Genomic DNA, 143,413 nt, shown 5'->3' on the forward strand with positions numbered 1-143,413 from the left:
AAAAGAGAAGGAAAATGATCAGGCCCTAGTCATGCACATTTAATCTTTGAAGCCATTCCCTTCATTGTCATTATTATCAAGCCAGTCTTTTTCTTACCATAGAGACCACCGTATAGAGTAATATAAATTAGCCACACTGTTTCTTTTTAAAGTTTGGACTTCTGGTATACATTTTCTTATAATGTTTTAAAATAGATTCTAAATAATTCTAAAATATTTTTGAAGGCCTACTTTTTAAAGACTCTGCACTCCTTCATGTGTGAAGAGATGGACCTTTGATAAGCTGAGAGCTCCTGTGGTAGACTTGGGGGCCGCCAGGAAGGGTATTTTTCCAGCTCCTCCACTCACCATTATTTCTCTGCTTTCCTTTGTATATATGGAGAACTTTTTATGACATAACCTAACAGTGTGGAAAATTTTAAAGGAAACAAAAAAGTTACCTTGATGCCCAGGAAGCAACTGAAGAATGAAAAGCAATGGAGGATGTGCTCAAAACCACCTGGGAAATAGCACTACAGCCATTAAATGAACAACATCAGAGTTGGCTGTGATTTGTGTTAGTTCATCAGAGAGCAGCTCAGTGTCAAAGGCAGTTGAGTAACAGGAGGTAACTGGAGGAAGGAAAGCATTATCAGCCTGATTTTCTTCACTGGAAGTTACTGTCTCTTCAACTAATGCCTGTCATTTTATGACCACACCAAGGTACTCACTAATTTTTTCATTATTGGAATATGATGAGATGACTTCCTTTTTACCTTGGGAAATCACTAGAGAGATAGACATGCTGAATGAGGGTGTGAAGGAAGAAAGGTGATCTACTTTCTGAACCTGATAGTAATACAACTATACAAATATATTTGCAGACTTGATTGGTTTAGGTCTTTATGCTGAAGATGCTGTAATGCTCTCTGTTACACTGCAATCAAAACCATGCTCATATATTTTGGTTGTGCTGAGAACTTAACAACTCTGTGACTGTGTCTGGGGAACACAAAGAGCAGGGTGGCTAGAGTATACCCTTCTATGACTAATTTTTGTTCTCTTGCTGCCACCTTGAGAGTGTTCAGGCTCAATTCACTTGAAAAACAGCTGTTCTGTGCTTACATGAAATGTGTAGATTCTTCAAATCTGCTGCAGCACTGCAGAGTAGCTCTGGGGACAGGTTGGACACTGGATGCAGACTTTTTCTATCTGCAGTTACTGAGGAATGAGTCTGAGGGTCCCTCAGGTATTCCATGTTCTGAAGGTCATTCAGATATTTTCAGTTTCTTCTTTATGAAGATATCAACTGGCAACTGGTGTGAGCTGAGGGCAACTGGTGTGAGCTGAGGCAGTCCTTACACAAATAATCCCACAGATTTCATCTGAATCCATTTCAAGAACACAACACTCAATGAAATTTGAGCAGGAGAGCTCACCTACGTATTTTAACAGACACAACACACCACATACACAGTTTCTCAGCACTTCTCAGGGTGCTGGAGACCTTTGTCATTTAGAAGCAAGGAGCTGCTTTTTCCTAAACTTGGGTCCAAAATCCTTGATTAGAGGGGGAATTGTTTTTGGGCAGTGGGTGCACCAGAGCCATCAGTTCCGAGTCCATCCAGCAGGGGTCAAGCGCACTCACAGCTGCTAGTGTGCCTGGTCCTGAAACTCTTGTTTTACTCACGCCTTTCTTTTTCTTCGGGACTGCTGTGAGAAGGGGGAAGGAGGTATTTTACTCACGAGAAAAATATGCTCCATCTACATGAAGAGTGTCAAAAGGGCTTCGCATCACTTCTAAGTAAGTGATGCTTCTTGATCTGCATTGAACAGCACTTTAGTGTGGGTTTGAATAGATACCACATAGGATGCTGCATTGGGATGAATAAACAGGATACGAAGATGAGAGATGATTGAATGAAAATTACTGAGGGGACCAAGCGACTTTTAATCTTTCACAAGTCTCCAATTCACTCTGATCCTCGTGAGCTGAATGTAAGCCCTATTAAAAGCTCATTAAGCCAGAATTTTACTGCATAGTGCATGAAAAGCATGCTCTAGTCCCTTATTTTGTCACCAAAAAGGAAGAGCCGTATATCAAATGCATGACACTGGAAAGACGAAATTTCACACGAATGCTACGAACACCAAATTTTCTTTAAAAATCGTTTCACCATATCTAAGTTTGAGAAGGTCGTGAAACATTAGAATTTATTGTTAGCAGGAAGCCAGAGATGATGGTATAGGATTTGGGGAGCGAATGGACTCAGACTGGGAACGCAGCAGGGACGTAATTTAAAGCAGAGCTGCGGCAAGCGAGAGCCGAGCCAGCGCTCCGGGCGGCGAACGTGGGCAGGTGACAACAGGCTGTCCTCAGGGCACAGCGGCCCCACTCCCGGGCACGCCAGACACTGAAATCCTCCACCCGCCCCAAAGCAGAACGAAATCAGTTAGAGCAAGCACTGTGAGAAGGACGTGCTTAAGGGGGAAATACCAGCGCACCAGCTCTCCCCGTGCGAAACTCGGTGCTTGCACCCTGCTCGCAGAGGCTTCAGAAATCACCGTGGTGCCTGGCTGCTGAGGGGAAGGTCCTGCTGAAACACCCCATGGAATGGCGGCATGTGTATTTTGTGCCACTAATTAAACAGAAAAGCACTTACAGCGGGTTCCTGAACAAATAGATGACTGAAACCTCTGTTATCGCTGCCTGTATCTTTACTCAAACAGGGGCGTATGTTCACACTTCTCGGGTTGCCTCTCGCCAGGTAAAGTGAAATACTGATCGCTGTCCCTCCAGACAGCTCCTCAAGTCGAGCCGACGCTCTCTGCGCGGGCTTGGTGCGAAGCAGCCACAGTCCGCCGTGGAGCTGCCGTGTCGGAGCAGTGCCCGCTGAGGGCCGGCCGAGGCTCCCCGGCAGTGCCACCGCCCCACGCGGCCACGGCCCCGGCGGGCACAGCCGGGGCTGGGCAGGCGAGCCCAGGGCGGGCGGGGGGAGCCGCCCCGCTCGGAGGGACGGGCGCCGGCATTGGCCCGGGGCGGCGGGACGGGCTCGGCCTCGCCCCGCGCCGCCGCCTCCCTGCCCTCAGACGAGCGGGGCGGAGGCGCGGGGCAGCGGCCGCCCGCCGGGAGCGGGGAGCCGGCGCCGTCTCTGGCCGGAGGGAAGGAAGGGGCAGCCGCGGAGGGGACGGAAGGAGAGGTGAGGCTGACTCTGCGTGTGGGAGGTGCGGGGTCGTGTTAATGGAGCGGTGCGGAGTCAGAAAGGGGCGTAGAAGCCCCCGTGCCCGCTGGGCGCTGAGGAGCCCCGGCCGCCAGCCTCCGCCAGCCGGGCCGCTCGGCAGGGCTCGGCCGCTGGGCCGGCAGCGCCGCTCACCTGAGCACGGCGCAGCGCCCACAGGTGTCTCGCCGGCCCGGCCCCGGTTGTTGAGGCCGCGGGGAAGCGGCGCTTGTCAGCGCCTTTCCTCAGGAGCGCCGTCGTGGCCGGGGAGCCGAGCGCCGGGACATCCCTGCTGCTGCCTCTGTCCAGGCTGAGGGCTGGGTAACTGTCAGAACTTCCCTGCACAGAGCTCCTGGAGTCTGCTGGAATGGGAAGGACTCTCTTCATTTAAATAAGGCGCTTAGATCTCAGCTGAGAGATGTTAATGACCTTTGAGTAATAGTAAACACTTTTAATCTCAAAACAGTGAATCAGTCCCATCATCCACGCTGTCTCTGGAATGATTTGCAGGATTGGACCTGGCCCTAAAGTTTAGTGCAGCCAGTTGTGTCTTTCCTGCGTGAGCAGAAGAATCTGCTTAGAAGATTGCTAGGAAGAAGCTCACTTAAATCTGGGAAGAGATTGTTAAGTGGCAAGTAGTTTTGAACTTTCTGAGAAAGTGTAAGGGGAAGAGACTTAGAACATGTTGTGGTGATGCATCCCCCCCCCCCCCCCGCTCATTCACAACATATGCCTAACAGGTTGTTGTGAGAAGCAACTTGGTTGTATTAGCTAAAAGAACTGATCAAAGTGTTGTGCCAAAACATTAGGGTGTTTACAGGCAATTTTAAGCTCTCGGTGATGGATTGCTTAAAGACTAATGAATGAAAGCACTTTATTAAACTTACATACGGCAACAATGCATCTTTCCAGTTACTAGTTCTTAATTACCACTAGTTGTTATTTTCTCTTTCCCAAACAGTTCTTAACAATTACAAATATAAGTGGTAGTAAACCTGGAGTATACAATACCCTGGAGCTGGTGCCCTATATTTAGCACTGATGGCTATGCCTCTTGATGCCTTGTTTCAGTTGCAGGAGTCACAGTAAAGTACTTGAGAGCTCCTTGGCGAGAGAAGCTGGAATCGAAGTGAGGTTTTTTGTGATTTTCATAAATTATCATCCTTCTTTTCTAACTGTGCATGTATTGTTCACCTTGCTTCCTCCCTGGAAGAAAAGGGTGTGATCTCAGATGATATAGTTAATATCATTTGAGGGAATAAGCTTACCATAGTGTTGCTAGGCATCTTTCTTATTTGTTTTGCAGGATTATTCTGGTTCCATCAGACATATCTCCTCTTTGTTCTGCAATCTTATTTTAGTTTCATCTGACATCTTTCCTGACCACTCTACTTTCTTTGTTCTTATCTTGCAGATTTTACTATTTGCATATGCTTTCCTGTGCCCTGTTTGGGCAAGTATATTGCAAGTCCCTGTTCATTTGCAGTTGTGTTTTTTTCATGTATACAAATTTATAAAATACTACAAATACTCCTGCTATGTTACAAAATGTTTATACACTGCTGCCAATTACCATACCTTAGTGTGTTTATGTCTAGGTCTAAGGCAAGGAAATAATAAGCATTTTAGTGTGCTTCTACCTTTATGTGTGCAGCTGTTCTCTGCTTTGGTTGTAAGGCACGTTTTTGAATTTCTTGAAGCTGTCATTGGACCTGTCTCTTGTTAAACAAATTTTGTTCTAGCATTTCTTGCATCCTAAAATAATGTATTATCAGTTTCACTGTCAGACTTTTAAAATTCAATGAAATAGGTCTTCGTGTTCTTGTTTTCCAATTCTGACAAAGGCCAGAGTAAACAACACCCCCTTGCCCCTGAAAATGGATGACAGAAAAATTATTTTTGTCACTTCCCTTAAGAGCCAGTGATTTAGTACACTGGATAGCACTCCAGGCGTGCTTTGTTTCTGCTGGATAAAGACCATGTGCAGGTATTCTCTGGAGCAAACCCCTGTTATTCTGTAGGAGACACTTGCCATATTCCCAAGTGAAAATGCTGCTTCAGTTTAGTACATAGAGAAAAATCTTTGATAGTTGTATCTGGAAAAAAAACTTAACCAGGAAAGTTGTTGGATGAAGTTAAGAAGTTGCTTCTTTTCTACTCTGTATTGTTTCCTGTGCTCACGACGGAAAGAGATGAAACAGACTTAAATCAAAAGTCTAAGAAGAAAATATTATTTACAAGGAAATATACAGGTAACTTGTAGTCTCAGTAGAAAAAAAGTTTAATTTTCTTTTTTATTTAATTAAAAGTGATGCTCCTGTCCTTTGGAAGTCACTCTATTCAAGAGTGACTTGTTTTAAACCATAGTAAAGAATTTTTTTCTCTGCATGGAAAGTGCTTTCACTTGGGATGGCTGACTAAGGGATGACTGCTAAAAGTAGTAGGTACCCTTCTGGTGCTTGAAGTCCATCACCTGTTTCATTTAAAGACAGCTTATTTAGGTTGATCAGAAGTCAATTTAAGGAGGCTCCATAGTTTGATCTTCCAATTCTAAAACACTTGTGCCAAAAAGTGTATGTCAAACCAGTGATGTTGCATTTGCTGTATCAGCAGTCTCCGTTTTTTTAACTTATTTGGACATAATTTGAGAGTGACAGCTGATTTCAGCAGACTCATTCATGATTCATTCTTGTAGGAGTCATTCCAATTCATCAGGGTACAGGAACTGGCTGTGCTAGATTCTTATTTCATGTTATAAGGTTTCCTTGCTGTATATAACTTGACTCTGCCTATTACATCAAGAAGGGCAAAGGGAAGAGATGTAATGCACATGTGAGGAGGAGGAAAAGAATTCTTCTTCCATTTCTTTATTTTATAGCTTCATTGCTGGATGATAATGCCAGACTGTTTTTGACCTGAAACCCACTCAATATCCTGTGCCTAGACATCAAGTTAATGAGCAACGTAAGGATTTGTTGCCCAGAGAGGCTGAGGTCTCCCCATCCCTGAAAGTGTTCAAGGCCAGGCTGGATGTGACTCTGAGTAACCTGGACTAGTGGAAGATGTCCCTGTCCATGGCAGGGGGTTTGGATCTAGATGGTCTTTAAGGTCTCTTCCAACTCAAAGCATGCTATGGTCGCATTTTTTCCCCTTACATCTTGTTATGTTCTTTTTTCTCTGCAGTATAAATCGTCTAAAAATATTTTTTTTCTATTTTTCTATCCCAGTCAGGGAAATTTTGCATTTCATCTCACTCTAAATGTGTTTGAGTATAAATAAAAACAAAGGTAAGAAGAAAGGGGACACTTATCTGTGGAGTAATTAGGAGAACAGTATCCTAAATTCACTACAAAATATTTTTGCTCTACTAAAGCATAAAACAATATTGGTAAATTCTGTATAAAGTTTCCTGCCCAGTGTCTGATTCTGGCTGACTGATAAACTGACAGAGGTTTAGCTCTGTACAGTCTGGATGGACAACAGTCAGAGAATATGATTTCAGCCATGTGGCTTGAGCTCCAGAACCAGATCAGTGTATTTGAGAACCTCTGGGTTAGAAATGGTTTCTACGCCATTAGCTTGTAGATGTTAAGATCTGCCACCATGCTTTTCTTCTCTAATGAATGGGTAAAGTGATTTAAAAATAGCATTTAAAAATAGAACATCTGTTATGAAAAATTAAGGGTGAGGTCCAAACACCCCCTGTAATTGCACTTGAAGCACTGTAAGCAAAAGGTATGTATTTTAAATCCTAGGCAGAAATCTGTCAAGCAAGCAGAATTAGCAAGCTCTTAACCTTCTATTCTGGTCCTGCCCAAATAACTTGTTTTTTAATCCTGGGATAACTTATGTTAGTGTAAATGTCATTAATTTTACCTTGCTTCATAGTGATTACATTACTTCTCTGGAGGTTTAGAGACTTGGATTAAAAATGAATACCCTCAGGTTACTCTCCTTTTCTCTCTGCTCCATTAGAACTGGACTATTCTATAGCCAGGAATGCAGGTCTGTCTGCATGAGGAGGGAAGTTAGGAGAGACTTTGATTTTTCTTTTTTATAATGGACTGACTGATGGAAAGTGTACCTGGCTTCCTGTTTCTGCCTGCAAGGTTGTGACATCACTTCAATAACAATTCTGTGAGGTTCAATCCTTGGTGGTTCAGGCCTGGGAGGGATCAAGAGAGAACCAAACAAACCCTTCAGAGATTATAATGAATTTTGGTGAACAAGGGGGTGTGCATTTGAATCTTCTTGGCTTAATTGGTCATGGAGGCTCTGGATTTGGCTGCTTCCTGGGTATGTAGCTGTAGCTATTGGGCAAGTGAGCTAACACCTTACATAGCTATGTCCTTAAAGAATGAGCCACTCCTGCAAAACTAAATACCTGTCCAGGGACAGGCCTGATACTCCAAAAGCCCAGCCTCACAAACTCTAAACTCCTGATTTAGCTGCCCTTGTATGATGAACAATTCCCGCCACAGCCTTTTGCTTCTCCCTCGCTATTCCTGTGCTATTCAGCAGCGTTTGTAGGGCAAATCCTTTCCACACAGCGCAAACTGACGCCTCACCTCATGCAGTGCAACTGAGGGCAACTCCAGAAACTGTTCCCTGCTTCCTGCTTCTCATGTGTAGCAGTTTGGTTTAGCTCTTGCCATGGCCTTCTATTTTCCTTGCACCATAGCACACCTCGTTTTTCAGTGTCAGAGTTCTCTGCTCACATCTGGCCGTAAGTGTTCAGGGAAACTGGTACCAGTCAGGGAGAAGACAATTTTGCATTATACAGCCCAGCCCAGCAGTGCAAACAATCTCATGAGTGAAATTTTTATGGCTAATAGACTTCCTGTTATTCTTGCCATTTAATATCAGTATTAAGGAGGACTAATGTTGCTGGTGGCTGGTTTCAACTTAGCCAGAATGACCCCAACAGCTGACAAAATCTTCATGTTATGGGGCTATTTGTTAAAACATTATGCTTAGGAGGACAAGTTATTTTCCTCTCAATAGGGAGCTATTGTGAGCTTTTAAAAATATATTTATTTTAAAAAAGATAACAACAACAAAACAAGTAAACAAAAGCACAGTAACCTTGAAATAAAACTGCATTGCAAAGTTTGAGTTAATTCTGGTGACTGAGAAGAGACCTGATTCTGACTGGTCTATGTGCAGACTGCATGCTACCTTTGTTTAACCATTTTGATTTTTAACTCACACAAGAACTTTAAAGTAGTGCTTTTTTCTCCAACTCGTCCTTTGGCGTACTTATTGTTTCTGTGGCTGCAGGACTCCTAAAGGATAGTTCCTTTCCTCTAGCACCTGATTTGTGCTGGCAATTGTGTGAGGTCCTGTTTTCAAGTAGATGTTGCTTTAGTTAAGGTAGCAAGGACCTGATTAATTTACGCAAACTTTCTTAGATCCTTAAGAGTACCTAATTTACTAGGCAGGTCATTTCAACCTTCAAAACTTGGATGAGTGAGTGAGTGGTTAGTCAGTCATCCTATGAGAAAGGGCAGACAAAGGGCCTGCTCTGTTTGCTAGCTCTTTGTCCACAGTAGTAATCGATTAAGTAGAGCTGTAGTTACAAGAACAAGGCTGATGGCTGAAAAGCAGGGAGATTGCAGTGACAAATTAGAGTGGTTCAAGTGAGTTACAGATTCTTTTGATTCCCACAGGTACTTATGCAGTTAATTGTCTGAGGATGGTGGAGTGCCTTTTAGCAGTGTTCCGTGTGATTCCAGATTTCTGTGGGGCTGCAGGCAGAGGTGCTCTGGGGAAGCTGAGATTGGTGGCCTCTGTCATGGAAAACAAAGATGATGTAAAGTGTTGCAGTCTTGACTGGGCAATTTTATGTTTAATATGTACTACAAAGCTGTATGGTGCACCCTCCTGCAGAGGCAGTGTGCTACTAACAGTGACCTGAGCAGTTGGCTGTTGACAGTGCTTTAGAGAGGATCCAGGTGATACCTGGAAGGGGCAACCTGTTAACCCACAGCTTCCCAGTTTTACAGAAGTAGTGGAGGAAAATCAGTCTGTCAGTGATGGTGGCTGTCCTTGCTCAGCTAGCTCATCACCTCAACTCAAATGAGGAGTAAAAGGGGGACTCTCAAAGTCACAGGGATGCAACAGATACTGACTAATGGATTTCCATAATGAGATAAAAATCTGAGAAATCATGTCCATGGACTTTGAAATAAAATTTTGAAAAGACTTCTTCAGAACCAGTTGGTGTTTAGGACTGGAACTACTCTACAGACTGTCTTACTGCCAGCTCAGTTTAGCATTACTCTTAAGTATTTGAATACTTGTCTGCTCTTTTTACCATAGGTTTCTTCTCATCAGTGCTGCTAGCCCCTTAATAAGCCCTTTTGTTTGATGGTCTGCTCTAACAAAGAGTCAGAACTACCCAGTAACTGTAAACTGCAGCTCAGTTCATTTTCACATAGAAAGAATATCTCAACGAAGTGCAGGAAGTGTGTCACTTCCCAGTAGCCACTGATAGGAAATACTTGTTAATTAGTCACACTGTATTGTGCACTTCCATTCTTCAGTAGTATAATTCCTACAATAAAACAGAATCCTAGCTAAAATGTAGCTAATGCTTGCTGGAGAGCAAGGAAGGAGGGTTGAGGTCAGAGAGTTCCCCTAAAGTCTCCAGTATCTAAACTTGTCAAAGCCTCTACTTCAGCCTTTTTGAAAACTTTTTTTTTTTTTTTTTAATTCTTAGTACATAATAGATGTTTTTATTTGACTTTCATCAGTGCAGCATTCACTAGTCTAATCCAGTTAATGCTAAATCCCAAACTAGAATATGTGGGTTGTATTTTTTTTTTTTTAAGAATGAGGCAATAGAAGAAAAGAAAAAGGACTTGGCAGCTCCTGATTATAGATGAATGTCCTCTATGGGACAATACGAGTGGGAGAAATAGCAGGTATGTTTCCCATTCTGCAATAAAAGTTTGTGAGAAGAGAACGGAGGTCCTGTTGCTCCATTCTCATTGTTTTCTTCCATGCTGAATCCGTATGTTTAAGATGGCAAGTCTCCAGAAGAAGAGGGCAAGCACTTCTTTCCTGTAAAATGAAAGGAAGGTCATGGCTTCTTAACAAAACCTTCTTAAGAAATTAATCAGTTAGTTGCATTATGAGTTTCAGGGTTGCTTGTTGCTGGGATCTTTTTTTGAGAGAGAGAAGTGGTGCAATGTTTGGGCTGTTTCTAGTGTGACTTCCTTGCTAGAATTTGAATCTGTCCTGTATTTATGTTGGGAAAACATTCAGAAATAGCTAGCCATTAAATACAGAAATGGATCAGATATGTAGGATCAGGAGATGCTTCCCACCAAGTAATTGGTTTGCTTCTGATCTCTCTAAAGGTTTTAGTATTTTGCTTGAATCTATTTTCAAGCAAGATATGAAAACAGTCCCTCAGGCTGGACCCTGTCTGAGTTTAATGCCAATGTTGACATGAAGAATGAGAAAGCAGCAATGGGAGCTTGAGTCCTGTGAGCCTCACACTTCTGCTGTCTAAATGGAGATGGGAATAATTGTTACACCACTGACAGTGCTCTGCCTTCAGAGATGTACAGGGCTGAGTCACCTTCTTTATTATATTTGAAGTCCATTATGCTGAGAAGATATTCTTTGTTTTGTAATTCTTGATGAAAAGAAGAATTAGCTAGAAGAATGAAGTTCTTTCAAATGAACTGTTACTAATTCAAGCAATGTGCCCGCTGGGATTAAACCACAGCCAAGTACAAATGGTACAGTTTGCAAGGAAATATAGCTAGATTTGAAGATATGCTGATGTTAGTATCAATAACTTGGTGGAATTTTTGTAATTTTAAAGATCCTTCACATTATATATTTTTAGTAGATTTATACTTATTGCAATGTGAAAAGAATGGCATGACATGTACAGTTAGTCTGACAGTGGTCACAGGGAGAAGGAATATTTAGGTGTGTTTTCCTGAGGCTTCCCTTTAGTTTATGAGCCTCTTTCTCCAGAGACCACATCCTCTTATTACCTCTGGCCTAATGGTTTTACACCATAACAGGTAGAGATTGACTTTCTTAGGCAGTGCTGCCAATATCCAGGCCCTGTGAAAGAAATGGCAAGCTGCCATATGTGATTAGAGGGATTATGCCACAACCAAAGCAAATTATTCTTTTCTGTTTCAATATTAAGTTGTTAAGTCTTATCCTCTTTGTTATTAACTCTTCTTCAGAGTAAACTGCCTTTATAGTCTTCAAAGTGGTGAAGGTCTTAATGTCTTACCAAATAAGAATAAAATTAAGCCACAGACAGAGTCATGTGGACCAACAAATCAGATGTTCTGGGAGAAAATGATAATTTTTCTGAAGTGCTTGTGGTACTCCAGCTGAACTTCTTCCTCTTTCAGCTGGTTGAACATCATTACATAAGGCTGTCAGTGAAAGTATCTTGAGATTGCAACTATTTTACAGGTTAAAACCAGCAAGTATTATTTTGATACTGATGAGCAGGGGGAAGGTGTGAGCAAAGCTTCTGTGTAACTTTTAGTATTTTCCCCTTAGTGGCCGTTTGGAGCAGTTATCTGGTCCTATTCTTTCCCTTAACCATGTTGTAAGGAATACTGCACAGGAGAACAAATAGGCTTATTATTGCAATAAAATGAAGCTTTGCTGTATTAATAAAGCAACACTGAAACTGCTCTTAAAATATGTCCCTCACTTCTGCAAAAGTCCTTGTTCTACCAACACTCTTCACAACTAGCTAGATAAGAACTTCCCTACCTCCCCGTGGCTAAACATACATGTAAGCAAACACTCTTCTCTAAATTAATCTCTGGGGCTGTTGGAAATATGGTATGGTGTGTCTACTCTGCTGTTATAATTTTGAAAATATTCTGATAGCACCTCTTGTAAGAGCAGCTGGATTGGCTGCAGATATGCATATCTTACTGGGTGATCTTTTCCTTTCTGCCCCTTCAGGAATAAAAATGACAACAGGCCTTCTTGCGCTTGTTCGAAATTCTTATCTTGATCATTGCAGGCAACAGCTTTTAAAACTCCTGTGAATTGTGACTTAAGTTCTTCTTCAAAGTTAATAGCTTTTCTTTCTCCACTGCTCAAACTGAAATCCATAATCCTCTGATCTTCTGAGCAAATATGTTCATGACCATTTGTGCTTGTGCCAACAGTGGTGTTTAGCTTAATTAGCTGTTCCGACTTCATGGGATTTGCCTCATGTATTAACAGAAAAATTATCTCTAAGCCTAGGCTGGTGCTGAGTTACTTGTGACTGTACTGCTAAACATCACTGGAGAATGAAATTTATTCAGGAGACTGATTTGTTTGTTGTTGCTACGAAGCTGGAGCTTGTGGGGCTCACAGTCAGAGGTGCCATTACTGCCTAATGTCACTTCCCAGAGCCGTGGGGTGCAGTTTTCCAAGGCTTTTATTGTTCTTACAGTTCTTCTTGGCTTCCTTGCTTCAAAATAAAGGTTTATTATTTCTTAAGCATGGGCGTAGGCCAAACTTGGTTACTCTTGAGAATGAATTGCTCTGCACATGCAAATTGTTGAAGTGCACAATTGCATTTATCTGTCTTCCTCAGCTTCCTGTTGCCTTCTGTGTGGACTTCCAACCCATCCTAGCTGCTATTGCTGGTATGTTCTAGCAGTGGAGAAATATAGTTAGAACAATGTGTAGCTTTCAAGCATCTAAATGCAAGCCCTCTTATTTTTAAGAGCCAGTAGGTTACTTGGAAGTGAATGCTTTCTGGGGTGAAGATGTGTGCAGATAGCAGTCGCAGATCAGCCAGGCCTGCAGGGCAGCTGTTCAGCTGAAGGAGTTGGCACAAGGAGCTGTGTGAAGCAGCCAGGAGTGTAGGATGGGCTGTCACCTTCTTCCTCTTGTTACAAGGCATTGGCTCCAAGACAGATTCTCTGGATCAAAGCTTTAGCAGCTTAGGTCTATTCTACAAGGAGCACTTGAAAAGGAGTTTTGCAAGGTAAAATTAGGACGTTATGAGGTTTCTGCATGCAAAAGGAGATCTTGTTTGTTTGAATGGAACAGCTGACTCTAGGGTTTTGCTGTTTGTTTTCTGACTCTGTTGGTAAACTCAGTGTCAGCCATGGCAAAGTACTCCAGCCTTTTCCTTGCCTCCTTCATTGCATCCCATAGGTATCCGTGGAGTAAAAACTCGGAAACTTAAACTATTATTGTAGCACCTCTTAATGTAATATCTCATAGTGTTCAGAATAGAGCATTGAAATTAACATTCCCCTTTTGTAATTGGGGGTAAGCAGAGCCCTCTGTAAGGTTAATGAGTTTGTGAACAAAGTTGTCTTCTTTTGTCGTTCCTGTTTTAGAAAAATGTGAATTCTGTCTTAAAGCAATTGAGGTGTACAGCTGTCTGAGAGGTTCTGAGAAATTTTACAAGATGAAATTTTTGGATGAGTGCCTGGCCTAAACCACTTGGAAACCAAGAGCAGCTTAAGGGAGTGTGTGGGCAAAACTGTATTTTGAGTTGCCTTTCTGTTTCTTCTATTGCCAAAACATAGAAGCTTTCATGAATGAGTTGGAAAAAACATAATTTCAAATTCCTGTTTATTACTGGGAGTCTTTCATTAAAGGGAAGGTTTTTTTGTGGCTTTACCTGAATTTAATGTTTAAGAAAAAAATCATGCCAAATATGCCACGACTCAAAAATGTTAGCACATGAGAACCCTACATTGAAAGTCAGTCAGTGTGGTATCAATTTCCATGATTTAATCAGTTTGCTAAGTTCAATCTTATTTGAAACTTTGATCTGAAAACTTTCCTGATAAAACCCTCCTTGCCACTGAACTGTACCAAACAAACTGTTCAAACCTCTCAGTTCTTCTTGACATGTCTAGGGATTTTTAAAGAGGAAGAATATATCAAAAGAAATCTAAATAATTGAGGCTGGGGTGGTGTTAGAGTCTGAATTGAACAGGGGGAAGATAATGATTTTTTCCCCCCACTTTTTATTTTAAAATTAGCTTTAAGTCTTTTAACAGGTTCTATACTCTAAGCTAGCAGTTTTTACCATCTGTGTTTGGAATCAGTGCTGATAATCTTTTGCAGAAAGCCAGCCTCGCAGTAACTTGTATCAGACAATCTCTGTCTGATATGAGACTGGCCATGCACCACACACACATGTAAAGAAAAGAGGTTTTCTTGTTTATGAAGAGCTGTGGAATTATGGGTGAGGAGCCTGCCAGGGTGGGGGTGGTATGTTGGTATCTCACCTCCGACTGAAAGCAAGGTGGAGGTGCAACCCTAGCTGAAGAAACTGCTCTACAGAATGATGGTATCTGGGAAGTTTAGTAGCAGTGCTGTTTGCTGTGAGCTCTCACAGCCTGTTTGGCTGTGCCCTTGCAAACTCTTGTTCACATGGGGAGGACTGAAGCTGTATTTCCACTGATTTTATTGATTTGGGTGCTGAAAGACGTCAGTGAAGTCTTAAGGTGGTTTTGTAAATGCTGTCCAACTATTTCCTTTAGATTTTTAAGTTCATATAATAAGACAATGGAACACATCTTCCCTCAGTCTTCTTTAAACAAAAAAGGCCAAAGATGTGGTAGGATATTATTCCATGCAACAGCTTTCTTGCAGACTTGACTGAACCTGGGCAAGAAAAAAAGCAAAATCTTTGATTATTCCAGTTCACAGCTGTCCAGGGTTTGTAATTGCGACATGAGCTTCTGTTCCTCTTGGCTGGGCACTTGCCATTCAACCAGCATCCAGGGTTTTGGATTAGCAGCGTGGATGTTGCTTGCTGTGTCAGGTAGTGTAGAAAGTTTCTACATGGCAGTTGAAACCAATATCCATACCTGTTCCTAAGCAGAAAGGAGTACTGCTGTAGATACTCAACAAATTTAGGATTGTTATATTTGTTGGTAGTCCTATAAGTAAGCACTTTTCACTTTTGCCTGATTATAAATCCATAATTTTCTTAATGCAAATGCAGTTACAGATGGCAGGTTGTTTGAGATGCTGTTGTGTCAACCTCATGCAGCAAAATCATAATGAGACTCATGGAGAAAAATATGGCAGCGAAACAAAAACGTGCAGAATGTGGTTGGGCATTGGAGCTGTTATGGGGATATCACATCAGTAACGTGGCTACAGCTCCCTGCCAAACCTAAAAGAAATGCTGTTATTTTCAGAATGAAGTTTCCCTTTGAGTTCTGCCCATGTCAATATCTTGTTTTAATGGCGTGGCTGCACTCCTGTGGCCAGGGGAGCAATGCAGTGACTCATTGCATGATTGTAATGCTGGGTAGATTGATACGAGATCAGCATCCTGTCAGCCACATCACAGTGTCAGCCTGCAGGGGCCAAAGGAAGACATCCCCAACCCTGAAGAGCTGTAATGGAGCTTTCTGGTACAGAGACATGTCTGCTGAAAACACCTCTTCTGTCTCTCACCAGCTTTGGCACTAGGCATGTTTCTGAGCATTAAATTTGAGCTATTTCTTTTCTCTCAGGCTTTGACATCCACGTCTCCGTAATCCTGAGGCACTAAGACACCCTACCACCACTAAGACACCCTACCACCACTAATACACAACTAACTCCTCCCCATGCCACTCTCTCTCTATTCCTTTAAGGGTTTTTTTGAAGAAGATGTATTTGTCTTTAACAGTTGGAATTATCTCTAAGTGAATAGTCCTCTGAAACCATGGCTTATGAAACAGAGACAAAACAGTATTTCAAATTACTACTTGTAAATGCAGTTTGGCTTGTATAAAGCAGTGAGGATCATGTTACCACATGACTTGTAATTGCACATAGTCAATATGATTGTGCATAAATTATTTCACATTTATTCCATATGAGCTGTAGGATGGTGATCTGGCTTTTTTTTTTTAAACTTTAAATCATTGTGATAAGTGCTCTTTACTGATTTTATTTATTTTTTTTTTTTGTGGGGGGGTGGCTATCTCTCCTTTCTCTCAAATTGTTCTGCTAACTGTAAGGGTGATTTAAAATATATTTGTATAATCCAGATGTACCAATTGTATGACACTCGTTTCTGTGTTTTAGGGTGTGAGTTGTCATATTGGGGAGGAATATATTTTCATGGCCACCTTGTTCAAGAGGCCTGTAAAACAGGTTTGACTTGAAGTGACCATTTGAACTTCATAAAGTCATTTAATCACACAGAAAAACTTGTTTCTTTTAATTAAAAATGCATACATAATCTACTTCCCTGATCCCTGATATTGCAACTTGTTCTTCCTTGTCTCTATTCTAGGGAATGTTTTGTTTGCTCTCAAACATTGGATATGCTGGGTTAATGAAGCAGAACTGAGAGGACTAACTGAGAAGACGTTATTGTGATGGCAAGCAGGAATGCAACACTTTCCCAGAAGTCTCTCATCTAGGGAAACATGCAAGAAAGCAACCTTTGTGACTCTTTAAACCACTGACTGTAACCTGGTCCAGGTTTGTCAGTGCCTGCTGAAAAAGGCTTCTAGAACTTTAAAGCAGGCTACAAAACTGCCTTCAGCTGGATCCAGGATCTTCCCAGACACTTTACCAGCCCTACACACAGAACAAGATGATTGACCTAAGCTTCCTAACAGAGGAGGAACAAGAGGCAATAATGAAGGTGCTACAACGGGATGCAGAGCTTAAAAGAACTGAAGAAGAGAGAGTCAGGTAAGGGACTATTTGTCCTGGGAAGACCTACACAGTTTCTGTACTGTGTTTCTCAGGAATAGATTACAACAGTAATTGAACTTGCTGAGGGCCCCATATTCCTCCATATATGTGGTTTGTAGATTTTTTTACTCTGGACTAGATTACCATAGTCTCTGGATGAAATCCCTCTACCACACAAATGATTGGTGACTGGTCAGAATTGTTTTAGGCCCTTTGCAATTCCCTAAGGAGCCAAGGGCACCCTGTACACGTCTGCCTGGATCCACATCTGCCTTGCTTTCCTCAGAAGAGGATTCAGTTTGCAAGTGCCAAAACCACTGCAGACTGGGCTAATGCATTCTAAGTGAGGAACTTGGCTCAAAAGGAGTGCAAGCACCCCCAGCAAACCAAAATATGGTTGCAGTCAGCAAGTATGTCTGAATGCTGAAGTTCTACTTAAAATATGTGGAGCTGCAGCCCAGAAGAAGTACCAACACTATGCCCCACTGCCAAGAAAAGTCCTTGCAATCCACAGATAAAGCAGGAAATTGCTCCTTAACTTTGTGGTGTGACAATATGTTGTTATTCTGGAGTGTTTTGTGTGCTGGGAGGTTTTACTGGAGCTAGTATTAGGGTAACTCCCTTGACTAGAAATGTATGCATGAGAAGCAGTGTTTCCCAGATGGCTCTGAGAAAGCTGTCTGTCTACACAGGTATAAATAGCAGTCAAATAGTTGCTTCAGTTGATATAGAGAGTTGCCTGCTCAAGAGTGAGGGTTTTAGTAGGCATTATTTTTCCAGTGTAAAGGAAATTCTCCATTACAAGGTACACAAAATAATATGTAGACAAATAATGAAAAATGGAGCCTGAGGTGCTGAAAACTTCAAGTGCTATAACAGTGTAGTGGTTCAACAATTTCTGTAGCAAAACCAAATTTTTACAGGCTTCAGTGAAGGCAGGATTTTCTCTCACTGATTTGGTAATCTTTAAGATTCTTTCTCGTTGTGATGTTCCTCATGAAGTAATGCATTTCCAATTTGAATGTATTGAAATTATTCCAGCCATGATGCATCTCTGATGCTTCTTTGCTACTGAGAAACAATTTTTTTTTTTCTAAATGTCTTTGATGTAGGCATGCCCTATATACTGCAAAGGAAAAGGCAGCCTGCCCCTTGCCCCAAGAGCAGCATTCCTTTTGCAGAGTATGCTTGTGCACCCCTGAGGTTCTTTGATCAGCATGTGGACAGCATTTTGTTGAGTTCTTCTACTTTCCTCTTTTAAGGGCAATAAAATGTAGACCAGTAGCTTCTCCTTGTTAAAAAGATTTTTCTTCTCAAAGCATTTGCTTTGCCAAAGATAAAATCATTGCAGGCACTGTTCCAAGTTCCTGTCCCCATCTTAATGCAGCCTAAGTAAATATTTTCACCACACAGTTTTGTCTTCTGCTTCAAAAAGCAGTAAACTGACTTTTCTGTAACAGAATAGGCATCTTATTTACTGAAGGTAGAAAACCACCGGTTTTAGTCTTGGAATGTTAGATTGGTGCCAGGTCTGAAAGCATTCAGGGTAAGTAATTGTAGATGAGAGTTTGAAAACAGCATCTAGGGAAAGGGACCTTTCTTGGAACAGAAATTCAAAAAAGCCACTCTCAGTAGTGGTCTGAAAGGACTGTCAGCAAGTATTTTTGTCCCTGCAGCTTTACTTTTGCCATTTATAATTCTAGTTCAAGAGGGTGTGGTGGAAAATGCAAGACACTGCAGATTATAGCAGCCTGTAATCAGCATGTTTGCTGCTACAGTAAAAAGTCTCTTCTGGTTTCTAAATATTATAATTTCTGAGAAGCTGGAAGCTTACATATGAAATGTATTTTTCTGCTTAATTGTTGCACATGGAGCTTGCTTTTAATATCTTATATGTTAAAGCACTACTTGAATTATGTCTCCAGCCAAGGAGATACAGTATTTTGGTTTGGATTCTATAGCCTTGCACAGCTGGAAGATTCCAAGAGCTGGGGTCAACTACAATCATACAAACATCAGACAAGGTGTTATTTATATGTGTATATAATGGAAGTCTTTCAATGTGATGATGTTTCCTCTCCAGAAGAAATTCTGAGGTTTGAAGGGTGTTCTAATAATCTGTGCCCTGTTCTTGGAGCGTGGACAAATTGGTAACGTGACAAAATCCTCTTTGAGCCACTTCCTAGTGGAATTTTACAGATCACCTGATACAGTCTCTTCCCTGCTAACAGTTCCCAGTATTGCTAATCTAATAAAACTCTGATTCGGCTGGCCCATGCAGCCTCCTTAAGGCAGTCTGCTTTAATTCTTGGTTTGTTGAGGGCTGTAATAGGTGTTTCCCCATCTTGTGGCTCCTTTTGTGTTTGGATCAGCATGATTAGCTTTAGGTACAGCACTGCTTTGGCATGCCTGCTTCCTCCTTTACCTCTGCTGAAGTTTGTCTCAAAGGAAAGAGGATATTGATGTTCTCATTGGTAAAAGGGTGATGAAGAATCTCAGGTGACAAGAGGGGGTGATGCACGGAAAGCAAAAGACATTGTATGCTTTTTATATTCCTAGTGAAGAAGATGCCTCTCTTGCTTCCTTACCCTGGGAGCTGCAGCAGGTCACTCAATGGCACTGTTGGTGAGGACGAGGCAAAGGCATAAAACGAGAGTCAGGTGACAGCTTGTCAAGAGTAGAAGCTGTTTCTCAGCACATTACTAGCGTAATTATTTTGGTTTTGTTGTCATCATTCCTGTTCAGGAATCTCTGATATGTCCTGTTCCAGCACTGGACAAATGTGTGGGCTAAGTACATAACTGAATGTCCTGGCAGTAGCTCAACATAACCCCTAACTCCTTTTACAGATGTATACTTCAGAATTCACTCCACTTTGAGCCCTTTCTGGAGACAGCAACGTGAGCAGAAATATCCCTGTCTGTGAAGTTATGGAGTGTGGTTGGGCGACTCTTCTGTGGTCTGAGTAGCTGGCCCCCGGCACCAGCGTGTCTAAGGCAGAAAGCTGTTGTGGTCTCCTCTGACAGGGCTCCCTGCTGAGGCCATCAGCCCTTCCCAGCAGAGCCTCCCGGCAGTGCTCCTGTGGGCTGTGCTTGCGATCGGCTGCTCCTCGTGTAACTGAGGGAGGTTAATGATAGGGGAAGTTCTGATGTGGAGTTGTTCGTGTGTTGGGTGCGGACTGCTGTGTGTACATTCATTCTGTGGCATTGCAAAAAGAGAGAAAGCTTCAGGGGTCTGATTCTGCTGGGAGTGTATGCCTGTTGAAAGCCTGTTGTAAATGTTGTTTTGACTGGCTAGTGCTAACAGAGATGCTCTCCAGTTACTTCTCAAGGCAGTTTTCCTTATGTTGTTGACTGTCAGAAGGGAAGGCTCTTTTGTGAGCTGGGATATATTTAAGGTATTACAGCGAGGTTAATATTGGCATTGGGGAAACCAGACTTACAATTGTAATATGAAAACAACTGACATCAGAATACATACTTAAAATTGTCAAAAGATATTTTTTTTCTTACATGAAAAATGTATTGAAAGTGTTCTTAACAGAGGCAAGGAGGTTCTTGGTGCACCTGTTATGGCAGAAAAAGATAAGTTCATGTCTTTTGGATGAATTCCCTGTTAGGGACATTGCGTAGCACCACATAGGATTTTGCAAATACACTGACTATTCAGGAAGTAGATCAATTTTATTCTCTAGCAGAATGTTCATGTCATTATTTATCCTTCTTAACAAAGCCAACTGACATAAGAAGGAAGGTGGGAGGATGGTCCCAGCCCACCTTGTAAATGCCAGTGAGAAAACCAGGTTTGTTTCCATCTTGATCATGTGAGATAACTGGGCTTAAGGAAGAGACCTTTCTTATTGGTCTTGGTAAGACATACACCATTGGACTACACTGAGAAATGAGCTGATACCTTTCCTTTCCAATATTGATTGCTACTTTGTCTGCTAGTAGTAGATAAATTGTTTGACAGGATGATGATTGTTTGAAACTGCTAGTAAAGCAGGGAAGATGGGACTTATTCTGTGTGGGAGAATGTACTGAAGGGAAAAAGTGGATACTAATAACAATTTTTAAACTGTATATTGAGTACTCCCTCTGTAGACAAGGTTTTCCCTACAGTTCAAAAACTTTCTTGGTAAGACTTACCACATTTGAACCTGACACTGTGTTGTATTATTAAGTGCCAAACTGAAGCCTTTGTCTTCAGATTAGATAAGTCTTGATTTGTAGTTCACCTGAAATCCTAAATGCAACCTTTTCTTTCACACAGCAGGAAAGATACTTGCTAGTAGTGTGAAGCAAGCTATGATACAGGCTCTTCTGCTCACTTATATTTGCTTGTATGTGTCATTTGGTGGGTGGGGCTGGTTTTATGCTTTATATGCCTACTTTAAAGCATGTGAAGAGCTGGGACATTGTGTGAGCAGCACCTGCCAGTTACCTATTTTCTAGCAACATTTCCACCCCTTGTTCAGATTGTCCTGTGCTGCTGTCCAGTCAGGTTCTGACACAAAGGTGTATTGTCACAGCATCATAGTTTTGCTTCCAGATTCTGATGGAGACCATATCTCAGTGGAGAGCAGAGCCTCATGTTTTCCTCTTTCTCTCCAAAATCAATTGACTTCTCACACCTCTAGGCCTGTAACTCATTCATTCATTCTGATGCTCCAGGCTTGGATGTGTCTGTCTTCCCTCTGACTTGAGAGAGAATGTCAAGTCTTTGTCTTGTCATCAAGACTTGCGCTGACTGCAGCCTGGTCAGTTCTCCAAAGACCCAAAAGCAAGATAATACCTGAGATTTATTTATCAGGGTGTTGGTAGTAGACTTAATACACACAGAGTTCTGAATAAGCATAAAATGGAAGAACATGCATTGCTACAAACAGAATTGGCTTGCTTTTTCATGTATCCAGCTACTTCTAACTATCAGAAATCTTGCTGCCTAGAGAGACCCCAAAGGCAAGAATTAGAGGTGTTGCTTATGAGGAATTGTGATGATAAGGATGGGGAAGGTTACATAACCCCATAGGTCTGCTTTGTTCTTTCTAGTATAGCCCTCAAACAGTTTGAAATTATATTACTCTATTGTTTAAAACAATTAAATTGTATCTGATGAGGTTTTTTTGGTTTTTAGGGGGTTTGTAAAATCATGTGCAGCTGCCATGCTAAAGACAGCTTGCTTGTAATTTGGGACTACTCACTACAAATATTTTGGGTGTAGTTCTCTAACAAATGTCAGAACAGACTTTCTCCCTAGACCTTATATAGATATTTGCAGACTAAAGAGGCATGCACATACAAGGTGGAAGGTTTTAAACAATTACTGCTTTGTCCTGTAAACTTTCTGTAGTTGCTTCCTACCAAAGAAGAAAAAGAACCTAATCAACCAGTCTGGCTCTTATAATGCCTAGTATAATATAATTTTACTCCTGTTCTTGCATGAGTGATACTACAAAAAGTTGTTTTATTTGTGTTCAGAAAGTGACCCAGAACCTAAGTCCTTTGTCTTTTTGTTGGTTTGCTATTTGTTGTTATGTTTGCAGCAAATAGAATTGTGATAAAATTCATCATAATTTTCTTTCCTTTCAACTTCACTTATTTGGTATTCCATTTGCTGAAGGGAGGTTTTGGAAGTTAATTTGTAGAGAAGGTGTGGTAATATCAGGATTTTTAAAGGCTTTATTTTGCTGTTGGACTCTGGGGTGCTTTTTTCAATATGTTCAGATTAGGGTGTGTGGGACAAATAATGAATCTGTCTTTGAGACAACGCAGGCGTTGATCTAAACCCTCCATCATTTGTCATGAGGAGTCCCAGACTATGCTGGCACCACACAGATTCTCTTGTCTGAAAAACTCAGCTTAAGCTCTCAGTTGGGATATAAGGCAATCAAATAAGGTATTAAGTGTCGGTAGTCACATCTTGCAAATTCTATGGTAACTTGTAATGTAGACTGAATAAGCAGGTGCAGGGGAGGGAATTGAGACACTAAGGAGGTGTAAATGAAAATTTTAGATACAGGTATGTATTGCTAGATACTCTTTTTTCAAAAACAGAGATGAGTTGTTAACTCTTTGCTCATGCAATGACCTATTACAGTAGCTTACAAAGCATAGGATAAACCTTCTGGATTTGGTGATAAGAAGGTTGCAGGGACTGATTATATCAGAGCAGATTTCCTGCCTTACAGTGATACTGTATGATCTGGCCCATTATCCTATGCTGCAGAGGTAAAGAGAACAACCCAATTAATCTATGCATTGGTTTCTGTTTGCCTGCAGAGTGGTGGGCAGTTGGTTTATAGTCCTGTTCAGTGCAATCTGCATGTACTTACTGCCCTAGGGGAGATAACAAACTTTCCATCTTGCCATAAAACATGTTTCACCTTAGCATAGTGGAAACATCATATTACATAATGGGAACTCAGTCTTATTCAGTCCAAAATCCTCTTTTAAATTTCCTTTTAACTATGTACCTTTTCTTTCTTGAGTTTGAAGTTCCTACAGGAGAATGGGCACTCGGTTCATTATAACTTGAGGCTGTTTCCCCTTGAAAAACTGCATAAGCTAACTGGCATTTTACCAGAGCACAGAGGGACTCCGGAATACATGCTTGCATCATACATAAGCTCTTGCCGCATTTTCTCCTAACTGCAAACTTGGCAACTGAGCCTGGAATCTGATTCTTAATCTGGATGTCTGCTAGTTCTTTGATCCCCAAGAGAAAATTTAGTGGCAATTTGGTCAGCCTCTTTGTTAACTGAGGAGCTGGTGTGGAATCAGTTGTTGGCTTCTAGTCCTGTTGTGGTTTGCGGGGAGGCTGACGTAGCTATGGAAAAGAAAACCCATGGCTGCAGTCTGATTCTGCACAGATCCTCTCAGGTAAACCACAATCTATGTGTAATTCCTAGCAGTCAATCAGGGCCCCATAGTGCAGGCAGTTACTGCTAAGACCTCCTCCTAGCAATCTTGAGAATTCAAGTAACACTGTAAAATTCCCATTTGTGCAAAAACAGCTGCTGGCATTACAAGTCTATGATGTATTGGAGAATATAGGTGGCTTAAAAACTTTTTTTGTTGTCAAGACCTAGAACTAATTGTCTTTCTGATAATGGAAGTCTGTTTATTTGTGGCTGGAGAATACCTGGAAATAGCTTTTATATTTATGTTGCTCTTAGTTATTAATAAAAATGTAGAACTGACAGGCTAAACACCTCTCTTGAAAAGATGAGTAAGCCGAGCTTACTTCAAGGTGACGTAGTAGAAGTCTGTTGTAAGTCAGCTACTGTGAGCATCTGTCAGTTCTCACTATACAAACCCTATCAGGCAGGCAGGTCATTTGTAAAGGAAGTGCTGTGTAAATTGAAAGCACATTTATGCCTTTGTTAGCAGGCATAATTAATTAATTCCCAAAGTTTAGAAGGCCTGTTGAATTGGTTGAGTAAGGTACACTAACTCTCATAGGCAGCAAGCAAAGGTGGGAGCAGGGTGCTTGACTTTCACTTCCAGACAAAATGAGAGCTGTATTGGCCAGGTGACATTTATTGAGTCTAGAGCTATGACAAATCCATGCCTGTGTCTCTGTTGGTTATGTTAACTGGTCACAGATCTGAGAATCCTGCAGGCAGGTTAAGCAGCTGCAACAGCTGAGAGCCCTGGGCTCCTGTCCCCTTCCACAGCCCTGCAGAGCTTCCTCTGCTCTCAGCTCCCTTTTAAAGGGTTTCCAACCACACCCCAGTTTCAGTGGCTGAATACCAAGGGGAGAGGGGTTGAGCAGTGTGTGGGGGTAAAAGGATTGAATCAAACAGGGTGAGGACATTGAATACTTTTCCTGTGACTCAGCACCCTCCTGCTAGAGCACCTCCCTTGGCATATGTTGTCATACTGTCCCAGAGCACTTGCTGCGGTCAGAGCTCTGCTGCCTGCAGGCTGTACAACAGCTGAAAAGCCAGTCCCTAGCCCTAAGGGCCATCGCTTCTGAGAAGACAAATAACATGTGTGAAAGCAGGGTGAAAGGGAAAAGCAGTCACCTGTGTAAAAAATTTGTGTGTTCTACATTTCCATTCTTCCTGCTGGCTGCACTTATAAACCAAGTAATATTATTTGCTGGAGGACAACAGAAGCTACTGCTGTGCTCCTGTTTCAACTTATAACACCTGCTTAGGAAAGGTACACTTTTTGCCCTTGAGAGGAAGCACAGAGAGAGGGAGACATTTTAAATGACCCAGTAATACTAGGTACTGTGGAATCTGGAGTTTAAAAATTCCAGTGGTGACCTCACATCTGGCAGCTAAAATTGCAGTAGTTTTTAGGCACCCCTAGGAGGGACTGATTTTGCAGTACTTTCAAAATTAAGTTTTCAGTATTCAATACTATATAGCTGGTGCATTCGAATCAGGCTTTTCATACCTGGCCATACAAAAATGAAAAAGAAGTTGATAGATAAGAATGATCTGTCTTAGGTGAGGGCTGGGACTAGCTCGGTGTCCTTTCTCTGCTGTGAATGACTATCTGTATGTGACAGTCAAATCTACAACCTAAAATAAAAGGAGTGTCATCAGAGTTAGTTGATTGTACCCAGAAGAGCTGTCCCCTAAAGCCATGAAGAAATGTCATGCTCTGGGGTGAACTCCTTGGGGTTGGGTTCGATGATCTTTGAAGGCCCCTCCCAACCAAACCCAATCCATATTTGTCCGCCAGGCCCGTGAAAGACCACGCCATTCCACGGCACTGTGGACTGTGCTTAGCCTTCAAGTCTCAGTAAATGGATCTGCTTTGATTTCTCCCTTGGGCTTCTGTTGTTAGCTTGTTTTGCTGAAATAAAGGACATAAATGGAGAAAGGAAGATGAAGCATGACTTGACTTTTTTTAAGTACTCCCTAAATCTGTGTGGTTACTTCCCTGATCTGCAGGTTAGTCTCCAGGCCATGTGTAAGCCTATGCCTAATATGTTACATGCCTAACAAGGAAAGAAAACAGCCTCTCATACTGCCCACAGCACTTACTTATTCTGTTAAAGCATGCCTCATAAAAACAGGAAAGCCCTGAAGCCTGAAAACAATTTATTAAAAATTTGTCTTTCCTGTTTTAAAATGGCTGCAGTTCCACCTGATAGATATATGTAGATTAATAAATGGCACAAACTATTTGTTGTTTCTTCTTCCATGTGGTGATGTTTTCTTTGTCATTCAGATAAGGACTTTTGTGTAATTTATGGAAATAATGGTACCATGCCTCCAGTACACATTTGGAGTGTGTGCGTGTAAAAGCAGTGCCAAAAAAAACCCAACCCCCTGAGAGGTATCTTCTGAGCCCCAAAATAGCTATGTTTTTAATTTTGCTGGAGACTTTTTATGCTGTTCCAGCTTATCTCAATTTAATCTTGGAAAACTGGCCTTTGAAGGCAGGAAGTCAAGATTTGCAGTTACTGGAGACTTCTTTAGTGCTTGGGTGTTTATCATAGCAAAGGTGTTTTTTTTTTTTTTTTTTTTTTTTTTTTTTTTTTTTTTTTTTTTTTGTGTTTTTTGTTTTGTTTTGTTTTGTTTTTTGTTTTGTTTTTTTTTGTTTGTTTGTTTGTTTTGTTTTGTTTTTTTAAGAATTACCCTCAGAGCACAGGTTGAAATATAAGGGCTGAGGCTCTTCCCTTTCCAGCTCATTGTCATCTTTCATAATTAAATAAGGAGTGTAACGGGTGGAGAAGACTGAAATAACATGCGTTAAAAAAAAGTCAACAACAAAACACAACCCTGCTCCCAAAACAAAAAACAAGCAAGCAGAAAAAATCGGACTTCTTTTTCTGTCATATGTATGTTTATATCTCATTTATTTAATTTTTCTCTTCCTCAGGCATTTACCAGAAAAAGTCAAAGACCGTGCTCAGTTAAAGAATATGAGTGGGCAGTGGTTTTATGAGGCCAAGTCGAAGAGGCACAGGGACAGGATCCATGGAGGCAGATACATCAGAGCTTCCATGCGCAGGAGACCACCCACCATTGGTAAGCATTTGCTTTGTACTTTGTTTTGGAAAGGCTGGCTTTGCTAACTTCAGACAATGTTGTCTGGTGAAATACAAGAATACTGGTGTCTCTACAAGTGGAAAGTAATGCAAAAAAGAGACTTCCCCTGTAATTACAGTGTAAGCTTTCCCCTCCCACAGTGCTGTATACTAAAGAGTGGTGACTACTACAGAAGGGACTTGTTTCTGTTTTTATGTAAGATTAAAAGCTCTCTGCACTCCAAACCCATTTCATTTCCATTTCTGAGGCCCTGTGAGTTATTTGGGAACAGGCAAAGAATTCGAGATTGAGGAAATTGCCCTTTTACACAAATTTCCAAGATTTTGGAGCTTGGTTTGAGACCTTTGAGTCTTAATGGCAGGCATCACAAGCTAGAGATAGTGGTTAGAATAATTGATATTCTTGAAATATATGTTGAAAGCTCTGGCAGCTGTAACTGGCATCCTGGGTCCAGGTGGACTTTAAGCTGCGCCCAGAATCCCCATGCCATGGTGGGTGCCCTGGTCCCATTAACTTTATCCCTTGGAGGGAGGGAGTGAGCAGTCAATCTGTATTCACAAAACCTGTTATATAATATCCAGGATTTTATAGACCCCCATTATAAATCTCCCAGCATATGACTTTTAATATAAAATGTCCTGGTCTATTTTATATTCTTGGTATGGAAAATGATTTTTTTTTCTTAGCAAAACTGATATACATCCAATTTAACCTCCTCAAGTTCTACCAAGTCCTTTTGATTCAGTAGGGCAAGACTTACATTATCCTTACCAGATTGTACTGATGTTTGTACTATTTAGTTTTTTTTAGTTCTGTCAAGGGATTTTGCTATGTGCTAGTGAAGCAAGTAGGTACTTCCTTCCATACTGTGACTGGACTACAGTTTGTCACTTTGTATGGGTTTTGTATTTAGCCTTATTTCCTCTGTCTAACCCTGTAATGTTGCACCTACTATGTTTTCAGAAATTTCTATGTTTTCAGAAATGATTTTGAATAATGTCAGTTTAGTCAGTTTGAGAATACTGCTTTGAGTTTTTAAGTTAAAAAGAAAAGGCCTGAAACAGAAGAATGCAGAAAAAATCGTAGGTGGTTAGTGTTGTGTGTTTGCCATTTTGGCTGGGTTTGTGCTTAAAGGTTAGGAAAATCAGCTGTAAAATTCTAGCTTAATTTCACAGTAATTTATACTGTAAAGGAAAGTACTAAAAGCTATACCATCTTAAAGGAAAGTTAATTAATCCCAATCTCGTTACTTAAACAAAGGGACATGTTGGTACATTCAGAACTATGTCCAACTGCTTGGTTTCAATGACTCATGAGATGGCAAGATATTTTTTCTTCCAGTTATAAGTACCAAAAATGTGAACAAAAGTCTTGCTTATTTTTGCACACTAAGAAATTCTTTACTTTTAAACTGTTGGTGAAGTGGAAAAAGCATTACAGGAAATAATGGAATGTTTTTGCTCTGAAAGGGGCTATCGAAATAAGATTTTGTCCCACCCTAGAAAAAAATGTAAATGTGTTTGCATTTGCTGAGTAAGGTGGGGCTTTTTATTTGTTTGGGTTTTTATATTACCTTTTTAACATCTTGTGGTAATCTGTCCATAAAGGATTAGCCACCTGTCTAAGTGAGTTGCAACCAACTTCCATCTTACTCCTTATGAAGGGAATAGTTGACTGGATTTCAACATATTTTCAGTTTTGCACGTTTAATCATTTTTGCTTCCTCAGGACAGTGAGGGTGAACTTAGAATATTTGTCTAACTGCAAGAACTGCAGGATCAGTCTTTACCAGTGTTCTTGCAGAAATCTCCTCCATTTAGGATCACTTTAAGTTTTAAACCAGGTATATCTGGTGTAGTAGAATGAAGAATTCCAAAGAGTGTTTGGCATTTTTAGAAGGCACCAGATCTGCTTCTGAAAACAATTCAACTATAGTGGGCTTTAGAAATAGCTAAATGGCTAAATGCAAATACTTGTACTTCTTTCTTAAGTAATCCTGTATGAACATGTGGGAAACAGAAGTATTCTTGCCTCATGTTTTAGCTGAAATGGGTCAGAAGAAAAACAGCAAAGCAAAGATCAGCTGGGTGAACAATGTTAATAAAGAAGTCTTTGTGCCACCTGATCTACACAGCATTGTGGAACATCAAGAAGAAGAACAACAGAAATCTAGTTCGAGGTAAGCTGTCTGTGTGTCATGCTTAGAATGTGTATATATATGGACTAGTGAAACTTGGGAGCTGTAAGTTCCACCCAAAATATCGTTCTTCTCTCTTATTTCAAAGGTCACCAAGTGTTCCCTCAGAATTGTACAAGGAATCTGTGCTTGTGACAGGCACATGTCTTGTGTTGTTCTGCATTTAAATATAGAACAGTTAACAATCTTCAATCTTGCCTTTCTCAGAAAAAGTTGACAATCAAGCATAAATGGTCCCACATACATTCTCTTCACAATTTATTTTGGTTCCTTGAAGTGAGACCCGGATTTTCTAGTTAGAATGGCTGGCTGTGATCAGTCCCCTGCAGTCAGTAATAGGAGGACCACAACCTCTGCATCTCTTAATTCATCTGTTTACTGAAACCATTCTATCAATTCAGCCTGATTTTTAAACTTGGATTACAGCATTATTGAGATTAGAAAAACAAGTAAAATCATCAAGTCCAACCATTAACCCAGCACTCCCAAGGCCACCACTAAACCATATGCCCAAGTATCACATCCACATGTTTTGAACCCTTCATATCACATGAAGTATTGGACACTAAGAAATTGCTGTTTAGAATTTTCCAAATTATTGGGCACACATTTTAAGACCTCTGAGACTTTTTAAGACCACCAAACATATTTCAGATGTAAAAAACTAGAATCTTTAGATAGCTGCAGAAAATTAGTCAGATCCTACCAAGAAAAGTGAATGTCTTTCTGGAATGGAGAATCTTCCTTTCAGAGTAAGATAAGACTGTCATCCGTGGTATGCCTGAATAACTACAGTTGTCAGGAGGGCTGGATGATGAATAGTTTCTGAACTAAAAAGGATTTCATAATACATCACTTTATCTCAAGTCTGCAAACATCCCAAACAGCTTTATTTTGCTTCGAAATATCCTGAGTTGATTTCTGAAACAGACGTGTTCTTTTAAAAATACCTACCTGTAATTCATTGGCTGTGTTAAAAACTTTGAAAAAGCCTACATTTGAGAAGGAAAGTGATGAAACAGCTGGAGTCAGAGCAGGTAAAAGTGAAATATCTTTAATTGGCCAGATTCCTCAACACACTGAGGAAACAAGCAGGGTGTAACCCAGAAAGCACTGTTTGTGCTTATAGTGAACAGAGTGAGGTAAGAGCTGGAGTTCTTAGGGGAACTGTTTTACTTCTGACTGTGCCATTGATCAGCTCTGTAACCTGTCACTTTCTTGTCTGTCTTCTAAGTCCTTCTCTGTACATACTCTGTTTTTCTTTGCAGTAAGGCTTCTCCTACTATGCCTTTTTACTTTACCTAGTAGCAATTGTACCTTTCACTTTCATGGTCTGCAGTCTGGGCACACATATTCATGGTGAATGGCAGCAAAGGTTGGTGTGAGTCTTAACAACTCTGCCTTGTGTTACTGGTCTTTCTTATATTTTATCACTATCAGTGAACTCAGAGGTGTTTGCTTTGACCACATCTGAAATTATGCTGAAAAGTCAAATTAACTGCTTTGTTAACTTACCAAAAAGGAAGTTGTCCAAGAAGGGTGATAGAGGTTGCTTATCACAAGACAGAGCTCCATTTCCCCTCCCAACTCAAGTTAACTGATGTGCTGACAGAGTTAGTTATTACTAAATGTAGGGTTTTTTGCAGGTGGATTTTACCTTCAGGGGATTTCTGTGAAGTTATTTCTTTAAGAACAGCAGAAGACATGTTGCTGTTTAATATATCTTTTAGAATGTATCTTCTAAAGTCTAGCACATCAGGAAAAGATGATGATACTTTTAAAGAATTATAGCCTTCTAATGCTATTCTTGTAATTACTACTCTTCACAAACTGTGTGATTGATAAGGTATAATAGATTTTAAATATGCCAGGGCAGCCTCTTCAAAAATACATAACATAGCAAGGTTTAAGAATATGAAGACAATTATTTTAAATGAGGCCGACTTGATAATGGTCTTCAGCTTGAAGTGATCTGATGACGTATTTCAGATCACAGCCATGCAAAGCTTGATGATTGTATTCTAGGACATTCTCCTGCCTTTTGCTCCAAGTTGTACCAGAAGTAATCAGCCTCCATGCCTTGTTCATGTGTACGTCTACTTTCCTTACTTACATTGACTTTGCATAAATAACTTGATTAAATGCCTCAGATAATTTGTTTCTAAATTGGCAAAACCTACAGCAAGCAAATGTGGCACGACTGTGAAATTCATTGCTTATGATTTCAGCGGGAGCTTAATTCACTCTAACTGGGGTTAGTCTACACAATATTGCATGTGAGAAATTGCAGGAGGCACCATATGCTTTTAAAATACTCCTTCTTTTCTGTTCTCTTGGTATTGGAATTTCAAAGAGACTGGCCTGGCATAAATGTGGGCCTGTCTCTAATGGCAGAAGGAAACAAAATGGTGAGAAAGCAATAACCCCAGTAGCTGGGGTGGGAATGGAAAGTCTACAAACGTTTAATCTGGCTGCTAAGATAGTGGAGCCACAAGAATTAATGGGCCCTTCCTCTTACAATGCAATAGTCTTGACACAGCTAAGAGGATGAAGCAGAGTATCATTCTAGAATTTGGGATTGCGTTAAAGTCAGTTCATGGCTTACAGTGTCCAAATGCTAACTGCGGTTCACGCACTTGGACTTTTAAAGCATTTTAAAGTGCTGCTTTAAGAATAAGTTTGTGGGTGTTGTGAGGTTTATGGGGGTTTTCTGGTTTGTTGTTTTTTTGTTTTTTTTTTTTTTTCTCTTCCCCTTCTTTCTCTAGGCTGCCTCAGGCCAGCCCTGATTTACAGGCTTTGCATAAACTACACAGCTGCTGACCTGAGGATTGGTTCCAGGAGCTATGTGATAACAAATGGCTTGGAGTACTTTTGTTCTGGATCCTGTTTTTAAAGCAAAAAAATTCTTACTGAATGTAAAGAAAGTTCAGTTCTCGTAGATCTGTTTGTAGACTGATAAGGATAAAATCCAACCCTGGGGCCAGTTCAACTACTATTGAATCAGGGTGCTGCTATATTAGGTGGAGCAACAATATTCTTAAAATTAGTGGTGACCTTTATCCCCACACCCCAAATATCTAAAGTCCATAATGAAGCTATGAATTATTTCTCTCTTGAGTGTTATATCATTGTGATAATTTTCTTGCATACCAGAGCCTTTACAGGCCAGGTGTGTGAAGTGTCTTTGAAGGTGTAACCTTGAACAGAATGTGTTTTCAAAGGTGAGTCACACTGTCAATATTACCTCTGTCCAGTGATGCCATCTGTCTATATGCTGCATCTCAAAAAAGGAGGCTTGTCTTTCAAATTAAGATTTGTAGGTCTTTTCTTCCCTAAGCTAGAAAGAGTTCTTGATCAACATTGAACAGGTGGCAAGTGGAGATCCTGGAGTTCAGCAAGTGGAAAACTTCCAGAAAAGACCTGACTTTTGAAATCCACATATTGACAATGCCTGCGAATATGTAACCCCTTTCTCTAGCTTTGCTCCTGCCTTTGCCTTGTTGCTCAGTCTGTGTGGGACTTGGGCCTTCATTGTGAATTTTGGCACATCATTTTTCCAAGCTGAAGTGCAGATTTTTTAAAAATCTTTTTTAATCTATTGGTTTGGCCTTATACATTTTTTGATTAGCCTTGTGAATGCAGCATACCTGGGAACTGTTTGTCCAGATTTCTTATCTGTATGAGTTGTGGATAAACTCTGACTTTCAGACCCTTTGTTGTAAAACTTAGTTATAGGATTCTGGCTGTTGTTTTTCTCGCTTTGCTTTATTTAGACCAGGGTTTTCATTATGTAATTCCAAGTTCAAAATCTTTAATTATTCTCTGATAAGAAGCATTGCATTAAAGATTGTGTGTGTGTTCAATGAAACATAATCTCACAAGTTACCTCTCCACTTGTAAAAACTGCACTGAAGAATGTTTACCAGTTTCTTGCAGCCCAGGGTGCTTAAAATGAGTGAGAGGTTGAAGTATTTGGGACCTAGACTTTAAAAACAAAAATCATGATTTTCTCATGATCTACTACATGTTCAGTAGTAGATGGTGCAGAGAAGACACAAAATGCAGGAGCATATAGGTGTGGTGCTTTCAAAAAGAAAACCACAAGTGCTTTATAAAAGCAAGAACACAAACTCCATTTATCTGTAGTTTCTTTAATATGTATGTCTATTCTCACGCTTACAAAATATATTAGAAGTAAGGTTAAAAACCATAATGTGAAAGGATATTTTGGAAAAGAAACTAAAAGTTGTAACATTTAGCTCTGACAACCAGAATTTTTTTGTTACTTGCAATCAGCAAATAATAGAACAACAAGAGCCATCTTTTAGTAATCTGGTGCATGTATATAAGAGGCTGCAGAAGTTACTGTCTTACAAAAATGTAAGAACAGGTTATTTTTCACCCCTGAGATAGATTCCATTACAAGGTCAGCTCATATCTTAACCCTCTATCACTGTGCATGGTGGTATATTTCTTAAAGACAGTGTTGAATCAAAAAAAAAAAAAACAAACCAAGGATGGGATGAGATATAGTTTATAGTTCAGGTTGCAACTGGTATTTTTTTTTTTGCTAGCCTTATGTTCACAGTGCTCACTATGGTAATTTTATCTTCTCCATATTTATGTTTTTGCTTCTGCAAAATGTAAGTGATGCCACTGCTCAGACACACTTAGCAAACCAGAGGCAAATAGACTTTTTTTGATAGGGTCGTTATCAGAGTGTTGGTTTTTTTTTTTTTTTCTTCCCTAAACTCTGAGCTTAACTGTGCATCCTGGAGAAGATGGGAAAGTTGTTCTCCCCTCAGGAGGGCGACTGGTACCAATTACCAAACTGGAGAAATATTTGTTAATGCAAGGAGATGAATCTGGAACACATGAAAGGTGGATGCTGTTTCTGTCCTGAGACACCTTGTGGCTCTTCTACTTAAGCCTTTTCACACATAACAAAGATCATTGAGCAAAGAAACATTCAGTTTTGGAATCTCTTTGTACATGTGCATTGGAAAAACATAGGAGTTGCTTTCCTTCCTAGCCTGAGATACTTCCTATCTGGAAATATAAATTTTTTCTGCTTCGTACTGTTCCCCACCCCAAAATCGTGTATATCTTGGTTAATGTCAGTGTTTTCCATATAAAATTCGGATATTGAATATGGTTGTTATGAGAAGACCATGTTGAAATCCATGTGTAACTTCCATCTTCAAAAACCAAATGCTTTTTCGTATCTGAGGTGTTTAGGTAAACTCAAATAGTTAAAATCTGACTGGCAAAAACCCTTGCATTATTCTGCAAGTAGATGAAATATTTCTTGAGATAATATAGAAGGCATCTCTTCCAGATATTTTAATTTCTCCATATCTGGGCTATACTTATTATCACAAGTAATAACTTACTTCACTTATGTTATCAATCAAAGAAATTTATACATCTCAATTGAAAGAATAGCTTATAAACTGTACCTCTGAGGGGATGTGTTATCTTTACTATGGTGGTGATGGGGTTCCTCTTTTTTTTCTGACTTTGATACTTTGCAAAACTCTACTTTTAATCAGATTCTGACTCTTTCGCCACTTTGATTTCAGTCCTAGACGTACAAATGTAGGACAAGGATGTAGATGGCAACACTGATATTGTTTGGAGAGTAGCTATATTTATTACATTTATAGCAAATAAAAAAATATATTTATGTTTTTTTTATAAAGCTTTTCAGACATCTAAAAATGTATCAAAAATATGGTTTCTGCCATGCCAAGTACAAATTGTATTGAATTCTTTAACAAATAAATACATTTTTGCAAGGAAACAAAGAAGCAAGGGTATCCCTTTGCTATAGGAATAAGAAGCTTTTCTTCTAAATCTGATGAGAACAGGCTAAATAGGAAAAATCAGGTGCCAGGTGTTTATGTTTGAGTATGTATAAGAGAATCTTTGTTTTGCTTTTTCAAGAAGGCTTAAAGTAATGTCCTGTTTGCTGAAGTTGTTATATAATTTTCCTTTACAGTCTCAAGAAGTAACTCCTGTGTTAAACAAACCAGAGGAAAGACCTGTGAAGGTAGCAGTCTCATCAGTAAGGGTATGATTGGTACTGAATATGGTGGAAGTTATTTGCTTCAGTGGTAAACATAAGTAAAGCTTTGAGGAGGAAAGATAATAATTTGTTAAAAAACGAGATGTTTTGTTTGGAGGGAAGTAGGGAAAGCCACTAAAGGTTCAGCACTCAAGTGCTGCTACACATATAATAGGTGGCTGTTTTTTCTTGACATTATTTCTATCTGTTCAATACTGAAAGTGATTGACTTGCTCTGTTCTAATCTCACAGAATCAGAGATACAATTATTTAACTAGCAAGAACTTGGAATTTTCAAGTATCTTTAAGTGGTGGCTTATCTCTGTTGATGAGTTCAAAAGAACAAGATGAGGTTATCACTGGCACTTCTGATAGTTTCCTGTTCATATTGTTTAGGTTTTTTGTCATGGGCCCAATTTAAGAGGTATTCCTTCAGATTCTTTGCTGATAGATAAGTGGGGAAGAGGAAATCACTACACTTGTTTCTATTTTGTGATGTAAGAATTTCACTGCAATAGTAATGTTTGTTCCTTTTTTAGCAAAGGAGAAATCCATTTAATTCCATTGCATCAGATGATAACTTGAACAATGGGGAATCAGAAGACAGACCAGCCATTGTTCCGCAGCTATCAAAGAAGGGTAAATGTACTTGTTTAGCAGATGACTGTAAATTTCCTGTAGGTTTATATGGAAATTATTTTTACTTTCATTGCTTCTTTCGGAAAGAGATCAAAACCTTTTTGCCTTAACTATAGGGAGCTGTCAACTAGCTTATTTCAAACTTCATCTAAAGCATGTGAATGTACTCAGGAAATGGCTGTAGACATGTATAAATGGATTTTGCTTCCTTCCTTTTACTCACAGTTCTAGTCAGTGCTAAGCACTCCATCTGAGAGGGCTGCATGTCCTAAATTGCTGACAAGAGGACAGTGGAATTTCCTTGAATTTGGCATAGCTGTCTTTATGACCTTCCAATCATTGGTGCTAATTAGCTAGACAGAAGCAGCCTAGCCCTCTTTGGTCCATACTTTTCTCTTTTGTTTTCTTAGTCCTGTTTATTATCCTCCCTTTCCAACAGTATTTTCTGCAGGCAAGCTGATGAGTGATTATATATCACAATACAGGCATTTGGAGTTGTAATTTAGAGTCTCATGTGGCTTTTACTCTCCTGTCTCTGTTGTGAAGCATGGTAACAGGAAAAGGAAAGATTTGCATAGTAGGAATAGAAAACCCTTCATCTCCCTGCCAGGAGATTATTTCTGCATTTGCCTTGTTCCATATAAGTGTGGAAACAGCAAGCTTCCATTTTTGTAGGTTGCTGTTTGCATTCTGACACTAAAGAGGTATATGTGTATTCAAAAGCTGCCCTTCCCTGCAAACTTTGTTCCTTGCAGGAATAATGCTAATAAAAAGCTTGATGTGCTCTCTTTGGTATCATCAAAATTTAATGTTTCTAAAATAAGAAATAACTGCAAGCTTTTAATTTGCTAAAAATTTCTATTACATAAAAAAGATACCAACATCTGTGAAAAAATACTGGCTGTGTTTTTGCTGCAGTTGTTTTTAATAAACAAGCATAATCACTGTATTTTAGATCTGCACTGTCATATCTTTGTTTATTTTGGCAAATGTCACGTAAACTCATGAGCTCTTCTATTATTACAGAAATTTGGTCATTCTCAGAAGACAGCCCACCTAAATCAAACTTAGAAAATGAAACAGATAAACCTGAGAAGCCTTCTGTAGAATTTACTGATGAATCACAGAAGGAACTAGTTAAGCGTCCTGTCCCAAAAGCTAGGAAACTAATTCCCAAAGCAGCAGATCCTGTGTCCCAAAGAGAAGACCTTGTTCCCAAACCAACCAAGCAGACCAAAAAGATTAATGGCATTGGAACCCCACCCAGGGGCATTCTGAAGCGCAGCTCAAGCTCAAGTTCCACTGACTCAGAAGTTCGGATCAGTCAGACGTTAGATGTTCAGAAGAAGAATGGTCTTTCTACTGCAACTATTTTTGAAGGTGAAGGTGAGAAGAATTCTCTTATGGAAGAAGCAGAAGAGTCCACCCAAAATTCATTAGAAAAACTGAAACAAGTGAGGTTTTCATCTAGCTCAGGTAAAGGAAACCCTCTGCAAAGCCCACAGCTACATCATGGTAAAGAAAAAGGAGAGCATGGTGTCTTAAAACATGACAGAAAAAAGAATAGTGGAAATTATGCTGTTGAATCAGATTCCCTTGAGGATAAGCAAATTTCTGCTGCAAAGCCTTTGGGAACCTATTCATCAACCTTACAAATGAAAACAGTAGATGGCTTACCAGAAGACACATCTGCATCCAGCCCTCGTGACAGCAACAGATCAGACTTCCCAGTTAGTGAAAGCTTCCAAACAAATGCAGTTACTCCCAAGAAACTCGAAACACCACAGAAGACCTCCAGCAGTATTCTGTCAAACAGCAGTAACGCATGGAGTGTTGATGAAACATATGGAAAAAATCCAACCAGATCTTGGGCCATGAATCAGAGTCAAACAAAAACCTTACTGGTAAGTCTAATAGAAGTGAAGAATAGAATGAGATAGGATATAACAGATATGCATTAAAGTGGATCACTTGTAGCTAACAATTAATGACTAGGAAACAGAAGTAGTAGGAATGGGCTACTGAAGAATTAAATAATCTTTCATATATATATACTTTTATGATCTCCTATTGGTAATCTTATCAGAGCCAGTATAGGCACCTCTCTTGTGGATGGCATTTTAGTGTAGTGCTGTCAGTTGTCTTTGGGAGTAATTCAGATGTGACTTGGGATTTGCTTATGGGACTAAACACAAATATGCTGGATTGTCATCCTCTGTGTGTGTGTCACACCCAGCCTCCCTTCAATGAAGGCATTTTTTTTAAGAATGGATTTAACGCATCTGCTTGGCCTCTGCCTCAAAAGCCATGATTCCAGTAGGATATTTCAGGGCAGGAATTTTCTTCACTCTATCATCCATGGTATGGTTCTTTCAAAATCATGAGGACAAAGAACTCTTTTCTCCACTAACAGCTAAAAAAAAATCTGAGAATTTTCTCAGTAGACCAAACATTTTTAGTTGTGTCTGATTCATAACTCTGATAAGTTTGCTTACATTGTAGATGGACATCAACTTTCTGCTGAAACAGAAGCACGTGAGGTGTCCAATACCAATTCTACAAGTCTTCAGCAAGGTAAGCCTGATCTTGTTGAGAAGAGAGATGCTAAAACCATTTTCAAGCCTGAAAAACATGCTGATGAACTCATGAAAGAGGATGACGAATCTGTATCAAAAGTTTTAGACTGGTTTAAAAGAAGTTCTAGTACTGAAGATGAGGAACTTGTATCAATGAAGTCCCAAGGCAGGGAGCCCAGAGAGGAAGTGGACATGTCAATCAGAACAGCAGTTCTTCCTGCAGAACACAGTGGGCCTGGCACGCATGGAAAAACAGAAGATAAAGAAGGGAGAGCATTTGGAAAGATTAAACAGAGCAGTATTTCATCTACATCCTTTACTTCAGAAAACATACAGCTGATAAAGGACAGGGTGAAGCCTAAGACAGGGGAAACAAATGAGAAACAAAATTATAAATTGCTAACTGAATTTGATCGTACAAGAGTTGAAGAAAAAGAACATGGTCAAGAAATCAAACAACAAAATAAAAATTCAAATCTCTTGGAACATCAAGAGCACAAGCTACCAGTTCAGAAATGTGAATCAGAGAAGGCAATACAAGAAAAAAGAAGAATAAGGGAGATCAGAGCATTCTGGGAAAGGATCCCCAGTTATGGAGAGAAAGAAGTTACTATCAATGCTGATGCATCAGGTGGCCGTGCATTGACAGGTCTTGGAGAAAGTGACAAACTGAAACGATCTGCAGTGTATCTGCCTAAGGCATTGCATGATCAGAGCAAGAATACAGTAAGAAGTCCTGAACTAAGTTGTGCAAGCCAGGCTTCAAGAAACAAAAGTCACCACACTTTCAAATCTGGACCAGGCCATGCATTTGGAAAGCCAGAAGGGACACTTCTATCTGATGGAGTTGGTGAATGTACAGAACTCCCAAAAGCCAGTAATTTGCATCCCAGAACTGGTGTCACTTCAGCTTCCTCAAAAAGCAAAGACAAAGACAAAGAGAAAGAAACTCTTAAAGAAAAAGTCGCTGCTTCTTCCCGACAGAAGCCCAGCTTCCAGGTTCTGTCTTTAAAAGAAAAGATGAATGAAAAGTCCAAGAATCAAATTTCAGATCCTTCACACTTCCAGAGTCTGAGAAACTTCTGGGATACTGGAGCTAAATTCCAGAGTAGCACTGACAGGGAAGATGATTCTTTGCCAAATAATACTACTAATAACCTGTGAAAGAAAATCAAAGGAAGATGAAAAAGGCAGAGATAATGTGAGTAAGCAAGAGTTAATTCAGCAACAAACCCAAACATCTGAGAGAGAAAAAATGCAGAAGATGTGTGCAAAAAGTCTCTAGGATCTCCTATCCTAGAAGGTCTGAATGTAACACACACAAAAAATACAGACTCTCTCCAGCTGGACAGACAACCAGTTACCTCAAAATCCCAGGAAAAGATGGGTCTTCCAGAGCAAGAAGTTAGACAATGCACAGAAAAAAGTATTCTTTCATCAAAATCATCATGTATCCTTGCAGCTCCAGTCATCTGGTGACAAACTGAGGGAGACAGTAGTAGGTGATAAACTATACTTACCTATAGAAAAAGGGGAAAACAAGACTACTCCTTTCGATAAAGAGGAAGTTGCAGAGACTGTGGATAAAGTTGTTCTACCTAAAGGTGAGCTTGGTATATTTAAATCATGTCTAAAGAAGCTAGAAAAGGAAGCCTCTGAGATGTCATGTAGCTTAAATCTAAAACAAAACATTTTAAAAGGGACACATTTTCAGTCAAATCAGTGCAAGATTTTTGAGAGAACAGGGGAAGACAGTCATGATATTTCTCCTGTTGATCAAGGAGAGGAAATAGGCAAAAGTACAGGACAAGTGACTATGTCATCAACAGATAAGCACCAGAACAGAAAAGGTCTCAGAAAACTGTTTAGGGAATTTGAACCTTTGTATCTACAATTTCAGGCAACAGACAAGGATGATACTCTTGAGGGCTCTCAGAGGCCTCAAGCTGGTTTGGAGAACCTTGTCAAAGAAACTGTTGTATCTCAACCTTCTGAATACAGAAGAGTGGGAATGAAAACATATGATGACTCAAATAGTATATTACACACTAACTGCAGTGTAGAATCAGCACACCAAGAAGCTACTGGTCAGCCTGAAGAGGTCCATGAAACCATAGAGAAGTCTGTAGCTGGATCCAAGGTCAATGGCTTGAGTTCTGCTCTAGAGAAGCTGCTGAAGGAGGCCTCTGAAACACCACCTCCTAAACCCAAACATGCTGACAGCACAGCACGGGGCACTGCTGAGGAGCAAGTTAAAAGGACAGTGTATAACCATGGTGGAAAAGTGCTTCAGGAAATCAGTGAGACTGTTGAAAGGTCTGTTGCCCCATCCAAGGCCAGTGGCTTGAGTTCTGCTTTAGAGAGGCTGCTGAAGGAGGCCTCTGAAACACCCCCTCCTAAACCCAAACGTGCTGACAGCACAGCGCAGAGAACTGATGAGGTGCAAGATAAAGGCATGACTTATGAGCATGGTGAAGAGGTGCTGCAGGAAATCAGTGAAACCATAGAAAGATCTGTTGCCCCATCCAAGGTCAATGGCTTGAGTTCTGCTCTAGAGAAGCTGCTGAAGGAGGCCTCTGAAACACCACCTCCTAAACCCAAGCGTGCTGACAACACAGTACAAAGGACTGCTGAGGTGCGAGTTACGAAGCACAACTTATGAGTGTGAAGGGGAGCTGCTGCAGGAAATCCATGAAATAATAGAAAAGTCTGTTGCCCCATCTTCAGACAGTGGCTTGAATTTTGCTTTAGAGAAGCTGCTGAAGGAGGCCTCTGAAACATCCCCTCCTAAACCAGAACCTGACAGCACAGTGCAGAGAACTCTGGAGGTGGAAGCTAAAAGCACGACCTATGAGCAGCGTGGTGGAGAGGTACCTCAGGAAATCAGTGAAAATATAGAAAGGTCTGTTGCCCTATCTAAGGCCAGGGCTTGAGTTCTGCTTTAGAGAGGATCCTGAAGGAGGCCTCTGAAATACCCTTTCCTAAGCCCAAATGTCCTGACAGCACAGTACAGGGGACTGCTGTGGTGAAAGCTATGAGCACAGCCTATGAGCATGATGGAAAGCTGCTGCAGGGAATTGGTGAGACTGCAGAAAGATCTGCACTGTCCAACACTGAATATAGCGGGTCTGATATTAATTTTCAGAATCCACCAAAAGAGGTCTCTGAAACACCAGCTTCTGTGCTGGAAAATATGGATAAAAATGCATGATAAAATACATACTAGTGCAGGTATACATGTTCCACATCAACAAGACAGAGATCACCCTCAAGAAATACAAGAAACAATAGAAAAAACTTCTGTTTCAAATATCAGAAAATTTGGTGAATTCAGTCGTTCTTTAGAAAAACTTCTTCAAGAAGCATCTGCAGTTTCATGCCAGTATCCAAAGATTTTTCAGCAAGAAGAATTTGAGGATCCTGCATTTCCCCCAGAAAAAGAGACTCTATTCATGACAAGGTCACAGCCATACAATGCCCTAAGTAGCTGTGATTCTCAAATGAAGACAGTTCTCAAAGAGGGAGCTCCAGAAAAATATGTCAAAGCCTCAGTTAATGATCTTGCAGTAAGTGAAATTGAAGCTTCTGGTCTTAAAATAGATGGAGCTATTAATAAAATAGGAGAGAGAAACATGGTCCCAATTGATCTTTGTCCCTTGGAAGGCAAGACCAATAGGGTTGTAATCAAACCATTTGAGATAAATGAAAAAGGGATAAATGAAAGGACATTCTTGGAGGCTTCTGAACAGAATTCAGATTTTCAAGCACTGGTGAATTTTAGAAGAACAACTACACCACTTAAAGATGAGAGCAACTCCCTCCAGCCAGAAGCAGCTCAGTTCTGCCTAATGTCTTGGTGTGAGGAAAACAATGAAGAGGAAGGCAGCAACTTAAAATTGGGATCCAAGTTTTCAGATGAAAACTCTGATTCCCACTCTGGAAGTTCAACTCGTGAGCTATCTGATTTCTAAAATTCATGGTGCTGAGTTAAAAATGGCTACAATAATTTTTTTGTACCCAGTCTGAAATATGTTAATGGAAAGTCTTTGTGGTACTTCTTAATTGAAGTATTTGGATATTTGTTTGGGAGTGGTGGAAGAACTAATTAAGTTGTTTGATTAGAAAATGTTTAGCAGACACATACTACATTGGGGTAAACCTTTTTTTTTTTGCTGAGGATAGTTTAGCAGCATGAATCAATTCAGTCTTCATGATTTTCACTTTTCTTATCCCATGTGACATTGCTTTCAAATTAATAAATTGTAACACTCAATCTAGTATTCCCTTCAAACACACTGCATTAAAAGAGGAAAAACTATCAGTGTCTCACTGGGTTCATTCTTTAGTTTGACTGTCTAGTCTCCGAAGATAAATACTTTCAGTGGAATATCTGGATATAAGGATAATACCAATACTCTGCTATTTCATTTAGCATTGCTGCCTGTTGCACTGAAAAATGGCCATATAAATTAAGAGGTCCATTTACTAGGATTCACATTATTTGGCTGAATGGCAGTTCTAGTCAATGGTGTATGCTAGTCATCAAAGAGCTTAAGGTAGAGGACAGAATTTAACCTTTTTAGTCTCATACTGAGAAACTGGGAATATTTTCTTCTCCTGGCAAATCTGAGAATATATAAAGTTCTTAGGGCCTGCCAACTTACATCCAAGCCTATTCTGAAAGTGGGTTTCCAAAGAAAGTCAGTGAAAACTCAAGATAAGTGAGGAAAAATCAAATGTAATTTGGTCTCACTCATAATTACAGGCAGCAATACTGATTGGTTGGTGGAGGGGGTGAAAGTGAGATAGGGAGGAAAGAAAGTCTTAAAGATTTCTGAAGGAGCTAGGTCTGTCTTGATTCTACTTTTGGAGACAACTGAATAACTTCAGGGTTACAAATACATCCACAGCACATTTTTTGTGGATTTTCTGTTTTTGTTTTGTTTGGGGGGTTTTGTGTTATTGTTGTTTTGTTTGTTTGTTTGGGTTTGGGGAGGCATTGGGAGTGTATGGGAAATTGTGTTTTGGTTTTTTTGGTGTTGGTTTTGGTTTTGTTGGGGTTTTTTGGTTACTCAAGCATTGAAGCAAAATGACTTGCACTGTGGAAAGATTATAACAGAAAAATTTGCACAAAGGGAAAAAATCTAAAATTTTCTTCTATGTTGATTCATGAAAAGATGGTTACAAAATGGCTAGAATCTTGAGCCATTTTACAATCTTATCCTATATTAATCTTAACCAATTGAGTGCAATAATTGCCCCAAATGCTGTTATTAGTCAGTAAAAATAGACCTGTACTTACACAGGGCAAATCACTTGTCTGTCAAATCACTTGTCAGACTTGTCTGTCTGCTGATGACTGAGGGTGTTTAGAGAGAACAAATGGACACTTAAAAATAGATATTCATTTTATTTTGGATTTATCTTGTATTTTCATTGAATGTTCACTGTCTTTGCCAACTGTCAAAATAGATTCTCATGAGAAACTTGTGATTGGTTCTTCATTGACTTGCTTAAAGTGGCCTGTTTCTGTGTGCAGTGTTCATGTGTTTTGTCTTGTAACAGGTTCTGAGGAAGAATTAAACCCTGTTTTGATGGCTTTGAAAAGGAGTGCAGATAGGAAAAAACCTTCCAAAAGTCTAGAGGACATTCCATCAGCCACCTCAAGTGAGCACAAAGCTTGTGTGTGTCTCCCATGACCCTCAGTTTAGCTTAAATGTGTTCATGCTGGTCTTCCATACAGCCTTGCCAAGTCATGACTTTGTTTTTGTTTCTCAGTATGAAGGTTGTACTTTGGAACCAGATGCTTTTCTCTTATGGTTTAATTTTCAGTTCTTGTTGTTACTTTTGGAACAAGGCTGGTCTGTGAAGCAGACATCTTCCAGGAGTGCACTGTGTTATCAGTGATTAACTGTTTCCTGGGTAGTTTTTCAGTTGTGAAAGTATTGGCAATTACCCAAAACAGTAATGAGCAACTACTGTCATTGCCTCCTGGTTGCTGGCTTGGGTTGAATAAGTAGACAATGAAAGCATGAAAACTCTTTTAGTAATGGTTCACCTGTGTATTCTAGCAGTAAATATCAAACTCACTTTCAGAGAATATGGTGAGATAATATTATACTTAAAATGAATTCCCAGCTTCCCTCAGTAGCCTCCTTGGATTCCTGTTTTTTTAAAAATTACTATTCCTGTCTCACTTCACCTTGCCCCTGAGCGTTTTCATGCTTATCTCATGTCTAATGGGGAAGACACAGACTGAACTTACATTTGAACTGAAGCATGGAATGTAGATTTTTGAAAGATATTGGCAAGTTGTTCTTCTAATACTACTTATGCTACTGCTTGCTTCTAACCAATTTCTAGGTTTTAGGTGTGCACTAACACTGTTGCAACAACACCCTGAACAAAACTATGTCACCATGGACCCCTGCTTGGATGTAGGCTTTGAAGCAGAATGTCAAGTAACAGCTTCTCTTGAATTTAACCATTCCCATGGCTCTGCTGGTTTCTCTATGGTTTTGGTCCTCATTACTCTTAATTCTATGATTATTACTGCCATCCATTTGATACTGAATGACAAAGTTTCTAACTGTGTTATTTTTTCCTGCACAGATAAAGAAAAAATAAATAAACCAAAGGAAGAATTAGTTCTTAGTGCTGAAGATGGTAAATATAATTTGTGTCTGCATGGAAGTTTGTTGCTTTTTAATGGCCTCTTTTTGCTAGTAAAGGGGTCTTTTTTAACCAAGAATTATATCGTGTTTTTAGATTTGGTTGACCTCAGCATGGCTGGAAAGCTTTTGTAGAATTCTGTTGTGGTGTTTATTCTTAAGGAATCTGTTTATGTCCTCCTGTATCTGTAGAAACTGTGCCACTTATCAGTGTATTCGTTTGGCCTTCAGTCACTCAGCCTGTGGGTTACTGAAATCATAAGGAGCTTTGAACACAAACTCAAGTTGATGGAAATTTGCCTCAGTAAATATCAGATTGTCTGTTTATCTGTTGCATTGTAAGATCCAAGATGGCTTTTGCTAGTGCAAAACACCCTTCAGAACTACCTCAGCTGGAAAGGAACCTCTCTTAATATCCCTGCCTTACTCCTATAAAGTAGCATTATTCTAACCAATAGATGAACTTCTAGATCAGCTGCTGCTATCATCAGTCAGTGGGTGCATTAAAGATGCCTTACAGTTAAACTTTCTATATACCTTTAGAAATTATAAATCTAAGAACAATAAAAAGCAAACCTGCTCCAAGAACATGTCAAAATAAACAGAATTGAAAACTAGCAAATAATATAAAATGTGTTGGAATATAGTGTACAATTCTTTAATTTACTGCACTGGAGTACTACAGTTTTAAAGAACAGTTGTGTGCAGTTGTATGTTTTAAGTTATGGTTTAGATGCTTTAGAGCATTTTGCATGCCCATACTCTATCAACAGGATAATCATAGCACATTGGGATACAACAACATACTACAACACCCAGTAACGTAACAAGACTTAAGCATCATCCTGCACTCTGCGTTCAAGTGGAGACCCCTACTGAAAGCCTGTTTGGCATTCAAGAGACTAACCTGAAAAGAGCAGGGGGAATTTGAGTCTAATTTGTTAAGACTGAAGTTACGAAAAAATGACACACAGCCAAATGGATAGCTGTACAGGCAGAATAAGGCAAGTTGTCTTGAAAGACTTTTGGAAGAGCAAAGACTGATTTTTTTTTTAGCTTGTTCACTTATATTTTGTCATGAAACAGGTCCTCAATGAGAACAGCAATGCAAAACACAGAAAACAGTATCACAGAATTTTTAGGTTGGAGATAACAGATTTGATGATCCTAAAGGTTAACCCAGCATGGGAAGTTCATCACTGAGCCATGTCCCTAGTTGTGAATTTAAGTTTGCATAAACAGAAAGGTTCCATGATGCACCAAAATTGAACAGACTTAATGGTCATACAGGCCTAGTAACCTTAAACCACTACTAACTATTTGAAGGAAAAGAACCGCTCAAAGTTCATGGGGTCTGGGGAAATAAAAAAAACCCCAAAACTAATAAAAAAAAAAAAAAAAAAAAAAACCAAAAAAAAAAACCTAAAAAACCAAACAAAAAAAAAACCCACCAGAAAAATCCCACGTATAAAGGATATTGATGCTATTTATAACCTGGCAAAACTGTGCTGCTGAATGACTGTTAATACTGCTCTGACAGGTCCAAAACTGATCAGCATCAAGAGAGGACTAAAAATGCAGCAGAAAGTGACTAATAGGATTCTTCTCAGCAGATACTGGAGAGACTGTTCCTCTGAGAGCTGAACTAATACATTAACAATACTTTTTCATTTAACAACTAACAAATTACACATCTGGACTAGATATTTGCTCTAAGTACTGCATCTAATTGCATACTGACAATGACTGATCTGTTGAGCCCTAGTTGAGTTTTGACATCAAAAGCTTTGCAAAAGTTTCACTCACCTTGCAAACAATCCTATTGCTTGCAGTGTTTAATTTTATGCAATAAATATGTGCTCCTGTAGCTGGCTGTTTGTTGCCAAATCATTTTCTGTCACATGATATTAATGCATTTTATAATGTGTATCCAGTTCATCTTTGTCTATTATTAAATATAAGTGGGGCTAGAGCATGAAAAATTCTGAGGATCACGAGTTTTACTCCAAACTGGATTTTTGCAAGCCTGGCTTGTGCAATTAGGTTTTGTACAGTGAAAGGGCACAGAAATGAGCTGCAGTAGAGATATGCAAGTATGGAATAGACAGAGTGCAAAACAGTGCATCATTAATAAGAATGCATCTTATAATTAAGTAGGAACACTTGCAAACTTTCTTGGTCAAGTCTAGAATTTGATTGATTTACACAAATTTGCCTATTGCAGTTAAATAGACTGAGTAATAGAACAGAGTTTCGCTTGTATGCTGATTTCTTATAAAAATATTATGATAATTCTAGTATCAGTGCACAAGTGTGCTTATTCTTCTAGGAAGAAAATCTAGAAGTAATCTGCAATGTTTTCTTCATCACTTTTGATCAGAATTTGCTTGTAGCCCCTAGGCTACCTCATATTTAGCAACATTTCTGGTCCTGTCAAAGTTTGTTGGTCACTGTTATAGACAATGCCAAAGTAGATTATTCTACCTAATGATAACTTCTCTGAGTCCTAGGGGGGAAATAAAATGCCCCTTGCATCCAAGCTGGTTGGGCATGTGCTTGTATTTCATCCAAAGTGGTTTGCTTCTAACTGTGTCCTGTTATGGAATCTCACTGTTGTGATGTGCAAACATATTTTTGAAGCCTTTTGAATTACTGCTTTTCCAGTTCCACAGTGACTTCACAGCCTGAGAAACAGTTTTCCAACCCTGAAAAACTCAAAGACTGAGCAAGTCTGTACCATCATTCTTACAGGAAGAGGTAAGCTCCACCTCTGAATGTTACAATTTCAACTACCCGACAATTAACTCTGTGCAAGTAAAATTTTGGAATTCCCAACAACATGCCATGCTTGAGTATTGTTATCATCATCATGGTGTGAACCATGGATAAATTTTGAGGCCATATTCAAATATCTTAAAAATGACATTGAAGTTTGAAAGTGATAAGCATTTTGAACTGTTTGGCCTATGACATCTATGATTCTCTATCAGAAGAATCACAGGGTGGTTTGGTTTGGAAGAGACCTTAAAGATGATCCAGTTCTCACCCTCCTGCCACTAGACCAGGTTGCTCAGGGCCCCATCCAACCTGACCTTGAACACTTCCATGTGTGGGGACAGCCACAACTTTTCTGGGCCCATCTGTGCCAGTGCTTCACCATCCTTACAGTGAAAAATTTCTTCTTACTGTCTTATCTAAACCTATCATCAGTTACTTTAAAGCCAGTTCTCCTTGTCTAACCACCATATATCTTCCCCCATAAGAGGACTTAGGATTTTTCTGTCTTTCAAAGAGTCTATGTAACAGGACTGATTATCCACACTGCTTAACTGTTTCTTGACTCTCTGGATTTATTTTGTGCAGTCCCAAACAGCACTCTCCAAAGCAATTTTCTCTCAAGAAGCTTTGCTCTAGGTAGGCTGGACATTATTCAGTCTTTATGATTGACCTCTGAACAGAGGAACAATCCTGGTCTGCTTTTACTTAACAGAATAGACATAGCCAGATTTTATAAGCAAATTGAAAAAGCCTTTATATGCTAAATGTTCATTTATATAAATAATTATTTCCTTAATGTGTGTGGAAATAGTTGTTTACTAATCTTGTATCTGTTATTAGAAGATCTATGACATCAGACATCAATCATCAAAACTGTTTGAAGGAGCGGGGAGACCTTGTAAATTGTTCCTGGGTGGAATGCAACAGGAAGATGAAGTTGTCCATAACAGCTTGCGTAGGAAGGCACATGTGGGAAGAGGATCAGTTCTTTAGTGCAGAGATAGCATTGAGACAGAATGGGGTTGTGAGTACATAACCTGATAATGACCAAGGAAACAAAAGCTGCAATTCCCTCATGGAAAATCAAAGCCCTGCTTGCTCTCAAAAGACTTTGCAAAAACCATTCACTGTATCCAGGGCTGTTCTCTGAAAGTTACCTTCTGGCCAGCTGCCCTTAAGAGAGAGGCACAGAACTGACAGTGTTTACTATATAACAAAAAGGACTGGCGAAAGGACTGAGCATTATCAATTGCATAGGTTATGCATGAGACAGTGACACAGAGAAGTTGAGTTTAATTGTCACAACAAACTTAACTTTGTAATTTTTCATTGCTACTTGAGATTTAAAACAAACAAACTCTGGAAGCTAATTGCATTGCTGGTTAAAAAAAAATTGTAGGCTCTCCATCAGAAAAACTCCCTTTCAACTTTAAATACATGACCTAATTCAAGAAACATTATTCATGTTGCACTACAAGGGAATTTAAATTCAGACTTCCACTGAGTCTCAATCTGCATCAAAATTCTGTTGTTTGGTGGTTTTTTTTTTTTTTTTTTTTTTTTTTTTTTTTTTTTTTTTTTTTTTTTTTTTTTTTTTTTTTTTTTTTTTTTTTTTTTTTTTTTCCCCTGGGACGATAAAGAATGTACACAAACTTTCTTTCTGTGTGATGTTTTGTAGAGTGATGACAGAGAGACAGATACAGCATCAGAAAGCAGTTATTCCTTTGGCAGAATCAAGAAGAGTCCCAGCTCTCTAAACCAATCTTAGCAGCTCTTCTGGCATGGCATCCTTATCCTCTGTATGTAAACCAAAGCATTATTTTAATGGCACTTTGCTTTTGCTAATTTCTCCAATATTGTTTTGGCTCTTTCTCATTCATCTTATCTTTCTTCCCTTTTCATCTCTGTCTCCTTCTTTCCACTTCTGTTTTATGAACATAACATAATTCCTTGCATGGAATTGCCTGAAGCAAGTAAAGCAAAACCAAATAGATTTCAATTTTTTTTCTTGTATATATTGGAGCCTGTTCAGAGCTCTGAACAAAGATATGGATTTTACCCTTAGAGCTTACATTTGTAAGCTTTCCCTCCTGAAAACGAGGAACAATTCCTATAGAACAAACATTTAGAAAGGGAGAAAGAGGAGAGAGATAAGTAAAAGCAGGAGATATTATTGGTGTATCAGGCGTGTAGTTGAGTCAACTAGCTGACCAAAAGCTGTTGGTTTATGTAGACTCTAAATAAGAAAAACAGAATTTTGGGGAAGGATGTTGAGATAAAAAATATATAGGTATACACACATCGTTCTTCTTCTCTGTATTTAGTATTTAATTTTAAGTGTTTTATTTAGTTACATATTTAGGTACATAATTCAGCCATACAGACTTTATCTATTGATTTTTTTTTTTTTTTTTAGTATTTTAAGAAGGTCTCTTGTCCTAAACTCCTAGGCTCTGCTTTCTGCAAGGAAGATCAGCTGAGGAGATTTAGAAGTAATATTTCAAGGATCTGAGCACAGGCAATCTTCAGATCTATAGCATCCTATCATTTAATTTCTTCTTTCTCAATGCAGTAAATCCAGTCAATTTTTTGTTTTGTTTTGTTTTGTAAGACTCCTGGCCTAACACCTTTGATTTCCAAATATCTTTCTTTCATTGATCTGCCTGCTGAGAAGCTTGTATAATAGTGTCCATTACATTTTATTGTTACATCTGAAGAGGTGCAGTTGATTTTTTTACTGTCTGAATCCTGAGCACAACTTCTACCCTGATCCTGAAGTATCTGGTGAAATGCAATGTCTGGAAAATATTTCTCCTCTTGTACGATGCAGGTGAGCGGCAGCCTGATGAGCATCTACAGTGCAGACTTTGGCAGTGTTGATGTGAAGGGGAACATTCAGTTTGCCATTGACTATGTGGAACAGCTGAGTGAGCTCCACATCTTCATTTGCCAGTGTAAAGACCTGGCAGTAGCAGATGTTAAGCGACAGCGTTCAGACCCGTAAGTACAAAGAAAGCATTTCTTTTCTTTTAACGTGAAAATGAAAACTGCTGGGGTTTTCCAATCTCTAACCTGCTCAAGTAAACCACCCAAAAAGCAGATGAAGAGGCTATAATGTGCTTTGTGGGTTTTGGTGTTTTTTTTTGTTTTTTTTTTGTTTTTTTTTTGTTTGTTTGTTTGTTTTTTTACTCTGATTGAATATAGAACTGCCCTTATAAATCAGTGCGCATGTATATTAACATAGGAAATTAGAACTTTTAAGAATATTGAATTATCATTTAAAATGCCACTATTCAGATGGTAACTCCCACTTTGATATATTTTCAGTAGGATTAGCACCTATAAATATGATATTTGGGCCTGCTACAGGTATTTTCATGTGCTGAGGAGACATTTCAACAGATTTTTCCCCTGGAGAAAGATATTATAAGAAAGTTTTGATGTTATAGATCTCCACTGCTGTTCTAATTCTTAAATATACAAGCTGAATAGCATAATGTCTACTCAAGTGGATTTCTTCTGTTTTGTAAGCAAATACTTGTGTATTTTGGAAAATGAAGTTGGAGAGGATCTGGATGTTTTAGGTTTTTGGTTTTTTTTTTAACTCTTCTAACAACCCTGTCTAAATTTTAGGTATGTAAAGACCTACCTGCTTCCAGAGAAATACAGACTGGGCAAGCGGAAGACCTCTGTCAAAAAGAAAACTTTTAATCCAGTCTATAATGAAATATTGCGGGTATTTATCAAACTTTATTACTAGATATAATACACTGTATGTGTGATATGTGAGGAACCTCAGCTTTTGGGCACAGGTCTAGACTGCACTCAAAAGGGAAATTTGCAGAGAGGGATTCCCTGCAGAGCTGGATGTGTGCTTCATTGATAGGTTAACTCTGGATCCAGCATTGAGAACACTGGTGGTTTTATACTTCTTGTGAACAAACATAAGCCATGTATGAGCTTAAGGTGACAGAAACAAGAAGTAAATAGCTGGGGTTTATTGTGGTTTCTATGCTTTCTGAAATGCAGAAGTGGGCAGTTATGGACGTATAAACACAGACACCTTTTTTCTAACCGTATCACTTTCTGACATGGCATTGGTAAAAATTCAGCTTGTTTTAATTTTTTTTTTCTTACTTCTTCCTGGCAGTATAAAATTGAGAAGGAGTTGCTAAAGAATCAAAGCCTCAATATCTCTGTCTGGCACAATGATACCTTTGGGAGAAATAGCTTCCTTGGTGAAGTGGAGTTGGATTTAGGAGCCTTGCGGACTGGAATGATCCATCCAATAAGCAGATCAACTGGTTTCCTCTCAAGCCAAGGGTAGGTTGGCTGTTCTGCATTTTCTGCTGTGTAAGTGCAAAACCAGATCATTCTTTAGGCTTGGTCTTGTGTATTCTGTGGGTGTTGTGCTGATTATAATCATAAACACTTAGATACTGATAAACAGAAATACAGTTCTGAGATGTCTTTTAGTCTAGCTAAGTATTACAGTACGAAAAACTTTCTCACAGTCTACGGAGTAGGAATTTCAAAGTATTTCTCATTGTCATATTGCTGCAACAGAAATTTGAAGGCACTTGTTAACTAGCATGGAGTACACCTTCTGAGGATATGGAGCAACTGCAGAACCATTTTAATATCAGATGTTTGGTTTAATTTTTTTTTTTTCATTTCAGACTTCAGCAGTAACTCTTAATCCAGAAAACAGAGGGGAGATGAAACTAGCCCTCAAGTATGTCCCACATCCAATTGGAGGTAAGCATGGCTGCTTTGGTGGTGGTTTGTCCTTTTTTTTTTTTTATAAAAAAAACCCCTTTGTTTAATGTTTGTCATTCACTTCACACAGCTTCTTTCAATAAAAAAGTTTTCTGTTTTCTTCCTAGAGGATTGAGTCACTCTGATTGTGAATACAGTTAACCTCAAAGGCTATTTTGAGATCTTTTGTTGTGTTTAATGTTACTGATGAAGAAATTACCTCATTGTCATAATCTAAGATTTGTAATGTAATATGTTCGTGTAACAAAATTCTGTTTTCTCAATAATTTTAGAGATTATAAATCATCAGGCAGATGCTGTGATGTGATAAACAATGACAACACACTGAATTTCAAGCAATACCAGAATGTAGGAAGTAGCAGCAAGTATTTAGAAAGCAGAAATTTATAGCAGTCTGATCAATTTGGTTTAATCTTGTCTGGCAAAAGATAGTGGACCAATCTGAGAGTAAAACCAGGTCAGATCTTTAATCCATACAGTCAGTCAGTAAGAATCAAATATATTAAGAGCATAAAAGAGCTTATTTGAAAGTACAAGCAACAATAAATGCTAACATCACATAGGTTGATGACAAACTGATCTGTTTATGTAAGAACTTGGGGAAGAGAAGACCAGTAGCATGTGTTTGCTTAGTTGTAACAGAAGAAAAGTCATTGTAGGAATGCAGACATGATGTGATCTTGCAGTACTTTGATGGGATGAAGATCTCAACTTCCAGAGTACAGAGAGCAATGTTGAATTAAGATGTCAGATAACAAGTCCAGGCTGAGTATCACCTCTACAAATGGACGAGAATTGCTGCATCAGACAAAATACCTTTCAAAGGCTTCTGCTTAAGCAGATGTTTTGTTTTATTTTAACAGGAAAGAAGACTCTATCTACTGGTGAGGTCCATATCTGGGTGAAGGAATGCCATAACCTCCCTCTTCTGAGAGGCAGTAGGCTCAACTCTTTTATTAAATGGTAAGAATTGTGGTTGAAGTCATCGAACACAGTGGCCTAATAATGTGCTTTCTAATGGTATCTTTTTTTGCCAGATACATATTAAAAGAACACTGAAATGGTTTCTAATTCTTCTTTACTGTAGTGCAAATTGTCCTGCATTGTTTACAACTTCTAGATGCTAAGTATGTACCACCAAGTAAAACTTACTGGCAGAGCTTTCTGTGTAATTATTACACTTCAGATTTGTCTCTCAGTCCCTTGGTGGAAGGACTAGTCTAACTGTTCTAGCTTTTATCACATTTAAGCAAAGCATATTTCTGCAAAATGTGGTTTAGCTTAGCAAATTTTGGGGGGAGACAGAAGCGTGAACTGGTGTAATAGTGTGAATACATAGTTGTATTTCTTCCCCCTTCCTTTCTACATACAGACTAAAAACATGAAAAGACAAGAATAACAAGATCGTTGGGGAAATCTCTGGCAGCAAGAAAATGCTTCAGCATTGTCAGTGATAATGCAGCAAATAAACTCACTTGTGCCTCTTCCCCACCTGACCTGCCCCTTCATTCTTTGAAGCACAAGGGTGGATACCTGCTGCCAGTATTTCCTGTAAGGGGCTGGGAATATGACCCTTCACTCCATCTCTGTAGAGTACCTTATCTTCAGTCCTATTTTAACATGCAAAACACAGTTAATCAGCAGCTTTTGCCTTTTCAGTATGTTTAATGCAGGCTGTGCTGTGCAAGTGCAAACTGACATTGCTTTTTCTCTCTGAAGTACCATTCTTCCAGACACCAGCAGAAAAAGCCGCCAGAAAACAAGGACAGTTGCAAAAACTACAAACCCAGTATTCAACCACACCATGGTCTATGATGGCTTTAGACCAGATGATTTAAAGGAAGCCTGCATAGAACTCACAGTCTGGGATCACAACAAACTAGCAAACCACTTTCTGGGAGGCCTCCGGATAGGCCTTGGAACAGGTACTGGACAATCACCACATTAATACTTAATTTACAAAGTAGTCTTTCCCTTTTTCTTTTCCCTTTTCCATTTCTTCTCTTTCAGTCTTTTATTGCTCTTGAACAGTTTCCTTCAGTAATGTACTTACTCTTCAGAACAGATCCTGAAATGTAAATAATAGTCGTGTTTGGGGGATTAGGATGACTGACAAAGAGAAATATTAGAAACAAACCTTTGTCTGGCCATACATTGTATCTGCTACTGCTTAAAGCACAAGAATATGCTATTCCTGCACCTGAAATCTGATAGTGTTGTGCAAACTTACTCATGCAAAAAAATAATGTGAAGACAGCAGTGGGTGGAAATAATGGGATAGATCAGAAATGCAGGAGAAGATTGGAAGATACTGAATAGGAAAAAATTACAAATGCAAACAAATTTTTAGCATAAGATGTGCAGATATAGCAACAGGAAAAGCATACAACTCCTCTATTTGTCCCTTTCATTTTGCTGTCTGATCTGAGGGGAGGATGTGTTTGGAGTGTTCTCAAGAAATGCAACGTACAAACTACTTTTCACAAATTAGTTTCTTGCATGGTTCACCAGAATAACCTAAATTACAAATTAGAATAGTAAATCCTAATTTGAATTTTAGAGGACCCATGGTTTCAGTAAAAAATCAGTACCCTATTTTATTGTTAAACCTTCTCAGCTATATGGGCAATTGGCATATTTTCTTTGGGATTGTAACAAAAAGACTAAGGATAAAAAGGAAAACATCTGGACAAAATTTGCATGAAACTTTTGTTAATTGTATTTTACATAATCGCTCAAGAGTAAAAAATGAAGAACTGGATCTCCAAAGCACTAGATCAGCTACCTGAGGAGGTGTAACCATTTTAGAGCAGGCAAATTTGATTATCTGCACCTAACTCTGCAGCATATTAAGTAATTTCTCTCTTAAAACTGACATTTTTCTAGGCAAAAGCTATGGAACTACAGTAGATTGGATGGATTCTACTTCAGATGAAACTACCCTTTGGGAGAAGACGATGAACTCTCCAAACACCTGGATAGAAGATACACTACCTCTCAGGATGCTTATGGTTGCAAAATTGACAAAATGAGGTGGACTTTTATTTGTTTGTATCAAAAAGAAACCTTGGCAATGAAATTGAAAGCATGGGAGTGGAACTTGGAAGAGGAACACCATAGCTTTTTTGATTGTTTCTGCTCTGTTACTGTTCTGGTTTTGTGCTGTCAGATGTCACTTTGTATTTCAAATTAAACATCTGCTTGCAGATCATTATGTAAATTGTAGGGGTTTTACAATTTCTTATTCACTGAAAGCAGCTCCAAGAAAGAAGGTGCTTACAGAACTCAGTGTTAGAGGTAGCTGTGGTACCTGGATGACTGTGCTGTCTAACTGAAGCATTGCTGATTCCTTCAGTGATCCAAATAAGCAGCAGAAACACAAGAGCTAGTCAACTCTTTCTGTACATTGCTAGGATTGTTCATGAAGTCTTACAGATAAGGCAGCAACATTAGTGGTAAAGCTCATTGGTATGTGTATCCTCATTATGCCATGTTGGATCTCACCAGCATGGAATATGGGCAAGGAGAATTTAGTTTTTTTGTTAGTTCCTCTAGTTGTAATTGTACATTTCTAGGACAGGAAAGTTATTTCCTCAATGAAAGAAGCATGAAGTGGTACTGTTGATGTCCTGTTCTACAAGGTGCAGGGGACTTAGTTCCAATGTACTGTAAAAAATCAGGGTTATAAAAAGTTTGCCTGATATATGTGTTAATCATCTTGCTAGCATACAATACTTAGTCTTAAGTGCTGTAAGTGCTGAAGATGTAAAGGTGAAACTTTTTTTATGCCAATGCTACTCAAAAGGATCTAAATGTGCTAATTTTAGTGATGAAAAGGATGTTGGGTATTTATTCTCTCCAAAGTGCACTTGTTTGTACCTGTGTCCATTATCTTGGGGATTTTGTGCAAGAAGTGAACTTACCTTTGCTTCAGCCCCACTGTTAGGAGACTGGTAGGACTGTGGTGGGCTTTGCTTAGTTTTTAGGCATAGGAAATAAGACTGGAATTTGGAACTTGTAGAAATGCATGCTACCAGTAGATAAATACATAAATACAAAATATATTCCTTTTGTTTTCTTTTTTTTTTAGTAAATGCAGCCTATTTAAACTAAATAGGATTTCAGTTTTTATTAAAAGCCAGTGGTTTATATTAGCCATTCAGCATGCAATATAACAAAGTGCAGGCAGAAAACATTTTTGAAAATAAATGCATAGTTCTTTACTCCAGCTAAGTCTAAAAGCTAGTGAAATCTTTCACTTCAGTTAGAGGGGAGAAGGGAGCTCTTCACAGCTCCAATGCAATTGCTTGAATTAATCACACAAATTTAAATACTACTTGGTATTTATTATACACTATGAATGGAAAAAAAGTAAAGATGCTATTCAACCTGCCAGAGAATCCACTTTCTCTCTTGTTAACCAGGCAGTCTGTGAAGTTTACAAATGTCAAAAGCAGTTTGCCAGTCTTTGATATCTTCCTGCTTCAGGTGTTTTGTATGAGATTGGTAACTGATACAGCTTACACTCTGCCAGACATACACAAAACACCTTTTGACTATGCACAATGTATTCTTACCAACATGGTACAGCTGCTGTTTTGATTCTACATTCTTGAAGAACCACTCCTGAAAGGATGGTGATTCTGAAAAAAGGATAGCCACCTAAATAATTTGTATTCACTCCCTATGTGAATTAATTTTCACCTGAAAACAGAGCTTGCTGTCAACATGACCTTCAGTTTCACAGGATTAATACCTTTATTGCAGTTGTATCTCCTGTGAAGCTCAAATACACTGCTAAGTCAAACCAGCTTTGGGTACTGTTGTAGGGATGGGGTTTTAAGGCTTCAGATTTACAGGCAAGTGTTCTGTAAGCTGCTGTCTTCTGTACACTACAAAATTTTAATACTTAAACTTCACTGCTATCAAAATAAAATGTTTAGTTTGTGACAGTGGCAATCTCCTTGTCTTCTGATGAAGTTGCAGACATTCCGTGTCTTGCTATTTTTTTAGCCCTCCTAGAGACTTGACACAATTTTTCTGATATCTCAAAAGACTCTGCATAATGCTACACTGATAGACCAAACCCCGAATTTTGGAAAGCTACCTGAACAAGAATGCAAGATTTATTTGCAATTAACCAGTTTGATTAACTAATGACACAGAAGTACTATGTACTCATCTAGGTTAATCAAGAAACTGAGCCAAGTAACAAAAACTGTCCCATAAGTACATAAGTTCCTTCCCAGTTTTTAATACTTTTTTTCCATTGTGTACAGAATTCCTAACTTCAGTGGTATGATAGTGTGCTGATAGAGAAATGTGAGTGCGGCATTTGATTAAGACAAAAAGTTTCAAGAAACTTGTTACTTTGCTCTCAAGTGAAAGCCTTTAGTCATTCATAACCAAAATTTTAAAGATGCATAATTAGCTACTCATTAAAGAGCAGGTTGATAAATTAATAGCTATGCTTTGTCTTAAAGGTGAACTGGAATTAAGAATCAAAGCAGCCACACTCCTAGAATATCTTTATATATATTCATGCTTGTCTGGAGAAATGCAACAGTTCCTTCCTCTCTTCTCCTTCATGTTACAAGTTCATCTTTGTTTTTGCCCATAATTTATTATTTTTTAATATATATGTGTGTATATGCATATATGAATATCTTCTAAATTACACTGTTTTCACTTGCTGTAAATCAGGCTTCAAAGTCTCAGCTCTCCTTTTGCGCTCTGTGTTCATAAGCCTCCTATCTCTGCAAGTAAGGCAGTAAACCTGAGTTGGTGCAGCAACTCCTATGGCTTTGCTTTTACCCATTTTGAAATGCATACTGTGCCCTCCTTCATTTGTTTGCTGCATGTCTGTTACTCACAGCACTCTGTTTCTCATTTGTATCCTTTTCCGGACGATTCAGCAAAACCTGCACTGACTTCTTTCTTCTAGTTGCATTTATTTTTCCCTTCTTTATCCTGTCTGCCAGATTTTTATTAGCTGCTGAATAAAGTTGCAACTTGTTCAGGGCAAGGTCTGTCTTTACTTTCTGTGGCCCTTCAGTGTGTTCTGAGGTCAGAGCCTTTTATTCTGATCTCCTCTGGCATGTGCAGGGCCTAAGCTGAGAATGAGGAGTTGTTCAAGCTTGTGGAAATTCTCTTTCCTTTCCCAAATCTGTGTGCTTTTGAGACTGTCAGCAATGTTTGTTTGCTAAGAAATGCTGCCAGCTCTTTCAGCCACCCTGGTTGGGCTGGCCTGGCTCCAAGCAGCCTGGATGAGGTCATGAGCTCTGGAGTGACTGGATTCAGCGTCTTACCTCTATGGAAACAGAACTTCACAACAGGAGAGACAACAAACAGACAGGAGAAAGAAAATACCTGGTAAGAAAATAGTTTTCTCTTCTTAAACCCTGTTCTTCATTGCATTTCCACTGGATGACCTAAACCTTTCAGTCCTTCCCCATCTCCTCCATTATTTGCAAAGGATCCAAAGCAGCAACAGCAGTGAGAGAATGCAGGATGGTGGAGGCAGAGCTGGTCTCTGTACTACAGTTGCTACTACACAGCTTCAAAATTCTTTGTGCTTCACAGGTGTTTATTTACTTTTGTTGTACATGATCTTTCATTCTTGCTTTAAGATGCCTCCTTGCAATCCTCTCTTTACTTCCAGTCAAAGCTTGTAATTCACAAAACCTGAGTATCAGCATGCTGTTTCAGGTCTGCATCCAAATGAAAAACTTGTAGATGACTTTTAGGCTGATTTTTCAAATGTCTAGGTAGCATGCTGTGTGATTCAGCACCAATAACCATTTTGGTGCATATATAATATAAGTATTTTCCTTATTTTTACATGAAGAACCTGATTTTTAAAATTACATGCCTAAAATAATCCAGCAGATCAGTGTCAAAACTCAGATGAGGAACTGTTTCTCCAGGCACAGAGGCTTTGCATCACAGAGCATTCACCAATTTATTAACATTGTATAGCTCTTTTATTTGATTCATAACTCTCTAAGCATAGGATAAGGCTATTCAGTTATTTTTAACAAGCAACGTAGTACTATCATAGAAATCTTGTAAATCAATTAGAAGTTTGACGCTACCATCTCTGTTTTATTTGCAGTTACAATACAGAGCTGTAGGAGAAAAGAAAGGCAGAGGAAAAGCATTGCGTAAAGAATTATTTACAGCTTTGTCATTTACAGGCTTTTTACCTAAATATAATAGCTGTTCTTGTAGCTACAACAGCAGTTCCTAGGGAAGAAATGATTAGTGAAGCTAGTCATCAGCAAATGAATAGGTTTGCATAAATACTAAGCCCACATTCTTTGCTTTTGCTCACAGAGTCTGGCATCCTTGAGTCTCAGTGTGCCTGACTCTGAACCAGAGGAGGGGGAGGGTGGCAGGCCTGGGTGGTTGCCAGCTGACATTGGTTTTGGGAGGTCCTGTTCCTCCAGATCAGTTTCTGTGGGCTTCCAGAGAAACACCACCAGCTTTTGGCAGCAGTGTTGGCCACACAACCACTGGGCACTGTTTAAATTTTAACTTGTCTTTGCATGAAACAGGGGCTCCATTGCTTAGGAGACAGGAGCAGCAATTGCTAATTCCACAGATGATCCAATGATAGGCAAAGACATGGAAGATCTGACAAAAGGTTTGGAGGAACTCTGTGAGAGCTCTAAGGAGTGGAGTGAGGAGGTGTTGCTGCTTTCACACCCAGAACAGCATCATCATCTTGTCTCTATACTGAAGAAGAAAGTGGATGACACACACAAACGCTGCAGAGACCTGGAGCAGCTCAACATGGAGCTGGAGAAACTGAGGGCAGAGGACGCTGTGAAAATTAAAACCCAGACCCAGCGTATTCAGTATTTGGAGGGGCGCTTCATGGATCTAGCCAAAAACCATGAAAAGATGATTGAGTTCAAAAATGAACACAAAAAACAGAACATGCAGCTGTGGGAGGAGAACAGGCGCCTGCGGCAGGACAGGGAAGCGCTGTTCAGCCAGGCTGTGAGGGAGAAGGAAGCTGAAGTGCTCCGGCTGGCGGCCCAGGCAAGGAATCTCTCAGAGCAGTTATGCTCCTTGCAGGAGAAATGTGCTTATGAGAGTCACAGAGCCCAGGAGCGAGAGAAGGAGCTGCTGGAGGCTCAGGGCCAGCAAGCAGATGCCTATGCCCAGGAGGTGGATTCACTGAAGAAGCAGCTGCAACTCCTACAGGAGAGGCACCAAGAAGCTGCTGCAAGGGCCGAGCAGGCAGAGAGTCAGCAGAGGGCTCAGGGCAGCGAGCTGCAGGCCAAGCTGGAAAGGGCACATGAAGACAAAGAGCAGCTACTGAACCTGGCCATGGAGAGGGGTAAAGCTCTGCAAGATAAGGAATGGGAGATTCAGAAGCTGGAGGAGAAGCTAGAGACGGTGGAAGAAGCCTTGCAAAGAGCAGGAAGGTGCCTCAAGAAAGAGGCAGCAGCAGTAGACAAAGATCTGAAGGTTCAAGAGCTCCAAGAACAGCTGGAATGCAGCAAGCAGGCCTACAATGAACTCCTGCTGCGGTTCGAGGCTTACAGAAAGCACAGCATGGATTTGCTGACTAAAGAGAGAGCTCTGAATGTCAAACTCCGTCACTTTGTTGCATAACTGCAGTTTTTTTCTCTGTTCTCCTCAACAGGTGCCTCTATGGTAACATACCCCTGAATATTGTTCCTCTCCATGGGACCATCCTCACCAGTTTAAACCCTCCCGCACTGACCATTCTGTGGCCTTCCTGTCATTACACTTTTACAAAAGTAAATCACTACGCTCTTAAATCTGAACATGGATCATTGAATCAGTCAAACCTGTGACATGAATGATTAGGGTGGAAAACATAAAATATGTATTTGATTTATTTAGTGCTAACCTCTGCTGAATCATAGGTTTTCATTTTTTTATTGTTAAAACCACTTTATTTTTCAAGATGACCAAAAGCTCAAACTCTTAGCCTTTAATATTTGATTCTGCTTTGAAGTTCAACAGAAGCTGGGCATGAAAGAGGCTCTGATGCTCCAAGAAAGAAATCCTACCTTGTAATATCTCTGCAATTCTCTAAATTCAGGAACTTAACAGGTAATCCAATAATATCATACAACATCTGATTTTCAAGCAAATTACTGTTTATAGTTTTCTACTAGTCTTACAGATTTCTGCAGTCATTTAAACCCTATTTAATGCCAGAATAGTATTTATATCTCCATTCAGCTCAAAATAAATTGTCAAGTCTTTTGGGTGACTTCAATCTGTTCTTTGGAACAGGACAATGTTCAAGATGTTCCACCCGGGTTTTTTTCCTGTTTCTAGCTGTTTTCTGCAGATAAATATTAGTGATACACTTCTATTTTGGGCATGTCTGGCAGATTTTGACAAAAAGAAAATTTTTCCTGTCAGCACTGTGTGATACAGAGACCTCCCACTCTCTCTTGTTGGTCTCCTAGGCAAGAAGGAGGTTTTTTGCTGCTGAGTTTCAGCTCCTGCTCTTTAAGTCTCTAACAAAAAATTCCCCAAAAAACAGAAACAGCCACCATGATGGGCAAAATGGTATTCCCTACCTGGGCTGTAGGCAGCTGCTGCCAGAGTACTTCAGGTTCTTTGCCACATGCTTATGCCTTGGGATAACTCAAGAATTTAGGTAAGGGGTTGAGTATTTCTTGGTCCTGGGCACCTGTAAACCACAGCATGGAAAAAACTTGGTATCTATGGAGGTTGTTTACAGAAATGACCAGAAGCAGCAGGTCTGGAGGCCAGTGACCAGTTTGTCTCCAGGACTGGCTGAACCAGGTGTGGATTCTGACTCTGGCCCAGGTTTTCCAGAGCTGTGGATGACCCCATCCCTGAAAGTGTTCAATGTGAGGTTGGTGGGGCTCTGAGCAACCAGAAAGTGAAAGGTTTACTAGCTCAAGGCAGGGGCTGTTGGAACTAGGTGATTTTTAGGGTCCCTTTTAACCCAAACTATTCTGTGATTCTGACTACATAAGCAGCAGCTGCTAGCAGCCTTTCTTCTGAACTTCTCTGGACTGTCCTTGAACCCACGCAAAGCCAGATGAGAAATATTGCTCTGCGACCTGCTGTGTGCTGAACCACAGCATTTCTTCTGATCCTGGCTCCTACAAGTGTCACCCCACATCTGTTTTATGGACCACATTCTTCTACATTTTAACCATACTTCCCTGCCCTGAGGTGCCCACCCCAGACTTAGCCATGGGGTGTGGTGGGGAAGACTCCACGTTCTGCACTCCTCAGGGACATCCCCCTTCCCACCCTTGGGCAATGTCTGTGGGTGAGAGACTTTCCCCCTACACACACCCCCCTTGTCACTGCCCCCCATTCCCTCCTTCACCCCTCATCACACACACACACACTGCCCTCCTGTACATCCACATTTCCTATGCACCTCTCATCACCCCAACCACACCCATCTCCCCGCACACCTGCAGCCTCCCATACCTGTCACCCTGCTGTCCACAAAAACCAGACTGGTTACCTGCTGTAATTACACATTACCGGCAGTAATTACACATGTGAGGCATTAATTTATTTCAGAGTTGTACAAGCCTGGGTGCTCGCTGGTATTCCACAAATCAAACACATCAACTATCAAAACCTTTTACAATTTATATGCTTTAGCAAACGAGAATTGGTGTTACAAGCTACAAGTTACTAGTTCTATTATTAATTAGTATTCTATCGGTTAATGATGCCTAATTAGTTTGCATGCTCAATCCTTCTTTTTTGGGTCGGTGGTCCGTGAGTTGATGGTTGGGATATCCCCGTGCTGGAATTATGTTTTACCCAGCCGGAGCTGATTTAGCACAGTTGCCGAGTTGGGTTTATTAATTTATTCCTTATCGTGGGAGTTCTGCCAGGTGTCCTTGTGGCCCGTAAATTCTGCATTCTTTGTGTCCACTATCAGCGGTACATTCTTCTTCTCAAGCTCTGTGAACCTCCCCCTAGGTCTGAGGTGATAGAGACGCGTTGAGCCCTAAACCTTAAGAAGACAATTCTAGTGACACTGAATTTGCCCTTCTAACACGTGGAAACCCCTCAGAGCTTGTTGGCCGCTCTCTCCTTCAGGGATCTCCCTTCTCGTTGATTAGGCCTGAAAGTACGCAAAGGTCAAACGTCAAGGACCGTCCTCGGTCGAGAAGCCGTCCACACACCATTCCCCTCATTCCCCATTCCCACACGCCGCTTTCCCGCGCGCGGGCGCAGTCGCGAGGCGCTCCCCCCCCCCCGCCCTCGCGCCGTTTCCCGACAGGCCCCGCGGCGGGAGCGCCGGCCCGCTCCTCGCGCCGCCCGCCGGCTCCGTGCCGTGCCGTGGGGCCCGCTCCCGCCGCTGCCGCTGCCGCCATGCGCCACAGCCTCACGCAGCTGCTGGCGGCCTCGGCCGGCGGCGCCAGCCCCTCGGGCGTCGTGTGGCCTCTGGCCGGAGCGGGGCAGGCCCCGAGAGGGCGGGATGGCGGCGGGGAAGGGGACCCGGGCCCCGCGCGGCCCAAACCGCAGCCGCCGCCGCGGCGGGAGCACCCGGGAGCCTCGGAGCCGCGGCGGCCGGAGAAGGAGGCCGAGGCGCCCGGCGGCCCGCTGGAGGTGTGGGAGCAAGAGGACTGGTTCCCGGGGCTGGAGCTGGGAGACCTGCTGGAGGCGGCCCGGCCGGACTGGGACCTGGACGCGGAGCTGAGCGGCTGCTTCTGCGGGGACCCGGAGCCGCTGCCCGCGCCGGGCCAGGGCCCGCGGCAGGCGGCGCCCGGGCGGAGGAACGGCGGGGCCGGGAGTCGGCTGAAGGCGGCGGCGGCGGCGCGGTTGAACCGGCTGAAGAAGAAGCAGTATGTGTTGGGGCTGGAGAGCCGCCTGCAAGGCCTGGCTGCCGAGAACCGGCAGCTGCGGGACCGCAACCGCGGCCTGAGCCGCCGCCTGCGAGAGCTGGAGCGGGAGAGCAGCTACCTGCGGGCTGTGCTGGCGAACCAGAGCGCGCTGGGGCAGCTCCTGAGCCGCCTGGCCGGGACCCGCGCCGGCGGGCTGCAGCTCAGCACCAGCCTCTTCAGGGACACGGGCAGCCCCCGCCGCCAGCACCAGCACCTCCAGCCCGCCGGCGAGAGCAGCGACCACGACTACGCGCTGCCCAGCTCCCGGCCCCGCGGCCTGGAGGAGGCGGCGGCGGGGGCCGAGACGGAGGAGGAGTGGGCGGCCCCCGGCGGGATCTGCCTGCACGTGGACCGGGATCAGGTGTCGGTGGAGTTCTGCTCCATCTGTGCTCGGCGGGCAGCGGCCTCCTTCAAAATGTAGGGTCAAGTACCTACTGCAAGTACTCGTGGGGTTCTCACCCGTAAGGGCCTCGCGTCGCGGCGGAGGAAGCAGGCAATGGTGCGGAGGAAAAGAATCCATACAGTGGTGATGGGGTGGTATTGGGGGAGATGCAAAGGAGGGAAACCTGGCGCTTACTTAAGTGGCCAGGGTAACAAAAAAATTCTCTCGAACGGCACGTTGGGAGCCAGACGGTGGCCTTGGTTCAAGGTGCCGTAAATCTGGCGTGTGGACGGTAGTGGTGTGAGCCTGTTTGGCGATGGGAGTCGCGCAGAGCTGTGTGCAGCAGCGCGACAGCGGTCGTGCAGACTGGCACACGCGGAGGTGCCGCCAGAGCCCGTTCGCAGCACTTGGGTGAAAAGATCATGCCGACTTGATGCATGAAGGTGCGCTCGGCTCCGCTTCGCAGTAAAGATAATGCTGACTACCCGGGCTTGAGTCAGATAATGTCTAGCCTGCTTATCCTGAGGAGCCGAAAATGCTTGCTTAGAAAACCAAACAAAAACTCCATTATGACATCGTCACTGGACAGACTTAAGAAAATAGTAATGATCGGCAAAAGAAAGCATGCATATAAAATTGTACTGCATCTCAGTTATACATTACTATTAAAACCTCTCTGACAGTTTCTCTTTTAGGTGGTTGCCCTGCCAGGCTCCGTTGTGTAGGGGTTAAAGAACAGTCGTTTTCCACCTCGCAACCTGGTAAGGATCAATATATTCCCATAATGTGGTATCAGACAGCTTGCTTTGCTTATTCCAGTCTTTTGTAATGACTGGTTCAGAAAATGATTTCTCTGGTCCTTGGCCTACTCTGCCAAAATGTTTCTAGCTCTGGATGACAACTAATAGTAAAGGTTACAATCACATCATTCTCATTAGCTGTTTTCCTGGTTTCATTTTTGAAACGTATACGTTGTCTACATAGCTGTGTAGCTGTTGGCTACTGTAGCTGGTGCAGGAGCTACATTTTGAATTAAAAAAATGTTCATGTCGTTTGAAATAGAAATTCTCTATTAAACCAAGTATCTGATGAGCTGAAAAAGGAAAATATGCTAATAAGGGGGACGTGACATTTATAGCCTTCTGTTACAGGGGACTGTCCCAAAAGTAAATTGCGTTTTGAACGAAAAAGAAAAGGAATTTGTCACCTGTTGGTTTAAGATGCTGTCTAGTGTTAGGAATTCACGGTACCTTTCAAAAGCCCTTCTCTAGCTTGCTCTAATTCACGATGCAGTTTAGCCTGATGAAACAGCCTGAGCACTGGTTAAATCTCTGCAGAGAAAGCCTCACATGGAGGAGTCACTCTTGCATGGACCTCTGAGGAGAATTAGGCTTGGAGAATCAGTGCATCAAAGTAACTTTACCTTCCCATAAGTAAATCTCTGTGCCCATGCACACTGAAATTCCTGTGTTACTTCAGAATAGCTTTAACTTTTAAAAATATTGCATGTATGTGCATGTGCTTAACTCTACTGTAGAGTTCTTAATTTAGCCTCTTACAGTATCCAGAAATCTATAACCAGATATAATTAAGCACTGTTTGGAGATGAGCAAATATGTATCTTGAGGCTAATTATATGGAAAATGCTCCATAGATGCTCCTGAGATAAGAGGAAAAAATAGTTTGAAAAACAAATAGTTTGTGTTTTCTTGTACTAGTCAGTGTTTCTCCCTGTCACAAAAGATGAGTGGGTTCTTTTTTCAGTTGTATTATAATGTTTAGGTTGTTTAAATGTATGTCAGTTGGGGGAAGAAGGATTGTGAAAATGATAAAATGTAAAGTGAGGTTTCACAAAGAACACTTTTCTAAAACAATAAATTTCAAAATTTATTCATTTAAAAAAAAAGATGCTATTTAGTGTTTTTGAAGTCTTGTTTCTTAAAGCCTTAAATTTTGTGTTTAAGGCTAAGTAGGTGAAAGCATTTTTTCCCAGTCATTTGCCTTATTGGTGCTAGACCCTGTCACGTGTTCATCGGTAGAAAAGGAGTTTGGTTCTTCTTTGTGAAACATCACTGTGTGATACAGTATATGTGTATTTAGCATCCTTGTTTTTCTTTATGCTAAAGTGGATTCAGCTGTGTTGGGGCAGAAGAGACGGGACCAGCTGCTGGCCACATTTCCTGCTTTATTTTAAAAGGTAGTATAAGAAATGAGAATAAAGAGGTAACAGGGCTTTTGCTGTCTTTGGTTTAAAAAAAAAAAAAAAAAAAAAAAAGTTGAATGCTGGGATTACTTACTGTCATTCAAGATGATGTTTTTTTTTAAAAGGCAATATTCTATGAACCAGGTTTTACTCCACTGTGTGCAGAATTCCATCTGATTAAGGGATATTGCCAGCACAAAAGAGACTTAGTGGGATATGTGTGACCTTACACCTCTGTGGGGGCATCAGCAGGGCTGTTCAAAGTTTCAGTCTTAACTTGGGTAACTCTGCTGTAACTGATGAGTTATGGATTAACCAGTGCAGAGGAGTCAGAGTTAACCACCAGGACCTGCACTGACTGATATGCAAAATGGAAATAATTTAGATTCAACCTAATCTCAATCTGCCTAGCTCAGACTTCATGAACGTGCATTATTTTGCAGTTTTAATGTGCTTGAGGAAAAGAGAAACACTAATGTAGCAAGCATGGGATGTTCCAGTGGCATTTTTACGGTTACTTCAGTGTAGGAGTGTTAATTTAAGTTAATTTAAATATGCATTCTTTCTTGTTGCATCACTTCTGAATGGCAGGGTCAGGGACAGTTCTGGCCTCTGCTGTGAACCTGCACAATGCTCTGTCGTGACACGACCTGTGGCTGTGTCTGAGAGCAGCTGATTTTCTGACATGCAAAATGGTGTTTTATGGTACAAGAACAAGGTCAAGTCTCAAGAAAGTCAGTGGCTGCAGGCATTTCTAGTGCCTACTGAATCATATTTAAACCAAATAGAAGGGAGGAAGTTATTTGAAACTCTAACCAACTGTACTATCCGTATGGTGTATTATTAATGTAGCTTTTTGAAGTGAAAGCCTTGAAATGACATAAATTAATACTTGAAAATATATTGTAAATGTTTCTTTGTAATTGTGCCATTCAGATAAGAATACAATATCATAATAAAATCAGACTTGTTGATCTTTCAGTTTATGGGCTCAAATGTTTTTTCATCTTTTTCTTTTCATGAATGACTTGGTTCATTTAAAAAGTGGTAAAACAGAAAGGGGAAAATATTGTTGCTGATATCTCTGGGTCGTCAACTGGAAAACAAAATAAAATGGATCAGAGAATGCAGGAGAAAAGTTCTTGCTCATCTGTCTTTAAAGTTAATTTTGTGGTGAGGACAGCACAAAGGTGTTACTCCTTGAACTGCATTTAGAGCTTTACTTCTAAAAATCAGCTGTTCATGTATTTCATAGCTGTTCTTAATTTTTTATTAATATGGCTATATTTGATCAATATAGCAAGGAGGAGTAAAATACTCACATAAGCCCTTCTGTGGTCTGTTGGCATCTTCCTCCTTTCTGTTCTATTTTTAGGCTCTGAAGTTTCATGACTGGTTAATTACATGCTGTTGAATCAGAGTCTTTGATCAAATTGCAATTTCCACACTAAACACCAGAGTGACTGTTAAAAACCAAAGGCTTGACAGTGCTGAAAGGACAGAACATTTTCAATGCTCCAGAGTGAGCCATGTGCTTTATGTTTAGGTTTCTGCCCATCTTAAATGCTTTATTTGTAGAGGACAGTTTAAAATAGTGCACTGGCTTTCTAGCATGGGGCGATTCTAGTGAAAGTGGTCTGCAGCTTGATAAAAATACTGTATAAAAATGTAAAAAGCATACTGGCATGCTCTGCCTTTTTGGCCTCTAGTTGTAGGAAATACCCTGTTCAGCACTGAAATGTGCTTGGTAAATTGTACCACAGAACCAAGTGCTGCTAGTGTTCTGCTGCATAGCTATGCTCCCTGCGTTTACCTTTCTTTTCCCCCAACACAGTGATTTGAACACTGTTCAGCGTTTAAATGAGAAACAATTTCACTCTCAGTTCTCTTTTAGTTGTTTGAAGTTTGATTCTGGTGCTGTGACTCTTGGTAGTGTTCTGAATTAACTTCTCTTTGCTCTGAAGAGCTTTGCAGCATCTGGGAGTTAAAAACAAATTGTGCTTCTGTAATCTGTAGCTGCCTGGAGAGATGATATCAAAGGAAATGGAGGGGCCCATGTTCTAACACTTGGCATTTCTTGGTCCAGATTGCGCATGCCATTTGTCAAAATAGTAATCAGTTTTCCCTGTGAAACACAGGGGTCTTGGCAAAATACAAAGGCCTTTTGGGCATTTACTGATTTTTAAAATGCTGTGTTTTTTCACAGTTTGTAGTTAAAGAGGTTTTCTGCTGGAATCAGCAATATTCTGATTATAGGGCTGTATTTACTATTAGTTACCCTGTAAAATGTCTGAAGGATGTGTTGGGTATGGGAGCTGAGCAAATGGACTGTTTAAAGAGCACCCTGTGCAAAAATTGCACGTTACCAGCTGCTGATTCTACATTTTTCCACCCAGTTTAAGTGGATATGCAGATGAGGAGAAATAACTCTGCCTGTGCTCATTAGCAGGAAGATGCCAAGGGCAGGACTTGCACATGTACCGAGAGGATGAGGGTGTGATTTGCAGAAGCTGTGGAACAGAGTGTAATGTTGAGACAGCATTTAGAATGGTGCATCTAGAAGATGAAAGGTGCTTTTTTAGTATTTCTGTTGGCTCTTTTCTGTAAGCATTGTCAGCATTCTTTTGGCTGTAGTTCAGACTTTGAGTAGCCTGGAGTCCTTTCTCTGGGATATGTAGCCTGTGCCTGTCTGGCTTCTGCTACAGTGGTGGAAGGAGGGATCCAACTAACACCTGTTCTCACTCAGTGTTGGTGGGGAGTTTGTTACAGTTGTCGGAGGACCAGGACTGGTTCTTGGCGGCTGTAGGAGGTAGGTCAGATCCTGTGTATGAAACAGGGAATGGAAGGAGCATTCCCAGACTCCCGTGTGGGCACTCCTCCACATGCATGCATGCCAGACCTGGCATAGTATCTTGCTGTCCTGTGGAATTCTGAAACAATTTCGGACTTTATTGATTAACTTCTGAGAACACTTCTTCCCCTCAATAGTTTAAGAAGTACAGAGGGTATAATTGAAAAGTTTCCTTGTTCACAAGCACATCACCTTTCTAGTCTCAGGTGTGTTCAGCTGACCTTTGATGTGATTAGTGCTGAACATATAAAGTACATGCTTGCAATTTGTGCGTTCATCAGTGACGCTGGAAAAAAACTATCAGTCTTTGCAACTTGCTAAAAATGTTGAGGAATGTAATGTAACTTTTTTTTTTTTTTTTTTTAATATACAGTCTTCACCTTGCACTTTAAGAAATGAGTATCTGAAAGGCTGTGATTTGCCCAGGTCAGACCACGAAACATCAGAATATGCATTTTGGTGACTGAGGACAATTATCACTTCAATTTATACCAAAATGAAAATAGTATATGGAAGGGAAGTTCCTTTTGAATCTCACCCGTTAATAAGCACTGGAATCTGTTAACATTATTTTAACTCTGTCATGTTAAACACTTGCAATAATCACTGAGGCAATCATTGTCATTCTTCAAGATACTATTGCACAATAACACCTTTATTTTATGTTTTTATTGTCACAGGTAAGTGGTTCTGTTGGTTAAAGTCTGATGCCTTCCGGAGATAAGACAATTCACTGTCATGTAAAATACTTGCTCCATGAGAATCTCCAGTCGGGGTGATGAAGGTAAGGCCAAGCTGTCTGGGAGCAGACCAGGATGGGAACACCACGTGGCACAGCAACACTCTGAATCGAGAACTAAATGATCCCTACACCTAACAACAGGAAGTCTGTATTGCTGCTTCCCTGTACAAATCAAGCTGCTGCTGCTGGTTATAGAGAAAGAATGTGTCATGTTCCTGCTATAATGAGCCATTTTTAAGGAAAAGGTAGATAAAGATGATGCAACTCCTTCAATATATATTTTTATCAGCACTACAGCATAAATTTTAACCCCTTTCAATTAAAGGTCTCAATGCTGAATTCTTAATTTTCATTAATAAATATTTCCACGTGCATCTTTGGGGATGCTAGAATTTTATTGAAGTGACTGTTGACCAGTAACTGTACAGCTTTTACAGTTACAGAATCATTTGGGTTTGGAAAAGACCCCCCAGGATCATCCGAGTCATCACCAACTCCTCGACTGTGGAGCACCACATCCAGTGGTTTCTTGAACAGCTCCAGGGAGGGCGACTCCTGCCACCTCCTGGGCACTCCATGCCTATGCTTGACAAGCCTTTCTGTAAAGAAATTCCTCCTGATGTTCAACCTGAAACTCCCCTAGCACCGTTTGAGTCCATTTCCTCTTGTCCTGTCACTTGTTGCCTGGGAGAAGAGGCCAACCCCTACCTACAGGGCTTTAGACCATACATCAGGTTGAGAGCATTGCTTCTGTAGAATTCCTGTTTCAGCTCTCAGTCTGCAGGATACAATTAAGGTATCACATGCAGTAGGAGAGCTGCAATTCATATTGCTGTAGAACATACAGCCACCTAAGTGAAGACACACCCAGCTCATAAATGCATTACTCTGGACCACTGATCTTAGATGTAGCTGAGATATCCCTGGCCCTCAAACAGCACTGGCCCTCAAAGGCCTCTTGACACAGCCATCCTTCAGGAAAAGACTTCATTTCAAGGCAAAATGATTACAAGGCCAAGGGCTGGTTTTCCGATATGCTGGGAAGGCTGACACAAGTATCAGTCCTGACTGCTCTGTGAAAAAAGTGTTCTCTACAGTGTGACCCATCTAACAGTGTAAAAGGAGGTAATTTTATGACAGAAGTTTTGTGCTAGCAGAGTGGAGAAAAGGGAGAACAAGACCCAAATTTTGAGAAATCTCTAGTAAAACCTTGCCTTAATCTTCCCCCTCCCTTAAAAAAAAAAAAAAAAAAAAAAAAAAAAAGTCTGTGGTTTGCATTAAGAAGGAAAAAAACCTTTTTCAAGAATACTCAATTTTTGCAGCTTGGAAAAGCTGTAGCATTACCTTAGAACCAAACATTAAGTAGGTAATATAAATGCTTTCTTTTTTCCCATTTCCAAAGCAATACAGCTGTCTCTTATTCAGGTGTATACACTAAACTGGGCATACTGAAAAATTTAACCTGCATTTAAGTTCAAAATTTAAAAAACACCAGTGCAGAAACTTCATTTTTGTATTAAAAAGACACAGTGACACTTTATCTTGTTTATTATGGTCACTTATCCAAAACACTTGACAAGTTGCTTTACTTCATTCAGGGAGCTCTTCAGGATCCCTGCGAGTGTTCATCTGCAGCAGCATTTTGATATATATTCCATGCTGTTTAGTGGCAAGATACAATCCAGTCAGAGCCTGCACCAGTATAGCCAGACTCATCTTTCTGAAGACAGGCTGAGCAGTTGTGAGCCAGTAGCGTAGCAGATTTTCTTTCCCTGGCAAGGGAGTTGTCATATACCTGAACAGAAACAGTGTTAGAAACTTAATTTTTTTTCCATGAAAGTGTCTAGATTTAACATAAATATTCATGCAGATAGTAATTTTCTCTTCCTTAAGTTAAATTCGGCTGGTGGTACTGAGCTCTCTGGATAAATGCTTTAGAACATCCTGACCACGCCCTGGGTCTCACCAAGCCTCGCCCCGCCCTTGCTGTGCTCTGAATTACATAGGGTGACATCTGTCAGGGACTTTGGCTGCCCAGGGTCAGTGAGATCTCTCGGCTGTCCAGCCACCTTCAGTGGTGGCAGGATGGCAGCCACCACTGTGCACACCCTGGGAGACTTGGAAGGTTCCTGCTAAACACAAGGGCTTCCTAATGGATCACTTTGCAGATCTTATTTCACTTTGATGTTGCTCTTACAAACTTCACTTTGTAATTAAATGACCTTAACGTAAATCTCCTTCCACATCCTCAATGTCTACAAGAAGACAAGTGTGAACAGATTAAATATCTACAGAATTCACCCTGAGAACTGAACGTTTAACCCACAAATACATTTCAATCAATACATTGCAAGTAAGACGTACCTGGCTGCAAGGCTGGCGTTCAAGGGGATAGCCACGAAAATGGGATAGAAACCACCCACAACAGCACCTACTAGTCCTCCTCTCATCACAGCACAGACCTCACAGTTCAGCTGACCTGCGTGGCAAACAATATTTCACTGCCAAGATCCACATATGCTCCAGCACATCAATTTATAAGCTGCGTGCAAGAACCTGAAAACAGGCTCTTGACAGAAACTTCCAAGCTGTACAGGTATGCAAAAAATTATAAAGGAGGACTCTCCATTTAAAAAACACAAAAACTCCCCAAACCAAAACAACAACAAAAACAGTCCCAAAACAAAAACTGAGACAAACCCAAAAACAATCACTCCAACTCATGAGGAATTTATCATTCAAAAGTTGACCTTCAAATGAAATTGTACAGATGGGGGGAAATTTAGCTGCTTTGTTGCAGTCACTTTTATATGAGTTTGAGGGAAAAATGCTGAAAATAAGTGATGTGTAAAAGAATTTTTTAGAAAGATATATATAAACATCTGTCTCTCCCACTCTACTTTGAGAACTCGCTGCTGTCCAATGCATTCTGTTTTTCAAACTCTGCTTTACGAACAGGTTTTTTAAGACCACAACAGTTTAAAAGCAGGGAGAAAAAGTGTTACACTGTATGTAGAAAGCAAAGCCCCTTCAAAGAAAAAAAAAGGAATAAAAAGGTTTTTACCTGAAAATAAAGGGTCATGCACAAAAACTTCGTAAATTGCTGTTGTTGAAAGAAATGGAATAACAGCCATTGGCAGAGAAGACACCCAGAAAGCCTTTCTGACATGTAGGATGCTCCTGAAGAAATTATTTGCTGTTAAGCCACATAAGCTTGAATTTGCTGCTAGGAAGTATTTTCCATGATTACAAAGGTTCCTGTGAAAGAAGGGAAATCATTTCAGCAACTGAGAACTGTAAAAAAGTTTAGTTTAGTGAACACTAAGGTTCCCTTCTGAAAATCCTGCAACAAGGGGTAAGAAATGTAAATCTCTTACTGGTGCAAAATGGAGAGTAACTACTCTTAAAAGCAGCCAGTGCAGCATCCTTTGTTACATGTCTGAGTTTACACACACTTCAAGAGTGAAGTGACAGGCTGAGAAGCTGTTGCTACAGATTTTTACCCCTTTATAATAGTTAATGGAAACTTCATTAAAGCTCTCCTAATAAACATGTTTCTAAGGATATTGTTTCCTGAAAAGAAATGAGGAAACATATATACATATAATTTTAAAAAGTCAAGTCAATCTACTTGTAATTCTTCTACATTTTAATGTTTTGAGTACCATTAAGCACTAGAAAAAAAATCATATGGAAAATATTTCAGAGATGTCCTTGCTAAACTTGCAAAACTTAAAACACAAAAAAAGTCAGACATCAAGGACTGATGTCTGATGAATAGGAACATTCAAATTTTACCTTTACAATCACAGGCAGTGAGACACAGGCAAGCACATCAATAAATATGGAGGACTGAGATTAAAATTTTAGCAGCATATTTATGTCTTCAAACTAGAGCAAATTAATGTACCCAGGACCAGCAGAATCTACTTAGTGAGGTACAGAACTGCTACACTGTACAAAAGAAAAGAAAAGGAGGATGGAAGAGTTGGGGTTTGTGGTTTTTTGTTTGTTTGAGCTCCCTAGTGTTAAAAACAAGTGCCTGGGTAAACAGGAACTCTCAGTTTGACTGCAGCATGCTTGCTCTTCTTTTCCAGGTATTAGTGAGCTCCCCTCTGGGTACAAGCTGTAAGTCCTGCCAGCAGCTGGCAGCTACTTCTTTCCAAGGCCCAACAATCCATAAGTCCAGAGTTTCTATGCAGACATTACCACATCACTACTGAGTATCTGCCTCTCCTGGGGAAGGAGTCTTGGAGGCTGAACGTGAGGGCAGCAGATCCTACACAAAACTGTAGCCTTTTCTTTCTCATGTGTGTGGGGAGGCCCTGTGTTACTACCAGTAGTTTGTTTAGCCAGCATTTAGTCCTACTAAAAATATAAATAAAATAAGCTTCTGATGGCTCTTATTTCTAAAAAAATTATCCAAGCTGATACACACATGCAAATGGCTCCTAACAGAACCAGCTCAGATCCAGTAAGGTTTTGCAGTGACATGCAGTATCACAAAACAAAAGGTCATTTGTAAGGCCCAGAAGGCATTTAGCTGGCTTTGTGCTGCACAGAACCCTGCTGGTGAGCCTGCAGGACTCCAGCTGACTCCTCCACCACCACCTGGATACCTTAGTCTGGCCTTCCTGAAACAGGGAGCAGTGCAGAATGAAATGCAGAAGCCAGCAGGTTGATGCTCACTCAGTTCTGGCCCCAGGCCAGCCCTGCTGGACACAAGATGACTCCAGCAGAATCACATTTCAGTTTCCTAGAAAATTTTTTAGATCTAGCGTAGACTGTGAGATTTTTTAGAGCCAATCAGGGCTGATCAGCCATCCCAGAACCCCAAGCACTGGGGAGCACCTGCCAGGAACCAGCTGAGCAGGACCAGAGCCAACATTGAAATGACCACACTGAAAAAACACAAAACAAGTTTTCTGTTCTGGACAATACCAAGCATCTTCACAATTAAATAATTTTTTTAACTGCAAGGAAATTTTGTAATATAAGGAAAAAGAAAAGCCTCCAAGACTTGAAATGTTTGATGCTCTTATCTTCATTTATTTTACCAGCACTTACTGATCTGCTTTAGGAAGCTCATTGAACATCTTTTGTATGATTTCCATCCGCTTAAATCTTTCCAAAATTAGTCTTTGCTGCGGAGAATCTAGTTCAAGAAACTCTCTTCCTGTCATCTTGAAGTCCTGGATCATAAGGAAAAAATAAACAAATGTAATCAAAGTTGCATAGCCTCAGTATGACTCAAATAAACATTTAGACTCTTCACCACTATGAATCACAAATGCATTTCCTATTTTGCATGGCAATACTCCAGGTTTAAATTGACTTAACTGTCAAATAGAACTTTAAGAAAAAAACCCAACCAAATAAATCCCTATTTGTAGACATAAATCAGAAAGCATACGGTTGCAGTGGGTTTGTGCGGCAAGATTTTGATAGCAGGGGGGATGCAAGTGTGGCTTCTGAAATGCCAGGAGCTTCTCCTGTGTCCAACAGTCTGTTCCAGCTGGCTCCAAGACAGACCTGCTGCTGGCCAAGTCTAAGCCCAACCACTACAGTGGTGGTGTGTGGGGGACAGTTAAAAAAGGGTAAAAACTGCTGCACAAAAGTAGCTGGAAAAGAGGAGTGAGAGGAACAGCCCTGCAGACCCCAAGGTTAGTGCAGAAGGAGAGGCAGGAGGCGCTCCAGGCTCCAGAGCTTGAGATTCCCTGCAGCCTGTGGTGAGGCAGCTGTGCCCCTGCTGCCCATGGAGATCCTCATGGAGCAGAGATAGATCTGCAGCCCCTGGAGGATCCCGTGGCAGAGCAGGGGAATGCCCAAAGGAGGCTGTGACCCAGTGGGAGGCTCCTGGCAGGATATGTGGCCACATGGGGAGAGGAGCCCAGGCTGGAGTGGGTTCCTGGCAGGACCTGTGAGCCCTTGAGTCCCACACTGCTGCTGAAGGACTGACCCCCGTGGAAGGGAGGAGTTCACAGAGAACTGCAGCCTGTGGGAAGGACTCCTTTTGGAGAAGTTTGTGGAGAACTGTCTCCCGTGGAAGGGACCACACAGTGGAAAAGAGTGCAAGAAGGAAGGGGTGGTAGAGACAAAACGTGATGAACTGACCACAACCCCCATTCCCTGTCGCCCTGTGCTTCTAAGACAGAGGAGGACATAGAGAAAAACAGGAGTAAAGGGAGGAGTGGAGGGAAGGTATTTTAAGGATTTGGCTTTATTTCTCATTATCCTATTCTGATTTGATTCACAATATATTCTATTTCCCTAGAGTTTACTGTTTTGACTGTAATGGCAATTGGTGAGTGATCTCCCCGTCTTACCACAAGCCCTGAGCTTTTATTCACACCTTCTGCCTGTCCTGTTGAGGGGGGTGGCAAGTGATAACAGCACCTTGGTGGCCACCTGAGGCCGGCCCTTTAGAACAGCTCTTGATTACACTTGGAGTTTAGTGATTCAAGTGCTTCCTTCCCTACACTGCAGAGGAGATTCCCCCAGACTTACTTTGCCAATCATACTTATCCTAAGTTGCTTTTATTATGTGAAGGCTGTGTCCTAAGCCCTACATACGGGGCTGAGCCTGCTTCGCTTCAGGCTTGGCAGGATGCGGGAGCGCAGGAAGCGGGACAAGCGGGCAGGATCTCACCGGGATCGCTTCAGGCCACCTGAGGAGGGTCCCCAAACCTGTGCTTTGGGATGCCACAGACAGCACGTCACGGAGCTGCAAGCACCTCGCTCTCCCTGAGCCTTGCAGAGGCTCGTACACGCGTCTCTCCCGGAGCCTTGCGCGCCGCTGGAGGCAGAGAGGGCCCTCCCAAAGCCCCGGGGCCCTGCTCAGGCCAGAACCCGCACTCCGGGAAACTGCGGCTCGACCCCGACCTTCAAACCCCACCGCTGCCCCCAGTCGCTGCCCCCGCACCGCGCTGACCTCCCGGCCTCCCCGGCGGGCTCAGGCGCCGACCTTGAGCCGTACGGGAAGACACGATCTCGCCGTCCTCACCGAGCTGCTCCCGCCGCCTTCAACATGGCTCCTCCCAGATCACGCCCTCCCTGTGGGCGCCGCCATCTTGCTCGTTCACATGACCCAGGGCCATCAGAGGCCGCCTGTGATTGGGCCGTTGGCCGCCGGCCCAGCATGGCGGCCGCCGATTGGCCGCGGGCCGGCAGGCGGGGCCCAGCGCTGGTTGCCGGGGCGGCGGATGGCGGCGGCGGCTCCTCGATGGCGGCGGGGCTGAGCTCGGACCCTGCACCGGCGGCCGGGACGCGGGGACTCCCCCTTCGGTGCGGGGAGGCCCAGTCCTCGGGGTAACCCGCTGACCCTCTCCCCTCAGCTCGTGGCCCTTCCCCGCTTGCCCCCTCAGACCCCGCAACGCCCGCTGCCCTCCCTCCCGCTGCCCCCTTCCCTCGCCACCGGCTCCTTTGTGCTCCCTCCCCGTCCCGCCCCCTTCGAGCGCCCCTCGCCCCGGCTGGGTCTCGCTTCACCCACCTCCAGCCCTTCCCTCATGCCCTCAGCTCCTGCCTCTCGCTTGTCCCTCAGCACCGCTGGGGGAAAATTGTCCTCGCTCTTAAACCTGGGCTGCCTCCGCCAGTTCACCTGCGCTCCATCCCAGTCCCCCACCGACCCAGGCAGCCCTCTGTGTCTCGTTTCGCCTCAGAAAGCAGCAGCCAGACCCCTGTGCGTTCGGGAGAGCCGGCCGAGGGGGGAGAGGGGAGGGCATGAGGGGGGACAGCCCCACAGTCCCTGCCCGCGGGATGCGGGGACCAGCAGATCCCAACCGAGAGCATCAGAGAGCAAAGCAGAGCCGCCCCCTTCACAAACACATTCCCGTCTCCCGGAGAGGACGATGCTCGGCAAAGCCCTGTCATGTGCATCGCAGCTCCTCGTTCTCGCGGGGAAGGGAAGCGTTCGGAGCTTGTCCGCCTGTCTCAGACTTTTCCTTAACGAAGTAGATGAGGAAAATCTATTCCGATTCTGTTTCTCTTTTTGTTTTTCCAGAAAAAGGAAGAGAGAGAGAGAGGCTGATGCTGAAGCCATCCAGCTGCGCTTCTAAGTGGGAAACTCCGGACTGATCTCATGGCTTGCTTTTTATTTCCTTTAATACTTCATTATCTCTGAAAATGAGCCTTTTTGTGAAGCTCTTCTCCTAACTCTTCTTATTCCTCTTTCACGAGGTGGCTGCTGCTGTGCAAGGGAAGGAATGGCATGAAGTAAATGACTCCAGTGTAAAGCAGTCTGCTTTGCCCAAGTGCCCAGTGGGCAGCACTGTCACTTTAATAATTCCAGGTCAAGGGATTGCTTTCCTCGTTTTCAATCCTCTCTCTTAATACATGGGAGGATCAGAGGGACATTAAAGACCGTAAGGCTGGGTGGCTTGCAGATAATAAAAATGAAAGTGTCTGCCCAGTGACTTCTGTTGGGTAAGAGGGTGATATTTGAAGGCTCTTGTCTGGTGAGGAAAAAGGGATCTTTTCAGTCTGCCGTGTAGACACCTAATACATAGCTAGCAAAATTAATTCAAGAAGTGAAAGAGCTTAAAGAGGCACTTCGGCAATTGTTTTTGTCTTCCTCCTTATTTGGATTACTTGGGCATTTTTGTCCTGCAAATAATATGTTTTTGAGCATGTACAGGTGGAGTACGAGACAGCTGCCTAGAGATGGACTGTGCCTTAACTGTATTGCATAAAATCTTTTAGTTTTCAAACTTTGCTGCCGGAAGAGGAGTTATAATAAGGTTTTATATTGCCAAGGAACGTTTACTCTTGTATTTTTATAGTGAAATATATTTTAAAGAAATTGAAAGCATCTCTTAAAAAAGAATCAAAAAGCTTCTTTTGCCCCTTCCCTTTTTTTTTTTTTTTTTTTAATTTGTGGAGAGCGTCGGAAGTCCGATCCAAGGGAACGGCAAGTATTCATAGAAATGAAGATTGAAGCTGCACTTCCTTACTGAACTGTAAAAGTGTTCTGCAATAGGTAGTCAGTTCCTGACCTTGCAGAGTGTTCCAGTAGCACTTCGTTAGTACCTGTAAATAAGTGCTTGCAACCAGATTCAGAAGTAGGAAGAAGAATGCCAGTCAAGAAGAAAGGTGGGCTATGAAGCTTCATATCTCATATTGCGTCTTCGTTGTGTTAGTGTTGATTTCTAGTACTTAACAATTTCAAATTAAAAATGCTTTAATGGGGAATGGAAATCGCTTTTCTTTTGCATTGAAAATGGGGGAAAAAATCTGTCGACTTAAAATAATGATTTTTTAAAAGTAATTTTATGCTATATTTTAAGATTTATGTCAAATTTGGCCTCAAATGGTGTTTTTGTAAAGATCAGCCATCTGAGATTTTGAACAGACACCAAGAGAAAAGCTTGACTTTTAATTTTGTGAGAAGCCTCTCTTACAAACACTAATAAATTTTAAAACCATAGTTTAATCTGTTATCTATTTGTGACATGTTTGGTGGATAAACATCAGCTATCAGTAGCAGCATAAATAAATAACAAAGTTTCAAGGTTAATTTTAAAAACAAGTTATGAGAGCTGTGTTTTGAAGGGGGTGGTTTTTTTCCACATGTGATTTTAATTAGCTTGAATTTCCATGCTTTAGTACAATATAAAACTACTGTCTTTAAGGCTGTAGTATGGCAGTATTTAGGAAAAGACAAACAGCCTTACATTTGACCTCTTCTCACCTCAAGTTTGTGTTTGCAGCTTTGGAAAATGTGGCTTCCAGTGTTTAAACAACAATTGGGAAGTATATGAAGGCAAATTCTTACTCTGAAAACACTTGCAGACCTTAGGTTATTTCTGGTTTCTTGCAAATCGGACACTGATTTAAAGTTTCTGAATATGCTAAGGGTCATGTGAACCTTTTTTTATTCAGCTCATCTATCCAGATGTGCCTGGATCTGACAATACAAAACATGGGGGAAAGGGCAAAAAGTGAATGTTACAAACAGAAATGAGGATGTAATCGGTGTGTCTTTGGATTCTCTTCCCTATAGGAATAACCCTTCATTAGTTATGAGTTAACATCTACTATATAAATAATGATAAACCACACCTATTGCTAGAATTATTTTAATGAAAAAACCAATAAATGGGATTTTATGATTGTATTTTTAAAAAAAATGACAGTGTAGAAATGAAATTTCCAACCTGAAATATTTTAACAAATGGCATTGTCATTCATGGAACCGCTTGCCATTGTGTGTAGTAAAGGTGGAAACGTGTATGGAGGAGTTCCCTTCTTAATAATTCATCCTGATGTGCTGTAAAAGTGTCACCCTTATGTACTGGTGAGGCTTCTGTATCCTACCTGTTTACAGAAGGAAAACTAAGGCTTTTCATAATTTAAGTTTTAATCCTGATTTATGTGATTTACACTAAGGATGTTTCTGTGCCGGATGTTCAGCTGTAATTCAGTTTCTGAATGCTTGCTGCAGGACTTCTGGGGTGAAATCTTACAGGCTCCTTAGTGCAGAAGTGAGATTGGCAATCACAGCAGTCCCTTCTGGCCTTAAAAATCAGTGAATTTCCTGTTTGTTTCCAGGCAATTTGAGTCAGTCTTAGTGTACATACTCCAAGGCTTGACTTTCTTCTTTGGTGTTACAGGATGTGTCTGGCAACATTAAAGTCAAGAGACCCAAATATCCCCCTTGAAATACTTTAAATTTTCATATCAGTCAGTTTACTGAAGTTGCCAGTGTGAATGTATTTGATTATTAAAGGGTATTGTTAAGAATGTATTTAAGCATGAAAATTGCAGGATTAAAAATGTTGGCAAATCAGCAACTTCATTGTGATTTTGAATGACTTAATTTGTCTAGTTCATGCAATAGACTTTAACTTTCTTAATGTAATTAAAAGCATGCTGGCAACTCTAAACATTCTACTGTTTTTAAAAATATTGCTATTTTTTCAAGTAATCCCTGTTCCTGCTATGAATGTTAGGGAGATTGAGAGGATTCTTCCATGTTTGGTTTTTGGGGTTTTTTTTCCTCATTTTGCTTTATGACTTTGACTGCAGTTTGTGGCTAAGTAGTTTAGTGTCTCTAATGATGGCTTTTTTTCCCTTTCTGGGGAAAATTTGGGAGTTCATGTCTACTGTCCTTCCCATCGCGGGCATTTGTAGAAATCTCAGTGGGATACTCTCTTGTAGGCTGTGCAGAAGTATTTCAGTATCAGCATTGAGGACAGGATTATCCCTCTCCTTGTCAGCACTTCTTTCTGCATTGCTATTTTGGATTTGATTCAAATATTCTCCTAAAATCAGTATGGAGACAGAGAAACCTGTGAAACAAGCTTTAAAACATACTGATATTTATCACTGGAAATCGTTACCAAGCCCTGCTTTCTTTGGCGTTGGCCAGTCCTGGGTGTTTCTAAAGAACAACTGAAGCATTTTGGGAATTTACGTTTGAAATAGCTCTCACATCTAATACCAGTCTTCAAATTTCACATAGCTTTGCACCTAATTTCCACTTTACCTTGCTGCTTGGTGTGATGCCTGCCATCTTGCATTTATAAGTCCAGGCCTGTGTGGTTAGACAAAAAATAGTTTTCTTAATAATAAAAATCGTATAACTTATAGGAAGCTTTAATTTCCTATAGTCGTGGGAATAAAAAGCTTGGTCCTGGTTCTGGTCATGTGTCAGTACCTGATTTCCACTGCCAAATGTGCTAGAGTGAAAATATTTTGTTTTTCTCATTTCAGTGTGGAGTGCAATGAGGCTCCACATTCCCAGGAATGTTCACAGAGTTCACTTTTTTGTTTAACTCTTGGACCTTCTTGCTGGCAGTCTCAGCAAGAAGTGAGGCTGGGAAGGGACTACAGAGAATCCTTTGGGGTTGGATGTGCTTTAGGTTTGGGGTGAGACATTGTGGATTGCTGCAGTATAGCTGCACAATTAAACGAAGGGCTCTTCTCTTTGGCTTTTGCTCATCTCTAATTTTGAAGTACACTTAAAGTTTTAAATCACACAAGACAGGCATTTAACTGTAGTTACAAAATGATTTTTTGGACAGACCATTTAGAGATGGAGTGAGATTAACAGTTTTGAACAGTAAATAAATGCATTATTTTTGCTTGATTTTTAGTTTTCTTTTGCAAACTAGGGTATTTCTGAATAGAACCATTCATGGAAATACAATGGAATTTCTTGAGGAATGCTTTGCTTCAAAGTGAAATAGTACTGTCATACAGAAGAAGTGAAGTTAGATTTTTGCATGGGTTTAGATGTCTACTTTCCCTCCCTCCCTTCCTGAGGTACTTAGCTTGATTTCTGTTAACTGTAAGGGACTATATTTAGATCTGTAATTGCATATATTTTGGATTCATCAACGGAATAGTTAATAGCAAAAATGTTACTGTAATTCATTCATGTCTTTCACAGTGACAGAAAGAACTAATGAAATGCATGCTCCTCTGTGATGGAGACCAGATTCCAGTTTTGGAGCCCTGCTTGTGATTCACACAGAGATGACAGAAACCCCCACATATGAGTGCCTGGCTGCACAAGTGCTTCTAAACTAACCCTGTCATCCTCCTTGCACATCTGGCTGTGTCTAGGCAGTCAGAGATGAGAGCTGGGTTCTGTGCTGCCCTCATCCCACTTTGCAGCTCTCAAAGGGAGAGGGATTGTACCTTTATTCGGATGAAACCTGTGGGCTGCTGTTAATACCAGCTTGACTCGCCCCATCTTGTTGCCTGTTTATGAAGATGTGCTGATTCTGTCATGGAATAGCTTCTTGCATCATTCCTTTTGTATTTAAAAAATGCCTTCCAGGGCATGTTTTATTAAGTACATCAATGTCAAGAATTAAAGTGTGTCAGTCTGATCCCATGTGGACAACTTCTGGGCCATTTAGAAGAATCTGACAGATGTGCTCTATTAAATGCTGGATTTTGTGTGGTAATGCTGACTGTGTGGCTGCTCTGTTGAGAGGAAAGGGTCTAAAAACAATTCAGCAGGAACTTCTGAAGCAGAATTCATGTAGGACAAGACAAAGCTAGGTCCCATCCATGCCCTAATTTTCTTTCAAAATGGCAGCTTCTTTTTAGCTAACAAAATTGAGACTTAGGATCGTAACTTTTTGTGCTCAAAAATTTTTAATGTGGTTTCAGTCTTTTTACATCCCACTGCAGCAAATCCAACATATATTGGAAATTTTCTTTCTCTTTTTCATGTAACAGGTAATTGATATTACAAGATTTTTGTCCTTTCAGTTGCTGAATGAGAATTCTCAAATAAGTACATGGATAAAAGGCCACCTTCTTCACTCCAAGTTTTGATCCACTACCTCTCAGTTTTTACAGTTAATTGAATGGCAGCAGTGCAAATTTTAGTTATGTTTACAGACTGTGAAAAGCAGAATTTTAGATTTCCAAGAGTTAAACAAAAATGTGTCAGAAAATTACTGTCTAAACCATGCCAATTTTCACCACGAAGTTTTGATTTAAAGATGTCACTGCTTTTATGGCAGTGAGCTTTTTTCAGCTGGACATTGTTTCTGCTGTGAGAAACAGGGAAATATTTTGCCCACAAAAGGACTATAGGAGCAGGCATTATACAGAACCAGCCTTTGTTATATGCATGCACACTGCAAAACTAAGTGAGCTCTGGACTGGGAATAGTGAAATTTATACTTTTTTCAGCCCTGTTGTTATTCTGGTACTTCTCAGATTTTTAATGTAGATTCATCCCATTTTAGTTGCTTCACCTAGATAGGGTTCCCAGCTTTTTGTCCTAGAGGGTTGCTTTGGTCAGCAGAGAGAGATCCACCTCCAAAGGGCATTTTAACACACCTAAGATCTGCATTGCCTTCTGGACAATTGTAATTTTCTTTCTCTCCATAGACAAAACATAGGGTATCCACACTATAGGTCACTTACCTCAGTTTGATGATGTCTCATTCTCCCATATGAATTTTAGTGGCAAAATAATCTCCTTATCTGAGATATTTATGAGAGCTGACACTGTGTGTTCTGTGAGTGCTATAAATTAACACTATTCATTATTTTAGTGTTATAAATTATTGTACTATTAGTCACTGGAATTGGAAGCAGCCACAGTGTTGATACAAGCACAAGAGGCAGCTGTGAATCCTCTCCTCCATTCCTGTTAAGTGCATATTGCACTCAGTAGAAGCAATGGTGTCTTGCATTATAAGCATAATCTTTTTCCTTCTCATCCTCTCTTCTTTCCTTCTGAATTTGTTCCAGATGGCCAAGTTAGATGTCAGAGGGTAACCATGGAGAAAAAGCTGAATTTGTAACTAGTGGGCAAATGTGATAAAAGATGATTTTGCAGTCCCTGCTTCAGCAAAATAGAAAATCTACCTTACTCAGATATGCTTATTTTGGTCAGGTCATACCAGGTTCCTGCTTCTTAGAAGTATTAAAGGTCTATCTCACTGTGGTGTCTTCTTGTATTTACTGCAAATTAACATGGTGCCAAACAACAGCTTTATAAAAATCTAAATAAAGGTTGTGTTTTCTCCTGCTGTATTCATCCCAGAAAGAGCCAGCAAAGCTGCCCTGACTCATGGGTGATGACAGCAATAATCAACATGCAAAATATTGAAGAAAACATTTGCTCTTTATTGGATGTGGTCCAGAAGAGTTTTTAGTGGCACTTTGCCAGAACAAGTCAGGGCAATTGTCCCTAAATCTGTCTTCACTTTTGGACTGAAGAGGTTAATGCTTCCTTCAAAACATAGTGATCAGGGAATTGAATCATGTAGAGTTTCCTGGATAGAAGGAATCTGGACAATTTACAGTTTCACAAGCAGAAACCAATCTTTTCAGGTTTCAAATGCTCTTCTCTCCCCTGACAGTATGGGCATATCTTGCATTATGCTGTCGTGGGATAATTCCAGGCACCTTCCAGTTCATTTCTGGGTGTTGAGCACTTTGTTAACACTGCCTTGCAGGTGAATGTCTGCTAAGCTGTGCTTTTAACCATAAAAAACCCAACCAAACAGAACCCCAACCCAAGGCTTGCAAATCTACAGTATCAGTTGTTTAATGTCCAAAATGTGAAATTTATTTTATGTTGCTGCCTGAAGGCGTATGGTGGTGGTGGGTTGTGGTTTGTTGTTGTTGTTGTTTTTTTTTTTTTTTTTTTTTTTTTTTTTTTTTTTTTTGTCTCAGAGATTCTAATATAATACAAAGGTTCTTAAACTAAAAATGCCAACATGGATGTGAGAAAATGTAAGACCATAATGCCTATTTTGCTAATAAATAAAGGTAATTTGATCTCATTCCATTTTAATTTTTTTTGCATCACTAGGAAGGCATTTGTGTTACTGATTTGTTTTCTTTCATGTGGTATAATAATTCTTTTGTATGAGTTTGGAAGTTATTTATTTCTGAAAAGACATCTTTTTGTTAGTTTTCTGTCTCACTCCAATTTTCACATTTATGTTAATTTTGATACTGAATGTTCTTTTAAAGGAAAAAAAAATGTATAGCTGCTGTACTAAGTGTGCATCTCCTGGTTTTTACTCTTGCAACTATACATAAAATTCCACAAGTTCTGTTTCTTGCATTCAATTAGATTGTGAGCTCTTCAAAGCAGGGCACTCTGATAATTTTGCACTGTTAAGATGTCAATTTACATTTCTTCAGCTGTATAAATAAGAGGTTTTCATTTGGTACTCTGTCATTTTGAGGAATTTGTGCCTTAATTTTTCATTCTGTTTTCATATTTGCATTGTTGATTTAACATTAGCATTTGTACACCTAGATTTTAACATTGTGACACTTGAAAGGCAGAAAGAGGAAGGTCAGGTGAAGCTGCTTGTAATTGCAGGGTGTCTGTAGTTTTGGAAGGAGTCTCGAGGCCCCAGAATCTGCTCATTCTGTTGTCTGAATCCCAAACAGGTCACCTGTGTAGCCAGGTCACCAAACTGGAGCAAGGATTGCTAATGAACAGGTCCCACATTGCCTTCAGCATATCTGCGAAAAGCAAACTCCCTGGAAGAAAGGAATGGCCCTGGTTGACGAGCAGCTGATATCAACAGTTGTTAAAACCCTTTTGTGGTCCCCTGAGGAAAAGTGATGTGGTGGGAAGAATACAGGTCCCAGAGTGAGCCCCTGATAAGAACTGGGCTCTTCCTTATGGTAAAGTGTGATACATAAGATTAACAGGTTATGCACTAAATACTGAGTATTTTTTCAGTATTTAATTGTAGTTTACAGGCAGGTAATTGTAGACTTCTCTACTCTACATGAGTAGAGAAGATGTGTCTGTGGGATTGCAGGGGTCAGATAGTTCCATCTGGGTACTGAAGCAGGAATGTAGCTTGGTAGTCAGGATGCTTTCTGATAGACAGAAATGCTGGAGTAAAGTTTGTGAGTTTATGCTGAGCCAGTTCCTGATCTTTATATAGTTATCCTATTCCTTGTATAAGTACAGTTAGGGAAGTTTAAAGAATTATATTTAAAACTAAAAAAATGTGTGAAGGCAGCATTTTACCAGAGCAGATGTGTGGTTATATGTTGTAAAATCAAGTTGAAGATACATAGACAACAAAGTTACATTGAACTAATCAACACTGAAAAATGAAGTTTTTCTTAGTTTTCTTTATAATAAGTTAGACAAAAAGTCTGTTTTCTAACAAATGGGAAAAAACAAAACAAAAACAAAAACAACCCCCCCCCCAAAAAAAAAAAAACCCAGAAAAAAACCCCAAAAAACAAAAACAAACCTCATTAATTCCCTGGTTCGCTGTGTGTGTTGTGTTCCATTAAGCTGACAGTTTTTCTGCCCAGCTCCATCCACCAGTCAGTGTTCCTGTATCCTCAGGGTGTCCAGCCTGAGTCTATAGGTTGTGTAAAGATAAATTTAATTCCAGAAAAGAGAATGAGAGGCTTTGAGAATGTCAAAAGTATACAAAAGTTGCAGAGGCTGGTGCTGTGAAAAAGGATGCTGAGCAGTCAAGGGACATGACAAATCAAACAAGTGTAGAGGAGGCTGTAAGAGAAATAATTGTGGTGGTTTGTTTTACACATTGACATCTGGAGGACTAGTAGTTGTCCTGATTTGAAAAAAAAAAAGACTGTTTTTATGTAGCAGGAAAAAAACACTAGAACCTTCAAGCACTGAAGTCGATGGTGAGGGATTTTATGGGTGTTGTAGGTGGTGGCCAGTGCAATTAGATACCATCTGAGTGTAAGCCTGGGTCCTTTTACACAGCAGGGAAGAAAACTGAAAACCTCCTAGGACTCTTCCAGGCTCTCTGTGTCTGTTGTGTTGCTCAGAGAGTTCAGCTGACACATCATAACAACTCCTGCTCTTCAAAGCAATCTGACTTGCAGAACATTTAGCTCTCTGCGTTGTATCTGCTCACATCAATATTCTGGAGACTGCTGAGCAACTTCTGTTCTGTGGCAGCCTTTCCCATGAGCTGTGTGGGGCACAGAGACCTGCAACTGAATGGTAATACTGTTCAGTGCAAAGCTACCGTCCTCCTTCAGTTTTCCTTGATATTTGGATACCTGGTTTCCCCTTAATATACCTGGGCATGTAATAAATACTGCCTAGTTCTGAGAAATTTGCTGCTCTACTTGCATAGCAGTTCTTACCGTCTGTCTGGCCCATTTCTTGTCTGCTGGCAGCATTGTGGTCTAGAATAACACTGCTTCACAATGGAACTGTTCCTAAATTTGTGTTCTGCAGGAAAGCAGTTGTGCAGTAAATTCACCAAGGCTGTGGTTAGTTTGGAGATGTCATGCTTTCACAGTTTATGGAGAGCAAGGGCAACTCAGAATGCAACCTCAACTTGAAATATCACTCCTTGAAAGACTCTCCACTTGCCTGAGATTAATTTCCACATACTGTGTGTTGGCCTGCTCTCTGTGCCAATCTGGTTGCTAAAAGCTGAAGCCCCAGAAACAAGCCTGCCTGGTAATCCCTTCGATGGTTACCCCCCTCCTTTTTCTGTCCCCTTGTTTTCCCTAGCAGGACAGAAGATGGGTTTCTGTGCCATTCATATCCTGAGGAGCTGTTATTTTTAACCCTTTTGCTTGTTTGTTGTCAGTGCTCACCACACTGGGTCATTGTCACATATGTCATGCCTTATGCTTCCTCAAGGTTCTGTAACCCATATGCTGCATTTTCTGGATAGTTGTTTAAAGTCCTACAGAGATGAAGAGGCCAAGATGCTGGGAACTTTCTGGTTTTTACACATATTCCCTGTCTGCTTTCCCTCTGTGCGGTCTGCTAGATTAATTCATTGTTCATATTGATGTGTATATGCTAATACTCTGTGATTATCATTTGTCTAAAGTTCTCAAGTGCTTTGCACCTTGGGAGCTTACACCTTGTGTTTTTCTCAACCATCTTAGTTTAGTCTTTCTTGAATTTCTTTCTAAAATTTAACTGGCTTTCTACTCTTCCTCTGTGGGTACTGAGTATTGTGTATTAGCAGGATTTATTCCTTTGTGTTTGCTGTTCTGTGTGAAGATCAGGAAAGGTAAATGAGTTACTGATAGTTTTGACTTGGATCACTCCTGAGGCAGGTTGCCTGGAAATCTCTTACTTCATTCCCTCCTGCTGATCTGTAACAGCTCATTTGACTTTTTGAGATTTCCAGACCAGAGAATCAAATCAAGACATCTTTAAATAATGGAGGCAGGGAACAGTGTTTGCTCCTCTGCCTCTTTTGGTCATCTGAGTGAAGGTGTGAACTCTCCAAAATGAAAGTAGTTTTTGAGGTCCTTTTCTTCTAAAGTTACCAAAGATGACTGAGAACACTTCCTTGCTCCCTTTCCTGGTGCTCTGGTTCCATTTCTCACTTCTATTTTGGCTCTTGTGTTTTTTCTTCACCATTCTTCATGCATTTTCCTGTTTCAATGCCCTACATTTTCCCAGTTCTGGCTCTCAAAAACCTGTAAAGTGTCTCCTGAAATGTCTTGGCATTTTCTTCTTTTAAGATTCACCTCTACAACAAACTTTGCAAGTCAGAAGATAATTGAAATCCCTTTCAGAGAAAAGCCGATTAAAAAAAAGAAGAAAGAGAAATTGAAGCAAAAACACCCCTTCATCTTACCAATTCAGTTAGGCTTGGATCTCAGCTAATGTTAAACATCTTTTACCAATGAAACCTTATTTTTCATTTAACATTTCTCCATCCTGTTGCACCCTCAAAATATTTTCATTCACAAACTCTGATGCCAGTAGAAGGGAAAAAATGTAAATGTGTTTCAAACTTAGCAAGAAGCTGTGGTAGACTGGGTTCCCTGAGAGGCAGTGGCTGCCTGATTCTCCCTCCTGCTGGTGCAGGGCGCTGTTAACCAGCTGACTCTGATTTCTTCCATGGGCAAGGCAGAACTTGATGAGTTTGGAATCATATTTTGCCTTTTTTCTCTCTATCTATCTTGCTTTGTAGAAGGAGTTGAATGACAGGATCATACTCCCAAGGAAAGCAGCAGCAGCTCTCAGCAGACTGGGAGTGTTCAAAGCACAACAATTTCAGTGCAAAATCAGTGACTGGTCCTGGCCAATTACATATGTGGGTCCATATAGAGTTCAGCCTGTATGACTTTACTGTGGCCAGAAGGAGCTCAAATGGCTTGAATATACCATATATTCATATATATGGCCTTAGCAGTAGCTGCTTGAGTTGTGGTTTTTCCACTATCTGCTCCTTTGGTTTGAGCCCTCATCATTCAAACAAACTCTGGATCAAAAATGGAGCTGCTTAGAGACTAGTTTTTGAATCACTTTTATCTTTCTCATACAGTTTCAATTAATCCTGTTAGTCAAACCTGTTCCTAATTAGTTATTGAAGTTTATGGCTAGACCTAAATTATCTTCAGGTGTAATATATTTAGCTCATCTGAAGGATAAATGATGTGCATAAACACCTGGGAGCTCTTTAAGAAACTTGTTTCTGGGCTCACCTATGTTGTGATGTGGGACCTGCTATGTGCAGGCATTCCTGTCTCAGTCTCACTCCCGTATGAAGGCACAAAATTTTTTTAACCAGCTTAACTTCCTGTGCTAGGAGAGCTGCAGATGCTTCAACTCTGCCATGACTCCACTGTAAATGCTGCAGTGAGTATAGTGTCTCCTTGCCTGTATGGAGTTTCAAAGTGGTTCTAAAAATGTGCTTGTGAAACCTGAGAGCATAGAAAACCAACCAGCAAAGGAAGGCAATCCTTCTGCTTCAAGGTATTAGTGTTGCAAATGGTACCCAGGTCTTGGATATAGACCCTAAGAAGTATATAGAATTGATTTTGACATAATTTTAGCAAAGTAGATGATAAAATTATGGCAGTATAAACTTAAATGTGCATAATTATCAGATTTAGTCTTTCATGTGTGTGGCTTACATTTTAAGAACAATACTTTAGGAAACAATTTATTGTTGAGAATTTAATTTTTCCTGATGTGTATTTTGCACCTTACTCTGTATGTGCTTGGATGTATGGCTTCATTTCTTTTTGATAGTATCTTCTGAAAACTTTTTGTCTGTAAGATATACTGAAATTCTATTTTGTTAAAACGTAATTTAGGTTTTCTATACAAATTTCTCTACAATTTTTGTATTTATGTCATCAGTTTTATAAGCATTGCCCCAACAGATTATTTTACTCTATAGCATAAATAGATACTTATTGAACTTTAAAAATCAGCATCACAGAGAAGTCTATACAGAGGAGGTACTATAAAGTGTGGTGTAATGATCCTATCAAGTTTAGTAATGCTGAGGAAAGGATTTACCTCTTCTTTGAGTCTTACATAGATGAATACATTAGGCAGAACTCATTCTACAGAAGAAAAATTGAGTAATTCCTTATCTGATAAAAACTTTAGATTGAGAAAGGAAGGAAAGTTTTCTGAGGGAGTGCAGTAAACAAGGTTAGTGTTCTGTAGTTTTGTGTCAGTATTCCATATCTCTGATTTGCAGTATTGTAGCAGTTACCCATTCTCTGATCAATAAACCAAAAACACTCCTGAACCACTTAAAATATTATGGAGTAATAAAGCAGTGAAACTTATAGAATTGTGAGTTGGTTTGGGTTAACTGGTAACTTCTTGGACAAGGTCCCATGGCACTGTAAAAGCTGTTTTATTCCTTAAGATTTTTTTTCTTACGATTGTATTAAGATGTTTTGAGAATGATTTATTTAAACAAAACAATAATGCATTTACTGACTATAAGAGTATAAGTATATTTTTGTAGGACTGTATCTTCTGAATGGTTCTTGTCATGTTTCAAAGCCCGAATAGGATCAATTTAAAAATAATGTCATAAAATACAAAGAAGCAGTAAAAAAAATTAGCTCTATGTCCAGCAGGCCTCATGGGACACAGCTGATGCTGACCTTTCAGTGGTCTTTTGTTCTCAGACAAAGGACCCACTCAGGATCCACACAGAGGCCCACCTCTTGGGATATAAAATTCTGTGTTCAGTGAGTTTGTTGTTTTGGTATCAGTAGTGGAGAATAGTGATACTGTAGAACAAAGATTTTTTTGGTTGCTTTTCTGATAGAGTCTGTAAGGTACAGGACTTATTTTGGCTGCTATAGATTAACTGTGCTTTATTGAATACTGTAATACAGTGATCCAGTCCTTCATGAAAACCACCAATCTCTTATTCTTCTTGATTAAAAGAATGTGTGGGAATTCAGATTCAGAAACTTCCACTTAATTGTGTGGCAGGGAGTATATGGTTCTTATTTTACTATTGTGCTGCAGTCCATTCTTGCAACCAGATAATCTTTGTAGCTGTGAAAGAAAAAAAAATACAGGCTGTGCTCACCTGTTTGGGGCATGACTGGGAGTTGGCAGTGGTTAATATTTTGGGGAGAGTACTGAGCCTTCTTTAGCTGTGCCATTTTATTGCATTATTTCCTATTGCTCTGTGTTGTGCTGAGGTAGGAATGCACTGTGCTGTTGTTGAGCAGGATTGTGCCCTGACATGCTGTCAAATCCACCTGGAGATCTAGTTCTGAGTAATTTATAACCAGAAGAGTTCATCAAGAAGGGGAAAGTTCTTTTTTGAAAGCCTGATCTGGTGACAAATTGACTGGAGATTCAAGTAAATCTCCGTAAGTCCCTTGGCTTTTCAGGAGTGCTCCAGTATCAGTGGTTGCCCAGGCTCCCTCCCCGATGTGCTAAAATACTCTTGGCTGGGATATGCCTGGGCATCCTGATTGAATCACCCAGCACATATGAGCCATTGCAGGTTATTTGGAAAACTGGGTATGCTGCTGCCAAGTGAGATTGTGCAGGAAAAGGATGCAACTCTATGCTGGAGCTTAGGGATGGAGTAAAAATTAATGTGTCCTATTAAAGCTAGGGAGGAAAATTAGGCAGGAAGATCATTACTTGATCTGGGATTTAGATCTCGCACTAGAACTATGCACTGTTGCTGGTTGTTCAGTTTGTAGAGTTTAGGACTCTCCTGGGGTCAACAAAAAGTAGACTTTTTACATCTTTTATGAGTTGAAAAATGGTATTTCAAATGAAAATAAAAACTGTTCATATCCCCAAAGAATGCTGCTTTTTGTAGCACTGTACTTTTAAAAATACGAGCTGTACACTTTAGGAAAGGAATGATTAATGAAGGAGGGGATGTCAGCATGCTTCACCAAGCTTCTAAGAAAGAGGGAGTGGTATTCCTGGTGTGGAAGAGGCATTCGCATCCCGTTTTCCTAATTTCTCAGTCTACTCTTAAAATGTGTCCTCAGTACTGGATACTTTGCAGGGATTTTTCATCACTCTGTGGCTTCACTTTAGTATAAGTAACCATGCATTCATTACATATGCATGTCTGTACTTGGGTGAAGGTGAATTACTGATTCCAACCCATGCTTTAAGTTATGGACTACTTATTTTATTGAGAGTGGCCAGAAGGTTCAGTGTATCCATGAACACACAGGTGGGTCAGGCACAGTCATGAGGTCAGTAAAAAGTATGATGTAATTGTAGTTTTAAAGGCAAAAGAAGCTAAGCTCACTTGCAGGAGTAGTTCTTTGTACCCAGCCACATCCCACTTGGACCCAGAGCTTTGTTTCAAGGCTGTGCTTTTGGTTTGGTTGATTTGATGGAAGCCTAGCCCTTGAGATGTGGCTTTAAAAGAGATGCTCTCTCTCTGTGTGGGTTATAAGTGGTCCTAAGTGCAATTTCCTAATCCTTACCTACCCCAAGGACAGCTCTCATAGAAAGAAGGGGTTCCTCTTGGAGACCCCCTCAAGGTGGGATCAAAGCAGAGTTGTGATCTCCTCCATTATAATGGCTAGACTGCTATAAAATGTTCCATAATCTTCCTATCTATGAGATCTGTATGTAAGGTTTGACTCAATGGTTTTGGAAATCTTTTCAACCTTAAAGATTGTATATATATGTGTCTATGCACATATAAAAACATTCAGATAAAATTCCTTGTTATTCATCATGTCTTTAATTTCTCTCATAAAATGCTTGTGATCAGTTAGAAGAACATGGCGTTTTTTTTCTTCTCACACCAGAAATTCTAATTTTTAATGATCGATTAAAGTTTCCCCCTTTTTAATTTGAGAGTGGAATCAGGTTACAGAATACAATTCATGTCTCTGCCCCAATGTGAACTCATCTGATTGTCACTTCCCAAGGCCTGTGTTACAGAGTCATCAAGACCCTGAGAAAAGACAGTCAATTTTTATACAAGCTTTCTAATATAAGAAAGAGAAGCTTACTTTTAGTTATTTAATAAAAAAGAACAATAGAAGCAGTCTTTCTTTTGCCTTTCCAAGCATTTTACACTACTTTTTTGTATTTAGTCTAATCAAAGGAATCTAACCTCTCCTAGTAATGAAACTTACATTGAACTCTAATGGAAGAAACTTAGATTGAGGCACTTGCTTTGAATTATTATTGCTTTAGTGTTTGGGACTCTTACTGAAAACTTGGTGGCAGTACAATTACAAAAGCATGTACAGATATCTCAGTGTCATACATATATGTTTGTGTACATTTCTGGAATCTGATTGGGATGGTGAGAAGGACAGATGAATTCTGATTCTCTGTGTTCTTGTCTGTAAGATGGTGATGTTTGGCTTTCATGCAATTTTACATGTCACTCATGCTCTTGGCAAATGGCTACACAAAGATAATAGCAGCCGGAGAAACAGAGCTCTGCTCCTCTGGGCTCTTACAGAAAGGCTGGATTGCTCTCTTTGAGCCAGCACATGGATGAAAGTCTGCTATCAAAGCCTCATTTACCAAAGAGGTAGATAGTAATTTTATGTATTGAGGGAATAGAAAAAAACAGCCTCACTCTTGGACACCTGCCTTTCAGATACACATTTGTCAGTCCGAGAACCGAGAGCTGCAGATGCAAAGCAAACACTTTCATGTCTTCTCTGAGTATGTTTTAAGGCCAGTTTTCCTGCATGAGTATCCATCATGGTTATTGTCTATAATTCTGTAGCTTCTGCAAGTTGTAATTTGGTCCAGGCCCTATAGCTTCCAGATGGTTTTGGATAAAGGGAAGCTGAGCACTTGTTATAGATGCCATTCCAAAGATCATTTTCCCATATGCATATGCAGTGTTGCATATGTTTTTCGTGACATACAGCTAATGACACAAAGCAATAACACACCACAGTCCCTGGAAGTGTTCCAGAGGCATGTGGATGTGGCGCCTGGGGACATGGTTTGCTGGGGAGCATGGTGGTGCTGGTTTAGCAGTTGTCACTTGATGATCTTATAGATCTTTTCTGACCATAGTGATTTCATGATTCTGTGGACATTTGCTGTAAATGTTCTTTATATGTGTGAACAATGCCTCTCAAAATGTGTAGTTAACATTTGAGGTTTTAGATACTTTTCAGAGCCAATAAAGACATATTGTTGTGTTTGGTTTTTTTTTTTTTTTTTTTTTTTTTTAGATACTGACCGAGCTTTAGTGCTGCTGGAAGAATATTGCAAAAAACTACGGAAGCCAGAAGAGCAACAACTGAAAAAAGCCATCAGAAAGGTGATGGGCATCTTTAAGAGCAGCTTGTTTCAGGCACTTCTAGGTAGGTACTAATGTTTAATATTAGGTGCACTCTCTTGGAGCCCAGAGCTAGGTCAGACCTAGTAACTTTATTATTAGTCACTATTTCATTTGTGTTTATGGTGAAAAGCATGTTGAGATGATCCTTACAGGTTCTCTGAGTGGAAACTCATTGTCCTGATATTTCAAAGGTATTTTCTTACTTCCAGAGAAAGAAAAGTAACGGAAACCTAATACAAGTTAAGGTATTGAATAGTTACTCCTAAACCTTGCTGCTTTGCTTTGTTTAAATGGAAGATACAGAATCAGAGTAGAATATAGCTGTTTATGCAAAGCTTGAAGATGAAGCCATCCACAGGTAAACGGCCAAAGTTTAATTAATTTCAGTGGCACCAAGTAGCATTGAAAATCTTTGTGTCTTTTGAATTATGTTTTTCTGAAAAGTGTTAGCAGAGAAGCTAAAAAATGAGTTAAGAAAATTGCTCCAGGACACAGTTTGGCAGAATGCTCCCATTTGTGATGTTACAGTGTTCAAAGAGATGTGCTGGTATATCATTCAGTCTTTCTTCCACTTACTTGAAGATCCCCATTTCATCTTGTAAGTGATGTTAAAATCAGGTGCTTGTTGTTTTGTAGTTTTATATAAGCAACCTCCACAAGCTATTATATGTAATGTTTTCAAGGTGGTGAACTTACCTGTTTGCCTTGGCATTCCTGTTGTTCCTTGTGCTGTGCCTGAGCTGCCAGTCATGGGAAGTGGTGACTGTAACTGTGCATGTCCCTTGCTCTACATCCCTCTGCCCTCTTGCTCACACTGCATTGCCCTTCCTTCACACACATTTTGTGAGGAATTTGTCTCGAGGGTGCATCTTCTAATACAAATTATGTCTGTGGAAGCACTCATGCCTTCCACGTATGGCTCTTTGAAGCCAGTGTCAACTGTGCTCCTTGTAGAGCTACAGTCAGGACCAGTTATGGAAAAATTTTGATTATATGTCATAAAAGTGGAAGCACATCAATAATGCATTATTATTGTGAAGACAATGGAGGTCTGGGACTAGTTTCAGGAATTTCTGTAGCTTTTGTGGGAAATGTGATTTACCAGTCTCCAACATTTCCTGCAAATTGAATTAATTAATGTTAGTGTTATTTTACTTGTAACTTTTCTTCTTTAAAGCTATTACCTTTATTTTATAAACTCTATGTAATTTTAATTGTTCTGTATGCTTTAAAAAAGGAAAAAAATTAATAATTGAATTGAATTTACCAAATAGTTATAAACAGATTTGGAAAAAAAGAGAAAAAAAGATAGGACTTTTCCATATTGTTTTTATGAAGGTGACTATGGATAGAGCAATGTGTACTGAAGAAATACACCAGTCACAGAAGTGGCATTAGCTGTACATTTACTTCTGCTCTACTTGCAAGTAGTTAGAATACTTTGGAATATTCTAACAAGATGCGTGTTTTGTGTGTGGCTACGCTACAATATGTGTTGATGTATTATACATGTTAGAAATGAAAAAGTGTTTATAGCTACATAAAGGTTGAATCCAAAGAAGAACTTAGATCTTTTGATTGCTACAATAACAGAATGAGGGGTATGGTGTTACAGAAGTTAGCATTTTAATTTGTGGATGTTTTTTCCATCTTCTTAAACACTTCGCTTTATGCAAGAGATTTGGGAATAGCAAGATGTGTTCCAAGTCTCTCATTATTACATTTGGTTTGCTACTTGGTTGGTCTAGGTTCTGGAACAATACTAAAGAGGGATCTCTCCTCCATGACAGGAGACATCCCACACATTGTAAGTGTGGTAGATGATGTTATTACACAATCAATAATGGGATTCTTGCATAATTAGTATTTTAAAAGACCCTCACTTCCACAACATGTTTTAGCTTCGTGGTGTAGTTTCTCTATTCACCTATAAATCAGACCACCACACAAAGGAATACCTAAGGCAGAGCTTCTGGTCTCTTTAAGTTCTGTTCTGCTAATGTTCTTTTGTATTTACAGAATGTCTAATGGTCTTGAAAGTGTCTTTTTTCTGTGCCTGATCTTAATGAGACTTAATTTCTCGAGTCAGAGAGTTCATTGCTTTCCAAAGCTCTCTCATTTATAGCTGTCAAATACTGATTTTATCTAGGATGATTGACCTTTTGAATATTTAAGCTGGAACTACTAATGAAAAATGTGATTTTTGTACAGGATTGTTAAGCTGGATGCAGAGGTGCACATTCTTACCAGGATGAAAGTTAACATAATTTTATGTGCCAAATCCAGTTTTTGTAGCGCCCACAGCTTCAGTGGAATTTGGTTCCTTTACAAATAAATTAATCCATTGTAGCCATCTCTGCCCTTTAAGTATGGCTTCAATTCCCCTTAATTTCCTAAGGGCTTTAAAAATCTGTAGGATGTCTTAAATTGAGTATAAAAAGAACAGATAAAGAAAAATAATGCTAACAGAGTAACTTTTCAAATCTAGTGTCATCTAGTTCCTTTTATTCTCAAATTTATGCTTGTGTGATTATGCTGATTAGATTCAGCCATCTTTGAACTTGGCTTCTCAATGTTTGTGTGACTAATTTTATCTTCAACGTGTTTCATAAATATTAAATGTGGACTACTGAACAGTGGGGTAACATGTGAGAAAGAAAGAGTCAATATTTTTCTTGCATATATTCTACGCATGCAAGAAACCACGACAGTCATATAAGGAAAAGTTCTGTAAGTGATTTACAGAAGGATTATTGAAGGATTGTCCTTTTACATTTTAATTCTGGTTCAAAAGCGTTCCTTTCTCCCTTTGGGCTGTTTTTATTGATGGACTTCTTGCTAGAGTGGCTGTGCTCAGTGACAGCCAAGTTAGTTGCTAAGAGGCACATTTTCAAAGTCATATGTGGAACCGAAGTCTCTGGAGTCCTGCTTATACTCCAGTGGCCCAAACGCAATGCTTTGAAAATCCAGCCCTACGAGGAGGAAGGAGGAGAAATGGAGGGAGCATGCAAGGGGAAGAACATGAATTTAGATATTGACATTACTGTTAAATTAATTCTAGATTTCTTTCACCAAAAGAATTTTACCCATTCCTTTATGGGCAGTGAGGAGTTATACTGTTGTTAGAACCTTGTAAGGATTTTTTTTTCCTTTTTTTTTTTTTTTTTTTTTTAATTTTTATAGGGTCATCTGTAGCTAGCTAATAGTAAAATCACGAGGTTCTCTTAAATTGTAGCACATGTGCTGATGTGAACATTTTTAAAACCCTGCAAGGAAGAGGAAATGAAACCTCCAGAAATTCAAATGCCTCATTTGTTGGGATTGTCTCATAATGGGGCATCTTGGAGACATCATGCTGAGATAAAGGGAAATCATGAAAGAGGGTAATAATAGTCATCTGGATGTGTCAAAGCAACAAACCTTTTTTTTTCCAGTTCTGTTCTTAAGGAAACTTAATAAATTGTAATAATGCAGCACATAGTTTAGTACAATTTGTTTTGAGAAACCTCTGCTATGTATTTGTCTAGCCTTCATTTCATTAAGAAAAGTGCATGATTCCACAGCTTAGAGGGTGGTTCTGTGGAATGAGAATGGATAAAAGAGGTTTATGTCAGGGTTGTTTGGGTTTTTTTGTAGATACATCTCTATGAAACATCATTTTGTTTCCAGTAGGAATTAAAGTGCCACAAATAACTATAATCATCTTATGCAGTATTAGGTAAAAACTAATCTCAATAGGTTTTTCTAAAATTCGGATAAACCCAATCTGCAGTTGGTGACGTATTTCCTGAGGACTTTGAAACCAGATCTTACTTTTTTTTTGTCTCATGCTTGCGTAACTTTGCCTGAATTTTAAAATGCCATATTTCCAATTGAAATCTGCATCACCTTTTATTTTTTATGGTGTTGTATCATTTCCACAAAATAATGTGGATGTTTTAAATTGCTCATCTTAAAAATTACTGTAATAAACATTACTGTTACAGAATTTACTCATCTCTGTCACAGCCTGCACTTAAAGACTTAGAATACAATGTTACATTTTCAGTAGGCTTTTTTTTTAGACTATTTTCCTCATCCAGCTCACTTTTATATAAACCTTTTAATAACAATTCATTTTAAAATAGTGATCATGTGTTTTAAACCTAGTCAGATGATTCTTCTGCAATCATATATTACTATTCTGTTAAAAGATTGTATAAAGAAGTGGAAGTATAACTCAATAGTGTTACATTACATTAGTCTCAAAAACTCCAGAGGTCTAGTTAAATCTTGTATTCTTCCATGTTACTGGGCAGTGCCTAGGACAGATAGGGTACATAAAGAGGGCATTTCAGAGATGCAAATCTAGTTTCCCTTTGGTTTAATTATTTTAGGATATATGTATCTATTAAAAATAGCACAGTCTTTGAGACTTTATTATAGCTAGCATGAAGCAGGCCAAGAGCTTGATTTCCTTTGGATTTTCTTGGTTTGATTGACTTCGGTGTCTACCAAGTTGTGAGCTGGGACTGGCATTTCTCTTGCCCTTGGTTAAATATCTGTATAGTTTAGATATGAAAAAAACAAAACTGGAGAGGAGGCTATCATAGGAGTAATGATGGAATGCTGGAACATGTCACTGTCATAAAAATAAAACTCTAAGTATGAAAAATGAGGAAAATTTTGATAGGCCAGGCATTTCATCCACGTTATGTAAGCTTTACTGCTGAGAAGAATGATACTGTTGACCATACAGGGAGAAGAAGAAGAAAATATAGGAGATTAGCGGGAAGACAAGGAATTTGTTTAGGCGTGTTGTGTTTAAGAAGAAAGTTTTAAGTGAAATTTGATAATAGAGGGAAGGAAATGGGTCAGGACTGGAGAAGAGGTGTATGAAAAGCAGGCTATATGATAAGAAAAGCAGACCTGCATCACAGTCCTGGGCTGGAGATGGGGTCTGTACCAAAGAACTTGTGAAGAACAATTATAGATGGCAGAAAATGCATCAATGGAGTGCTGGTCCTACAAAGTAGTGCTGAGATTTCCACAAAAGGCATAGAAATAACCTATTAAACACTGAAGGTTGTTACTGTCTGCTCCTGTGATCTGTCTTTAAGAAACACTGCTATCATGTTTTCAGACTTCACTTCACAACCACCAAGATCTTTTGTACTTCTTTCTTTGAGCAGACATTTAACATTCATGGCACCACAGAATACAAGGCAATATCCAATTTCACAAGCTTCCTAGTATTGAGGAAAGCCAAATGGAGAACTTGTTGGACAGTGACCTTTCTGGGGTGAGGTGATGGTGACTGTTGCTGTTACCCATCTTGCTCAGTCTAAAGGAAGGAAGCATGTTTTGGTACTCAGTGCTGTTTCAGGGACCAGAAGGAGATGAAATGAATTGCTGTGCTGGAAAGCCTTTCAACAGGAAATTCCAACTGGGTGTTACCTATTCATATGTTCCAGGCATGCTCTTGGTAGATGTTTTCATCCCACTCATGTGCTCGGTGTGCTCAGCTACTTGCAGTCTCCTGGTTGTAAGGTCGTTTGTCTCCGATGTCATTGCTCTCTACACTTGCTCTCAGTGAGCTGGGTTTTGGTCATGTCAGGCTGTTTCACCCACAGTAACAACACTGAATTCCTCAGGTGTTAATCCAGTGCAACCAAGGCTGTGTCCAGCCCAGGGACATTAAGCAATCCTCTTGCTGAGCTCCTGCATCTGCCATTCATGATGTCAAAGAATAAAACCCCTGTTAATTTTGCTTGCCTGGGGTCATGCATTTGGGTGGTTCTCTCAGAGATTTAGAGTCAGACCTTCACTGACTGAGAAACAGAGATTCATCCATAGCAATATCTAAAAATACTAAAACCCTTCCTGACTATTAAAAATGTCGAGGAGCAAAAGAAATGTGCAAAACCTCTTCAGTACTCTGTCACATTTGGGAGATGCTCAAATGACATCTCTGACAATGGGGAAGCCTGTTATTACTCTGCACAGAGTCCTACTTTCCCAAACTGGCATCTTTCTTTGTTGCGGCATAAATTACAGCAGAACTGAAATTTAAATTCAAGGGCAGCTTTTGTTTTGCCTGAAGACAGCTGCAGCTGCTTTTATTCTTGAAGTCCAATTCTCTTAGTAAGCAAATTTTGTATGTTCTCTCAAAAGCGCTAAAGGTAGTGCTCGATCTTTGGGATGGTTTGAAGCTGTGTGATCTTTTTTTTTAATTAGCTGGGGCTGGATTGCAGCCAGCTGGAGGAACTAACCCTTGCAATTCTCCAGTGAAAGTCTGGTCACAAGGAGTGGACCATGTGCTAAAAAGAAACAACAGATCTGCCTTTTTTTTCTATCTGATTTCTAGTTTTGCTCACTGCTGTTTTTGCTTCCATGGCAGTGCAGTTTCTCCTGCATTTTTATAATTTCTCTCAATCTCTTACAATTCTTCCCAACCCATGGAGCCTGTGGATCCTTTGGAGGGAATAAGGCTTCTTTGCTTCTATTAGGTTGCATTGACAGTGGGCAGAGGGTCCAGATTTAGCTTGCGAGAGCTGACGTGTGTGTGCATGTGGAGAAAGAAGACAGACAGACATCATGTTACTATAGAGGAATTGGAGTGAAGATCCCCAGAGAGGGGAGTTTCAAAGACTGACAGAATGGGTCAGGTTGGAATGGACCATTGGTATCTTAAGTGAAGATCACCTAGTTCAATCTCCCTGCTTGAGCAGGTTTTGCTAGAACGTCCCTCAGAATTGTGTTCAATGGCTTTTGCATATCTCCAGGGAAGGAGACCCACAGCCCCTCTTGGCAGCCTTTGTGTTTCCCTGAAGTCTGAAATGTTAACTATTTTTTCTTGGTTGTGTCTGTGATGGAGTAGCTGAAATATTTCTCAGAATTGCTTTAGTCTTTGGTTCTTACTAGATGTTAAGGTGTTGTCTTCCTGGTTAGAGACGAGGAGCAAACAGAGCCCAGGGCATGATGCTCCCTGTTCTTGCTGGCCAGCCTGGTGATGTAAGTACCTAGCTTCTTAATATTAGAGCTGCTTCCCACCTTGAGGGAAGGTGGGTGCAAAGATGTGGGAATCTTCTCTGGGTGCCCTGAATCACTTTTTATTTGGAAGAATTTAAATATTAAAAGCTTATGAATTACCAAGAAAGACCTCAACCTCAAACCAAAGCTCTGCTGCCTCTTGTATTTATGGGAGTGAATGCTGATGGACTCTGGTAAATAGAAGATCCCAGCCCAGGTCTGTGTCTGGGTTCTCAGCCCATCTGAGTACAAGAAGAAACTGATTACAGCATGATACAACCTGGGTAATACATAATCACTTGTAATCCTAATGCAACCCTCTGCTCGTATTTTGCTGCTTTTTAACCCATGAGTGATAACATTTACATCTCAGACAAGGAATTCAGAATCTTTAGGGACTTCTGTGATTTGAAATGCAAAAGCTGTGCATTAGAAATGAACCATTTTTAATGTGGGCAATGTGATAAGTGTTGAGGTTGTTGCTTTTCGATATCCAGCAAGGAATAGAAGCTGATTTTTGTTTCTGTAGGGTTGTGGTGGTTTTGTTGTTTTTTAAAGTGCATCTTGACCCTATGGATTCTGGGTATAATTAGAATTAATAAAATGCAGTTGCAGCAGCTGTTACTGTGTGGCTGCTGTCCCAATGTGAAGCTTTTCTTTCTCTTTGCATTAAATAGGGGTAGCCCTTTATTCTTGGTTTGTGATTAGAACTAGAGATGAATTTTTAAGAGATTCATTTAGATAATTTGGTTTTATTTTGAACAATGCAGTTTCCTTTTTCAGAATATAAGAGAACAATGAGAGAGATGATTTTCTTTTGGTGTCAAAGAAAGAAAGACTGGATTTATATCTTGCTAATGTAGTTTGCACATCTACTAATAAAATGGAAGAAAATAATCTGGAGCAAGCTGTTCCATCACTAATCCCAATGTTTATTTTTGTCTCTAAAATAGCAGAGCTGTTCTCCCTTGCTAATGTTTTGGTCTGCAGAGTCATTTTAGCCTAGACTGTGATGTTCAGTGAACGTTCAGCTAGACTTTTATTCAGTGAATATAACTTTTCAAAATTGTCATGCAGTTTCTTGAAATCACAGAAACACTTTAGCCTTGAAGAGTTTTATACCTTATGTTTCTCAAAGCTGTTACAAATGAGCCAAGTTTATTGCCTAGTGCCGCCACTGTGGATCTTTTGGAATCTCAACACTCTTTGCTTAACTCTGTGCTTCCAGTGTGTTGTGGCAATCAGTGAAAAATACTGATTGGAGTGATTTAAGTTCAATTGGGATTGAGCACTGAACAGTAAAATGCATCAAAGTGAACTAGGTAATCTTAGATACACATACCTGTATATATTTGTGAATATATATATGTCTCTCTATATAGAATACTTATATGAATTCATATATACTTATTGTGACAGGTAACAGTGGATATCGTATTTATCTCAAATTTCTGCTGTAGTTTGCTCAGGTATTATTCTGTACTTGGGAGCTCTGTTGGCTATTAAAGTGTGTGTTGACAAGAAGTGCTGCAGACTGTGGTGTTCATTCCCATTGTGCACTGATTTTGTCGTGAAGTCCATTTTCTGTGGTTGTGTTTGTGTTCTGCTGCCCTGATCTGCCTCTGAGATAATTGTGTGCTCTTTGCAAAGAAGACTGAATTTATGTCTTTAATTTGTTCTTTCCTGTCTTCATTTTGTCAGCATAGTTGTGTGGCTTTGAAAGTCTGCTGATAGAATTGATTAAGGCACCATTGCATAAAATCCCAGGCTTTTGAGAAATAAAAAATAGTTTTTATAATAATTATCATTACATGTTATTATGTTCTGTTATGTTATTTTGTGTTATGCAGAAAGGATGTAGTGTTTCCAAAGAATATGAAAAGAAGAGAATTAGGTAAGTGATCACAGAGCAGTGCTATAACTAAACCAGTTTTGGTGAACTGCTTTAAATTCCTGTACATACACAGGGTGTGATGCTTCTTATTTATTTGACCTCACTTGTTTTCTTCAAAAATCCTGCTTCATTTCATTTAGTGTGCAGAAGGGGCAGGACTTAGCTTGTGAGCAAATATATAATTCATTACCTTCCCATAATTTTTTACTCTGTGAGAGGTGCTACAGATGTGGTACTGAAGCCCTGGGAAATAGAAGTAAAAATATCTTATTTTTGAAGCCTGATTGGAGACACTTCTGACCTGATACATCATCACATGTGCCACTTCTCATGTCTGACCACAGCTCCAGCTGCAGAGGGTGTGTCACCAAGCCAGCAAGACTGTCTCAGTGTCTCATTTCGGGTACTTAAAACATAGAGATCGTCTGATGGGTGATCGTTTTTGAAAAATACTGTGTAAGTGACTTTCTGACCTCAGTGAGACTATCAGTAGGAGTCAGGGGTAGGATCTAATTCCCAGGGTGGCATTTAATGCTCTTAAGCTAAAGAACCCTCAAGAAATCTTCTTACTGCTCTCAGCTCCTCAGATAAATGGTGCAAAGGTTGCTCAGGCAGCTTTCCCAGAGAAGGCGCACTCTGAATCAAGTATGCTGAATCAAGTGTCAGAGCAGAGGGAAAAGTGGTGTGTGGCCTAAATTGTGACACTTTCTAACTTTTGGAGTGCCTTGGCAACCTTATCAGTGTTTTGGAGTTAATTTTTCATAGTGATTGCCTAGACTATAGGGATAATAAAGAAAGCTTTTCTTCACACTTTCCATTGTGTGATGGTATTAATAGAACACGTTTTAAAGCAAGTGGACGCTTCCACGTGAGCCTTCGCTGCCCGAGCTTTTAGGGTTGCTGAAGCTACTGAAAGTACTGGTTCCTTTATCTTAGATCTGATTTTTATCCCAATAGTTAGATGGTTTAGATGAACTAGATGATTTCTCCTGCAAAACAAATGAAGTAGCTTTCCAAGCAGACAGTAATTATATGTCAGAAGAAATCCAACCTAATTGCAGTGAGACAGAGGGATAGATATAAGGTTGTAATGTTTAGTGGCTATTTTCTTCCAAATCTTTCATTTTCTTGAGTTGTTTTTGATCTCCAGTGTTGAACTGAACTGTAAGTTCATGCTTTTTCTTCTTTAAGCTCTCAAACCAAAAGACTGTTCTGTTTTTATTCTTATCATTTCATATCCAGTCTGCCTTTTGAGTATTTACAAATAAGTTTTGGTGTGGTAGACTGCATTTCTCACATTTGTTTAGTTGTGTTTAACATGTAGCAATTAATTTATGCTTTAGGTTTTGTAAATGCGGTGTGGAAGACTAAAAATACACTTCAAAAAAAGTATCTTTGAACTCTATTAAAAGTTGAAGTAGTCTAACCCTTCCTCTAAGTAAAGTTTAGAGTGACATCTTGTGGTTACACTGATTTCAAATGCATCTTTCTGCTGGCATTATTTTATTTTGTCCACAGTAAGCATGGTGTTTTCTGTTTCAAAATATTCTGCTCACCGGAAGTCTATAAAGATTTCCCTTATGGCTTTTGGGAGATCAGAGAAAACATTGCTGTGTGTCAGTGCCCTGTAAGGTATAGTTTATCTTTTACTGCATTGAAGTTTATCCCATGTACCTGCTGATAATATAAGGTCAATTGTGAGTTGATCAAACTGTGAGTTTCCAGTGTTTTGAACTCTGATTCAAGATGTTTTAATGCTCTTCCAGCCATTTGGAATTTCTCAAGAAGTTTCAATTAGCTGTAATGCCAGAGTAGGTGGGGGCACAACATGTCTCAGCAGCATCTGTTTGTGCCAATTCATTAATTGTCCAAAGATTTACTTAGGTTTAGGTAAAGATTAATATGTCCAGGAAGCTGGCATGGAGGGTTTGTCAATGTAGGCATGGCCAGGCCCATTTCAAATCCATACTGCAGTAGTGTATATGTGTGTTCCCTATGGATCAGCCTCCAAATGCACCACCACCAAACCAAATCCAAATGCCTAGAAGGTGCTCAGACTACACTTTTGTGCAATTAACCTAAATTAAATACAAACCTTTTCATCACCAGGTGGAGTTATAGAATAATTCTGGACCAGAAGCTCAAAGGACTTCGGGAAATGAGAGATTTGCTTTCATTTTTGCTTTCAGTTTTGGGAAGCCCTCTGCAGAGATGCAGGAATAGTGGTCCTGCAAAGGGTTTTGGTTGGGTCCAGCAATGTATTGCCTGGTTCAGTATCTCAGATTAGCCATACAAAGATCTTTTCCCATTGCTCAGCATTAAGGAGGAGAAAAATGGTGATAATCTGCTAGGTCAAGTTTTAACTCTATAAAATGTTGATTAATGTTACTATTTGAATACCTGATTGTAAAATTAACTGTTCAGTAAAAGACACGTGACCTTTCTAAGAAATAAATTCTGTTAAGGAGGACAGATTCATTAATGCATCCCAAATGAAAAGTCCCTCTAGCACTGCTCCATGGTGCATCACTCGTAACGTGTGGCCCCAGGTCTGCTGTCAAGTCTTTTGATGTGAGAAGCTGGATTCAAAAAAGGATTCTGTGTTTGTGAAACTCAAGTTTTTGTTGGAGGTACTTTGGTCATGTGAGGATGCCAGCACTGATTGATATAATGTGCTAGCAATGTTAAAGATTTTTTAGCTTCGTAGTAAAGCACACAAGGAACATAAAATCCAAGAAGCCCAGCTCAATGATCCTAAAAGAGCCATCTGGTGACCTCATTTATTAATTTGATGGAAAAAACAAAGACGTGATGTTTTCAATTAAGATGAATGTTTGGCTGCCCTGCCAGATTTGGTTTTGGTGGATAAGTAAATACAAGTTAAGCTGTTAATATAATCCTAATACTGAAACTGGAAGCGCTGATGTATGATTGGGTGTAAAACAGAGCAAGTCATTTGGAGGGCCTTTCAGAGTAAAATTTATGTTTGAAGTACAAAAAGTGAGTTTAAATGACATTTACAGGGATAATTCTGGAGATTTTCTTGTCAGAGTGCCTCCACCCATTCCAACAGCGACTATTTAAACAGTAAAGAAATTTGTAACTAGTTAGGTACCAAACTAATGCTCATCTTTTTTAAATGCCTTCTTTTGTCACAGAAATTATGGGTGATGATGTTTCACGGTTAAAGAAAGCTGTTTGCTCTTTCTGTTTCATTTCTGTTGCACAGACAACAATATCCTTGCTGCCGTTTTTGACTGGCTGCTTGGTGGATTTTGTCCTGTTTTGAATCAGAATCTTCTCTAACAGTTTTCATCTGCCCAAGAAAGAATTTGGCTCTTCATGCTGAGACAGCTGGGAATTAAGTAGATTTTGCAATGGGAGACTTTAAAGAAGTTTCCCCATAAGGCAGGACACGAGGCTGAGATGACGTTGTGCAAACCACAGGTTTTTTTCCAAATGGTGGCTTTCGTGTGGTGAATTCCTTGCATTAGTAGCAGATAACCTGTTGATGCAGCCACCAAGAGACATGGGGCAGAAAGCCTGTGCCAGCCGATGACCACTGCTGCTGAGTGTGGTACCCTATACTGGTGGGATGTGTTGAAAATAGGGCTCATCAGGTAGTGTTTGGGTGGTGGAATAACTGTTTGAGGGCTTAGTTATTGAATTCTCTGAACTCTAAACAGCTACTCATAGCCTTTTTAAGCATCATAAAGCCAAAATCTTGCTGTGCTGTGATCACTTGAGTCACCTATTTAATTTTGTCAGCATAAGAAGAAGATTCCAGCAATTCTGGCCCTGGTTTTCCCCTTGCTAGTGCCAGAATTCCCCTCACTGCAGTTCAGAGCTGACATGGTGCATAAAAAGTCCTTCAGTATTATTGAAGGCCACAGCAAATTTGAAGTGGAGGTGACCAAAGAACAAAATCACCTGTGGAGTTTGCGGGCTGTTTCTTTAAGTAATTGCCATCTACCTGTGTAAATCTCTCTGGATTAAGTATTCCTTACTTCTCTAAAACTCTTGTTTAATGTTCATGTGTGTTGTTCGACAGCTGCCACGCCTTGTCTATGTGTAAAAAGGGGATGCATTTCAGTAGTAAACCAAGTTATATTTAAATATATCTCTTGTCTATTTCAGAGCAGCAGTATTGGAGTTAATTAATTTTTATAAAATGCACTGAAGTCCTTGAATGACAAGTGCTATGGTTGTGCAGAGCATAATTTGTTTATTTCAAGCTCTTACCTGGCCATTTTGACCATTTGCTAAATGCACTTGAGAGTAAGCACACAAAACTTTCTATAGTGCTGACTTGCTTTCTTTTCTTTAAATGGGAGCAGAATCAGGGCACACTTTCCAACAGTATAATAATTGCAGAAATGTAGGTGCTCTACTTAACCTGAGAAAAAGCTCTTCACTTAATTAGCAGCCTGGCATTTTGCAATAGATAGTAATATAAAAAGGCTGTAATAACACAGTGCAGTATAGAAAGACCTTGTTAGATTTTATTACATTTTCTGCTTGGTAATTTATTATGATTAGAAAGCCTAATTCTTTTGCTTATCTTGTAATTATAGCAAGGTGTTTATAAGCAGGAGATCCAGCTGCTTTTCTGTATAGTCTCATTAGATGTGAAATTAGAAAGCTTTTTAGACTGTTAATTTTTGCTCACTACACAGGGTGCTTAAAGCATTCTGAAATCCATGAATTATGTGAGGTCAGCATTATGTTTTGGGAGTTGCTACATGAGTTTACAGCAAGGACAATGAATCTCACAGATTAAGATGGTTTTCAGAGGAAGGTCTCTTTATTTTGAAGGCCACATTTTTAAATTCCTCCTCTGGAAAAGGGGAGTAACTAATATTCCCCATTCCATCAATAAGCAGTTTTAGGTGTCTGTGTGTACAGTCTCCATTTGACACCTAGGAGTGTCTGGTGGCAACGTCCATGTCTGAATAACACAAAAGCCTCCTGAGGAGTCCTGTCCTTGTGTGTGGTGCCCAGCTGTGACCATGGCTCTGCTGGGATTTCTTTATGGATTGCAAAACCCAGCTGGTCTGAACAAAAGCTTTAGTGACTGACCCAAGACCTCACAGGACACTTGTGACTGAACACAGAGCTTAACTAAGGAATCCAAAGCTTACATCATATAATGAGATCATCCTGATTTAGGCTGTCAGGCTCAAGTTATAATTGAAAGCATTGTCTGATTTCATTGTCTTGGAGAGAATTTAGGCCAGTCAAAGGCCTTTTCTTATTCAATTTTGTTATCTTTGCTGTGAAGATGGGGTTGGATATCTACCTAGAGCAAAAGTGGGGTACAAAATGGCAGGCAGTAATTACAGATCAGAACATTTGCAAATAGGAGCAGATATTGAGCTATTACTAGTGTTAAAACTGTTAATGCTTATGTGTCTCTGTATGTTGCATTTTTCATTATAAATTCTTACTTTTATAAATCTGTTAATTACTGGAAATTATTTGTCTTACAGTTTGGAGAAATGAATGTCTGTTAAAGGATATAACTGCTATCTGTGAGACTTTTCACTGGTATTTTTCTTTTCAGAGGTGTTGTTCATAACGTGAAATCTGATTATTATGGAATAAACCAGCTTCATGAACTCTGTCCAGATGGAATAAGGATCAATATTTTAATGAGAATACAAATTTAAACCTGGATATCTTATTGATATTCTACTAAACTTGCCATTATTCTGACCCTCTGTGAGTGAGAGTCCACTGATTTTATTTGTTACCCGTCTTAAGTGCTTCTCTGGAGAGGAACTTTTTATATAAGGGCATAGAGTAATAGGACAAGAGGAAATGGCTTTTATCTGAAAGAGGGCATGTTGAACCACAGAATCACAGAATATGCTGAGTTCAATGGACCCACAAGGATCATCGAGTCCAGCTCCTGTCCCTGCACAGGACATCCCCAAGAGTCACACCATGTGCCTGAGAGCATTGTGCAAATGCTTCTTGAACTCTGTCAGGCTCAGTACTGTGACCACTTCTCTGGGGAGCCTGTTCCAGTGACCAACCACCCTCTGGGTAAAGAAGCTTCTCCTAATATCCAACCTAAGCTTCACCTGACATAACAGTAGGCCGTGCCCTCTGGTTCTATCACTGGTCACCAGAGAGGAGAGATCAGTGCCTGCCCCGGCTCTTCCCCTCACCAGGAAGCTGTGACTGCAGTGAGGTCTCCCCTCAGTCTCCTCCAGGCTGAACAGACCAAGTTACCCAGCCACTCCTCGTATGGCTTCCTCTGAAGGCCATTCCACATCTTTGTTGCCCTCCTTTTGATGCTCTCTGATAGTTTAATATCTTTCTTATATTGTGGTGAGCAGAATTGCACAAATTATTCAAGGTTAGATTTTATGTAAGAAACAAATTCTTTACTGCAAGGGTGATGAAGCACTCTAACAGATTGTTCAGAAAAGTTTTGGATGCTTCATCCCTGGAAGGTATCCATGGTTAGGCTGAATTGGGCTTTGAACAACTTAGTCTAATGAAAGGTGTCTCTTCCTATGGCAATCCAAACCAGTCTAGGATCCTGTGAGCTGAGCTAGGAGCAGAGAAAAGCTTAGATAGCTGTAACCAACATTTGTGCATTATCCATAGGCCCAAAGAAGCTGAGAGTGAGATTGACTCCATGTAATTTGCACTGCAGATAGGTTGGCTTTTAGAATTACAGGTGAGCCCCTTAATATAAGGGTATATTTCTGTAAGCATTACAAAGAGATGGTGCCTTTGAAAGCAGGAGATCCTGTTTGAGCTGAGATGACCTGGTGAGATTGGCTGAACTGTGTACTAAGAATTCAGCCAAAACAGAACAATAAAAAAGCAAACATACTAGAATAGTGAAAACAATTACTGCTTTAAAACATGAGCTAGAAATTCTGTTTCTGGATTTAACTGGCTTTGTTTCTGAAAGATCTTTTTTTTTTTTTTTTTTTTTTTTTTTTTTTTAGAACAGGCATTCCTGCAGAAGGAACCTTTTTTAGTTTGGACATTATACCTAGTTGTGCAATGGATTTTTTTGCACCAGTTTCAGTATCATTTACCTAAGGAGTCTGAGCTAGAGAGGTACAAAGCACCAAGCCAAGAAAATCTGTCCTGTGTGTGGGGCAAATGTTGCATGTCAGAGGGAAAGGATAAGATTGCTCAAAAGCTTTGTTGGTGTTTCCTGGTGAGGAAGTGAGGTGTATGGGTGACAGCATAGGAATCCCAATTGAGACTCCACACAAATTAAAATATATACATCTTTCATTAGCTGCTTGTCTAGGACTACAACAGTTTATAGAGTAACCTAAAAAAAGAACTGTAAGTATTGGATAAGTGCATTCAGTACTTTAATGAGATAAAGTAACCGCCAGGGCTCTTGGGAAGGTAAGGGACAAGCACTCGTTGTTCAGCTTTGCAAAATGTATTGTTTATCATGTGGGGCTTTGTGGTTTGGAAATTACTACCAAGCCCCAGCTTCTCATTGGAAGTGTCACATTTCACATTGCCTTTGTGTTATCTCTTTTATCATTTATGATCTTTGCTATGAAGATAATTTCTTCCTTTTATAATTTTGGTTCAAGGAGAAAATCAATTAAACAAGTTAGTAAATTTATACATGAGATTGTGAATTAGCTGTCTTCTTCACTACATTTTCAGCTTTGGCCTTTGCAGTTAAGATGAAAGGCTGAGATGTGTGCCTTTTTGGGGGACTTGCCTCTTTTTTGATATATTTCTCCTCAGACCAGAATTTCAACTGTCTCTTGAAGTACCAGAGTGCTGAGGGGTTTCCTTCAGCATTTGCCTACAGAAGTTGGTGTAGCATTAGGATATATGGTGAAGATCCCTGAATTAAGGCTGTGCTCTCCTTTTACCCTGCTTTTTGGCAAGCTGTCTTTACATTCACTAAAGAAAGGCCGAAGAAATGAACTGTAATGGCAGTTTGTCAAACACCAGATTTGTGTCTGTGCTTGTAGCTTTGGGTATTGGTTGTCAATTGGGGAGGAGATAGATCTCTGGAGAAATGGGATAGGGTTGTGAGGCACAGTACAATAATAATGTTATGTCAGGTGCATTTTGCACTTAAATGAGGAGTTGGCATTAAATCAAGGCAATCCTAAGGTACTGGAGGATGCATAAAGAAAAGGCCCAGTGCCTTGAACTTTTGCTAAGCAGTGTGGGTGATAAGTAAAGGATTAGAGAGGAAGACAAAGGATACCTAGGACATGTATACACAGTTCTCGATGGGATAAATGCATAAATCCTATTGGATTATTAATTAGAATAGATAAATACCTTCTAATAAGAGTTGTGCTATATGGTTACACTAGATTTGTGAGATAACCTGTGCTGGCAAACTGCTCTCATCCAGCACCACTTTTAAGGATGAAAACAAGAACTACAGGATTTCTCAGTCCAGATTCATATTCTGCAAGATTTGCACTCAAAGAAATCAGATGTGAAAATTTCTGGAGAACTTTTCTTGAAACAGGACTTCTTTACTGTGTAAGGGAAATATATGCTAAGCTTTGCCAAAGGTTTAGAGATATGGGTGTTTCTAAATAGAAATTTCTTCACAAAACTCAAAGGCATTTTTGTAGGATTGTGATTCATTCAAATTGTCAACTTCCTCCAGTGTCTTTAGTGCTAGTCCTCATCATGTGTTTGAAAAAACAGTAGTATAAAAATAGTCATGATCAAAAGGAAAATGTATGGTTTGACATAGTTGCTCTGCCAGACATCATCTTTTTGCTGCAAAAGAGCCTCAGAATATTACAATTCCTTTTCATTGCTTTCCCTGGAAGTCACTGGACATGAGAAGCATGGTAGTTGCATATCTCAAACCCACTGCTCATCATTTATTGCTGTATACTAAAACTGTGCCTAAATGGCAATGCTTTTTCCCAAACCAAAAGATATTTGACAAGTGTTTGGCAAAGAAGAAAGTTTTGAGGAGTCCTTCACTAAACAATAAATTTACAGTATTCCCAGCTAACACTTTTTCACTTGGAAGTACAATTTCCGTAGCACAGTGAAAAGACCTAAAGAATTTGCTGCATACAAGTTGTATCTCTAGGGCTCTCAATGGCACCAGGAGTGAATTTCAAACCTCTGCACTGCTGAGGGTAATAGAGATTCTCTACTCTTTCTGAACTGGATAATGCTCTCATAAAGTAGCATCTAGTAAAGTGTGCAGATCTCATGTGGAAGCAATATACACAAGTGCTGAGGCTGAACAGATGGCTTACAAATGCAGAAGAAGCTGCAGTCAGCAGATTTTTAGGAGTTTGCTTCAAAAATAGTTACATGACAAAGTTGCTGCAAGGCAAGCAGGAGTCTGGATTTCCAGCAAGTTTATGAACTGCCCATGTGCACTCTCACTGTCCAACAAACCACTCTCATAGAATGTACTGATACCTGAAATCTAGTTGGAAGTGTCTTTGTTAGTGAACTAACCTGGGAACACACATATTTCCACACAGAGGAGTCGGTCATCTATGTGCAAAATAGTTTGTATCATTTCTGACAAGGTTTTGGCCTGTTTGACCAGCATGGTTTCCAGCCATTCACAGCCCAGGGATCACCCCATAAATCAGTGTACCTGGCTGCTCTGTTCTGGAGGCTAAGAGAATTTTCAAGTGTGAATCTCAGCTCTAGAAGATGATTCCAAGTGTGTGTAGTTGACATAGCTTGTGTGTTGTTGGGCAACATCGCACAAGCACTGTCAGAATATGCCTTCAGACTCTTCTTCAGATATTGCAGGTTGTCCCTGTTGGTCTTATGGAAGTGTATCATCTTTTGTCTAGCCAAAATAATATGCCTTATAACAGTCACTCAACACCTTGTTATTGTGGCTAAATTTGATTTTGCTGCATCCAGGCAGATCCAGTGGCCTGTATAGCTAGCCTCTGTGGACAAATATGTTGTCTGTGAAGAACAGTGGTTAACTGCTAGTTAATGCATAAAAAATAAGGTTCATAGAGTTTATGAAAATGGAAAGCTTTGGAAAGTTTTTAATCATCTTTCTAAAGGAATGGTGGTTCACAGTCTAGAGTGGAGCCTTGACATAGCTCAAAAAACCGGCTGTGTCCTGGTGTGCATCAAAAGCAGCATGACCACCAACAGGACAAGAGAGGTGTTTCTCCTGCTCTATTCTACTCTGGTGAGACCCTACCTGGGGTGCTTCATCCCTGTCTGGGATCCTCAGAACGGGAAGGACATGAAACTGTTACAGCAGTTCCAGAGGAGAGTCATGAAAATGATGGCAAGGATGGAACACCTCTCCAGTTAAGGAAGACTGAGGGAGATGGAGCTGTTTGGCCTGAAGAGAAGGCTCCAGGAAGACCTTACTGTGACATTTTAATACTTGAAGAGGAGCTTGTAAGAAGGATGGGGATAGACGTTTTAGTAAGACCTGTGGCAATAAGTCAAGAAGGATTGGTTTTAAGGTAAAAGGAGGTCGATTCAGACTAGATAAAAGGTGTGTGTTGTGTGTGTTGTTGTGGTTTTTGTTTTTTGTGGGGTTTTTTTTTTTTTTTTTTTTTTTTTTTTTACAATGAGGGTGGTGAGACACTGGCACAGATTGCCCAGAGATGGGGCAGCTGCCCCATCCCTGAAAACATTCAAGGTCAAGTTGAGTGAGTGGGACTCTGAGCAAACTGATCTAGTGGAAGACACTCCTGATCATTGTAGGGAGGTTGGCCTAGATGGTCTCTCAAAATCCTTTCCAACCCAAGTGATTCTGTGATATCAGTAGGCTGTATTCGTATTCACTGTGAGAAAGCTCTCTGCATTGCTCTGGTTTAATCGCCTGAGCTTGTGCCAACCCCTCCATCCGTTCATCCAGTGGATGAATAATTTTAACAGCCACTTCTCTTTTCTGATCAAAGGATGTAGGGCCTGGCAGCAGCAGCATATCTCAAGATGGAACCTCATCTTGACTAAAGCTTTTTCTACATCACCATTTCAATATCATACAAATCTTCATTTGGCCTAACAATCAAATCTCTCCTGACTGCATTATATCCAGTTCATTGATCCAAGAAACATCAATTATTTCTATTAAACAAGTATTTTTAATAGGGATTTTCTACATACTGTGCAAAACTTGAGCATTTTACGTATAATTTAAGTGTGTTAGAATATTTTGATCATCTTTCCTCTGCTTATTTGCTCTGTTGAGACCAAGCCTGACAACTGCCTTTTTCACAGCATCTGTACCACTAGAAAACTCAAATTATTTTAAGGAAGTAAAATCTTCCCATCCCAAACAGCAGTAAAAGTCCACTTTGTCACAGCAATATCCCAGTGATGAATGTTCAAGGGCAAAGCTTTGATTAATGACAGCTGCAGTTTGGATTTCACTGATGGTGATTTTGTACCTCCTTTCAGACAGCTGCACACTTACTGCAAGTATCTAACTAGACATATTTATTATGCTAGTTTGGTTAAATAGTCATATAAATGAAGCATATGGATACTTGTATAATTTGCATCCGCAGTGTGTGACTATTATGTGAAGTAGGTTCCTAGGAGAAGAGTATCCATCCTTCTGTTGAGATATTCCTATTTTGTTAAATTAGGAAGGTCTCTGATTGGGTTCCATAGAAGGGAAATACCAGTCTGTTAAAGGTCCTGGGGGGTAAAGGAGTGAAGTTGTTCCCTACTCAAAAGCACATTAATACGCTGAAAGTTGTCCAGTAATTTTAGCTGCCCTTCCAAGGTATTGAGTTTAGCAAAAAAAAATAGCAAATTTTGGGCAAGCATAGCAAATTGTAAAGCAAGTATACTGCCTTCTATTCTGTGTTCTCTTTTTTTATAAATGTGAAAGACTAGTCAGCAGTTATGTGCTGGAATTGGGCAGGATTGCAACTGTAAATAAGATATTGTGACAACTGTGTGGGAGTAAACTGAGGTGAGACTCCTAAAATGGCTGGTTTCACCTGTAAGTTGTTACTGTAATGTAATTAAAGTGGTGGTTGTACAATGATTGTTGGGAATTTGTATTTTGCATGCTAGCAAAGCTGTAAAGAAACCATTAATATGATCCACAACAAAAATTCTGGCTGTTTTGTTGTACAGATGTTATTTCAACTCTGGGTTGTGTTACGTGATGTAAAGTGTGTCTTCCTCCACTTTATACTCAGGCATCTCCTGCAAAATAGAAGCTCCCATCTGCAGTTCTATTACTCTCCTCTACCAATTTCTTTAAATATTAGGTTTTTGAAGCTATCCATTTGTAAGCTGTTTGTTATTTTATACTCAAGACAAAAAGTAATATCGTGTGGTTGATTATACACATTGGCAGATGCCAAACAGGTTTCAGGTCCTTCATGTACTACATTCCCTGACCTTGTCTCTGCCTGAGCAAGGATTCCAGCCCTTCTTGGCCTGTCCCTGCTGGTCTCCTCCTTGTCCTAGGTGTTTTCCCCTACCACGTACTGTTACCTGCAGCATAAATCCTGATTTACCTTGAGGAAATAGGGCAAGAGTCTCAGGGCAAAAGGAACCTCACATCAATTGTTTTGTGATTGTAGTCAGCAGTGTTGCAATGCAGAGAGAGATGCACAGACCAATTTATGGCTTCAGAATTAATTTCTCTTGTGAGTTGTTATAAGCAGGTAAGTTGCAAAAAGCACATGCTCAAACACTCCTTTTTTGTTTAGAGACTGCAGTCATGGGGATAGTAAAATCCTACAAGGTGATGCTAGAGTTTGACACATCACTGCAGCAAACAAGAAGGTTTTGAGCTAGATAAGGTGCCCTGTTCCCACATCCTCAGCAGACTTCAATAAATTAGTGTTAATTCTCTCTTTTTCCTTCATAAACTACTAAGTGCATTCTCTTCACAAGCTAATAAGCTACAGTGGGTAATAGTGTCTAAAATGAAAGTATGCTAAGAAATATTTTACATCCTCTTGTTTATTGTTCTTTGTGTACAGTACACTGTGCTCCTTAAGACTAGTAATTAATGCAGGTGATGCAGTTTTTTGGGGGAGTTTACTCCCGAGGGGATGGTTTATACCATAAAATTTTTTTTTGCTGGCTTGACAAGGGCTGGGAACAGTGAGTAAGAGTTGTCACCAGGTGGCACCATTAACCTAAGTTATGTTTCAGTGAGGTGAATGCAATGAAGTTTATGTTCAAAAGGAATTTAGTAGAGAGATTGCTCTTTTCACCTTCCTTCAAAAGTAAACACATAGCACAGAGAATGGGCCAAACACTTCTGTCCACTGGCACATTTTAGATTATTTCATGCATTTGCAGTGCAATAATGTGGTGAAGATTCCTCCCTGCTTTGTGTATGGTAAGTAAAATGCATGCCTATATTTCTCCAGAAGACCCTTGCCTGCTTAGGAGTTTTGCAATATATTTCACATCTGGTGCACTGAAAAGTGAAATTACCCCTTGTGAAATCCCAGAACAAGACCAGGGAATTCTCAGATGAAAGTAATTGTGTCTAAATATTGTTTGGACGTTTAAAGACTATATTCTATGAAGCTAAGCAATAAGAGATCGATTTTCCTTACTTACAATGAGTAGCACCATGGGCAGTGCAGGACAGATGACGAGCCCCATCCCTGGCTGCTGTTCAGAAGTGGTGCTGGTGGTGCTGACCCCCTCTGTATCAGAACTGCTGCAGCCTCCATCAGCTTGTGTTGCTTCTTGGCACTCACTGGGTGGTGTAGCTGTCCTCTGAAGCAAGGAACAAAACTTTTCCCCTTGAAGACATTTAAATAGCTTGAGTTGAAAAGTTAGAGTTTGTTTTGAAAGGGTCAGGTTGCTTTTTAAATGGCTTTCAGAGAATTTTATCAGCTTGATCCTAAGATGGTAAACATCATGGTGTTTTTTCTGAACAGTGATATTAACCTAATGGCAGGAGATTAGGGTGGCCCTTGGGAAACAGCAAATTCTTGTCTTCTGATCGGGTATTAAAGAAATGCAGTCCATCAACCAGTTCTTTCTGAATATGCCGGAATATTTAAACTTAGCAGTGTTTTAACTAGCAGCTCAGGATGCTTTAAAGCATGGATGTAGGGTGCAGGTTCTAGTTCCTACTTAGCTCATAAAAGTAAGCAGGAAACCAGAGATTTATACTTTAAAGGATTATTTCATTAAATTTGTATTAGAGTGAAACCATGAAATGGCTATTGTTCATGTGAACTGTGAATTGTAAGGTCACATCAAAGCAGTGGGTTGATATGCAGTAGGGCCATATGCTCCTGTTTCAGTGATTTCAAGGGCGTTACTGGGTAACGTTTTATTGTACTAAACTGCAAGTCATGCTGTTATTTAAGTTATACATATTTTATATGGGGTTTTTTTTAACCTTTGCTTGCTGCTCTGGTCAGCTGTGAAGGTCACTGATTATACAGTCTTTGTGTCAGTGTCCAGTCCTTGTGTTGAACAGAGGCAGTGGAGTCTGTCCTTGGGGATGCTAAAAACCCTGAATGGATGAAGCTCTCAGGAACCTGATTTAGTTACCCCTGCTTGAGGAGGCAGGTTGGAGGAGGTGTTCTGCAGAAGTGCCTTCCAGTCTCTGCCACTCTGGCTCTGTGTCTAGAAGAAAGGTCTTGGCAAACAGAACTTTTGAATTTCTCTGATTAAGCCTGTGAAGTGCCCTGTGTGGAAACTGCAAAATTGTTCTCAGGTCGACTCCTTGCTGGTAAAGATAAGAGCAATAGTCAAAGCATATGGAAAGACCAATTCTCTTGAGACTTACATTTTGTTGCCATTTTTAACTGATGTTTACCCATTACAATGCAATATACACTTAAATTCCAGTTTGTCTTCATCCCCTAGCAAAGCAGGAAGTGTGCATGGTAAATTTTTGTACCAGGCGCTGAGCAGCTGCAGAATTTTTTTTTTTTTTTTATTTTTTTGGGGGAGTTAGGGTTAGAGTTAGAAGGTAGAAAGATTCAGCAATAATTGAAAAGTACCATTAAGGATCTGGCAAAAATATTGTCAGTTCTAACCCATCCTGTGTGGACACTCAAACCTCTTCAAGTTTCAGTGGGCACAATAAAGAGCAGCAGTAGCAGTATTATTGCAGCCATGGTCTGAGGAAGAAAGTGATGCAGGGCTTGTAGGGTGAGCAAGATTAACCAAGTAGGGTTTTTCTGACAAAAGAGGGTATTGCCTGGAAGATTGTCTCCCTGTTGTTGATTTTGTTGGTTTACGTAATAAAAGATGGAAATGGAAACAGTGACGTTATCAAATGCATCTGCAGTCCAAAAAACGTTAGCTTTTTTCACTGTTTGAAGGATCCAAATGGGGTATCAGGAATATTACTCCTGAGTCATGATAAGACTTGTTTATTGTTTTCCTGCTTCTCTCACTTTTAAATGGAGACATGGATGTGGCAGCAAAAAGGAAATAAATCGGATGTGTGGATATCTTTATCTAGGATGCTGCTTTCAGTAGAATCCTCAGCACTCTAAAGCCTGTAAATCATGTAATAACATAAATCCTAAATTCCTTGGTGTCATAAGACACTAGTAATACTTAAAACCATTTATTTTCACTATTTTCCTGGGGGGCTTAATTTTTGTATTTCCTCTTTCTGTATTTCTCCACATTATTTCACATTTCTGGTTTAAATTGCTTTGCCTTTTTTCCCCCTTTTTTTTCAATTTTATTTTTTTTTTTGAATTTGCTGTGGTCAGTAGTAGCAAGTCATTGATTTTGTACAGGCATCATCTGGATTTCCAGCAAGTGCTGCAAATGTTTTCATGGATATGGTGCTGCAGGCAGCTGCCTGTGCTTATAACTGATCCTGTTCCTGACAGCTTTAAATTATTGCTGTTTGCTTGCCTGCAAGCCTTCACTGAAATTCTTGCACAAGCCCAGATATATCAGGAAAAATGTGGGCAAAACATATGAAGTAAGTAATTTATCTATCATTGACAACCGACCAGTGCATAACAATCTTTCAGTGGCTGGTCAATGGTGAACAGGAGTGGTGGCAGTTTCATAATGTGTGATTTGGGGTCAGAATGTCTATAGGACCTGTGGACCTCCTATCTGCTTTTCAGAAGTTTATCTGCACTCAGATAGACAACTGATGAATAGTTTATATTTCTTTTTCTGTTAGGATTTTGCATTCAGGTTATTATTTATACATTGCTCCTCTGAAATATAGCAGAACTGACAGGTGGTTGTTTTGACTGGAATGGAGTAGATCTGATTTCAACCATAAAGTTAAATAGGAGGTTTTCAGGAATCTTCACCTGGATGAAATTTTTTGTGAGTGGTTTTTCTTCTTCATGTCTTTTTTTAAATGAATTGACAATAGCTGAAATTATTTATAAATTACATTCATATTTGGCAAGGACTGCTGACTGAAAAATAATCATAGAATATATCAGATTAGAAGGGGCCCATAAGGCTTGTCGAGTCCGATGCTCTGCTCCTTACAGGAGTACCTAAAGTAAACCATATGACTAGGGGCAGCATCTAGGCATTCTTTTGACTCTGACAGGATTGGTGTTCTGGCTGTAGAATCACGGAATCATAGAATGTAAGAGGTTTGAAATGGACTTTAGGGACCATCTATTTCCAACACTCCCTGCCATGGGCAAAAACAACTTCTACTAGACCAGAGGTTGCTCAAGGCCTTGTCCGACCTGGCTTTGAACTCTACAGCCTCCCTGGCCAACCTGTTCCTGTGCTTTACCACCCTCACAGTAAAAAACTTCCTCCTATTATCTAACCTAAATTTCCCCTCTTTCAGTTTGTAGAGTTCAGTTTCTTTTCTGAATACTTAGCGGAAAACATAAAGGCATTTTAGATGTATCTCTGGAGTAGGTAGTAGCTGGCTAATAGTTTCCTGTTTAGGGGACTGTAGATGCGTGTATCCACTTGTTTTCAGTGTGTGGTACTGACCAAGCTACCAAGTGACTGGAACAGGTTTCCATTCTGGCTGCATTCTGAAATCTGAATTTTCAATAATTTCCTTCTCTCTAGGTTAATTAATCCAACTTAACTGAATTCTGTCAGCTGCTCTACTCCAAGTAAAGTAAAATGCAGTAATGCCTGACTCGTGCTTGTCTACCGCATTTTTTGAAATAGGTGTCAATTTGTATGTTTTTCTGCTTTGTTTTACTGGGTACACATCAAATACCCAGGGACTTTCTGGAAGAACACACTCCTAAAATTTTCACAGGAATCTCTGTGAATATAATATCACTGGCTTGCACTGAGTCTTAATTGATTAAGTCCTAAATAAAGCTTGAAAAGGATGCTGATCACTCAAATGACAGTGAAATAATTTTTCCATGGCCACAGCTCAAGGAGCTTATAGTATAATGTAAGGAGAGATGGACAGTCTGGCAGAGGAAGGCACTACAGAAGATGCACAGAAAGGTGGGCATAGTGGTGTTTGGACATGTTTTTATAAGCTCCAAATAAATTTAGGCTTATAAATGTGCCAAAAAACTGTAACTTTCTCATGGAAGCTAATACTTAGTTTGAGTGTTGGAAAATGAAATTCTAACTCAGTTACAGTATCACACAACTATTTTCAGTGTAGTTGGGAAGCACTGACTGTGCACTGAGGGTACACTGCAAAGTCAGTCTCTGCTCTGCTGCTGCTGTTCCTTTTAAACTTGAAAACTGTGTCATGGGGAACCCCTGGAGCTTGGTCTTCAGAAAACTACTCTGAACTAGATTCCTTCCTGTGCTTATGGACATCCTTTCAACCAAGGGAAATATTCTGCTGTCCTTGAACTGTTAACCTGTGAGATGGAATAGACCAGCTCAGTGTGTTTGCTTAAGTCCTCTTCTCAAGAGTCAGAGGCTGTTTGCTGACCTCCTGGCCAGGACAACTGCTTCTTATCTGCTCTTGACCCTGTTTGTTGTCTTTTACATGTAGCTCTGCTACAAATTTTCTATGAGTTTAGCTCTGAATCACCTGAATACATAAACCTTTCTGTTTGCAGTTTCACAAGGAAGGTCAACACTATAAATGAAAATAAATTAATTTGGCATGGATGCCTGTGTCTGTGCTGTGCTGCCCGAGTGGGAGCTGGGTGGGTGAGTGTGTTCACTTAAAGAGGTTCTTCCCCAAACTGGATTTGTTAGTGAAATCTAGTTAGTGAAATGATGCTGTGCTTGCCATGTAGGTAGCAAGTGGGTAATTATGTAGAAGCTTGGTAACAACAGTCACATCTGTACAGCTATGGATGCTTTCTATGCACAATGTTTATTTAGTTGCCTTTTTTTCTTTGTACTTGTCTTCCCCTGTGCATCTGTACCAAACACATTATATTTGGTAAACTCAGACCTCTCAAGAGAGAGGAAAAAAATTTCTCTGGGGTTAGTTGGTTCTGACATTCAATATATCATTTGGAAATATGTCATCTAAGTGTCTCTGTTTTTAAACACACTGTCTTGAGCTGAAAAACTGGTTTTATGGAGGAACCTAGAGAAATGAATGCAGAAAAGCAGACTAGAAAAATCCTGGAAAAGAAGAGGCAGTATTGCTCTTTCTTTCATTCCTGTTGTCGGCTTCTGGGGATTAGTTAGATTAAGTAAACCTCTAAAAGACAGGAGAGGAGAAAGAAAATACATCCAAAATTCTTACTTACATTGATGGAACAATACCCTGAAAAGGGAAATCATGCCAAAAGTTGTATCTGTGCCTTTTGCAAGATGGTGATAAAAAAGCAAAAGAAATCTCTACATTTTCAAGATAGCTTCAAAAAGAAAGCAACCAGACATGGAACCACCTCCCACACTTCATTTCCAGCAGCTCTTGCATGTGATTTCCTTGGATACCCAAAAGACTAGCCAGTCTCATCCACCTGGCCCATGTCTCAGGGATCGAAGATATTTCTCCATCTACAAGCTTAAGCTCATGGTAAGTATATTCTTTTACTAAGTTGTGCAGTATTTTAATAATAAACAGTGTTACAGCTTTTTTTTTTCTTTTTTTTGTAATTATACTGAAGCACAAAGTTGTTTGTGTCTACCAGTTGTCATGAATTTATTAAATGAAGGCAAGACTGTAGTATATTGCTTGTAGTATATTCTTATAGTGTAAGAAAGACAGCTTTGTGAAGGCTAATATGAAGTACAAGAATTGTTATTCCTTTCTTTTCTTTTTCAGCTCTCTGAGAGTGAAGAGGACAAATTGAAAGTTACAGTCTGAGAAGATTAATAGGGATATCTGACTCTTGAGGGGGTAACAGTCCTCTCATGTGGCAATGCATTATGAGCAACAAAAAAGGTATCCTTTAAAATTACTTTGTGTTCTCAATAGGAGCAGACAGAACACATCCACATTTTATTTTCATAGGTAGGAATCTGTTAAAAAAAATCACACACAAAAAGCAAAGAAATGCAGATTTAATCTTGTGATTTGGTGGTCTCCATACATTCACCAATCTGGAAGTTTCTTCTGGAGTAGTTTTATTGAATTAATCAAATCAATAAAATCAAGTTTTTTGTGGCAAGTTAATTTTTCTTCTCTTTTGAGGTGAAAGGCTTTCTCCTCCCAGTTATGAAATCTCAGTTACAGTTCATTTACAGCAGAAATTCAGAAATTGGATGAAGTTTCCGCCTCTCAGTGGTCATTGACTCTGCACTAGATGAAGCAGAGAATGAGACCACTTTTTAACATCTGGAAAGGCATCTGATTGTCAGCTGCAACCTGTGAAAGATCAAGTCAAGGACCTGAAACCAAATAAGTGTTTTGCACTTGATGGGTGTGAAATTCGTGTTTGTGTTTTGGTCTGGTTTCACAGACATTAAATGAGGGTCTACATTTGTGGTGGCACATACTCAAAATTGCTCTTGGCCGGCTGGATACCACATGCCTTTCTTAAATTCAGAGAATTATTACACTGGATCATTAAGCTTCTAATTTAATGCTCATTATACCTGAAGAAATTATTTTCCTTTTTTCATGCTGTGTCCTTTTCTGGTTTTCTTACTGCAAGTTTGATAACTACCAAGCCTTATCTTCCTCTTAAGAGGAATCAACTTCTTTAAATCCAATGAAAAACATGTATTCTTGAGAAATAAAAGATTCTGTCATCTTAAACTTGCTGCCATCCACACCAAAGGTGTAAAGTTTGATCTCATTTGGATTCTGAATTACTGAAGGTAAGGAACATCAAAATGTTTTCGTTAGAGGTCAAAGAAGGTAGGACAGTCTTTTCTGGTCTCTTCTTGTTGACTTTTCACAAGATTCTCTATAGCCAGGAAGCTGTGGTCCTTTTGATATCTGTGCTTACGCTTATCCACAAGCCCCTTATCTACTTACTCAGTAACTGTTTCTTAAATTCTTTTTTGAAATGTAAGGCTGGCCTTTTCTGGATGTACCTCCATGTAAGCAAATCTCTATCTTTACTGGTTTCCCAGCTGAATTTCTGCTCAAAGTGGGTTGATAGAGATCAGTGTGACTCAAGCATACAGCTGGGCACTCCTCATACTCTTCTGTATTTCTAGACGTAGCTGACTCTTTTGTGGAAGGACCTCACTGCTCTTTGTAGAGGATTTAGCCTGTACAAGAAAAGGGTCACATTCTGAGAAATCAAGAAAAAACATCTGTGGGCAGTGTGAAGAGTGACATGAAGATTTCAGTAGCTCATCCAGGCTTTGCTAGAAAGACATGGAAATTTGAAAAAAGTCTTAAAGTAGGTTTGAGATGTGTGATGTTAGAGGAGGCCTGTGATGCAAAGAGTTTTTAGGGACAGTATTACAGTTATATAAGACTCTTTTTTTTTTTTTTTTTTTTTTTTTTTCTCTAAGCTGTTCTCTGTTATTGTCTTTTTATATATCTAAGAGCCTTTCTGCTTACAATGTAATTTTAAGATACTTGTTTCTTTCCTATAGCACTAAAGATATCCTAGTGCCTCAGGCTACATACTTGGGAGAAGAATGCTGTTAAATAATGTGAAAATAAAACTGGTTACTTAAGACCAAATGGACTATACAGAAATGTCTTTTACAAACAGAAGTGAAGAAATGAAAACCAGACTTCCTCTTCTTACACCTAGATTAAATCAGAGAAGTCTCTGTCTGCCTTTATCTTGCAGCCAGGCTATAAATGCTTTCCTGATGCACACCTTCTGAGGAATTCTTTTATCTGTGCATGTCTTACATTTCAGGTTTACATGCATCAAAGGGAGCTTATTCCTGGCAAGAAAGCATTAGCTGATCTTTAGCAAGGCCCTTAAAAGATCTGAATGGGCTTAATCTTTACCCTGACACATGTACTTCTTTTCTTCTCATACTCATTCAATATATTTCAGTCATTTAGCTAAAATGCGGGGTCTTAATGTCTTAGACCAAGCATTAATCTCCTGCAGTACACTGGCTATTCAGTACCTCTTTCACTTAATGAATATTACCTTGTCTCTGATTCAGTGTTTCCTCCATGTAAGTAAACATTTTGTATTTGAGCAGCCTGTTCTTGTGGAAGGTGTCCCTGCCCATGGCAGGGGGGCTGGAAGTAGGTCATCTTTCAAGTCCCTTACAACCCAAACCACTCTGTGAATCGATGTTGAATATGCTTAGTATAAACATCTAAATGGTGCAGAGGTATGCCGATCACTGAGACCAGTTGGGCTGGTAATTAAGTAGTTTAGATACCATCATAGATTTGGGAAAACGAAGCCTTGCAAGCTTTGTTTTCCTATGTAACAGCAAAAGGCAGAAATAAGACTAGGAGAGATTCCTGGGGAAATATTCTCAGAGTCTTGATGAAGGGTACTGGGAAATCAGGAAAGGAAGGGCAGAGGAAGAACTCAAAGACAAAAGAAGGGTAAAAAGGTAAAGGGAGTGGCCTGAGGAAATTGAATTCAAAATTAGCCCACTGAGGAGCAGAAGAAAACGTGGTAAAAAAAAGGTGAAAAGGAGAAAAGCACAGAAAAAAAATGACAGCAAAGTGATATGATTAAAACTTTGAAGAAAAATGTCCATGAAAAGAGGAGGAGAAAAGGAAATGCATAAGTGAAAGGAAGCCATGAAAATGATTGAATATAGCATCTTGAACTAGATTATTTGTCTTTTTCAGATTTTTTTCTTATTTTTATATGAAAGGAAGCACAATATTGCGAAGTAAAGACTGAGAGGGAAAAGCGATTGTGTATATATGTGTGTGTAAGTGGTCTAACTGCCTTTGGATAGGGTGGAATAATGATGGATAGTGAAGGAGAATAGTATCAGCCAGTCACATTATGAGTTTTACTGGTAACTAATGTATTTTGAAGTTATAATGGCAGGGTAAGCTTCAGTGATCCAGATTTTAGAGGTCCACAGTGACCTACTCTGAGATGGCTGTCTGAGAGTTCTTTTATTATCAGTAGGAAGAAATAACCTCTTTTTAAGAGGCTGAAGACTGCACTACAGAAGTGTTTTCCTGCAGGGGCTGGGTCTCATTTAAAAGATGCACCAATAATACATATTCCATTTTATCAAATGTTTAAAAATATTCAGAATTTTCATTATAATTGTTCCATATTGACTGTTTCAAATGGCAATACTGTATTCCCCTCCACTGAGACACTCCTCTTATCCTGTCTCCTGTACTCCTGTCTTTCTTTTAACATGGGAGACACATTTGGGATTCCATTCTTGCAGCTCAGCATAAAGGAGAGCTAGGATAGGAAAACTACTGAGAATGCTTTGGTTAGTATTATATTATTTCCTTGGCATTTAGTAGCATTCCAGAGATATTCAATATACCCACTTGTCTGACTGCAGATGCTGCCACAATCAGTGGTACAAGACCTGTAAACTCCTTGGTTTGGGAGGACTTCTTTCTCAGTGAAAGCATTTATTTAAAAATGCACAAATACTGTGATGGTTAAGTTATTTTGGGAGTCTCTATAGCCTGATATGCCTGATGATCTGCTTTGGATATTGCCAGAAACTGGCTGAGCTCCAGAAATACCAGTTTCCTTTCTCAAAGGATCTGAATGTCGGCTTTCTCCTGGGAATACCATGAGACCTCCTGAGAAGGTCTTTGGGTCATTGCAGCTCTTCTTTGACTCAGCTGCTGGACATCTAGGAGCTTTGAACAAATAGTGAAGGTCAATGACAACTTAAAAAAGGACCGGGAGAGTAGGAGTATAGGTTGTCCCTCCCCAACAGCAGGGTAGAGAATGTGAATCAGCCTATATTTTATGCATTGTTATTTCTGCTACAAATCCTTATATACAGCCTTTCAGAGAAAAATCCATCCCAGTTAGGCACAAGATAAGTGAAAGCCCAAGTTCTGCATTTGCTTGTGACAGACTTCTTTGTGTAAATCATTCTGGCTTACACTCTCACTCGCTTTTAATGCATCACTTCAGAGTTGTTACTTTTTGTGTTGGGTAAAATGCATTCAGAAGATGCACTGGATTTTCCCCAGCTTAACACAGGTTGTTTGCAACTGCAGAAAGAAATTTAATGTTGCCTCCTCACAAGACTCCTCCAAGTCAATGTTGCCATTTGTCACAATCTGTGCTGAGTAGCTGGAGCATTCACAGCCATGAGAAGGAACCAGGTTGTTCTACGTTTATATTAATTCATATGAGACAGAACTGGACACCTGCAATAAATTTGTAGGTTCTTGCTTCTACCTGTCCTTGTGTGTCAGACTGATTATCCCACAAGCTTTCAGACTGCCAAATCATTGACATGCATGCCTCAGTTTCCCTAGTTGTGAAACAGGGATCATGATACTTGTCTCCCACAGGTGGTGTTATGGTGGTTGCCTGCAAGTAAGAAATTTTTATCTCTAGAAACAAATTTGGAGATATTTTTTTTGTGTGTGTCTGTGAGAAGGTAATTTTTGGAGAAAGTCATGCTGAGGAGAGTGAGTAACAGCCTGTGCTGCAGGAACTGTGAGGAGGGGGTTTGGGGAAAGGTATTATAGTAACAGGGCTCTAAACTTGAAATTCAGAGTTGTATCTTAGGCCTGAAGTGACATAAAAACCCATAATTAGTCACAACCATCTAACTTCAGAAGTGCTAACCTGATTTTTTGTGATACTAATAAAGAAAAAATAAAATGCTTTGTCTAAAAATGGTGACAACATTCAATTTTATTCAAGATATTAAATATGAAACATGAAAAGGATGAAATTGTATCATTTGTAGCATTCAGTGCATCATTCAGGAGAGGCAAGAAAGCAGTCAGGACTCTTGGCAAATCGGTGTGGTTTAATATAACAGAAATGAAAGAGAAAACAAAGCAATTTGAAACAGAACAAAATCTGAAATATACCTGGTTTTTATTTCAATCAGATGGCAAAATGTTGATTTTTTTTTTTAATAACATAGACACGTTCTTACAAGTGTTTTCGTTTGCCTTTTTGATTAGCAGTTGAATTTGATGATCTTAGAGGTCTTTTCCAACCCAAAGGATTCTATAATTCTGTGAATAATGGTAAAAGTGATGCTTCCTCACAGCTTTCAAGCCAGTTGTTAGCACTGATAGCCAGATTTTAGGGGTTTGGTTTGCCTCTGTTTTTACCTGAGACAGGGGACAGTTAAACACCAAGTTTGGGCTTATGCAGAGGGTGCCATGAAAAATTGCTGGGGGATCTCCCAGTATTGCTGGTGAAGCAAACAGTACTTCCTGGGGACAGACCCTACCCCTTATGCTGCATTTTTGTGATGATCCTGGTATCTTGATTCGAGCTTGAGTTCCCACTGAACTTAAGCCTTGAATCTCTGGTGATTTTCCAATTTGATGATTGACAAAAGTATCTAACCCTATCCACCTCTTTGCCCTTTAGTCCCTGGGATATGTGATCTACTTCCATCAGGAAAAATCAGCTAGCTATAGTCCCCAGCTCCCTGTCCCTGCTTTCTGTTAGGGCCCATCCTGACCTTTGGTTAGGTGTAACCTCAGTGATTTTTGAGTAACTCCTTGATGGAGGTGCAGTGGCTCATCTGTTGAGGGATCTGTGAGAGTAGCCTCAAAGTCAGCCTTACATGTTGATATAAATACAGATGTCAGGTTTTACCTCTGTGCCTGTATAGGCTGTGGATATATTCTTTGAATGCAAGTATCTTTGAGCTGATATTTTCACTGTCTGGTTGTAATTGGAGATAGAAGAACAAATTATTTTTTTCTCTTATGGTGATATAAATGTGGATCAATTTCCCTGAGTGCAGATTAACTCAGCATAGATAACTCTGCAGCCTGCACATGTATCCATTCATACTGATGTGATCTGCTCCTGTGGTATGCGTTGTGCTCTTCTCACCTAATATTCAACATTTGGCAGCATCAGGGAATTTGATAATTTCTTTTTATTTTGCATCTGTGTGTATGTGTTATGGATGCTTCAGATGGGTGCAACCTTGACATTTTCAGTCATTTAGAGGACATTAAAAGTGGGAAAATGCTTTAATTATCTTTAAGCACTTTCTGATTGAAGATATTCCACTTGCATATCATGCTCCACAGAGATGATAAGCTCCTTTCAAACCAGTTACTAGACTTTTGCACTGCTATTGAATTTTGCCTTCTGTGATTGCTTTTTCTTCCCTTCAGCCATCCCTGTCTTCAGTGAACCTATTAGTCCTGTGCTTATAATTCTGAGTGTATCCCTCTGTACGTTGTAAGTCCAAGTGGCTATGTTCTCACTCTTCAGATGTCCTTCAGTAATAAATTGTGCTCACGTTCTCCCTGTGCCACAGTGCATTTGCCACAGACTGAAAGAAAATACCACGAAGCTTGGGCCAGCATCTTCCTTAAGAGATCTTGAATCTCCCAGATGAAATTTGCATGTGGGAAAATTTAATTCATCTCTTTAGTTTCTTATAAAAGCAACTGAGAACACTATTAGCCACTATTTAAAATGTCCGCATTTCCCATAACTACCATGCAGTAGTGCCTTGCATTGCCAGTTTTCCATTGTATTCAATAATTAAAGCCTGTTAGTGGAAGAAAGATGGTTCTACTTGGCATGTTTTGACTTCTGCACACTTTCTGTCTTGTGTGTCCTGAGACAGAGCTGTTTGCCAGCTGATCATTACTGCCTGCCAGTGCCTGTTTTCAAATTGCATTAGACAGATTTGTGCCTCTGTACCGTGTCACAGGGAGTGATTTTCATGTCTCACCCTTGTCAGAGCATATGGCTTTGACCCTGAACCTGTAAAACTGGGGAAACTATGTTGAGTCAACAGTTTTCAAAGTTGTAATCAGGTTAACCAAACACAGGTTCAGTAAAAATGATTTCGAGCAGCGTCATTGACACCTGGGATGATGCTTTATCCTTTCTGAGACACCCTTTCTTGAATGCTAATGGTCCTCTAGCTAGGAGTAGAGACACTGCTAGCAGTAGGCATCTCCCTTTGCTTCTTGGAGCATTCTGTAATCATTTGTTATTTCTAGGTCTCCTGAAAGGCTCTGCCTTTACATCAGATTCACATTGGAAGTAATCTGTCCTTTTATACCCCAGGATGCTGATTGCCTCTAGAAAGGTTCAGAAAAGATGGTTGCACTACAGGGAAGACTATCTGCTTATGAAACTCCACTCTGTAATAAGCTATCAGCAATGATGAGGCTTGACCAAATTCAAAAATTGCCATAATCTCATTAGTTTGCCTTGCTGAAAGCCCTTAGAAAGCAGAGGATAAAAATCTCAGATTAAATATGTTGGAAAAGCTTCAGTTACTTGGGTGAGGCACAGGCGCAAGTCCTTTATAAAGTTCACTCTTGGCTCTCCCAATAGATCACTGTTTCCATTCTGCCTCATCTGAAGAGTGTCGTCTCTGATTGCCCTGTGTCCCCTCAGGCAGTGTCCTCTACTTCAGGGTGTAGAAACCATCTCACCACGAGCATCTGGAAGTGGTTATGGTGTGTCTCTGCTCAACCTTGTTCAGACTGGATTCCACACAGGATCCCTGCACCAGACACAGCATCTACAGTTATTAGCCAACCTACCTTCACACACATCTGAGAACTGAAAATTTTTTTAGACTTTGCTATAACAAAGAACTTTGGCATGAAACTTTTAGGCCAGATGTACAAAAAAATACAAAGCTCCCTAGGTGCTACTAATTTCAGCTTAACTGGGGTGCATTTGCAGACCAAAGAATTGACATCTTACATATTTACACCTTCCAGGTGTTTTTGCCTTACAAGAAATCATGATGTGGTATGTGTTGTCTCACAGCAGCCTCATGGGGCTTCAATTCTGATGACAAAGGTGTTTAGGCACTTGTGTCTGTAGGGGGGCACCTCCTAGAATCTTTAAAATATTTTTGCACACACTGACTTGTGGTGGAATTTGAATTCTTACAGTTTGCATGTGCTTTGGTAAATCCCACTAGCCACGTTGCTGGCTTATTTATGTGCCCTCATAAATGTTGCCCAAGGATTCCTGGTGTAGCAAGGGTCATAAATCTCTTCATACATATAATTCCATGCCTGCATATATAATAGCAGCTATCAGAGTCTTCCACTTTGTTCCAAGCAGATATCACACCCTGTTCAACCTCATAACTCATTATTTGCATCAGTACAAAGCAGCCAGCTCTTTTTGGTTCATAGCTATGATTTGTTTACTTGATGACACTAACAAAGAAAACCAGTTCTAAATTCAGCCAGTCAGCCAGTAAAGATGCCTGCTTTAAGTTTTTGGAAGGGCCAAAATGCCGGATGTTATCTGACCTAATCATGTGAGAATGGAGTAGGTGAAAAATGCTTCTTCTGGGACAAGTCACTGAGAATTTTGATATAATAGTGTCTGTCACTCACTGCGCAGATTCTGTAGCACTGGACAGTCAGCAGTCCAAGAAGGGATTGAAGAGCGAGGGCCTAATAATTCTCTTTGACTAGAAGTGGGTCACTCATCAAAAGAGTTTCCTAAGCAAAGTAAGCCTTCTTTTACAGCCTTCTGGTAGAGATGTTGGAACAGTGGTCCTGGGCAAACTTATCCTGTGGTTTCATCCACTGTACCCTTTTTAAAATTAAATTTCCTGGCTGTTTTGTGAAGAAAGCATCTAGCCAGGCTTTTTGTCTTTTCCTCTGTAACTGCAGTGCTGTTAACAACTCTGGCAAATATTTCCTCTCCTGTATTTTCTTGTTGTCAAATACTTGCCAAATTGCAATTTTGTATGTATTAAATGACTTGCACTAGCATTTATGCAGCATTACCTGTAAAGTCTCATTCCTGTACTCTTAATCACCATATATTACTTTATTCTGTGAGTATTATTATTACATGAGTATTACTGCCCGGCTTTTCCTTTTTTCCAGTCAACTAATTTTTGTTCTATGTTTCAAAGTCATGCTGAGCCTGCCCTGTCACAGCTCAGTAACATCAATATAACCATTTCCATTGCCACCAAGTCTGCACCATACTGCACTTTTAGAGGTATTCAGTAGTATGGGGGGCTCTTGTGCATGTGTGATTTATGTGATGTGCGTGCGCTGTCTTTCTGTGTCACCCAGTAGTTCTGTCCTAGTCCTAGGGAGTGGTTTAAATTTAAACAAATAGTGTTAGGTTTTGTTTTTTCTGGATCTAGATGTTTATTTCTTTAATTAAAGCAAACATGATTGTGTGTTATCTTGTTTAAGATTCAGCTTCTTTTATCAGATGCGCATGCAGAATACACAATAAGATTAAGCAGAAACTGCATTTTCTCCTTTTGTTCTCTTTCACTGTCTGGTAGCTGCTCTTCATTTGGGAACTTCTAAAAATTTAATTAAGGTACAGGTGACATCTTTCAGCTCTTCTATTAAAAAATAGTATGCCCTAGGAACATCCAAGTTCATTCATCTAGCTGTACAATTTCTATATTCTTTTTGCTTCTCAATGTAGTGCTAGATCAACCAGCAATTCTTTGGTCAAAATGTATGGAAAAATATTATATGCTTATTGCAAGTCTTTCCAATTATTCTATAGATTTGCTCTGCTGAAATGTCAAGTTTAAAATAAGCCTGTTGCCTTCCTTTCATTCGCTCTGCCTTGGAAATTTGGCTCAGAAAAGCAGCATCCATCAATAGATTCAGCTGGAGCTGAAGTGCCAAGAACTTGCAAAGTCTGCTCTTGGCACAGCCAGGTGTGCAGTCGTGAGCAGGGCCCTTCTTCATGCTGAACTTTGAAGGAGCCTCTGCTGAAATTTGCAGATATGATTTTGTTCTTTTACTTAATTGCCTCCACATTTTGAAGCCTGTAGTGAATATTGCTTGACTGGCAGCAGTAATCAAAGAGCAGAAAACTTCTCATTTGTGTCTGCATCTACAAAGCTGCACCTGCAGAGGCCTCTATACAGTGGGGGTTTTTTCAGTTTCCAGCATTTTATAAAAGAAACAAAACCACTTTCAAAAATGAGCTATAAAAGATGTTTCTCTTGTGTAAACCGGAGGTACAAAGAAACATCTATTTAATAGAGATATTGTGAAGATTAGGTAGCTAAATATTTAAAAATCTTTGAAAGTGTCTGTAATTATGTTCAGTGAGTACAGTTTAAATATTTTCTTAGTTCCTACGGGAAACAGAAACTCAAATTGGTTGTGTGTAACCTTCTTACAAACCCACTTTCACTGCTCCCATTCTGTTTCAGATATAATGCATTAGTTGCTTTCCCCAGGAAGAATCCCTCTTTTTCTTTCATTATTTATGACTTATGAAGGATAATTGATGTCAAGTATGTCTGTTGGCTCCTGTTTATTACAGTAACTGTTTTGGCAGTGATTAATAAAATATATTTTACTTTAGTGAATAAGACAGACTAATACAATGAGAAATTATACAGTATTATTTTAAAAGTTTTATAATTTTTTCATTCCCTTGAGCTCTGCATTATTCTTTGCTCCGTAGTTAAGCTAAATGGTTAACCTTACTTTTTGGAGCAATGATTGTCAGTACATGCATGGGTCAGAGGGTGTGGCCATCATATTGTATTTGCATTTGCAGCCTCTTCACAAGTAAGGAATTTCAAGTCTTAAGTTTTTTACATTCCTCTCACTCTTGCAACTTTTAATCTTTTCCTTTTCCCCTTGTGGCAGCAGATTGGAAATACATTTTTTGCCTTGGTCCCTTATTAATTTGTGCCCTGCAGTGTCCCTTTTTTTTGCTTGTTCTAAGCAGGTTGCATTAGCAGTTCAGTACCATCAGCTATGAGATGATTTTGTGATTGGCTGTATCATATATATAAGCATCACTCTTTCGATGTTTCTCATCATCCAGACTATGCACACATAAAGCCTTGTGGTTATTTCCTTCTTATAGTGTCCCTTGCTTTTTCTTTCTTTTGATGTTCCCTGACAGAAAATTCACACCATGCTTTTCCGTTAGGTATTTGTTTTAAAATCCACCTCCTAGATTTTTTATTCTAGGTTTTATTCTACATTTGTTCAGTAAATGCTGTTGACTCTGGATCTCCTTTTCCCCTCTCTTCATGAAAAATGAGAAAATTAGTGTTTTCGGGAATTCAGATGCAACTCTCCAAGAGGCAGTGGTACATCCCACTAAAGTGACATCTGTGAAATATTAATCTTTTTAGAATTAGGAAAATCTGCTCCACGAAAGAATATTCTTTCATTTTGTCTCTTGTTATTTGATTACTGATGTGGCATCTTGCTACACTTCTTGAACACTTACTGGAACAGTGATAGGGTTTACAAGCTAAATTTAAATTTCCTATTTCACTGAAGATGATGGGGAAGGAAGGATATACTTCTTCAGGGATGATTGGCAGAACTGTCATAGGCACCTTTAGAAAAGTCATGATCTCATGACCACTGATCAAAGACACTGCCTTATGATGGTTTTCTAGTCACTGATTTGTAATTTTTAGTGGATTTATGTCTGCACCACTGAATCCAAACTGGCAACAATTGGGCAAATGGAGGCAGAGAAACCAAAGATGAAATTGTCTTATAAAGTGATCTGCTCTTTCAAATCTTTTCATGTTAATCGATGCTGAGAGACATCAGTAAAGTAGAATATGGAAACTTAATCCACTTACTGTCTGATATATTTTGTGGCAAAACCAGATTAGTAATAAATTTGTCCTGGATTCTTGGAGTACTGAGAAAGTACATTTGTATCACAGGGTGAGAACAGCTGGGTAATGAGAAACACAGCGATGGGAAGAAATGAGATGGAGTTTTAGGCACCCTACTACTGCGTGAAAGAGATTGAAAAGGTCACTTGAAAAAAACCCTACTTTTCTTTTAGTTGCTAGTGCTTGATCCTGAGCTGTTGCTCAAGAATACTTGTAATTCAGTGTAATATGACTAAGAAAAAAATTCTTGCTTTGTCTCACCTGTTTGATTACGTTTTATACCTTAAATTCAATTCTTGGCATTCTTAGTAGAATGACAAACTCTTAGGGGTGAAAAGCTTCTTTTTAACACACAGACTTACATTTGTTATTCTTTCCTCTAAGGAACGTAAGGTACTGTGGTGTGAATTTGGCAGCTTAGATATTTTATTTGTGGTGCTGTCTTGGGTTATTTAATCATTGACATTGATTGTGTCAATGGCATTCCTAAGGGTGCCCAATGCTGATCAATTTGTCAGTAGCAGAGTGTTAATGATGTCATTGTAAAACTCCGGTTGTTAATTTGGCCAAGATTTCTCCACATATCCTCCAGGAGCAGCAGAGATCTCTGGTTGTTCTCATGGTTTTGAGGGAAGCTTTTCTTATAAGATTTGTTCTGGAGTAAGATGGTTCTATCTGTCATATGTGTGGCTGTTGTCCTGGAAAAAAAAGGTGTTTTCCAACAGGTTGGTTTGGTGGTTTTTCCAAAGGGCAGCCATGTTGGTGTCACCCATCTTCTCCACCTTTCTAACATTTGTCAGGTTTGCAAAGCAGGTGTTGAGTGTGCAGGATGGGATGCTATAGGCCAGGCGTGGAACTACACTGCACAGAAGTTTGATTCATCTTGGGTCAAATACACTGAGTCTCGGAGCAGGGTGCTTAAATTCTTACAAGTGAAGAGAGACAATATGTGTTCGCTCCTCTATCAATTTATTTGTTTTTCTTAGGGCAGAAATACCCTTTTCCTATTGCATGAGTGCTGTGCAGATACCTCAACTGCCTGACTTGTAGACCCAAACTTCATTTAGGAGGCAGAGAAAAGATGAGATTGTAATTCTTCTCCATTAAAGGAGGTGCAAGTAGAATGGGAGAAAGTAATGGCTGCCATTCTTTTCTCTCACAGCTTTGCAGGAGCTTCCCAGGGCTCAGTCCCATTCTTGAGGTTGCCAAATGCACTTTCTCATGGCCATGGGCTTGGCAGTAACTCTAAGAACCTTGCTCTTTAAGTGGGGATGAGAAATGAATATTCTAAATGGGAAGAATTTTCACAATCAACAACAAAAAGCAAGGGTGTTCTCTCTGTTCTGCTGATGCCACTGATTTCAAGGTCTACTGGTTAGAGGAGAATATGTGGAAAATTGTATATGGCTTTCCAAATGGTTGCTGGAGGTCTAAAAAGGAGGGAGAAGGATCTATTTCTCATAAGAGCTGGTTTAAAATGGCAGAAGTTTTCATTTAATGAAAATGAACATTATTTGTGTACTTAAATATGAAATTGTTTGGCTTGGTCAAGTTTCCTATTTTAATTGAGTGGTTTTGGATGTTGCCAAATAAGGGGGGGTTACTGGTTCTGTAATTTACAAAGTCATCTTTAAAGCAAACTCAGACTTTTAGCCCTTTGTTTTTCAGGAAAGATGACTATGTTTCCAGTTTTTCCCATTTGCACTGCCATAGTTTTATTCCAAATTGGGCTGTTACAAAGTATCACATAATTTTACTTTTTTTTCCAGAGACAGCCTTCCCAAGTTCATGTAGATTGTTTTTTGGGAAGGTGGGATGTAGGAATCTGGCTGTGGTGTTTCCAACCCATATTAAAGAAAGTCAAAAAGGGAAGAATAATTAGGAAACATTTAATGTTCTTTGGCTGCCTAAGTCGAGACTGTTTGAAAAAGGAATGATTAAATCCTCTCTTAAATCCTATTTCAGCTAATAGGATATAGAGAGTCACAACAGCACTGGACAAGATCATCTCAGTACCTTGTGAAGTTTAGTGGCTAGGAACAAGTACAGAGTGTGGATGGGCTTAACAAGGTCCCTATTTAGTATTTCTAGTATGTTGAATTCCTAATGAATGGCTTTATTTGCATAGATAATAAAAAAGTATGCTTAATTTTGAATGACCTTACCATATTCATTCTTTGACAATTTCTTCTACTCTGGTATTTTTCAGAGCTCAACTTCAGCCTGCACCTTAGGACCATTATTGACCACTACAGCTGCATCACTTGCACTGCGGCACTTTTTGACATTCAGGAAACTCAATACTTCTGCTCTAAAGAATGTGGACATGAAGACCAGCTTGTATATTTGTGTCCCTGAATGTCTTCCACTTGAGGAAAAACCTGTGTGCTATTGGATAAGGTCATGAAACATAATTTAAAAGCATCACCAGCAGGAAAAACCCATCATGAAGTGTGGGAAAGTCTTCTTGGACATTATTCATTTGAATCATGAATTAATTTGGAGCTGTATAGAAGCAGGTGTTGATACGATGCAGCTGATGTGTGACAGAGTACCAAGTGGATGTCCTTCAAGAAGTCAGTTCTAACTTCCCTAAGTCATCACTATTCTCTTAGTGGGCTGTATTTTTTAGGGAATTGCTCAGCATGTGTATCAGCTTTCCCAGTCTGAAATTCCTTTAAGCTGCTTATTTCAGAGTGAAAGTTTGAGACAGTGAAGCCCATGAATTGCTGTGAAGACATTGAAGCCACATTGCTCACTTTTAAGGGACTGGTGTAGTGGCATACAAGAGTCTAATGTTCCATGCAATTTATGATTTTCCACTTTATTGAAGAAAAAATTCTGTTTGTAGTTTTATGAACTTGCAGTCTTGAATACACAGTACTGCAGGTCACACTTCTATGTATATGCTGTTCCATCTTAAATGAATAAATACTATATGTTGTTAAAATACTGATCTCTAAGAGTTTGTAAAAAAAATATTATGTTTGACCTAAAATGTAATTTTTAAGAGTTGAACATTTATTATTAAATTTTCTTAAAAAAACTCCCCAAACACCTAAGGTATAATTTTTGTGCATTAATTATTGTCTGACATACACTGGAAATTTCTCCTGAGAGAAGAATACCTTCAGTCACAAGCCTGAGGAAGTGGCTTGCACTGTGGATGGATGGATGCTTTGAGCTAATTTGCTCATATTGAAGCTTTTCCAGGTGAAAAGTCCTGACTGAGAGGTAGGGGGTTCTGTGAGTGGTGATTAGACACATGCCTACATGCTCATACTGGCAGGAAAAGTGCCCTACTGCTATATTAGTGTCCACAGGGTAACTCTGAAACTTCCATCCTTCTTTGTTGCTGGTGTTGTAGTGGCTGGAGCAGGAGCCTGTAGTTCCTAGGTCAGTTCTCAAAGCCCTTGCTGATTTATTTTTAGCCCTTAGCAGGGCATGTGACTTGTGTGTGATTTTCCAATGTGCCATTGGAAGCGAATTGCATCTAATGATTGCACTGTGGGACTTCATCCAGTCATGTTTGTGCACTGCTTGGAGGTTTTTCTGCTGAAGGTGTTGTACCTTCTGCTGAAGGTACTGTTTCTTCCAATTCCCAGTTCATCTGTGCTGCAAAGTAAGAAAGAGCCTCTTGAGGTCACAGTTACTTCCCTAAAATGGTTATTCATCTCCTGGTTGAGATTTAGTGACTCATTTACTGATAGAAGTTTTTGAGTGGGTTGTCTTAATAACCTACAGGCCTAGAAAAATCCTTTTGCATCTTTGCCAGCCAGTGGTGGATTATATGCATTCCAGGTTTTCACAGGGGAATTCAAAGCTTAGAAGTGAAACTCCCTTTATTTTCACTCAGCTTTGAAAGAAAAGCTGCTACTGTTGGTGAGGTAGGCTGCTCTCCTTGGCCTAGAGAAAAAGCTGTTTGGTTTCACATTGTGCCGTAGCAACTGTTTTATTTGTGGCAGTGAAGGAGGGATCAAATTTAGAAATGTAAAAAGCTTTGGTTAAATAGAAACACCATTATTTCTGTTAATTTTTACAGCACTATCTGTATAAGAGAAAGGCTTTGGGGCTGGATCTTTAGAGGAAGAAGAGACTATTCTTTCTTTTACAAGTATGTTTTTAACCTTCTCTCTGCCCCCCAAATGAAAGTATACATAATTGTAATGCACAGAAATGAATCTTCTGTATATTAACTTGTGCAATAATTCCCACAGAGACTATGGACTATTTTGAATTTGTAGCAAGGCAATTAGACAAGCACACTCAATACCCCTAATCATAAAGATGGTTTCTGCCTTTATTAGTTTCTAATCCCATGCTGAATGTATAGAAATCCTGATAATTTCAGAGTAGAGGCAATGAAATGAGACTTCTCTCCCTGTTACTGTGGTCCTTGGGGATGATGAACCGGTCTGAATCCTCAGAGGGGCTTGGAAAAACAGCCTCTATCGGGGGTGGGAAACTGAGATGGACACCTTGCTTTTCTTTGTACAGAGATGTTCCATTAGTCCTTTCTGGTCAGGCTTCTGTGTGTGAAGAATCATAATCATAAAAGGCAAAAGCCATTTGTAACTGAGAACTAATGTTGAAATAATTAATGTGACTAATATAGCCAATCTTAAATCTTCTCCTTATAACAGAAAGGACACCTCAGATGACCTTGTCCACCAATTAGGTAGGCTGAATCTTTTAGCTTCAATAGGCCTCTGCAATAGATGATGGAGATTCCTGTTTCCTCCCAAAGGAAGGGACTGGAGGGCACTATTTAATGTTGGGGTTATTATGCTCAAAAGCTTGTGTAATGGCCAGAAGCAAGCACATGATGAATGTAAGTAAAGGTATTGCTTGTATAACTGAAATCATAAAAGTCCAGTCATTATTAGGCTAGATGTATCTGTTTTGAAAAAAATAATTGGTTCCAATTTTTATGCTCACACTTCTTAGTTTCTACCCCTTTTCCTGGTGTTATGCTCACTCTTCCGTGGGCCCTAGGGCTGGTGGTTTCAGTCTGATTGTGGTGCTGAGGAGTGTTGGATTTTATGACAAATCATTAGCATCTGGTTTGTTTGTAGGAATACGATCTTAATGTTGATGGTTTCTTCTCAGTTCCTTTAGGGTCCACTTGTGGTGTTTTTATGTTTTCTAACACACTTTTATATCTTTGCTCATTCTTCATTAGCCTGCAGCTCCCGGTTGCATCCAAGTAGTCTATATTTGATGTACTCTCGGTATGTTAGATGTTGTTCCTTTGTTTTTTATAAACACGTTTATCCAATATTCCCTTTAATTAACCATGAATGAGTTATTTATGGTGATGAAGTCTCCAGTGGCAGGCTATGCCCAGTTTCTTATCACCCCCTGACTGTAATTCTGTATCCCCTGTACTGTCTCCCTCTCTGATGTTGTTCCAGGCTTGTATAATTCTATTCACATACCTGTGTTAGAGCCATAAATATCTCATTCCAGATGGACTCTTTGCTTGTTAGTTCTTTCTCTCTAAAACTATAGCTATACCACATGAAGACAAACTTAAGTAAAACAAATCAGCTGTGGGCAACCTGGCCAATTAAATTGCTGTGTCAGCTAAACCAAGTTAAAGTAAAGCTGCAGGCAAGCCAAGAAAAGTTCAGGTGGCAAAAGAGACAAAGCTCTGTCCTGAGGCCTTGAAAGCTCTCAAGACAAAGCTAAAGGACTGTTGCTAACAATAATGGTACTGTATTATTACAGGGCTAGATGGTTGTGGGTGAATTAAAACTCAGAGCTTGGGATAAATATTTCCTTTCTTTAGAGTATGGGAGCCAGGAATTTTGTAGAAAAGGCTGTGGCACACAGGGTTACTTTCAGGAAGAACGAGTTGTCTTGTTGGATTGAAGGGCACTTATTTGTCACCTGCCTGTATTTGTCAGTCACTTCCTCCTCTCTCCCACACCCGCATTTCCCTCCAGTTGATTAATTTTTTCTGGATCTGCTCTAAGTGTTGATGTGTTGAGGATCATATAATCACAGAATGTTTTGTGCTGGAAGGAACCTTAGCCACCTTGTCCCAACCTTCCTGCCATGTGTGGGGCCACCTTTCACTAGACCAGGTTGCTCAGAGCCCCATCCAACCTGGTTTGAATATTGCCTGGAGTGGGGCAAGATGTCTACAAACACTGCAATCTGGTGGCTGTGTAGAGACAAAAGGTTGACAAATAACTCCCCTCCACTCCACCATCTCTCCTTTCCAGAGAAACAGAAACTCCCTGCTTGTCCGTATTGCCTATGCTACTGCAGTCCAGTTACAATGGCTTGTTCAGCACATTTGTAACTACAGCTTCTTTCTCTGCCCGCAGTTTGGGAATGCGGCAGAGACCAAACATTGCTGGAGAGGAAAAAATGGTTAAAAATGTGGGATGGCAGCTGGAGCTGCTGATTGCTGTACACCTCTGAAGGAAGCCAGGTTTGAATAGCTCTGTGCCCACAGCACTGTGTGTTCATGGGTTATAAAATGGGGAACCCCAAAGGAACTGCTCCATTCAACTACTGCAATGAAAAATATCCATCAGTATTAACACCAATTTTTGAACCAACTGAGGGTGCTTTGCATTCATCCCTAGATGCTCTCCCATCTCTGCATATTAGTTTCCTTTCCTATATTTCCCAGCCATCTTTATTTCTTCTGTTTCCATATGGGACCTCTCGTCCACCCTGCTGAGATCTGTCATCTGCTTTTCTTGGCCTTAGAAGAGGGATATACGCCAGTTTTTGAAGTACCCAGGGCATGAAACAGACTTTGGGAACTTTAAAGGAGATCAGTGGTAGAGCTGCCATTATTCATGGCACTGGTAGAGGTGGGTCAGCAAGGAGAACACAGAGTCAGCATTTTGCAGCCTATTAAACAGTGATATTCCATGGCATGATGATACTCACATGAGGGCTCTAAACATGTAGGACCTGTGTTTTGCTCGGTGTTTTTAATGTCTCTGTCTATAATAAAGTCTAAATTTGCTCAGGGTTTTTGCAGGTGAACAAGCCTGTGGGCTGTTTCTTTATGCCTGCTGCATTTTAAGCACTAAAGGAAAATTGAAGTTTATAGGCAAATTCTTTCTGAGAGTTGGCATTAAAGGAGATGTTAGAACATTTAAAAAAATTTATATTTTACAGTGAGGGTAATTGATGGGTCAGTGATGCAGTTCTGCTTCTTGAGAGTGATTTCCCTTTGATTAGGTTAAGCTTTCAAAATAAAATGTTCTGTAAGGTAACATGAGACATGTTAAACTTTATGTTATTTGGTTTTGTTAGAAATGGAACAGAAAATGAAAAGTAGGTTTAAATTTGTCAAAGCTCAGGCTTATGCAGTGATTAGTATATTTCTTTTTATTTCACAGCAGGTTGGCCTGAAGGTCTCTGTTTCAATCAGGGCAACTGCCATTGAGACTGAATTCTCTAAATGCTAAAAAAGAAATAAATTCCTAAGTATTTATAGATGTAGCAACTAACAAGTGCTGTTTCACCCCTTCAGCCTTTGCACTCTCATTTATAAAAGCCTTTTCCCTTTGTGATTGGTGGCAAGTATTGCTCCTACTGTGGGATTTTTGCCAACAATTTCAAAAAGAACATGATAAAGTCCACGGGAACTGGTTGTACAACCTCAATCACAGTTGTTCCTCTGGCCCACTACTCTATAAATCCCAAATTCTAGTTAATAGATTTATAAAGCAGAGTGCCACAAGGGACCATTAGCTCATCTGGCCTGATGGCCCGTACATCACAAGCAATTGAACTTTATGCAGTACCCTTTACCAAGCCCAGCAGTGTTTATGTTTGGATAAAGAATCCTTGCCAAAAAGGCATTCAAGTCTTGGCTTCAATACATCAAGGTAGAAGGCAGCAAATTTTAGAGTAGTCTCTAGCATTAATGTCT

The 143,413-nt window shown here is 39.9% G+C and overlaps 5 protein-coding genes across 11 annotated transcripts in view; 4 read left to right on the plus strand and 1 right to left on the minus strand.

The window, feature by feature from the left end:
• The first annotated feature begins 3,041 nt into the window (after nucleotides 1–3,041).
• SYTL2 (synaptotagmin like 2) lies at nucleotides 3,042–56,647 on the plus strand. The gene is given in 27 exon segments (XM_066340318.1): nucleotides 3,042–3,179; nucleotides 16,456–16,862; nucleotides 26,711–26,859; nucleotides 28,924–29,059; nucleotides 30,144–30,219; nucleotides 35,079–35,150; nucleotides 35,684–35,783; nucleotides 36,810–37,687; nucleotides 38,286–38,399; nucleotides 38,402–39,519; nucleotides 39,680–41,008; nucleotides 41,091–41,261; nucleotides 41,694–42,310; nucleotides 43,925–44,026; nucleotides 44,972–45,038; nucleotides 47,695–47,744; nucleotides 47,747–47,787; nucleotides 49,487–49,564; nucleotides 49,566–49,607; nucleotides 50,639–50,808; nucleotides 51,442–51,544; nucleotides 51,959–52,066; nucleotides 52,069–52,131; nucleotides 52,488–52,566; nucleotides 53,451–53,550; nucleotides 54,307–54,512; nucleotides 55,474–56,647. Coding segments are annotated over 26 exon segments (6,216 nt in total). The 5' UTR covers nucleotides 3,042–3,179; nucleotides 16,456–16,761; the 3' UTR covers nucleotides 55,620–56,647.
• A 3,533-nt stretch (nucleotides 56,648–60,180) lies between these two features.
• On the plus strand, nucleotides 60,181–61,302 carry CCDC89 (coiled-coil domain containing 89). The gene has a single exon (XM_066339205.1). The coding sequence runs from the start codon at nucleotides 60,199–60,201 to the stop codon at nucleotides 61,210–61,212; it is 1,014 nt and encodes a 337-aa protein (XP_066195302.1). The 5' UTR covers nucleotides 60,181–60,198; the 3' UTR covers nucleotides 61,213–61,302.
• A 2,641-nt stretch (nucleotides 61,303–63,943) lies between these two features.
• Nucleotides 63,944–70,786, plus strand: CREBZF (CREB/ATF bZIP transcription factor). Of its 4 annotated transcripts, none has more exons than XR_010746098.1 (4): nucleotides 63,944–64,886; nucleotides 65,535–65,612; nucleotides 66,978–67,048; nucleotides 70,586–70,786. XR_010746098.1 is itself a non-coding variant. In XM_066341289.1 (3 exons), exons 1-2 carry the CDS (start codon nucleotides 63,958–63,960, stop codon nucleotides 65,581–65,583), a joined length of 978 nt encoding a protein of 325 aa, XP_066197386.1. In that variant the 5' UTR covers nucleotides 63,944–63,957; the 3' UTR covers nucleotides 65,584–65,612; nucleotides 66,978–68,050. The 4 variants fall into 4 exon arrangements, 1 of the variants encoding a protein (XP_066197386.1); XR_010746097.1 differs by lacking the exon at nucleotides 70,586–70,786 and adding an exon at nucleotides 67,199–68,050; XR_010746099.1 differs by lacking the exon at nucleotides 70,586–70,786 and having other exon boundaries at nucleotides 63,944–64,968; nucleotides 66,978–68,050.
• A 1,391-nt stretch (nucleotides 70,787–72,177) lies between these two features.
• On the minus strand, nucleotides 72,178–77,730 carry LOC136375652 (transmembrane protein 126A-like). Of its 2 annotated transcripts, none has more exons than XM_066341290.1 (5): nucleotides 77,612–77,729; nucleotides 75,715–75,839; nucleotides 73,712–73,905; nucleotides 73,012–73,126; nucleotides 72,178–72,442 (listed from the first exon to the last, which is right to left on the minus strand). In XM_066341290.1, exons 2-5 carry the CDS (start codon nucleotides 75,828–75,830, stop codon nucleotides 72,238–72,240), a joined length of 630 nt encoding a protein of 209 aa, XP_066197387.1. In that variant the 5' UTR covers nucleotides 75,831–75,839; nucleotides 77,612–77,729; the 3' UTR covers nucleotides 72,178–72,237. The 2 variants fall into 2 exon arrangements, with proteins under 2 accessions (XP_066197387.1, XP_066197388.1); XM_066341291.1 differs by having other exon boundaries at nucleotides 72,183–72,442; nucleotides 77,579–77,730.
• Nucleotides 77,702–143,413, plus strand: part of DLG2 (discs large MAGUK scaffold protein 2) — a 986,088-nt gene continuing 920,376 nt past the window's right edge. For 2 of the 3 annotated variants that reach the window (XM_066341286.1, XM_066341281.1), the window contains exons 1-3: nucleotides 77,702–77,955; nucleotides 78,647–79,734; nucleotides 95,527–95,658. In XM_066341286.1, coding sequence (XP_066197383.1) covers nucleotides 79,716–79,734; nucleotides 95,527–95,658 — 151 coding nt within the window. In that variant the 5' untranslated portion in view covers nucleotides 77,702–77,955; nucleotides 78,647–79,715. The remainder of the gene's footprint in view (nucleotides 77,956–78,646; nucleotides 79,735–95,526; nucleotides 95,659–143,413) is intronic. The other variant, XM_066341282.1, reaches the window with a different exon arrangement.

The sequence above is a fragment of the Sylvia atricapilla genome, chromosome 2, assembly GCF_009819655.1.
Source record: "Sylvia atricapilla isolate bSylAtr1 chromosome 2, bSylAtr1.pri, whole genome shotgun sequence".
Classification (NCBI taxonomy): Eukaryota; Metazoa; Chordata; class Aves; order Passeriformes; family Sylviidae; genus Sylvia; species Sylvia atricapilla.

Coding starts and splice junctions, on each gene's coding strand:
- LOC136375652 (XM_066341290.1), bottom strand. CDS start 75,830: ATGACAGGAAGAGAGTTTCTTGAACTAGATTCTCCGCAGCAAAGACTA. Junction 73,127..73,711: donor GCATGACCCTTTATTTTCAG/GTAAAAACCTTT, acceptor TTTGCCACGCAG/GTCAGCTGAACTGTGAGGTC. Junction 72,443..73,011: donor AACGCCAGCCTTGCAGCCAG/GTACGTCTTACT, acceptor GTTTCTGTTCAG/GTATATGACAACTCCCTTGC.
- CREBZF (XM_066341289.1), top strand. CDS start 63,958: ATGCGCCACAGCCTCACGCAGCTGCTGGCGGCCTCGGCCGGCGGCGCC. Junction 64,887..65,534: donor GCAGCGGCCTCCTTCAAAAT/GTAGGGTCAAGT, acceptor CCTCTCTGACAG/TTTCTCTTTTAGGTGGTTGC.
- CCDC89 (XM_066339205.1), top strand. CDS start 60,199: ATGATAGGCAAAGACATGGAAGATCTGACAAAAGGTTTGGAGGAACTC.